Genomic DNA, 144,179 nt, shown 5'->3' with positions numbered 1-144,179 from the left:
AAAATCTTGTGCGGACATTAGCAGCGGACACATTGACTTAAATGGACATCGGGTGCATTCTTTTACTGTCCGTGGGTCAGTGGCGGATCCAGGCTTTGCGGGGCCCTGGTCAATTGACTGTGGCGGGGCCCTACTTACAAAAACCCGACATGTAGGTTTTTTCTGTCCACTTGAAAAGTCAGACATCTTTAGGACAGGAACGGAGTGTAAAACAATGCACCTGATGTCCGTTTAAAGGGGTTCTATCAGCAAAATTATGCTAATAGAGCCCCACATATGCGTGAAGCCTTTAAAAAGGCTATTCAGGCACCGTAAATGTTATATTAAATCCCAGTCCCGTTTTTAAAGAGGACCTTTCACCACTTTTGGGCACATGCAGTGTTATATACTGCTGGAAAGCTGACAGTGCACTGAATTCAGCGCACTGTCGGCTTTCCCGATCTGTGCCCGGTGTAAAGAGCTTACGGTGCCGGTACCGTAGTGCTCTATGGTCAGAAGGGCGTTTCTGACCATTAGCCAGAGACGTCCTTCTGCCTCGCGGCGCTAATCACGCTGTGCTGTGGAGCGGGGAGGAACTCCCCCCCTCCCGCTCCTGATAATGCTCGTCTATGGACGAGCAGTGTGAGCAGAGGGAGGGGGCGTTCCTCCCGGCTCCATAGCACAGCGCGATAGGCGCCGCGAGGCAGAAGGACGTCTCTGGCTAATGGTCAGAAACGCCCTTCTGACCATAGAGCACTACGGTACCGGCACCGTAAGCTCTTTACACCGGGCACAGATCGGGAAAGCCGGCAGTGTGCTGAATTCAGCGCACTGTCAGCTTTCCAGCAGTATATAACACTGCATGTGCCCAAAAGTGGTGAAAGGTCCTCTTTAAATAAAAGCATAAAAACATATAAGCAAATCTTACTGAACATGCACCGGGGGCGGTGATGCACGATGCCGCGTCATCTTCGGGCACGCCTGCCTCTTCTGTCTTCTTGGAGCAACGCCCTCTGGTCCCGTCTCTTCTGCTGGCTTCCTATTGGTCTTTTTCCGGCTTGAGGTCTTCAAATCTCGCGCCTGCGTAGTAGCGTTTCCCTCCGGATCGCTACTGCGCAGGCTCACTCACCATTTTACTTAATGGCAGTTCGCAAGCGTGTAGTACGCTCGTGTAGTTCTATGGGGACTGGCAAGTGAGCCTGCGCAGTAGTGCTCTGGAGGGAAGTGCTACTACGCAGGCGCGGAATTTGAAGACAAGAAGACGGAAGAAGACACGGAACCAGAGGGCGTAACTACAAGAAGACAGAAGAGGCAGGCGTGCCCAAAGCTGACGTTGCACCGTGCATCCCCACCCATGGTGCACGTTCAGGTACGATTAGCATATATGTTTTAATGCTTTTATTTAAAAATGGAACTGGGGGTTAATATAACATTTACGGTGCCTGAATGGCATTTTTAAAGCCGAGGAGGCGGAGCTTATCGCTCTACAGAAGATCCCTGCCGTCCTGCATCTTACACATGAGAGGGAGAAGTTCAGCAAAGTGAAAGTAAAGAAAGAACACGCAGGTACAGGCTGGAGGGGGGAGGGGGGTTACTCTGCCTATTAATGTCAGGCATTTGGAGTTATTCATTTAGTTTTAGTAACTCCATGTGCCTCATATTAATAGCAATTAACCCTATCATGTCCTTCACATTAACCCACTGTGTGCCTCACATAAGAGTTACTGATATGTGAGAGACATGGAGGTAATAATGAAGTATCTTCATGATTAGTACCCCCATATATCTCACACATCAGTAACCCTTATGGTGAAGTACACAGGGGTTAATGTGAGGGACATGATGGGGTTAGTTGCTATTAATATGAGGCACATGGAGTTACTAAAACTAAATGAATAACTCTAAATGCCTGACATTAATAGGCAGAGTAACCCCCCTCCCCCCTCCAGCCTGTACCTGCGTGTTCTTTCTTTACTTTCACTTTGCTGAACTTCTCCCTCTCATGTGTAAGATGCAGGACGGCAGGAATCTTCTGTAGAGCGATAAGCTCCACCTCCTCGGCTCTCCTCACCCTCTCATTGGTTGACAGAGGGCAGCCAGAGAAGGGGGGTGAGGTGGGAGCGTCCTCTATCCATAGCTGCAGCTCCCTGGCTGGCTGCTCTCTATCAGCCGATGCTGCAGGTACGCAGTGTGCTTCCGACATATACTTCCTAATAGGGAAAGTATATGTGTGAAGCACACCGTGTACAGGGAGCTGCAGCTACTGATAGAGGACCGACAGGGGGCCCCTGTAAGTGCTGGGGCCCTCGGCAATTGCCCTGCCGACCGACCCAAGTTTTGTTAGGTACGGGCCCTGCCGCGGGGCCCGGCTCGCCCGGCCCTGGATCCGCCCCTGCCGTGGGTGTCCTTAACTGACCGTTCCCAAAGATGTCCCACTTTTCAAGCGGACAGCAAAACCCAACATGTATGGTACTGCTAGTACAGGCTTTGGGCCTATATGGTAATGTATAACAAGAAAAAAAGGGAAAAACTTTCTTGACAACAGCTCACCAATCATCCATGTAGCCTTCAGGGTGCACGATCCTTCACCTTTAGACTTAAAAGGCCAAACATATATATACCAACAGCTTTTAATCCATACCATGTGACGTCTGGGACATTATCATACGGACCCGAAGCCTGCTAGGATTAACATTGAAATCCCGGAGAGGTGAGTAATAGAGATGAGCGAATACTATTCTAAACGGCAGTTTCAAATAGCACGCTCCCATACAAATGAATGGAAGTGGTTGGTGCGTGGGGGGTTAAGCGGCTGGACGCCGGCCCTGGCTGCGTGCCGGCTGCGTCCATTCATTCCAATGGGAGCGTGCTATTCAGAACTGCCGTTTCGAATAGTACTCACTCATCTCTAGTAAGTAACACTGTTTATTATGTTCCCTCACCTCCAGTCACATCTAGAGCTGAAGTCACTATTCTACTGTTACATTATGTCTTATACTCCAGTCACATCTAGAGCTGTAGTCACTATTCTGCTGTTACATCATGTCTTATGCTCCAGTCACAGCCAGTTCTGCTACATCTGAGATGTAGCAGGGTTCAGCATATAGTCAGCTCTGCTGCATCTGAGGTTGTAGCAGAGCACATTGTGCGCTCAACGCTGCTACATCTCAGGTGTAGCAGAGCTGTGCACTCAACACTGCTACATCTGAGATCGGACCAGAATGGAGACTGCTGTGGACCAATCTTAGACTCCGCCTCCTCCGGCAGAACCAGCGTTGATTGGCCGAATGCTGTACTCTGTATGGCATTCGGCCAATCAACGCTGGTCAATGTATTCCTATGGGAAAAAGTCAGCTCCCGCATATCACAAGTTGACAGAGATCCTGACCAGATAGAGCCCCAAAGAGCTGTTTGAGTAACATTCCCCCCCTAAATAAAGCTAATTCCTAGCTAACCCTGCCTGTACATCTATCCCTGTCTCACAGTCACATAGTTCACAGTCTCATATGACCCAGATATTAAATCCACTATTCATATAAATTGGAGGTCACCTGATTTAGCCAGCCAATTACTTTTTCAGATTTTTTTCGATGCCTCCGTTGTCGTAATTCCTGTCCCACCTCCCCTGCACAGTTACGCTGGGTTCACACCAGTGTTCGATTTCCGTTTTCAGGTTTCCGTCTTCTGCATGCAGAAGACGGAAACCTGTCATGCCAAGTCCGGCCGTGAGCGCTGGTGAGCGTTTTATGCGGCAAAACCGTTTTTTTTAAAAAAACCGGACACAAAGTACTGCATGTCCGACTCTGTGTCCGATTTAAAAAAAAACTGGTTTCACCGCGGAGAGCATAAAATGCTCACCGGCGCACATGGCCAGAGACTTTTCAAGTTTATTCAAATGAATGGGCTTGACACAGGTCAGCTCCTCGCTTCAGCCGCATGTGTCAGCGAGAGAGGCGCGCAGAGAGCGGCGAGGGAGCGGAGGGGAAGGTAAGTTTAATGTGGAGGTGGAACGTGAATCTGGGGGCAGATGAAGGAGAGGACGGCATGACACTGGGGGCAGAGGTGGAGAGGACGGCATGACACTGGGGGCAGAGATGTGGGGACATGAACCTGGGGGCAGAGATGGAGAGGACATGAATCTGGGGGCAGAGATGTGAAGACATGAATCTGGGGGCAGAGATGGAGGGGACAGGAATCTGGGGGCAGATATGGAGGGACATGAATCTGGGGGCAAAGATGGAGGGGACATGAATCTGGGGGCAGAGATGTGGGGACATGAATCTGGGGGCAGAGATGGAGGGACATGAATCTGGGGCAGAGATAGAGGGGACATGAAACTGGGGGCAGAGATGTGGGGACATGAATCTGGGGGCAGAGATGAGGGACATGAATCTGGGGGCAGAGATGGAGGGGGGACATGAATCTGAAGGCAGAGATGGAGGGACATGAATCTGGGGGCAGAGATGGCGGGGACATGAAACTGGGGGCAGAGATGGAGGGGGACATGAATCTGGGGGCAGAGATGGAGGGGACATGAAACTGGGGGCAGAGATGGAGGGGGGACATGAATCTGGGGGCAGAGATGGAAGGGGGACATGAAACTGGGGGCAGATGAAGGGTGTATATGAAACTGGGGGAGAGATAGAGGGGGGACATATAATTTACGGGTGACTGTAGGAGGATTATACTGTGTGCGGGCACATGAAAAATTAACGAGTGGGCGGAGTCAACACAAAAGTGGGCTGGGCTAAATTTGCGCTACGCGCGCCGCACATTTTGTCCCTCTTTCGGTTCTTCAAAAGTTGGGAGGTATGGAAAAGTGGCAAGTGGCAAAGAGGCCCAAATCTCAAGGCAGTAACTAGTAAGTTACTGAAGTGAGTGACATTATGGCAGGTACTGAGGGATCTATTAGCTGAATGTCCAAGAGAAGAAATGTGAGTTGAGATCACTAGTTGCAGGGCAGGGATAGGCAGGAGGTGCTCTGTATTCTGTGTAGTGATAGATGAGAAGGACCGTAGTCTGTATAAACAGAAAGGGTAGTTATAATTGTCAAGAAGCTGCAGGAGAGTGAGAAGTAGTCACCTGGTATTGTATTTGGAGCCTCCAGTAACGTAAAGTTGAACTGTGCTGCTGTGATATGTATATATTGCCGTTTAAGCCTGTTGCTGACATTTACCAGTAAAAAGAACTGTATAAAATGCAATGATTTTCTATGTCCTTCATAACATCTCTTGTACTTGACTGCTCTGTGACACTTACAAGTATAAACCGTTAATTAAACAAAAAGTTTTTGTATATAAATATAAAAAATAATAAAAGTAGTAAGAATGGTTCATGCATTATGCAGATATACTTTAATATGTGTATTGTGTCATTTCTCCTGTGGTTGTGCTGCAGGATGAATGAAACAATTGCTGTCCTGTACCCAATAGGTTACAAAGGCAGCCTGTTCAAACATTAATGGGGTTGTCTGATGCCAATGAAAGTAAACCTAAATGGTGCAATATTCCTAACTTAATAAAGTTAAAAAAAAGGGACAGACACCGAGTGACCTTATATTGTAACAATGCTAGAGAATCATAATGGATAGTCAAAGAAAAGAACCAAAAGACCAGTTGGCCTCTCACCTGTTATGGTTGTGAAGTAGTCACGACCACATAAAATGTATAGCAACAGTAGAGGTGGCAGCACACTCCACAGACACTGATCACTGGAAGGGACATGAACAGACTGATACATCAAGAAATAGTGGAGGTGGTGCTATTAGGTCAAGAAGAGTGAACACGTACTGGATGGTTGAAACTTTACCAGGACCCTTTTCCACTATTTCTTGATGTAACTAAATAAAGTTGACTTAATGTTATGGAATTGCTAGGACAGCAATTCCCCAGTAGATGCAGGAAACCCTGGGGCGGGCACAAGAGACAGTGAGCCCTAAGCTGAAGCCTCCCACTGTCCCTTCCTATTGCCAGGCCCTATCCTATGTAATAGGCGGTAACTCGAAGACGATCCCTTCCTATATATGTGATACACAAAACGCAGACAAGACGAACAAAATAAAAAGGGAGGTCAGCTAGCCAAGGGTCAGGAAACAGTTGAGCAATGCAGTGCCAAATCGAAGTCCAAAAGAATAGTCAGTAGGGAAAACCAGAGGTCAAGGATTAGAATACAAGTAATGACAGCAAAAGAAGAAACTAGCAAGCACAAGGCAATAGCAAGCACTGGTGTGAATGTGAGCCAAGACTAAATAGGGAGGAAGAACCTGCCCATGGAGTTGATAGGAAGGCAGGCTGTCAATCACAGGGCAAGGCTAAAATTAATTATTAGAGGAGCAGATGGAAATGAAGGTGAAGGAGATGGGTGTGGTGGAAAATCAATTACAAAGGTGAAAGAATATGACAGTGTTCAGACAGTGCAAGAAGAACCCAAAGGAAGAAATCACAGCCAAACACGTCTCCTGGGCCGCAACATGCGGCCAGATGATGACACCAAAGCCTGGACTGGCAAAGATGTTACACTTAACTATAGAAAAAGTATACAAATCACAGCCCCACAAAAATATATAAACTATAGTAAACCATCCGAAAAAAAAAAATCTAGTTCTCTGACTAAGGGGCTCATGCCCTGAAACGCGTAAGCCAAACTATATTTGCTTATGCCCTGAAACGCGTAAGCCAAACTAGATTTGTTTTTGGTATTTTCTGGTTTTTGGATTTATCTCTTTTTTTGTCTTTTCTAGGACCTTCTTTTATGTATGTTTGAGACATTTATCTGCATGACTATTAAAAGTTAAGTTTTATATTTTTTAAGCAAGTCTTCATAGTGCTGGATATATTTTTATTTGTTGTGTTTGGTATAAAGATGACTTAACCTTTTGTTTCAGTACTTGCTGTTTGATGGTAGCCAATCACAGATCTCAGTGGTGACGACCAAACAAGTGACATGGCACCATGGAAGAAAGTGGCCAAAAATCCACCACAACTTGGCACATTTCTGCTCACGATGCTCATTTCACCTCCTGTGCCTTCCTTGCCACTTTTTTAGATAGTGGACAAAGCAGGGACATTAATCTAATCAGGATGGGGTGGGGACACCTTTTTCTAAGAGACCTAGGACACCTAGATTTTGTTTGAGGTCTCTTTTGTCTAAGTGGTGTAGATTTCAGTTCAGGTGCACCTACATGCATAAGGATTAGTAATTCTGGCTAATCTTGTACCTATCAGAGAATGAATTAAGATTATATAGGAAACGACAGACATAACAAATTGGCCCCCATTTATTTTTTTTATTTTATTATTTTTTGCTCATGCTACTTACTCTTTCATATATTTAGAAACCTCTTGACAAAGAGCATTTCAAAGTTTTTCAACTTTGTTCACCTGATATATTGTTCATTGTTTCATTTATTCCGCACAGGGTGAAAAAAAGCAAAAAATATTTCTTCTATTTTAAAGCAACTTACATTTTTGCAGATGGAACGGATTTTAGCAGAAGGCTGCTGTATTCTTAAGCGACTGCTATTGAACAAGATATTTCAATGCAAGATTAGATTAAAGAGAGCAAAAATAGATAAGTAAACCATGGAACTAAGAAGTCTATCCCAGTAGTCTATCAGTGTCTATCCCAGTAGGGGGCGCCAAATTCAAACAGAGTTTGTCCCAGATTCCCAAGACGTCACTGAAGATAAAAGCATGGTTCCGCTTCATAGTTCTGTTCTATATATTTTTTCTTTTTAATTAAGAGAAACCTTATAAATCCAAACATTCTTTCAGCTGGCACATCTCTCAAATGCCAAACCTTGAAGTGGTACCTATATGCCTATTGTGATATGATGATTTCTGATTATTTCCGAAGAAGAAGTAGCTGAAACAGAATATGGCAGAAAACTTTTTTAACAGTAAACTTGAAACAGATGGCTGCTGCATTACATAAGGAAAACTTCAAGAGGTTGTTTGAACAAGGTTTGTGCAGGTTTGCTGGAACTGTTCCAAAATCAGCTTTTAAGCAACCAAGAGAAAAAATGTCCCCAAGAGGAAAAACACAATTTGCAGCACATATGTTATGCAGTGGTCAGTGTTATTAGGACAGACGGTAAATGTGTTCAATAATATATCAAACAACCACATTAGGGAGCGAAACAACTGCATTTTAACAATATAAGTGCTTACACCTTGTTTAGATGTTTAATTTTCTCTTGGGGTTGCAATGAGGAAGCTGAAGATAGTATCTCTTAATTTGGTTTATATGTAGATGGTTATGTAGATGACATAGATATGCTGTAAAAAGAGAGAGAGAGAGGAAAAAAAGAGAGATACATAGCTATCTAGCTGCGCATGGAAAATCATATTCAAGATTATGATCACCTATTTGTAGGTGGTCTATACATGGGCTATACAATTTCTTTTATACCTATGGGGTGGCAGTGCCTCATTTTTTAGTACTAGCTGATTGTTTAGACCTTTTAGGCTAAGGCCCCACGGGACGATCCACAGTGCTAAAGCGCTGCAAGAAAAACTGCCGCAGGAACGCATCGCGGATCCTCTTGCAGCGCTTTGAATAGAAAGTTCGCGGAGTTTTCCTCTGCGGACTTTCTGTTACCATTATATCTATGGAAAAGTCACTGGCATTTCTGTAGATATCATTGACGTGCTGCGATTTCCAAATCTGCGCCGGTTTTGGAAATCGCAGTGTGTCCGCGCTGTGGTTTTAAATGCAAAGTGGCCATGATATTCGCATGAATCCCATCCACTTTGCAGTTACTGTAAAACATTGCGATTTTTTCGCCACGGGCAAATCGCAGCATTTCCAGCTCGTGAGAAGAAGTATGTGAGAAGAAATAAATCCATTCAGAGTATTGAAGACAATGAAAAATACATTGAAATTCTTGTGCTTTAGCCCAACTTTTACTTCTTGAAACTTCTTGACACTTGTGCCGCTGTCCGCCCCTTGGGTTTTTGCCTAAATCCCCCAAAAACGGCATAGGGGACGGCTTGCTGGCGGTCACTTTAAAAACCCATTAATTTGAATGGGTTTTTAAAGCAAACCTCCAGTGTCTGTATGCAGCCTCTTCGCAGTGAAACCAATTTTTTGCACGGACACAAAGTCGGACATGCAGGACTTTGTGTCCGTGCAAAAAACCCCCGAGTTTTACGGAGTAACGCCGCTCACTTAGACACGTATACACGTGTCAGAGCGCGGCGCTTCAAAACAGATCCCATAGACTTCAATGGGTGCCGGCTTATGCGCGATACACATTGAAATCAATGGGAGGCTTTGTAACCCATCGATTTCAATGTGTATCACGCATGTAATCTGGCACACATTGAAGTCTATGGGATCTGTTTTGAAGCGCTGCGCTCTGACACGTGCATACGTGTCTAAATGAGCGGTGCGTTACTCCGTGAGAATGAAGCCTCGCCGCGGAGAGGTTGCATACGCACTCTGGCGGTTTGCTTTAAAAACCCATTCAAAATACTGCTTCCAAAACCTCAGAATGGCTTAGATGGCCTATTCTTCAAAATTTTCATCCCGCTTCTCTCACTCCAGTGATGCGCCCCTTCTCAAAGTTTGTTGAGCAGGAGGAGGAAGAGTAGAGGAAGTGGCTGCTTGCCTTGGTGAAGTTAGTGGTATATAGGTGTCCTCCATCAAGCTTGAGCACCTGTAATCAGATGAAAAGCAGTGGAATCCACTAAGTTGTATGGCAACAAATGCACCACCAGTAGCTTGGTCAGGTGCGAGTTAAGAGCATTACAACGGGGAAAATAGCAATAAGGTGAGTATGGTTTCTGTTATTATTTTAACCCCTTCTCAGTCGTACAATCTGTTAGGGATATTCAGTAAAGTATATCTAAAGCCCTTGAATGTCTGTAGGTAAGGTCTGTTTCTCAAATAATGTAAGAATAATGGTGTAAATTAATGTAACTCATCCTGAAGAGTTTTCAAGTGAAATCCAGGAACGTAATGAGAATTTGTGACCTAATGAGGCCAGAATGATGGCTTGTTAATGGTAACCCAGCGCAGATCCTGAAAATCATAGACAATAATGTAATAAGATCAGATAATGCTATTGTCTTGCTATAAAGGCTGAACATATCTGTCAGTGTATGTTTACATGTGTCTGGACTAAAGTAACATAATGGGATGTAAAGTGAAAATTCAAAGTATCATGTATAAGTGTTAGTGTAAATATGTTTAAGGGGATATTGTCACTCCTTAGGGAGAGACCACCATATAGGTGTGTGGAGACTTATTAAGCCTTTAGCACTCCACTTCGCAAGGGACCATGGGAAGAATATGCAAATCTGTCTTCCATGATGTAATTAGGAAGTCAGCTGCTGCCTCAGTGTTGCAAACCAATAGAGGGTGCTCACTGGAATGTGCAAGCCTGTCTTCCCTGATGTAGTTAGGAAGACAGAACGCCAGTGAAATAACCCAATAAAGGCTGCTCCCTTTTGCATCATGCTCGACCTTCCAAGAGGCCTTTGTTTTGCAATGGATTATTACCAGGTATAGTCTCTCAATCGACTGGTAATAATCCATTGCAAAACAAAGGCCTCTTGGAAGGTCGAGCATGATGCAAAAGGGAGCAGCCTTTATTGGGTTATTTCACTGGCGTTCTGTCTTCCTAACTACATCAGGGAAGACAGGCTTGCACATTCCAGTGAGCGCCCTCTATTGGTTTGCAACACTGAGGCAGCAGCTGACTTCCTAATTACATCATGGAAGACAGATTTGCATATTCTTCCCATACTTTACATATGTGTCATAGTACTGTATAAGTGAACATGGCAGCAGCATGAACATCACAGAGCAATAACAGTGGTCTAAGGAAGAGGAAGGATTACTTCACTTGATCACTGAGGCCAATCAGCGGTTTCAGCGGAACTCAAGAAGAGACCTGAAAGAAGCCGCCAGAGCAGAAGAACCAGAACAAGTGGGAGGACACCGGAGCATTGGGGACAGGTGAGTATGTATTTTTATTCACTGTCCCAGCTGATTTAAAAGTTAAAATGGTTGTCCATTTTTGCTTAGACAGCCCTTTTAAGGTCGGAGCCCCACATGGCGTAAATGCTGAGATTTGCCCACAGCAGAAATGCTGAGGTAAAAAAAGCACAGCATTTTACAGTCACAGCAAAGAGGATATGGGATTCTAGCGAATCTCATCCTCACTTTGCAGAAAAATACGTGCAGCAGAGATGCTGTGACTTCCAAAACCATTGCAGTTTTAGAAATCGCAATCTGCCAATTATGTCTACACCAGCAGTTTCCCTATAGGTATGACTCAAGCAGAAAATCTGCAGAGGAAAGCTCTGCGAGCTTTCTGTGCAAAGCGCTGCAGAAAGAATCGTGATGCCTTGCTACTGCAGTTTTTCCCGCAGCGCCTTTTTGCTGCAGAACACTACTTGGGGCCTTAACTCAAAGGAGATATTCTAGTAATTGAAATGTGTTCCCTTCCACTTGTTCTGTGATGTAATTTGTCACGCTATTATATTGTTTGATATGATGTTTCCTTGATGTCTCTCCTTTATTGCTAAAATTAATAAAAATTACAGTTGAAAAAAATGTATTCCCATCCCCTGGGTTAGGGGATAACTGTTCAATAAAGGACCTGCCAGTGGGTCCCCACTAGTCATGAAAATCGTGGATTTGTGTGCCCCAGGTGAATGGAGTAGCAGGTTGTGTTTGTCCACTGCCACTCCCTTACCTCCTATGGCATTGATAGAGATGTCTGTACGGTACCTAGTTTGACCTCAGCAGTCCAAAAAATATGAATGGAAAGGTAATGGGCAATGGTTGGATCTCCATCAATTAGACATTTATCCCTTATTTAGTGAATAGGGGATCCTTTGTAATTACAGTTATACCCCTTTAATTATGATCTAGTACTCACATTTCTTGAGACAGTCAGACAGCTGTTTCTTGATGCAGTTAGTGTCATTCTTGCTTCGTAGTAATTGCTTGTTGCATAAAATAGCCAATGTCACGCAGAGATCTAAGTCACAGTCTGTTTTCATTTTGTGCAACTTTGGTAAGACGTATATGAAGTCCATGGTCTGAAACATTTTCTTTGTTCACTCCAGTAGTGAATCATTTCTACAGAAGAAACTCACTTATAGAAAAAGATTTAAACAATGGCGACAAATTGGAACGTCCCCTTCACCCTTGATGTGCAGTAATGTCATGTTGAATTCCCACTGAATAATGTGACAGTGAACGGTGTGGCTTCTTTCCACTTGTTACCACTGCAGTCATCCACGTCTAGATTAACTATCATCAATTCATGACAAGTACATTTTTCTAACACATTACCCAAGTGTGTTAGCTTAAATCTTCAGGAGGGAAGAAAGAGAAAGTAGCAGGTAATCTTGGAAATTTATGGACAGTCTGTGAAAAGGTCAGAAAGGTTGGCACATAAATTAGTTTAACGGCTGAGATGGTAATAGGGCATTTAGTCAATAAAGCCATGGATATGAGCTAAACCTGTCCAAGACATCGTATTATGGTATGATCTCTAGAGTTTTATAAATATAAAGGGTTGTAAATATAAGATACATGGTAGTACACAATATACTGCTTCATTTATCAGTGCGTTCCTATTTTATATCACAGTTCAGAGAATATCAGAAAATTAAGTAAAAATTATTATTATTATTATTATTATTATTAATAATAATAATAATAATAATAATAATAATATTATCTCTTGATTTTTTTCTGAAGATTGTGTCTTTCTGCTGCTTCTGGTTTACAAAAATTAAATAAAAAAAATAATGTCTAATGAGGCGTTCATGGAATTTGCAGGACATGACTAGTAATGTCTCTGCCTGTTTGGGTCTCTGCACTACGCTCCACTCTGCGGCACAGGAGGCGTGATCAGTTTGATTCTTTGTTTAGAGTTTTTTGTTGCTCTGTGTGTATGCTGTTCTGTGTTCCCACTCCTCTGTAATTGAATTTTCACCACACCCATCTTCTGCACCTTGTTTCCCTCTGTCCATCTAATAGTTAATCATAGCCTTGCCTGTGATTGACAGCCTGTCTACCAATCAAGTCTGATGCAGGTCCTGGACTTCCTACATATACACAGGTTTGCTGACTATTTTGACTCTGTTTTGTGACTTTGTGCTTGCTAGCTTTCTACTTCTCTTGTTATTGTATACTGACCTCTGACCTTTGGCTTCCTTTGTGACTACTCTTTTGGATTACCATTTTGTATTACTTTGTCTCTCTGGCTTTGACACTTGGCTTGTTGACTCCTCTTCTCGGTTGTTTGTCTTGTCTTATTCTGTGTGCCATGTATATCTATTAAGGGATTTGTTGACAAGTTGTTATCTGTTGCCTAGTGCAGTGAGGCAAGTAGGCAGGGGCATCGGGGGGTTCATTTTGTGCATTCCTACCTTCCATTCTCTTCCAAAATCCACATATCTATAAGACAATGTTGGCCACTTGTTAGAAAGGGCTAACCCATGGTACAAGAATTTCAGAACCCGTTTTACCCTGTTAGAATAGAGACTGTACCATATAGTGTTTGTAATCTACTGTTCTATCATGTATTATCAAAACCCTCTCTAATATGACATTTTACTTTGTCAAGATATGCTAACAGACCGCAAATCTTCATTTCACAAATGGTATGCTAGTCTGCATTTATTGCATTGTTGGCTTTTTCGCCTCTAATATTGCAAATATACAACAATTTATATATGTTTCTTCGTTGTATATTTGTTATCATTCACTACATTCACTATACTTACCTTCATATCTTCTTACCAGATGGTATGAGGAAGGAGTGTATGTGGGCCCAAAAGGTCACAATATGTAAATATGTTATCTGGTTTAAAGTCTTCATTGGGGAATACACAACCTTTTTACTTTTTAGATAGAGCAAATAAAAACAGCAATTCTGGCGCTGGTATTCATGGATTTACATAATTCACTCTGTGCGCTATGTAACATGATGGAGCAGATTTATAAAGACTGACGTAGTGTATGCCAGTCTTTATGTCCTGGTACTAGTAGAGGATGTGCTTAATTTATGATGAAGCTACACTTTGTCATGACATAGCTACATCTTCCAGGAGTCCTTGACCTTGGCAAAAACCTGTGCCATAGATTAATGTACCTAGTATAGAAAATGTCCCCACTCCTTGCCTTGTCCTGCCCACTGTCTAAAATTGCCAAGGCTGGTGCAAAAATAGCACTTTCCACTAGGTTAGTAGCAAAATGGTAATAAATAGTCACAAATCATCAATCATCATTACTATAAACTAGTGTAAAAGACTAATAAATTACCGCCTATCCGAACAGCACGCTTGCATAGAAATGAATGGACGTAGCCGGCATGCGGGGGGTTAAGCGGCCGGCCGCCGTCAAAGCGGAAGTACCAGGTGCATCCATTTATTTCTATGGAGCGTGCTGTTCGGATCGGCTGATCCGAACAGTACTCGCTCATCTCTGTTGATAACCTCTCCACATGTCATCAATTGTTTTAGCTCAGAAAACCCCTTTAAGTGTCAGATTTCAGGAGGTCCAAATCATGGGACCCTGAATGGGGGTTGTGTTGCTCTCTGTTTGAACTTAGCGATGGATGAGCATGTATCTTGTGCTCCATGCAAATCTATGGGATGGCTGAATGACTTTGTTATTTCTGTTACTGTGTATCCATAGTAAACTTGGATCAGTTACAGTCCAATGATAATGCAGTAAACTTAGTTCTATTCCTGTATTTATGCATTAAACTTGGATATTTTACTCATAAATCTTTGGTTGTTGTACAGTTTCTTCACCTAGTATCCATGTAGTTACCTTTGTTCTATGGGACACTATATATATGTAGTATATTGTTTTTTTTTTTGTTTTTTTTTACTGTGTCTTTACAGTGAGATTGTTTCTTGACTCTTTTACTAACTTGGCTCTGTTACTGTATGTATATAGGCGCCTTGACTTTGTTACTGTATCTATTCCATAAACTTGATTCTTTTTATGTAGTGGGCTTGATCCTGTTACCATATAATTGCAGCCAGCTCTTACGGTATCTTTGATTAATACATTATACAAACCAAGCATTGTCATGACCAATGACTTGTTGGTTAGGAAGTTTTGTGAACATCTAGTTTTTAAAGGTAATGTGTTCTGAGATCCCTGAACCCGGAAACGACTATAGTAGCAACTTCCAAATATCTCTTCTGGCATCTGAGTCTGAATACTAACTAATACTAATACTAACTAATGCTTATCAATGCTTTAACTTTATAAAGATCTCAACTTTGGATGATTTTGCTTTTTATGTAGAATTGTTATGTGAGTTTTTGCTGCTTTACCGTTACTTAAAAATGCAAAAAGAAAAATGTATCCTTCACTTTTAATAGCTATTGTCTGAATGCTCGAACCCCCATGTCACAGTTGACAACTTTACATTAGTACATTGAGGTATTTCATGACATGCTATAACGTTTTTATGTGATTCATTTGGTTTGATGTTCATTTTAGACTATTTGTACATGAATCTAAAAGGAAAGATGCATTAGTGGTAAAGAATGTTTTCACTTAGAGAAAATGTATCTCACCTTTATAAATATACGTCTTTTCATTTGTATAAAATCCAACTTTTAATGAAAGACTGCTATGTCGAATGATGCACAATATTCTCTTAGGTCGTATAAAATACGCTTTTTAGGGAAAAAAGAATTTATATTGTAAAACATCCAGCTCCAATACATAACATTCATTAAATGCGTATCCTTCATTAGTATAGATCCTTTGTAACAAATACTTCTACCCAGCTTCAGGGAGTTTTAGCTGTAACTTAAAGAGTCGGTCACCAGGGTGAAGCATATTAAACCAGCAACACAGTTACATAGATCAGACTTTTTCCCCATGGAAATATTTCATTACAGATAAATTCATTGATTTTTGAATATGCAAATCAGCAATCTGGAGCACTGAGGACAGTGCCGTTACCCCAAACTCTTTGATTGACAGGGCCTGGTCACTCCTTGGCCCTGTAAGGGTCCATTCACATGGAGGAAAATAGTGAGGAATTTGGTGTGGAATTTCAGCACTGAAAAAAAAAACAACCTTGGATTGACTTCAATGTGTTCCTTTTTTTGCTAGCAGAAAAAGGAACCCATTAAAGTCAATGGGAGGCTTTTTTCAATGCTGAAATTCCACACCAAATTCCTCACCATTTTCTTCCATGTGAATGGACCCTAACTCGAAAGCAAGGAGGGGGAAGAAGGGCATTTCTGGGCAGTGTCAGGTGGAGCATTTTGTAGCAACTGAGCTGTTTTTGGTCCTCCTCATTTCTGATTTGCATATTCTGAAATAAATGAATATCTCTACAACAGAGGCACAAATTTTCATGGGGAAATGGTATTACAATAAGCTGATCCTGACCTACCTGATTGTGTTGCTGGCTTAATATGCTTCATCCTGGTGACAGACTTTCTTTAACCACTTCCGGACTGCCCATAGACTATAAATGTTTGGAAGGTGGTTGCGTTGTTCTAACAGGATGTACTGGTACATCCAATCAGAACACAGCAGAAACAGGGAGGTGGCTGTAACTTCAGCCAGAGCTCCCAGAGAGATGGCAGGGAAGGTTTATTACCTTCCCTGCCTTCTCGATCACTGTGTATACAGCGCTCAGTGAGCACTGTATATACAGCTATGGGCACCGCCATGATGCAGCCGCCCTCAGACCCGGCAGTCACGTGATCCGCTGTGCTCAGCGTCTTACAAGATCTGCTGGGTCCTACAGGATCCAGATCAGCTCTGTAAGTGTAAAGAACAGCCTGCAGGAGGCCTCAGTTGCAGGGAAAATCAGTCTCTAATACAAAAAAAAAGTGATCAGATGTCTTCAAAGGTCTCTTATGACCTTATGGGGACACAATCTGAAAAAAAATAGAAAAGTTTTTTTAAAAAATGTAAATAAAATAATTTGAAAAATAAATAAAATAATAGGCCAAAAAAGGTTAAAGGTTATAGCCCCACCTCTGATGACATCATACAAAATAAAAATTACCGTAAAGGAGAGGAAGAACTATTTTATAAAGTTTTTCCTCCTATTTTGTCTATATTTTCCCAGATAATTTTTTTTAAATACATTCAAAAATTAAAAACAACATAAAAAATAAAACCCTATGTGTCCTCGAAAAGACACAAAAATTAGTTGAATGAGACATGAGAAAAATGTTACAGCCCTCAAAACTGCACATACAAAGCAAGAAAAACAAAGAAAACCGCTGCACCTGGTATGGTAGTTAATGACAGAGACGGGGTGTGGCTACTCGGGGAACTGCTCCAGACTGTAAAGAAGCCAACAGACATGAAAAGTATAGAAAAAATGTTCCAGCATGCCACAATTGAATAAAAAGTAACCTTTATTTCATATCAAAAAAGGTAAAAAGGGATATTACATCACCCATTCCGGACACACGATCATGATGGAGCTTACGCGTTTCAGGACACATACACGTCCCTTTTTACCTTTTTGATATGAAGTAAAGATTACGTTTTATTCAATAGTGGCATGCTGGAACATTTTTTCTATACTTTACACACAAAGAAAACCTAAAATGTGTCTGGTCCTGGACCACAAATTGGTCCGATACTGAAGTGGTTAAGGACAAGAGATCTCCATGATAAGTTAATAACACCTACATGTAGATGCTTTACTGGTGGATCTGTATCTCCTTCTAGAATAACTGGATTTCAATAATGATGTTTTAATCTTCCTGTCTTGGTGTAGTTTGGTTTTCAGGTGCATATAGTTTCTTTACTTCAGTCTCATTATCTGTATGGATTGTTTGTGGTTGATTTCTAAAGAAAGCCATCCACTGGTAACTTTCATATGTTGACACCCAACTTTTATTTACTTGGTGCAAAAGAATGTAGGGAATTATGCACCAGCTACCTATCCTATCTAGTCTTCATGGTAAGAAGTGTCAGGTACTGTAAAACACAGCGTGTTTTTTTTCCACAGCTTTAAAAACGTTGTGTTTTTGCAGTGTAGGGCTTTAACCTAATTAAACTTCCACATTGTGCTGAAATTAATGAAAACTAAAGCATCAGGATGATAGAAAGAAGATAGTTTTTATTAAGTTTTGGTAGGCTGGGAGATTTATAGATAACTATTATATAAAATCTCTTTCTCAGAACTCATCTTGTTCAATCTGTCTTCTCTTCCATAAATGTGCATTTTTCTGATGATATGGACAGCTAAAATGAGGGCACTTTGCTTTTATTGCTAAATAACTGTTTAGAGAGAACAAACTGTAGACAAAGAAATATAGCTCGCTGTGATAAGGCCACGAGTCTGTAAAATTTTTCTTTTTGGTTTAATAATGTCAGAATGGTCTTTTCTTTCAATAGTTCATTTACCACCTAATGATGCCAATTCATCCTTTGTCAGAAAAAAATGATCTATCATTGCAATTTTCCTTTCATACGCTCTAACAGCTCTCTGACAAAAGTTTTGCTCAGGCTGAATGTATGGATGGCACTTCTTCTCTTCAGGGAAGCACCCAGACCAAATGTCTTAGACAGCTGGATGAAATCTCAAAAGCTTTTAACTGCTGCTCTCTGACATTAAGAACTCCGAAACAGGATTACCATGAGGAATTGATGCAGCTAGTTATTAAGAATATGAGAAATGTCACTGGTGTAGCAAACCTGGAAAACCCCTTCATTCTGCGCTTATTTCATACTTCACTGAAACACCGTGGTGAGATCATGTGGAGGGTTTTAACTCCCTTATACTGAGACTAAAATTCTTTGCTCACTATGTGTATTCAATATCTGAGCGTAGGTGGATTTATTTATAAATGTACCTAGATAGCGCTCCCAACAATGACCTAGAAAGAATCGAAATTCATTTACCTTGCAAAGAGCAAGTGCAAAGTCCAGTCTTCACTGGCCAGTGATGGAATCCATGGGCGAAATCTCCATGGAGCTTGCACAGTATCATCTCCATGTGTTTGTCTAGTACCCTCACATACTCCAAAAACATTCAGATTACCCCCTTAGAAACTCCTGAGCGAGATGACAGCGCCACAGAGCAAGTTTTATTCACACTCGTATCTTTCCATCCTGTTTTAAAGGGGGCCTAGCAGTTCTGATAGATCCATTATGATTAATGATGATCCTGATGGATCCATTGACTTCTACACAAAAGGGTTTCAATAGAGAACACAGCATCTTGACATGTTACTCTGTAATTTTTAGCAACATAATCGATATGACTGATATTTCTTCATAACCTTTCTATCAACATAAATTGATCCCTAAAGAATGTGTAAATTCCATTTGACAGGGAAGACACTGTTCTATTTGACATTTGTCATACATGAACAAATCATATTATATACAGGATTTCTCTGGCCATAGTTATATGATGGGTATTTTCTTTAATAAGCTGTGTGTTTATTTACAGACAGTTCACAATACAGCAAATATTTACAATGTCCTATAGGTATGTTTATTGACTGATACTGTTCCTAGCAGTCATGTCTACATGTACAGTATGAGACCGATGAAGTCATTGATCAGTTGCAGCAGTCACAGGCTCATGGACAGAATGTCATCACTGCAAGATGGTTAACAGGAACCAGCAGGTCATGGTACTGGAGAATTGGTGGATATGGCAAGTGAGTGATAGCTATTATGTTATGTTATCACGTTCCCTTCTCTGACATGGACTCTGCTATTGTGTAAAGCAGGGGTCCTCAAACTTTTTAAACAGTGGGCCGGAGGCAGAGCAGGTCGCACAGACATCAGGAGCAGTGCCCTCCAATAGGTAAAGTGAAGTGCGCTCCATGGCCTGGCCCGAGCTCCCCAGGAGCTTCATTATAAATGCACGCCTGCTGGCGTTGTCGGCGGTTCCAGACAGAAGTGCTCGGCGGGCCGCATGTGGCCCTTGGGCCGCAGTTTGAGGACCCCTGGTGTAGAGGGTCTGCATGTTACCTTATGATTATTTATAGGATACAAATGAGGTTTTTTATACCTTATGACCATTTACACCCTCTACCCTGACAGGTTTTTCCTCATAAAGAACATTATGTCCCCAATATTTACTTAGCATTGTGTATTTTATTAGAATGGAGAAAATAAGCTACCATCATTGTATGTAAACCTCATTCTACAATTTATAGATGCTATTCTCTTATTGCAGTGAACATCGTAGGCAACATTTGTCAGAACTTGAATCTACTCCTTTTTACAAAGCACCCATTGTTCCTTAGAAAGTCGAGCATTTTTGTAAATCATTCCCTTGATATAAGCAAAATTGCCTAACTGTTGCTGTCAGTTTTCTTTGGTATATCCAGGACAGGAACCTATTAATCTATTCTGAGTAGTTTGCCAGTAACTGTAACAAAACAGTATTAAAATATTCCATATACAGAGGGAGTGGGTTGCAGTGTGTTTGCTTTGTGACAGATTCATTTCTCAAATTTGACAGCTGCTTCTCATGAAACAGAAGGGTCATTAGTCCAAGTAAAATATTACTTTGGTTTGTTTGCAGCAAATAACTTCTACCACAAAGCGGGACTGAAGTTTATAAATGTCACCTTGTATGAGTTACACTGAAAGGATACAGCTTACTATTAGAGCGCAATGTATTATTTGTATAACATGCAATAACAACATAGAATGGCACAAAGAGCAATTCACACGTTTCAGTTGTGTTATTCGGTATTGCACTTTCTGCAGTCATTTTTCATATTGTATTTGTAACTAGATAGGTTTCATGATACTGTACATACGGAAAGCATCAGGCTGGGATGTCTAGGACCCACCAGTGGAACTATTTCTAGGGGCCCACAGCCAGGTCCCTTGCAGATCAGCTGTACAGAGACAGCACAGCTACAGATAATAACATGTCAGACGCCATGCTTCTTACCTGCCATATGATGTGCACTATTGCACTCCCTAAAACCACCTCTAAGGTCTGCATGGCAAGCGAGCAGTGTGGCTCTTGAAATTATCATTACCTGTAGACGCACTGTCCTGGAAATGCTGATCTGCAGAAGTCCTAGCTGTTGGACTACCGCAGATGTAATATTGATGGTTTATCCTAAGGACAGGCCATCAATGTTAGAAAGATGGATAAACCCCTTCCCAACATCCTGGACAATCCCTTTAATGTCCCCACCACAGGATATTAGCCCCCTTCACTGCTCCCACACAATATAGTGGCCCCCATCACTGGTCCCCATACAGTATGGCAGACCTGTGAAGTGGCCACTGTATGGTGGGAAATAGTAAAGGGACCAATGTATGGGTTATACAGTGGTCCCTTCACATGTCCCCCTTATAGCAGTATTGGGTTATTACTTACCTGTCTGCTCCTGTGTCGCATTCTGTCTTTCTGCTCCAGGTGCACTGTTGTGCCAGAGAGCAGACAGGTGAGCTTTGGTTCATATATCGAAGGCTACAGGCTCAATGTGGCTTGTGGCCTTCAAGTTGGAGAGTGGTAGAGCAGGAAGTCCATAAATGGATATTATAGTAGTATAACTAAGCCAGGGCACCACTTCTACCAGTTCTGCAGTTTGGTTTTAGCAACCAGATCTGCAGAACTGGGGAGAACCTGACTGCATTCACTTACCACACCCTGCTCCTGCTCGTGGCCTCCTCTTCTCTCTACAGCCATCAATTGGCCCTGTGCACACACATCATGTCACAATGAAGAAATGTGCTAGCTTTCATAGTGAACCTATCTCTGTTGCAGGCTATTATTTGCTAAATATGTAATTTCCATGAAGTCTTTCAGGACCAACACCTTCAGATGCCTGGGTACCCACAGCCAAAATTACAATGTCAATGATTTTTATTGTATTAGGTTATGGCTCCACATTGTTTAAACACAGCAGAAAAAAATGCTGATTTTACAGTACCAGCAAAGTGATTGAAATATAGGTTAAGCTACATTTTTTTTAATCAACTTCACACGACAGCATTAAATTCAATGTCAGTGATTAGCCGCTGTTCACATCACAGTCCCTTTTTGTCATAGACCGTGAAAATATGAGTTAAGTCCTATTTATGGACTTTCTATGACAAGCGCTGTGGCCTGCTAATTGGGGCCTTATCCTAAAAATCATCCGAATATGTTTTTTTTTTACAAGAACATATATTTCAGAAAGCCCTATTCAGATGAATAGGAAAGTCATATAAAAAACAAGAAAACTTGATAGTCTTCAGTAGTTGATACCTTTTTAATGGCTAACTCATAATGATGACAAATGACTGACGTTTCGGAACGCTTGGCTCCTTTATCAAGGAGCCATACAATTAAAGAATGAAGAATTGACCTTCCCATGTCAAAGCATTTCTGTATTGGGGATCACAATATCACCGATCACATGAAAATTTTGGTTTTGAGAGGGAATTTCAGATCAAAGAGAGAACGACGCATACATGAGTATAAATTCATGACACTGCTTCTAACACTCGAGTGTGGACTTAATGTGTCACAGAGTTTCATGTCTTTTTACAGTAACGTGTGAACTGATAAGGACCTGTAAGTGTTTACATTGTCTCTACCAATTACTAACAACCCCCCCCCCCCTTCCTCCTGGAATTCCAACACCCTTTGTGCCTGCTCTGTATATAAATATATATATATATATATATATATATATATATATATATATATGCATCCTTCAGAAATGTTTTAAATTTACTTTGATAAAGGAGCCAAGCGTTCCGAAACGTCAGTCATTTGTCATCATTATGAGTTAGCCATTAAAAAGGTATCAACTACTGAAGACTATCAAGTTTTCTTGTTTTTTATATTTCCAACCCACTGGCTAACACGGTACAAGAACGAACATTTTCCTTATAGGAAAGTCATAGAAATGTTTGCAACAAATCTTTAGCATATGAGTATATCTTTGCAATACAGTATACATTTTATATTTAGAAAATACATGATCTTTAATGTCATTCGGAATTTACAAAAATAAGTGTTTCTTTTAATACTACGCTTAAATGTCCTACATTACTGTTCTGCAATGTAATATTAGTTGTCAGTCAGTATGAGCCAGACATCAAGGGATCCCTTTATTAATCATGTAGATGACTTATTATATGCTTGTGTGATGTATTTTCCCAGAGGTGATTTATTAATCTTTAAAGGGATTCTATCATTGGCCAACCCATTTTTCACTAACAACAGCATAGGAATAGCCATTAGAAAAACTATTCATCTAGTGTAAGAGGCCACATGAAAATGGACAACTGGACATGCGCAGTCAGCTCTGTCCAAGGCGAAATGGCAGAGCCAACTGAGCATGTGCAGGATTTGAACCCTAAACAGAGACTTGGGTGCTGTCGCTGAGGAGAACTGTCAGTACAGGAAGAGAGAGGCGGCACTGGATCTTTGGAAGAGCGTCTTCTTTGAGCACAGGGGATGCCCCGTTGTCCTTTTTGAAGACTCATTTCTCCAAAACAGCGTTGCGGAGAAGAAAAATACAGGTAGGAGAAGAATAGTCTTCCTAAAGGCTATTCCGACGTGGTGTTAGTGGAAAATGGGTTTCCCAGTGATAGATTCCCTTTAACACACTCACACACTATACACTCAAGTATACTTAGACTGTATTATCATTTTTATAGCTCTATCATCTGTGCTATCAGCTCTACTATCATGCAAATGGATAGCTACCCCTGAATTTTATTCCAGGGGCTGGTGATCCATCCCAAAATGGCAGTACCCACGTGCCAAGTTTGAACAAGGCGCCGGGAGGATTAATCCCTGCCCTCAGTGAAGGTACTCATTTCGGCATTGTGAGTTTCCTTCTGGGAAAGGGTTAAACTGCAGTGCTGAGTAGCACATTGTATTACACATTTCAGCAGAACAGCCCATTATTATGACAATAATCCAGTTGCATTGTACAACTGTTTGTACTGTAATTTTAGTATCTAAGTCATAATTATAGACAAAGTCAGAACACATTTTACTCAGAGTCCGGGTAATTCCCAACCATTCATTTATGGCCCTTTTTTCTTTCAATCTGCATTATAGAAAGCAATTTAGGCATTTTTTTACAGTAGTTGAGTAAAATCTCTTGCAAGTGAGTTGCCTGATCTAACCTTAACAGAAAATAGTTAATCCCAAATGTATCAGTGCTCTCAATAATGTCTTAAAAGGAGAACCTGGGCAGAACTGAGCTGTCACGCCTTAACAGACTTAACACGTGTACGCTAATACACTATCTTCAATAGACTTGCCAATAAGCATTTTCTCCTGCATATTCCTAATGCCGTCTCCTGCCAGCCTTATTGATGTGCGATTTACACAAATATGAATGGGCCTAGTGACATGCAATACATCTGATACAACTGGAAAACAGGTCATAGACTGAGGGACAACAGCTTAGAATAATATCATTGTTAACCCTGACAGCTCTTTTAGCACTAACTCACTTGTGGGATGGGACTACAGTCTGAAAACGACAATCTTGGTATGAAATTGCATATTAAAAGAAAACTCTGGAATCATTTCATTTCATTAAGCAGAATTTAATATTTTCATTGTACTACGGAACAAACAGATGGATCTATTAACTGCTTTACAAAAGGTTTCTCTCTTTTCATTAGGTGACAGTATTTATGTACCATTATTTTCTGCCCATTAAGCTCATTAAAATGTGTGCAATAAATATATTGCTTGCAATGTGTTTTATGTGTTATGAGGGCTGCTGGGTGACCTCGTTGCGTACAAGGCATGCCCTGACTCAGTCGACCTGCAAAATTCCCATTGCTATTCTAGCAGCAAATAATATGCTGTCCTGAGCCTTATTATACATGATTTATGAAGGCAAAAATCAAGGGGGAGATGTATAAAGCAAAATTTCTGCAATATAACACACAGTGAGTATAAGAACTTTGTGTACATGATCTGAGAATTAAAGCCTTCCATCCATTCCACGGTGCAACAGCCAGAAAATACTAGGATTTTAGGCATATAAATGTATCCTCGCACTACATAGCTTATTAATAGGACCACAATATAGGTGCCCAATTCTATTATCTGTTTAATACAAAAATAACAATATGGTTGGTGAATGCCTAGGTTATTTTCAATATATTTTATTTAATATATTTTCCCCTAAATGCACCACATATTGTATAATAAATCACATCCAAATCTACCCCTTGTATCCAATGCGCTTGTGAAACGTAATAATACATCATATAATATTTTTATAGAAAGCAACATCTAAACAAACATCTAATTCTCACATTACTAATCAATATACTAAATGATGCCGTCTAACAGAACCAGACAAAGCTGAGCGAATGCATGGAAATATTGAGCTTTTTGGAGTTTTGTTGTGATCAGGTTAAACAATCTTAAGCTAAGGGTTGACTACCTTATTTCTATAAACACAATTGGTGAAGGCTTTGGGTCTCAGTCGTTGGGAACTTGAGCAATGTAAGGCTAAAATGCATAATGGGGAGCAGAGAAGAAAGGCAAGGTAAGGTCCTGGTAGAGGGACATGGGGAAGAGACCTTCATTAGTCAAGAGCTTTGTAAAGGGCAAGGGGGAAACACTAAGTGGGACAGAAGTGGTCAGGGAGAGAAGATACTGGGAATTTGAAGGTTACATTTCATATTTTAGTGTTAGGGATGGTAGGGAAAGATAAGATACCCTGGGCTCTATGTGAGAAGGGGATGTGTAACTCTCAATAGTTTGCGGAAGGGATAGAGTAGGAGGCAGGGGCATTGTGGTGACACACAACCTACATAGAGGCTCTGTGGAAAGGAGCGGAGAAGGTCACAGGCGCTCCTCCTTTCCACTGTACAGTTAAAGTGCAACGATAACTGTGTAGACTCACACGGCGTCTTATTTTTATTGCCTTTATTGTATACTTACTATCTTATTGTGTCTACTGCATTGTGATCTGCTCTTCATGTTTTTGGGAGAATGTAAAAAGAGTAGGTTGGCACCGACACCAATGGTGGTACTTGCATTGTTAAGGTCGAAAAGTGCTTTGTGCCAGTAGCACAGGCCCCTCTCCTAACTGAACAGTCTGTTGGATTGTATGTACAGCACAACACTGAATTTCTGTGCCTATATCTATAAACAAGGAGAGAGCACTGTGCTCCTGCCGCCGACTTGCTCATGTGCCATGCATCCCCCCCCCCCTACTGGCACAGTTGGGATCACCAACCCTGTGATCATAATTATTACACCCCTTGTATTTTAGTGTATCTATAACATTGTGCCAATCTGTGTTAAACTTTACTTGTTTTCCTCATTTATCCAATTTATCCTCACATTGTGTAATGGTGAAGGCATTCATGAAAACATAATGGATTTGAGAGGGGATGGGCATGTAATCTGTGATGTTCTCATTGCATGTTTGAGAGTCCTACACCTTTGACTCTTTCAGAACATGAATAAATAAAATGAATAAAAAGTTGCATAAAAGTACTCATATCCAGCAATAGTTTTTCTAAGCGCCTATTTTTAACTTATTTGAGCAATAGCTGTAAAACCCAACAATGCGTTTAAGGTCATGATGTTATAGTACATACAATAAGTAGATGTTTAATGCATAAACATAATAGTATACTGGCCTTCAACCAATCATCCCATTTAATAAGCTACTAAACAGACAATAAGTTATTAGGAATAGACAAAGCACAAACTAGTGTGATTCCACAGTATTCTGAAGACAATGGAGAATAGGATGGGAGGAATTTTCACACATTAGCCCTCCTGTTTTGATTCTGGCTTCTTATCATTTCAATCTTTTTCTCCAACCTTTCAGCCCATTCATTTCGAAGCCTAGAAATAGGAAAGAATGGATACTTAATAACATTCATAGAAAAAAAAATGTTTTTTAACCTTGTTCATAGGAACATATTATATTAATGGGATATTTCAATTAGAATACGCTACCCCCAATCCAAAGGATAGGGGATAAATTGCTGATCAGTGGGTACCCATGCTGGCCCCACCAACCTAAGAACCCATACAAATGAATGGAGTGGTACGCAGTGCACCCATGCTGACCCCACCGATCATCAAGTTACCCCTATACTTATTGGCTAGAGATAATGTATTCTAACTTCAATACCCCTTTAACTATTTAAAGTGAACCAGTCACAATGGAAATGCAGTGCAATTTGAAGGTAGCACATTACAGAGCAGGGGGAGATATCCAGATTGATATTTAGTTTTGTTAGAACAGTTCAAATACAGTCTCTCTCTCCATTTATACATTTGAACCTCAGCTCATTCTAGGTTTAGGTCTCCAATGGGTGGTCTCACTTGACAATTGACAGCTTTCTCTGTTTGATTTTACATAAAAAGATATCAGTCACTGAGTAGGACCGCCCACTGGACTCTTAAGCCCAGAATAAGTAGAGCATTAAATGAATGAATAACACTTAGTACTAAGGCCCTGCCATGGCAAACCTGTGAGCAATGAATTGTAGTGCAGACAAATTGTACATTAATAAGATAAAATTAATTGGCAATCTAGCAATACATCTCTAACCTCATTGTATGATACTGAACAGCAATTCAAATAATAACGAGAAGAATAAGAGTGCCCATCAAACAGCGGTATATGGCCATGTCTGTCAGGAGATATGAGAGAGAGACACATCTTTGACAATCTTTTTTATATGGGCATTCAATGAAAGTCAAAGTAGTATCTCAAGGTATGTCCTGGTCATTACTGTGTCTCTCCAGTACAAAAGTGGGATTGTATAGAGTGCTGCTGATAATGTATAGAACAGAGATCCCAAAGCTGGTAAATCCAAATACTTTTATTCCATTTAAAATTTACAGGTAACATGTCTCAACATTGAACAAATGTCTCTCCATTACAGTACTATCAGCTGGATCTTGAGCGCTATCTACCCAGCATCCCTGCCTTCCTGCAGGAGGTCCAGCTGTAGTAACACCCGGCTCCCCACTTCTGCAGCTGCATGATTTTGTACAGTAACGCTGGGTTCACACTAGCGGCCGGAGTCCGTTCTCAGTTTTCCATCTTCTGCATGCATGCAGAAGACGGAAAGCACAGACCGGGTCTGGCCGTGAGCACCGGTGAGCGTTTTATGTTCTCCGCCTCGAAACCATTTTTTAAAAATCGGACACAGAGTACTGCATGTCCGACTCTGTGTCTGGTTTTAAAAAAAAAACGGTTTCGCGGCGGAGAACATAAAACGCTCACCGCCACTCACGCCCGACATCTTTCAAACCCAGACAAATGAATAGGTATGAAAGAGTCCTGCAGGTTTCCGTCTCCTGCCTCTGTTTTGTGCAGGAAACGGAAACCTGTATGTACAGAGACCGGGCGCAGATGTGAACGAGCCCTTACTTAACCTTGCAAGGGCGTACAGGTACACAGGATTATGAATGGACCATTCTGCTGTATACAGTCAATAGGAGGTCTGGCAGCAGTTAAAAAATTGGAAACAGCCAGGTCTACCCTGATAACTTCTACATCATTTACCCTTGAAGTGGCCATACAGATTAGACTGAAGTACAGTATAGTTGAACAACCTTTGAACTGTTCACTCTGGCTATACATGTTTATTCACACCAAAGACCTTTCTAAGAGCATTCTTTAGGCGAAGGCCCCATATAGTGGACCGTAGCAAAAAAGCTCTGCGGGAAAAAAACGTGGCAGAAACGCATTGTGGTTTTTCCTGCATTGCTTTTCACAGAAACCTTCTATTATACATATAGGGAAACTGACGGTCTTCGCTGTGTGTATTTTTCCGCAATGTGTGATTGGGATTCGCTAGAATCCTGCCCAATTTGCAGAGAATGTAAAACGCTGTCGTTTACGTCATGTAAACATTCAATGACAAAACATCTTTTGTGCAACCTTTAGTTTTAAAATTTTAAACACCACTGACTTTTTTTCCAGTCAATGATACTCGTCTGTCAGCTAGAGCAACTTGTGGCAATAAAATTGTATCCAAGAAATTGTTAGATGATGGTAATGAGGGCCAATCGATCTATAGAAAGTTGATCAGGGCTTCTTTAGCGCTATGTACAGAGAGTACATTTTTGCATGACATGATTCAGCAATCTTCACTATGTGAGCTCACATGTTCTACCACATAGTAGTCGAGATATTGTTAATCCTAGATGTTTCCATATCACAATAATAGCAATAATAGCAATTATAGAAATGTCGCCAACTGATTTGTTGATTTATATCACACATACAAATGGGGAAGCTAGGCGTGGTCTGTCCTTGTTACTAAATGCTCTAGCTGTCAGAATCCCTCCTATATTTATCATGCTCATTAGAGTTTATATGACAAATTTTGTTTTAGATATCAGATTTTATTTATTTATTTTTTGCCTGTATCACACTACACTGACTTCTCCTCTTAATCCATACTCCAGAGCTCTTGCGAGATGAGATATTAAAAGTGATGGCACGCAAGAGAGTGGGACTTCAGGTGTGACTGTGTGCTAGAGTCTCTAATGACATCTACAGTCCTATGAAAAAGTTTGGGCACCCCTATTAATCTTAATCATTTTTTGTTCTAAATATTTTGGTGTTTGCAACAGCCATTTCAGTTTGATATATCTAATAACTGATGGACACAGTAATATTTCAGGATTGAAATGAGGTTTATTGTACTAACAGAAAATGTGCAATATGCATTAAACCAAAATTTGACCGGTGCAAAAGTATGGGCACCCTTATCATTTTATTGATTTGAATTCCCCTAACTACTTTTTACTGACTTACTGAAGCACAAAATTGGTTTTGTAACCTCAGTGAGCTTTGAACTTCATAGCCAGATGTATCCAATCATAAGAAAAGGTATTTAAGGTGGCCAATTGCAAGTTGATCTCCTATTTGAATCTCCTATGAAGAGTGGCATCATGGGCTACTCAAAACAACTCTCAAATGATCTGAAAACAAAGATTGTTCAACATAGTTGTTCAGGGGAAGGATACAAAAAGTTGTCTCAGAGATTTAACCTGTCAGTTTCCACTGTGAGGAACATAGTAAGGAAATGGAAGACCACAGGGACAGTTCTTGTTAAGCCCAGAAGTGGCAGGCCAAGAAAAATATCAGAAAGGCAGAGAAGAAGAATGGTGAGAACAATCAAGGACAATCCACAGACCACCTCCAAAGAGCTGCAGCATCATCTTGTTGCAGATGGTGTCACTGTGCATCGGTCAACTATACAGCGCACTTTGCACAAATAGAAGCTGTATGGGAGAGTGATGAGAAAGAAGCCGTTTCTGCACGTACGCCACAAATAGAGTTGCCTGAGGTATGAAAAAGCACATTTGGACAAGGCAGCTTCATTTTGGAAACAAAAATTGAGTTGTTTGGTTATAAAAAAAGGCGTTATGCATGGCGTCCAAAAAGAAACAGCATTCCAAGAAAAACACATGCTACCCACTGTAAAATTTGGTGGAGGTTCCATCATGCTTTGGGGCTGTGTGGCCAATGCCGGCATCGGGAATCTTGTTAAAGTTGAGAGTCGCATGGATTCCACTCAGTATCAGCAGATTCTTGAGAATAACGTTCAAGAATCAGTGACGAAGTTGAAGTTACGCCGGGGATGGATATTTCAGCAAGACAATGATCCAAAACACCGCTCCAAATCCTCAGGCATTCATGCAGAGGAACAATTACAATGTTCTGGAATGGCCATCCCAGTCCCCAGACCTGAATATCATTGAACATCTGTGGGATGATTTGAAGCGGGCTGTCCATGCTCGGCAACCATCAAACTTAACTGAACTTGAATTGTTTGTCCAAAATACCTTTATCCAGGATCCAGGAACTGATTAAAAGCTACAGGAAGCGACTAGAGGCTGTTATCTTTGCAAAAGGAGGATCTACTAAATATTAATGTCACTTTTCTGTTGAGGTGCCCATACTTTTGCACCGGTCAAATTTTGGTTTAATGCATATTGCACATTTTCTGTTAGTACAATAAACCTCATTTCAATCCTGAAATATTACTGTGTCCATCAGTTATTAGATATATCAAACTGAAATGGCTGCTGCAAACACCAAAATATTTAGAACTAAAAATGATTAAGATTAATAGGGGTGCCCAAACTTTTTCATAGGACTGTATCATTTGATAACGTACATAGTGCCAAAACAGCTGTCACCCATACCACTTTAGTATCTATTTGTGCGATCTGCAACTCCATCTCTCTGGATTTTAAAGAGAAGAAATACAAAAGGGGATATGTTTTACACGTGGGTGAGCGCTGCAGCTTTATTTCTTCTTTATGTTAGTGGAGTATGTTTTATACTGTAAGATCCAGCTTCTTTTTTAAAAATGGGTGGTAGTAGTTCTGGTTTTGGCAGAACATACTTGCTTGCAGTGGCGTAACTAGGAATGGCAGGGCCCCGTGGCAAACTTTTGACATGGGCCCCCCGACCGACACCGACGCCGAAGACCTCAACCGACCCCCTCCTACACATTTCTGCGCATTCTATTATGCCCCATAGTGGCCCCTGCACATAGTATTATGTCCCTTAGTGGCCCCTGTACACAGTATTATCCCCCATAGTGGCCCCTGCACACACACTATTATGACCCATTGTGGACACCCATAAACAATTATTATACTCTGGGGTCTTTTCAGACCCCAGAGTATAATAATCGGAGATCCGGGGGAATAAAAACATAAAAAACTACTGTTACTTACCTGTCCCCTGGCTCCTACGCTGTCTTCTTCGCTGCCTTCTCCGCTGCTGTCCATGTTCAATGACGTCGGATGTCACATGACCCGGGATGCTGACCGGGTTCATGTGGCGTCAGAGATGTCAGGAAGGAGGCCTGGCAGGATCGTGGAGAGGTAAGTAACATGTTTTTTATGTTTCTTACCTCTCCCGGTTCGCCAATCATTATACTCGGCGGTCCGAAAAGACCCCCGAGTATAATGATAGCAGCGGTAGCGGCTGTCACCGGGCCCCCAATGTCCCGGGCCCTGTGGCAGCTGCCTCCGCTGCTATGGTGGTAGTTACGCCCCTGCTTGCTTGTCTGTCACCTTGAACTACCTGTAATGTAAGATGAAGAGGATCTCTTCACTAACAGAAATTCATTGTTCTCCCTCTGATACAAGGTTTGAATTAGAAAGATTGCTAAAGTTCCTGTCAATGGATGTCTTCCTTCTAACTAATTTGCTGGTCAAACTGTTACTAGGGAAAGTCCGTCCATAGATACCATCAAAAAGAAGACAGGTTCACGGTGAGCACAGAGTGGGAGATACTGGGCTTTTTTTTTTTTTTTTTTACATGTGATTAGAGAGGCAAGAATTTCACACAGTTTTTGTACCTTTTATGCTTCACAGAGTTTCTCACAGGTCAGAAGTGGTTATATATAGTTCTTTACTGCTGTTATTACTGATGGGATATTGGTCATAAAAAGTAAGAAGCTTTCATTATTGTCTTCAGCTTTTTTATGTTAGGGATCTTTTTAGCTTATTATAAGCTGGATTTGCAGTGCAGTGTCACTAGATCTCCTGTATTATGTTCTCCAGGACATTTTTCAGCTATTTGTTTGCTATTTTTACAGTTATTCCTGGCAGAATTACTTGTAAAGAAATCAGTTGCTTTTAGTAGTAGCAATGGGTAGGGGAGGAAGACAGAATACTTTGCCGTATCCCATGTCTTAGACAGAAATTCAAAATGTGGGCTGCCATAATGAAGCTGAAGAACAAATGATGTATGGAGGCATATACAGTGATGAACAGACTGCCCAGCAAAACCCTGCACATCAACTTCCAATAAAAACTTAGAGAAGCAGATTATATGACCTATAGATCCTATAACAAACACTTCACAGTATGATTGTAATCTTAAATATGGTACAAGTGATTTTATATATTGGTTTATGGCCCAGATTTAATGATAATTAGACAGTGTAAACCTCGAGAAGCAGTCTATAAATATCACAGTGGTTGATACTTAATGATAAATCTAGTTTATCTTTAGACTGTCTAGTCTAAGGTTATACCACCTTTTAGTTGGCTTACTTTTAGCCAGACATAATTTTGGTGCATTTTTGACATGCTTAAGCAGCACCCCTTTTTCGGAGTAGACATGCCCACATCTCTAGCAAATTGGAAAAAAATTTAGCTCAAACTACATGTTGGAAGGTGTGCCAAAGATGTGCCATATTTAAATTAAAGTCTAGTGATAATCACAATTGTAAATCTGAACCTACGTATACAGAGGATCTGGTTGTGTTGATTGTAAATGTATTGATTGATTGTGTAAGCATAATCAGTATGCGCTGAAATTCATGTATTGCATCAGTACATAATATACATGCCAATAATGTCATTTACTCCAAACATGTAAAATATATACCATGGAGCACTCATTAAAGATGAGGACCCACTTTGGCTTAAAAAAAAACGCAACAAAAAAGCTGCGTTCCACAAAACCAAGAATGGCTACAAAAGGAATGGGAAATAGGAAGCTCTTACACTTCTCCCTTCTGCTAAATCCACTCCTGGCTTTGGCTCAAAAAAAAAACACAGCAAAACCTGGGGCCTCAGTTCATGTTTCAAAAATATCAACGTTTTTGTCAAATATATATATATATATATATATATATATATATATATATATATATATATATATATACAGTCCTATGAAAAAGTTTGGGCACCCCTATTAATCTTAATCATTTTTAGTTCTAAATATTTTGGTGTTTGCAACAGCCATTTCAGTTTGATATATCTAATAACTGATGGACACAGTAATATTTCAGGATTGAAATGAGGTTTATTGTACTAACAGAAAATGCACAATATGCATTAAACCAAAATTTGACCGGTGCAAAAATATGGGCACCTCAACAGAAAAGTGACATTAATATTTAGTACATCCTCCTTTTGCAAAGATAACAGCCTCTAGTCGCTTCCTGTAGCTTTTAATCAGTTCCTGGATCCTGGATAAAGGTATTTTGGACCATTTCTTTCTACAAAACAATTCAAGTTCAGTTAAGTTTGATGGTCGCCGAACATGGACAGCCCGCTCTCAAATGATCTGAAAACAAAGATTGTTCAACATAGTTGTTCAGGGGAAGGATACAAAACGTTGTCTCAGAGATTTAACCTGTCAGTTTCCACTGTGAGGAACATAGTAAGGAAATGGAAGACCACAGGGACAGTTCTTGTTAAGCCCAGAAGTGGCAGGCCAAGAAAAATATCAGAAAGGCAGAGAAGAAGAATGGTGAGAAGAGTCAAGGACAATCCACAGACCACCTCCAAAGAGCTGCAGCATCATCTTGCTGCAGATGGTGTCACTGTGCATCGGTCAACTATACAGCGCACTTTGCACAAGGAGAAGCTGTATGGGAGAGTGATGAGAAAGAAGCCGTTTCTGCACGTACGCCACAAACAGAGTTGCCTGAGGTATGCAAAAGCACATTTGGAGAAGCCAACTTCATTTTGGAAACAAAGATTGAGTTGTTTGGTTATAAAAAAAGGCGTTATGCATGGCGTCCAAAAAGAAACAGCATTCCAAGAAAAACACTTGCTACCCACTGTAAAATTTGGTGGAGGTTCCATCATGCTTTGGGGCTGTGTGGCCAATGCCGGCATCGGGAATCTTGTTAAAGTTGAGGGTCGCATGGATTCCACTCAGTATCAGCAGATTCTTGAGAATAATGTTCAAGAATCAGTGACGAAGTTGAAGTTACGCCGGGGATGGATATTTCAGCAAGACAATGATCCAAAACACTGCTCCAAATCAACTCAGGCATTCATGCAGAGGAACAAGTACAATGTTCTGGAATGGTCATCCCAGTGCCCAGACCTGAATATCATTGAACATCTGTGGGATGATTTGAAGCGGGCTGTCCATGCTCGGCGACCATCAAACGTAACTGAACTGGAATTGTTTGTCCAAAATACCTTTATCCAGGATCCAGGAACTGATTAAAAGCTACAGGAAGCGACTAGAGGCTGTTATCTTTGCAAAAGGAGGATCTACTAAATATTAATGTCACTTTTCTGTTGAGGTGCCCATACTTTTGCACCGGTCAAATTTTGGTTTAATGCATATTGCACATTTTCTGTTAGTACAATAAACCTCATTTCAATCCTGAAATATTACTGTGTCCATCAGTTATTAGATATATCAAACTGAAATGGCTGTTGCAAACACCAAAATATTTAGAACTAAAAATGATTAAGATTCATAGGGGTGCCCAAAATTTTTCATAGGACTGTATATATATATATATATATATATATATATATATATATATATATATATATATATATATATATTTGATTTCAAATGACCGGTTATGTATGTTTTCAATTTCATATTGTTCTATAGTAGTCTACATTTGATCTTTCTTTTACGTAATATCTGTGAAGATAAATATGCAAATGACATCACAGTAAAGCTCCCTACAGTTACTATTGTGAATAGATACTGAGGCTTATAAAGCAATAGTGAAGCTATTGTGGACAGTTCGTGTTCTGGATACTGACTTAGAAAAGTAATGCCTTTTGTTTTTTATGTTTAACCTGTTGTCACAAATACATCATCACATGGAATATTAGCCAGGATTTAGATGAGAATAACTAACCTGCTGTAGCCCAGAAAACTTCAAACACGCTAACATGTCTGTCAGTAATTATTTCTGTTTGTTCTGCTCCGGCATAGCAACAACTGGTAATCTATACTTAGCAGAAACGGTTTCCATTTGGCGAAAATGAAACAAGACACCTTTTATGTAGTCCCAAATGTGTTAACTAATCATGTAGTTAATTAGGATTATTACACAGCACTGCTGGAAATATGGCTGCCAAACATTTCAATTCCAAATCCGTACAGGCATAACATACTATTTTTCTATACGCCTGCACTCTATACACTAAATTTATTTTTTTGAAGTGGCAACATTTTTATTGGGATTCTGGAAATTTATTCAAGTGATTGAATGCCCAAAGAACATAAAGTTGCATCCCGTTTAAGGAAGAGGCAACATATTCTGGAAAAGAAGCATAAAAAATGCAACGTTGTACGTGAATAAGATTTTATTTAATATTAAAGGGGTATTCCTATGACGCTTGTTCACTAACCTGCAGGCAGTTGTGCTCTCTTCACTTCCTGCTTTTCTCGGCACATAGGTGGGCGGGGTTTCACTTGCACGGGATTGGTTGTAAATGAATTACCACAGTGTGAAGTTGATGTAGCAGAGCTGGATTTGAGTCAGTTTGCATTACATACAGAGGTAATGGACTCCCTATCTCAGCCCTTATCAGCCAAATTCAATTAAACCGACTGATAAGAGCTCAGAAATCCCGGAGCTCCGCTACTTAACCACTTCCGGACCATAGAGTATATAAATCCGGATAGTGGTTGCCTAGTTCTGACAGTACGTACCGGTACGTCCAGTCAGAACACAGTAGCTGCACAGAGATCGTGCAGCTACTGTAGCTGGGAGCCGGCTGTAACTTCAGCCGGAGCTCCCAGAGAGAAGACAGTGAAGATTTATTACCTCCCCTGCCTTCTCGATCGCTGTGTATACAGCGCTTAATGAGCGCTGTATACACGGCTATGGAAGCTGCCATAATTCAGCCGCCCTCTGACCCGGCGGTCACGTGATCCCCCAGGAGCAGCGTCTTGCAAGAGCTGCTGGGTCCTACAGGACCAGATCAGCTCAGTAAGCTGTATATACGGTGTGCAGGAGGCTGGATTCCTCCTGCATCTGGGGGAGGCTGGATTCCTCCTGCATCTGGGGTTAAATGTAGCAGCCCCAGTTATAGGAGAAATCAGCCTCCAGTAAAAAAAAAAAAGTGATCAGATGTCCCCAAAGGTCTCTTATCACCTTATGGGTACACAATCTGAAAAAAATAAAAATAAAAATATAATAAAAAAGTTTTTTTAAAAAAAAGTAAATAAAATAAAAAATAATAATACGCTAATAAAACGCCGTTATTAAAGGTTATAGCCCCACCCCCGACGACACCATACAAAATAAAGATTACCATAACGGAGAGGAAAAACTATATTATAAAGTTTTTCAGTGACACTTTGTGTTATTAAATAAATAATAAATAAATTGAAAACCAGACAAAATTTCCCTCCTATTTTGTTTATATTTTCCCGGATATAAAATTTTTTTAAACACATTTGTAAATAAAAACAACATAAAAATAAAGCCCTATGTGTCCCCGAAAAAGACGCAAAAATTAGTTGATTGAGACATACGAGAAAAATGTTACAGACCTCAAAACCGTACATACAAAATAAACCTAAAATGTGTCTGGTCCTGGACCACAAATTGGCCTGATACTGAAGTGGTTAAAAGACACAAACAGCTCAGAGCTGCTCCCAGCCCCTCCCCCCCTGAGAGCAGGCAGCTACATCACTTGACAAATGAGCAGATAATACCAAGGGCCATAGAAACGGAGTGTCAACAATGAAGTGAATAATTTAAGATAGCGGCCAAACAAAGCAGTTTTGATAAAGCAATGCATATAGGAAAAGTCTTAAATCCACATAAACTAGCAGTATAGATAGGATGCTTGTTATGGGACAACCCCTTTAAATAAGGTATGATTGACATGCTGTGGTTTACAAGAACACAACAGTTTTTGAAATTGCAGCATTTCTGCTTCAGATTTTTTCTGCAATGTGTGGATGGGATTATGCCATTGCCAAAACGCCATGTATTCGCAATGTGGGGCCCTGGCCTAAAGGAGTTTCCCACAGTTATGGATAGGAAGACATGCTGCTGAATTCTGTCAGGGAAATTCTATAGTGTGCTTCTCTGCGAGAGCAGAATCCAGTGGAAATGACCTACGGCAAAGGCCCCATGTTGCAGAAAAGCAGATTTTTTATTTTTTTTTGCTGTTGTTTTTTTTGTTTAGCCAAACCCAGTTGTGGCTACAAAAGTAATGCATAATATAAAGGAAGCAGTTAGGCTATGTTCACATAGAGAAATCTACCATGGATTTGAGATTGGATTACACCCCCAAATTTGTCCTAGATCGGCCTCCCATTGTTGATTATTTTCAGCATCCTACTTGATCTTCTAGTGATTCCACAGCTCAGGAGTCCTTGAAGATTAGGCTAATTCATCTTGGCCTACTCAGCAGAGGAAAGATGCAATGGAAGACAATGCACTGCATCCGCATTCCGTTGTAGCAACCTTCATTTACTGCCGTGTCAACCTAGCCTAATACTTCTACCTTCTGCTCAGCTCGAGGCCTAGAAGTTTGACCGCCCGTGCTGGAATAAGATGCGTGAAGAGGCCGTTCCTGAAGAAGATGGAGGCGGCACTGGAGAGTTCCCTCGCAGCATTGGGAATGCCCCCAGTGCTGTTTGAGCGCTGGGGCCCACCCCCAGTGCTGCCGGAGAACTCATTTGCATATCGACAAAAACCTTTCTTAAGGCTATTCCTACGTGTTAATGAGAAGAAATTTGATTTTAATGGTAGAATCCCTTTAATAACTTTGGTACCTCTCACTCTGGTGTTGCCCATGACTGAAACTGGCTTACGACATGCCACTCTTAAAAATCTACCGACCTCCATGAACATTTCATTATGAAAAACACATTTATTTATGACCCGTGAGCACAAGAGATATTTTTTTTATTATTATTTCACTACAGTATAGTCACTAACCAGTAGAATATCTGATTTTACAATGATATGACCAAATAAATGTATACATATAAGAAATAATTGTATTAGTAGAAATGTTATGTTAATACATGCGTGATTAGTAAGTTAAAATTGCAGGCTGCTTGCAGACCTATTGGTTTGCATGTTTCTAAATAAAACCAGATTATACATTATGTACGCCTTCTGGAAAGCCTGAAACTTTTCTATCCATAGGCATATATACAGATATAGAAGATTAAACCTGAACTATTGCATTTGGTTAAACTGCTGCAGTGTGATACCTTATCAAAGAAGGCGACAAAAAACAATTAAATGTTATTGGAAAAACATTTTTCAATGACTTTTCATCAGTTTTTGTTCTCTTCTGTGATGAGATATCGCCCTGCAGAAGTTTATTGCAGAAGTTTGGTTAAATCTGCTAAGCCTTGAAATACGCCTGGTTAAGAATGGAGCTCTGAGCTAAAAAGGTGCATGGCAATGAAAATACGTTTTGAGCTTACTAATGCCCTAAAGACATAACAGAAAAGTCAACCCAACAATGTGCTCTCACTATGTTTCCCCAGCCTCATTGTCGACAGAGCGATTACTTGCTATAGTTAAAGAGATTCTACCACTAAAACTGCTATTTTTGTGCTTAAGACATCGGAATAGCCTTTTGAAAGACGTGGTCTCCGGCCCACCGTTCCATATAAATACTATTTTTTACCGGTATGCAAATGAGTTCTCTCGCAGCAGTGGGGGTGGGCCTCAGTGCTCAAACAGCGATGGGGGCATCCCCACTGCTGCCAGACAACTCTCTCCAGCGACGCCTCCATCTTCAGCTGCAATCGCCTCTTCTGTCTTCTGTCTCGGTCCAACCTCCGACGCCTGCGCAGTACGCTCCTGTATTAAACTACAAGAGCAAGAGCGGCCTCACAAAAATGGCTGTTTGAGCGCTGAGGCCCGCCCCAACTGCTGCGAGAGAACTTATTTGCATAACGGTAAAAACCGGAATTTCTACGGAACGGCGGGCCGGAGACGTGTCTAAAGGTAAGAGCCAAATAGTCTTTCTAAAGGCTATTCCCACGTCTTAAGCACAAAAAAAAAAAAAAAACAGTTTTAGTGGTAGAATCCCTTTAATATTAACATAGACTATACTAATCAACTGTCTTCACCTCCATTGTATAGATACAAAGTATAAAAGTTGCTGTTGACTGCAAAGTTTGCGTTGTCTCTGGGGGAAGTACTGATCTCTCTTCAGCATAAGTGAATGTAACCGCATCTTTGATCATCTGCTTTCAGAGTTACATGTTTGGAATGATACACAAGAGTGTAATAAATATCCAGTGATCTCACTGGGTCTTTTGTCTCATTAATGTTATCTATGGAATATCATATCCCACTTCAAAATGAGGATTAGCAGGATGATATTCAATTTGCATCATGATATTCATAGAATGTGTTAAGCAGGGTCTGTAGTTTATCCTAATTACTATGACTGTAATGTTTATTTTAAGCATCCAGTCCTCTTAAATAGCTCACATATTACATTACACCAGTAGTTGCTACTACTGATCAAGGAGAGTTGGGTTTACATAAATGGAGATGGCTTACATGATATTAAAAGGAGGCTGTCAGCTGTAAATCGGTTATGAACCTAAACAGAGTACCTTGTAGAGATAATTCTATATGCCATTGTTGCCTAATATGTAACTCAGCTTTGTATCCCCATTTTCACGTAAATCATTGTCTTATTCACATTCAAATGAGGGAAAAAGTACTTTGCCTAGGAATCTAAAACTGAGACTGAGGCCCATGCAAGCTAAGGAGCATCCCCAAAGTACTTTCCTTCTTACTTACATGTGAATAAAAAAAGAGATTTATGCTAAAGTGAGTCTCCGAAACTGAATAACAGAGGCATACTTGGAAACTCTCAAATACTTCTACAAGGTACTGTTAGGTTTATGACCAAGTAAGTTTATGTTTATGTTTATGCTATGTCAAGATCTGTCACCGGTGTCTCTTGAGGAAAATGTGTTGACTTCTCAAGCACTTTGCAGAGGCCACCAAATTTGCAGTCAAAACTGCAGAATCAGCAATGTGATCACCCTCTTAGCCAACGTCATCACCTTGGGTTGAAGCAGGAGAATAAGGATTTGAGTCAGGACTAGTGATGAGCGAGTAGTATTCGTTCGAATATTCGAAGCGTTTAACCCCTTGGTGTTCATTCGATTACACGCATTCCTATGCTGGTGAGGTATTCGATCGAATACTACTCGCTCATCAATAGTCCTGACTCAAATCCTCATTCTCCTCCTTCAACCCAGGGTTGATAGGGATTCTCCAATGGGGTTGGCGAAATGCAGTGGAATCCACTAAGTGGTAAAAGAGAGACTTCACCACCAGCTACTTTGTCAGGTGTGATTTAAGTTGCAGAACCACTGGATGACTGTACGCATATTGCTGTTCTCTGGACACACACTCCTTTATGGATGACTAATATTATCGTGGAAGAGAAGTAGGAGAAATAGTTGGCGATGATGATGTTAATGACAACTATGTGCTAGATGTTAATTTAGCCTGCCTACAAGGAAAATCACAAGGAGAAGTAGAACAGTCGTGCTCACTTCCCCTGCTAGTGTCACTGCGAAGTCTATTTTGTCAAGATGGTGACGTCTTTTCATGTGAGTACGTAGAAATGTTCCTACATTTGTTCCTGCATGACCACGGCTAAGTTTCTGTTTGCATATCTTGTACATTGCCATGGATTTATCATTTGGCAATGGGAGATAACTGCGTGTAGTTGTTGCTGCCATTACCAGAAGCAGAGAAAATAGTAGAAAGTACCAAACCTCCTGACACTGCTACCTCCACCACCAGCAGTAGAGATGGGTGAAATGTTTTGTCACAATTAGAGTTTGACTCCAAAACCAAAATTGTTAATATTTTAATGAAACTGAACAATATGGGATTTGTCTTGGATAACCTGAAATGGCTGCTGTGACATGCATTGCATTATTATACTCTGAGATCTCCTCAGACCCCAGAGTATAATAGGTGGAGGACCAAAGGAGGTGAAAAGTTTTTCTTTATTATAATAATTTCACTTCACAGGTCATACCAAACTTGTTTGACCCAAAATGAATCAGGAATCAGAGTTACCCAAACCCAAAATAAAATGACTTAAATTGCATTGAGCATCTTTGGCATGACATGAAAATTGCTATTCACAGACGCTCTCCATCCAATCTGGTTGTACTTCACCTATTTTGCAAAGAAGGATGGGTACAAATCTCAATCACTAGACCAATCCTGACCAAAAAACCCCGTCTGAACTTAGCCTTAAAGGGGTTGTCCCATCACAAGGATCCTATCTATACTGCTTGTTAATGTGGATGTAAGACTTTTACTAAATACACTGCTTCAGCAAATCTGCTTTGTTTGTCCACTATCTTACTTTATTCAATTCATTGTTGACAGCCCTGATTTATCTGCTCAAAAGTCAAGTGATGTATCTGCCTGCTCTCAGGGGGGAGGGAGGAGGGGCTAAGTGCACGGGAGCAAGCCTGTGTTTCTAGCTATTGTTGTGTCTACACCACGTGACCTTCCTGCTATCAGATAGGGGAGAGGAGCTGCTTTCATTTCTGAACGTCTTCTGTTCTCCCAGTTATCAGGCTAGCTAATTCAATTGTGTTCATTATGGCAGAGACAGGCAGTCTCTGTATGTAACACAGAATGGAGTTGCTCCTGCCTGTACTTCATAGTCCAATATTGTGCATATAGTGTTATTTGAGGTCCTTTGATGACATCACAGGCCCTTCAGCCACCCCATAGGATCACGCTATGCTGTGGGCGGAGCTACACACTAATTTGGGGGCGGAGCTAAACAGCAGGTTGCATGTGAAACCCCACCCACCAAATGACGCAAGAAACCAGGAAGAAAGAAGATTTTACAGCAGTGAAGACTGGTGAGTATGCGACGTGGGAATACCCCTTTAATAGTTTTTTGGTCCTCTGTTGAACTTTTTCTAACTCTAAGGCATCCTTTCTATGAACTGGTGCCCAGAACTGAACTACATAACCCAGATGGGGCCGCACCAATGATTTATAAAGTGGTAACACTACATCCCTGTCCCATCAGTCCATACCCCTTTTAAAACAAGATAGTATCCTGCTTGCTTTAGAAGCAGCTGGTTGGCATTGCATGCTTTTACTTAACCAATGATCTACAGGTCCTTCTCCATACCAATGACTCTCCCAGCTTTACTCCCTCTAGGACATAAATTGCATGTGGATTATTTTGAAATAATCCATTTTAATATTAAAAATAACTTGGCCAGACCCTCAAATCAGACACAGGAACCCCAACATCCCTATTCCCCAAGCTACTGGAATATCTGTTTAAATACTATAAACCTATACTGTGATACCAAATTAGAGGCACCTCTCTCGAAATAGCAGTGGCTGCCAGAAATAACACGGCTGGGAGAGACCAACAGCAGTCTATACCGAGAGCTTATTCAAGTGATTAAGACAGACACAGGTCCTAAGGTCATGCTTACCATAGCAATTGCTAATGTAATTATATAGTTCTAAAAAAATCTTTTTTTTTTTTTTTTTTTTTATTATATCTTTTCTTCATATTTTGGAAAAATCAGCATATTACCAAATAGAAAATAATAAATAAGTAAATAATAAATAATAATAAATAAATAATAATAAAAAAGAAATAAATTAATTAATAATAAAAAAAAATAAAATGAAGGAAATAATTATATATGTATACTGTATAAATGTGTGTATATGTATCTCAGTAGAAAGTATGACTAACAAATTCATAACATTACTGTATTGTGTGGCAAATTATAAATACAGTGAAATCTTTTTGCGACTACCACTCAAAATTGCATTAAAAAGTTGTCTTCTAGAAAGAAAAGTTTCACTGTATCAGAATCGCCGAGCATCCGTAGTCAATCCAGACTTGGACACATTATCATTGTCTACAAATTTAAATTGGGTTAAGTTCATGGGAATACCTCTTTAAGTGTTGCCTTGGAGAACTAGGTTCACATTATGTTTAAAGACCATCTTCTGAAATTTTGAACTACACTCATCTTATTTACAACCATCAATAGGTATGTGTAGCTTCTTCAATAATTTTTGCTTCAATACATTAAAAATAAAAGAGTAAAACAATTTTTAAATAGCTTTGAAGGGGTTCTCTGAGACTAGAAAATAAGTGGCCTATCCTTAGATATGGACATGAATATCAAATCAGTGGGGATCTGAACCAGCATGTCTGCTAAATAGAAGCCATGGCATTCCACCCTTCACTATCCATCAGTCACATGGATGTATGCAGTGGAGTAACTAGCAAAGACTGGGCCCCCCAGCAAACTTTTGACTTTGCCCCCCCCCCCCCAGAATGGCATAGCATCCCCTTTCCTGGCCCCCACACTCTATAACACCCCATTTACACACACTATAGTGTCCCAATGTAGCCTCCAGACAGTATAATTTCCCATCGTGGCCCCTCCAAACAGTATAATGTCCCATAACGGCCCCTCCACTCAGTATAATGTCCTACTGTGGTCCCTGCTTGTGCAGTATTATATCCCATAGTGGCCCTTGCACACATAGTATTATGCTCCATAACGGCCCCTGAACATACAGTATTATGCCCCATAGTGGCCCCTACACACAGTATTATGCCCCATAGTGGACCCTTCACACAGTATTATACCCCATAGTGGCCCCTGTACACACTATTATGTCCCATAATACTTTTTAGACCCCAGAGTATAATGATCGGAGACCCTGGGGGAATATAACCATAAAAAAGCAAGTAGGTCAATACCAAGTAGGCCCAAACACTGCCGGAGGGCAGGAGAGGTATGTAACAGTGTTTTTTATGTTCACTTACCTCCCCTGGCCCTCCGATAGCAGTGTTTGTTGGGGTTCTCCCCACTCCTGCTGACAGCCGCCTTTGTTTCCCAGGATCAGTAAGTAAATAGGGACTTTTACTTGCTGGAGTTATTTCAGCAGGAACGGCCAATTACAAAAAAAAAAAAAAAAAAAAAAAAAAATATTCATCAGAGGCTCTCCTAATGTCTCGGACCCTGTGGCGGCCATTACCACTGCTATCCCGGTACTTAGGCCACTGGTTGTGTGCCTGATATTATAGCTCACTGTAGCTCAGAGTCATTTAGCTGCAATGCTTGGCACAACCACAACGGAAAGGACAGAGCTGCACATGGTAAAAAATAAGGGGAGGCTAACAGTTTTGTAATCACAGAAAAATATCCTTTCATTTTGTGTATGCAGCTTTCATGCAGTGCTATGGGGTGTTAACGTCAATGACTATAGATTACAAAGTTGTGTATTACTATTTGCTTCTTGCTACCAAATGTCTGAGAGGTCTTGGTAGAAAAAGTATGTTAGTATAATTCACACAACACGTTTTCTATTCTGATATTTCTGAGCTATATTATCTCGCAGTTTAAACAAGTTCTGTATGTCAGGGTAAGAGCGGTAGAGTCGGAGAAAAGAGGTCATTCACTGGAACATTGAGAGAATGGGAAAGAGAGAATGTTTCACAGAAGCAACTTCTGAGCTCTGAATTTACAGGTAGACATGTCAAAAGAAAGGTCTTGAAAAGAAGATAAAATAGAGATCAGCTAACAACACAGTGCAACGTGAACCTTTCCAGGTTCATCAATTGATATCTAAAAATATAGTCTTATGACAAAGGTGCACCTACATTTTACGATAACTTGGTAAACTGTCACATATTTTCATTGGGAAGTATTGTCTATGCTATCCAGACTGTGCATATGTAAAGGCACGCTTACCTTTTTAGAGCGCTCCTTTGCTGTCTAGCTGCTTCCATTTGTCGCTCTTCATTTTGTTTTTGAATTCTTTCTTCCCAAGCGTTTTTAAGTTCACAAGTTTCCAGAGCAAAAATTTCTACACGTATATACTGGTTGTTCATATTCTGTGAAGACATAATGCACCATTGTGAAAATCTCTATTTCCACACAGGACTGAAACATCTTTCTCATGTTCAATCATATATTTCAAAGCAGTGGCTCTTCGGCTGTGGATGACAAGTTACAGAAGCTAAGCTGAAAACAAGAAAAATGTTTTATTTTTTGGTTTCTCTGAACAACTTGGAATTATTTTATCTCATGCAACAGAAGGCAGAAGACTGGAATTATCTTTGTACAATTTCAGCGTGGTTTGTTTGAGAAGTCTTGCATCATTACTTGCACAGGTGGTTTCTTACAAACTCCACCTGCTTTCTGAATTATACACTCTTAAGAAAATCTACTGTTTTGCATATAAATGTGTTTGCTTTCAGTACAGAAAGACAAGACAGATGAAAAGAAATTAACAGACTTTTTGTTTGCATTTTGTATCTTTATGCCGACAGTGTTGTCCGAAAAAAGTGATATGATTCTCAATGTCATGATGTTTCAGTAAGTTTCTTGCATGAGTAATAGAGCTTACATAGCATAAAGTTTAGTTAAAGGGGCTCTATCAGTAAAATTATGCTGCATGAGCCCCACAAATGCGTGAATAGCCTTTAAAAAGTCTATTCAGGCACCGCTAATGTTATTTTAAACCTCCCCCCCCCCCCCCGTTTCAAAATAAAACCATAAAAACATATTGGTAAATCAGACCTGTTGTGCACGGTGGGCGGTCCACCACGGTCCGATGTCATCTTGCTGTCATGCCCCTTCCTCTTCTTCCAGCGACATCCTCCTGTCCTGGCTCTTCCCAGCCTTGATCTTCTGTTCTTCCGGCGGGTTGTGTTCAAATCCTGCGCGTGCGCAGTATCGCTCCCTCCAGAGCAGTACGCTCACGAACTTCTTCATTCCGGATTTAATTTTGCTGATAGAGCTTCTTTAAAGCTCTGATTATTACTTATTTTGTATAATAAAGGTATGCTTTATATAGAATACATTAAGCTATAGTATATGTAGGATTCTGAAATGTTGGTGATTAGAGGATTAGGAGACTGAGAAAGCCTACACAAGGCTCATTTTATGTGTTATATGTTATACTTTTGAACAACTAATGTTCACTATTTACATCACACAGGATCTGTTTTGTAGTGACTGTGCAATGTTATTACAACCTGTACTCATATTACGTCTAATATAAAACAGATACTGTGTGATAGAAATAGTGAAGGGGCCCCCACACAGTACAATCTGCTCCACAGTGGCCCCACACTGTACAATTTGCTCCATAGTGGTTCCCAGGCTGTGCTCAATTAACTTCACTTTGGTTCAGGAACATACTATTTATATTGCATTCCATCTGTTTTATATGTAATGTTATTACTAGATATATACCTCCCAACTTTGAAAGAACGGAAAGAGGGACAAAATGTACGTTGCGGTATGCACATCATGTAAAATTTAACTCCACCTACTTTTACGTTGACGCCGCCCAATCTCATCCATTTACCATGTGCCCCCGCACATTATAATGCTCCTACAGCCACCCGTACATTATATGCCCTCATATTATAATTTTCCCTTCCAACTGCTCTACAGTATTAAGTCCCTCTCCTGGTGCCCCAGTTTAAACTGGGGGAAACGAGTGGGACATGAAACGTGGGCAGCTGGAGGGTGACATTAAACAGTGGGGTAGTGTCACGCTACTAGTGGTACGGGATCAGGAGTCCAGTCGTCGGGAAACACAGAGGAGGCTGGAGACAGCAGGTGGATGGCCCACAGGGGGCTGAGGTAGTAGTCCAAGATCAGCTGAGTAAAGACCAGGTAGAAGTCTGTAGTCTTTCAAGGGCTGTAGTCAAGCTACGGTGAGCTTGCAGGTGAAGTTCCAAAGAACTGAAGAAGATCTCCAGCAAGGAGGGTGTTCAAGCTGTATCCGGAATAAACAGAACACAATACCAACACAAACAGGAAGTGTCAGAGTCACCTATATATAGCCAGTCCAATCAAGGTTAATACAGGGCGGGTTCCAATTATTAGCAGCAGCTGATGAGCCTCAGCAGTAGGCTCCACACAGACGTCCAACAGGCCATTATTCCACAAGCCTGATAGCTCAGGTAGCAAGGAGACACCGGGCAAAACAGCAGGTCACAGGTTCAAATCCTGACAGGTAGATGGATAGGGACAATAAATTAATGGCAGCTGGGGCGGGACATTAAACTGGGGGTAACTAGAGGGGGGGTATTAAACTCGGGCATCTGGAAGGAGACATTAAGCTGTAGGGAGTCATTAAACTGTGGGCAACTATAGGTGGACAGGTCCCCCTCCAGCTTCTTCCACTGTTTAATGTCCTCCTCCAGTGACCCCCATTGTTTAATGTCCCCCTCTAGTTGTCCCCAGTTTAATGTCCCTCTTAATACCTCCCCCAGTTTAAGTGCCCCTCTTCATCTACCCCCAGTTTAATTGCCCCCTTCATCTGCCCAAATTTAATGTCCCTCCTTCATCTGCCCCAGTTTCGTGTTCCCCCTCCATCTCTGTCCCCAGTTTCATGCCCCCCCTTCATCTCTGCCCTCAGTTACATGCCCCCTTTCATCTTCTCTGGTTTAGTGCCCCCTCCATCTGCCCCCAATTTAATGTCCTCCCTCCATCTCTGCCCCAGTTTAATGTTCCCCCTTCATCTGCTTCCAATTTAATGTTCCCCTTCCATCTCTGCCCCCAGTTTCATGCCCCCTTCATCTGCCCCGCAGTTTAATGTTCCGCCTCCATCTCTGTACCCAGTTTCATGTCCCCCCTCATCTGCCACCAGTTTAATGTCATCCTCCTTCTGCCCCTCTTTATCTGCTGCTAGTTTCATGTTCCCCGTTCATCATGTTCCCCCTCAATTTGCCCTCAAAGTTTAACATAAAAAACAATGATACTCACTTTTCCTTCTGCCGCTCTGTCTGCAATCTCAGTCACGGAGTGTTCTCGGAGCTGTAGGCATGATGTGAATGACGTTATCACATCGTACCTCCAGCTCCCGGGGCCGAAGCACAACAGAGAAGCAGAAGCTGTTTGTCGACAGCTCCTGCTTTGTTCACCGGTGTATTCAACTCATCCTCTGGACGCAGATAAGTTTAAACCGGGACATACCTCCCACTGACAAGGACGGCAGGACACAACCCGGAATTCGGGAATGTCCCTCAGAATCCGAGATGGGTGGGAGGTATGTAGTTATAATTACATTGTATGGTCATAACAAAACAGATGGTGTTCAATGCAGATAGTGAATAGGTTATAGAGTTGGCACAAGTACCACCAGGTAGAGATGGCCCAGGTAGAGATGGGCAAACCAATTCATCACCATCCAGTTTGTCCTAAATTTTCCAAATTGATCATTTTTGAACTGAACTGAACAAGTGGCAATTGATCACAGACAAACAAAACTGGCTGTGTGAAAATTATTGCCACATATGTATGACTCAGATACAGTCTGTGATGTTATAGTACCACCTGACAGCTTCTCAGCTAATAGGCCATGGTAGGTTGACCTTACAGTGCTGATGTTAGTGAGCCACAGCCAAAAAGTGCTGCTGGAAAAACCACAAAGGAAATGCATTGCCGTTTTTCCTGCAGCACTTTTCACATAAAGTCAGAGAGTGGAGCAACACGGTGGCTCAGTGGTTAGCCTTGTAGCGCTGGAGTCCTGAGTTTGAATCCCGCCAGGAACAACATCTACAAGGAGTTTGTATGTTCTCACCGTTTTTGAGTGGATTTCCTCCCATTCTACAAAGACATAATGATAGGGGAAAAAATGTACATTGTGATTCCCTATATGGAATTTGTAATATGTCTTTTAAAGAAAATCACTTCATTCTCCATTGTTCAGGTTAAGTTAAAGGTAACACAGAAGTCTATAAAAAGAGGAGGGGAAGGAAAGGTTGTTAGAAAAGACACAATAACAATATCTCTCTTGACTCTACTATATATATTAAGATAATGCTCTACCACTGTACAGAGTGAGGCAATAAATCAATTACTAGCCTCCTTCCCTTCTCCATAAACATCTGTGTATGATGCTGGATATGGATACAATTGATATTAGAAATGTGAATCTGAATGAATGAGTAAGTGAGTGAATGAATGACTAGAGGAGAAATGCAGCACGAAAAGTGGAGAAGAAAACATTATTCTTTAATAAGATATATTAGAAAGTTTCTTCTATTCACTTGTACTATTCATTTAGGAAAAGGTACTCTGTAAACAAAGTATAGCTTATTGCAGTGATCTAATAGGAGTGTCTAATGATGAAACATAGAGCTTTATGGACTATTATGAATGATGTAGAATATGTTGATGCTATAACAGCAGTTGGTATATAATCATGGTTGCACATTATGCAGGAATAAATGATAAATAATGTAAATGCCCTTTATTATCTATAAATAAAGAACCGTATGTGCTATTATTTATACCTCCTGTGTGCACATCATATATCTTTTCTGGCCTCTAATTACTACCATTGCTCTTTAGTGTGCTGTCAATGGTAATTGATGATTTTGGTGATGTAAACAGCAATAAATTTACATAAATGCAGTGGCAAATGTATAAAGAGACATTGGGATTAGAAAACTATACATTAGAAATCATGGTGCAGATATGGCTGAGACCTGTTCTGATAAAGCATCATAGATGAACGTGCTTCTAATTCCCTACACTTCAAAGGGAGCTGATTACCATGGTGAAGTATATTAAGGCCAGGGCCCCACGTTGTGAAAACGCCATGGCAAAAAACACTGCGTTTTACAGTACCTGCATAGTGGATGGGATTCTGGTTAGTCCCACACACATTGCAGGAAAAAAAAATCAGCAAAAAGCTGCGTTTTCAAAAATGAATGTTTTTGTAAATCGCAGCATGTCAATTATACCTACAAAAATAATGGCATTTTGCGTATAGGTATAATAGGGGTAGAATGTCCCTATGCAGCGAAATTGCAAAGAAAAACACTGTGTAAGAAACCGTGATGTGTTTCTGCTGCATTTTTTTTTGCAGCGATTCACTACATGGGCCTTATGCATTACATTACGCACTACATTAGCCTTACGCATCAACACACTTAAATAAGTCAGGCTCACCTGAATGTAACGTCTTTTTCTCCATTACAATATGTTCCTCCATCCTCCAAGACTGTTTTTCCCACCCACTTGTAATTCTTGCACTTGGGGGTTAACAGGAGCACTTGCTCCTGTTAACCCCCAAGTGCAAGAATTACAAGTGGGTGGAAAAAAAAACAGTCCTCAAGGTCCAGACAGGTCCCTCCCCTGTAGCAGTAAACACGTGTCCTTCAGCATTTGGTGGTAAAAGAAAAAATATATATCCTTGTACCATGTTAGCCAGTGGATATGAAATGAAAGAAATTTTTTGAGAGAAGTCCTCAGTAGTTGATACCTTTTTTAATGGCTAACTCAAAATGTTTTTTGATGACATATTGAGCTTTCGAGACTCTATAGAGTTCTCTTCATCAGGATGGTATAACACAATTTCTGAAGGTAGGCATATTTTGCATCTAACACTCCATTTCTCTGTGTATATATATGCCTATCTTCAGAAATTGTGTTATACCATCCTGATGAAGAGACCTCTATAGAGTCTCGAAAGCTCGATATGTCATCAAAAAACTTTTTGAGTTAGCCATTAAAAAAGGTATCAACTACTGAGGACTTCTCTCAAAAAATTTCTTTAATTTGGTGTTAGCACTTCTATGTTATGATTTGTGGTATATGACTGTAGTATAGGAGTGTTAGACTTACAATTATTGACCGGCACTCCGAGGACCTCATCTGTGATTTTTTTCATTTAAATCGGCACACCGAACAAAAAAGGTTACCTACTAGTGCTGTAGGTGATAGATCAATACTGCTCAAATATGTCTACACCCCACAGAAAGTCCTTTGCTAATATGCATAAAAGTAGCAAAACTAAAAAATATTTTGAAAGTTGAAGCAAAACATTGCAATAGTCCAAGTCCCCAAATTGTGGATAAGCTGCTTTTGTCGGTGCAGAATTTGTTGTGGTTATTTTTAGCCAGAGCCAGGTATGGAATTATTAGCAGGTGGGTAGAAGTGCTTCCTTTATTTTCCCCATTCCTTTTCAGGCTGTGGCTCAAAAAGAATAGCATAATCTGCAAAAAGAACACAAATTTTTCACAACATATGGGTAGGTGGCAGGTGGATGGTATCAAAAGGAACAGACAAGGGGTGTGATTCAGGGCTCTCCTTTCCTTCTCCTGCCTGACATTGCCCACTTGACAGTACAGAACCTAAATAGCATATCTGGTATCAAAACTACCTACAGTTATTGCTCAGGAACAGTGGGGGCTAGAGAAATAATTCAAGCTGTGTCAGAACAATTGGAGCAGAGCCTATTATATCATTCAAAGAACTCGACTTGGCAGGAGTGGTGAAAGGTCTTCTTTAGGCTAAGGCCCCAAGTAGCGGGTTGCAGCAAAAAGTACTGTGGGAAAAAATGCTGCAGCCATGCCTCACGTTTTTTTCCCCCAGTGTTTTTTTTTTACAAAAAGGGGTTTCCTCTGCAGACTTTCTGCTTCAATTATACTTATAGGGAAACCACTGGCGTTTATGTAAGTATATATATATATATATATATTGATTTCCGAAACTGCAATGATCCGCTGTGCTTATTTTTCTGCAATGTGTGGATGGGATTCACTGGTGTTTACACCACATGAAGATATATATATATATATATATATATATATATATATATACACTCACCGGCCACTTTATTAGGTACACCATGCTAGTAACGGGTTGGACCCCCTTTTGCCTTCAGAACTGCCTCAATTCTTCGTGGCATAGATTCAACAAGGTGCTGGAAGCATTCCTCAGAGATTTTGGTCCATATTGACATGATGGCATCACACAGTTGCCGCAGATTTGTCGGCTGCACATCCATGATGCGAATCTCCCGTTCCACCACATCCCAAAGATGCTCTATTGGATTGAGATCTGGTGACTGTGGAGGCCATTGGAGTATAGTGAACTCATTGTCATGTTCAAGAAACCAGTCTGAGATGATTCCAGCTTTATGACATGGCGCATTATCCTGCTGAAAGTAGCCATCAGATGTTGGGTACATTGTGGTCATAAAGGGATGGACATGGTCAGCAACAATACTCAGGTAGGCTTTGGCGTTGCAGCGATGCTCAATTTGTACCAAGGGACCCAAAGAGTGCCAAGAAAATATTCCCCACACCATGACACCACCACCACCAGCCTGAACCGTTGATACAAGGCAGTATGGATGCATGCTTTCATGTTGTTGACGCCAAATTCTGACCCTACCATCCGAATGTCACAGCAGAAATCGAGACTCATCAGACCAGGCAACGTTTTTCCAATCTTCAATTGTCCAATTTCGATGAGCTTGTGCAAATTGTAGCCTCAGTTTCCTGTTCTTAGCTGAAAGGAGTGGCACCCGGTGTGGTCTTCTGCTGCTGTAGCTCATCTGCCTCAAAGTTTGACGTACTGTGCGTTCAGAGATGCTCTTCTGGCTACCTTGGTTGTAACGGGTGGCTATTTGAGTCACTGTTGCCTTTCTATCAGCTCGAACCAGTCTGGCCATTCTCCTCTGACCTCTGGCATCAACAACACATTTCCGTCCACAGAACTGCCGCTCACTGGATGTTTTTTCTTTTTCGGACCATTCTCTGTAAACCCTAGAGATGGTTGTGCGTGAAAATCCCAGTAGATCAGCAGTTTCTGAAATACTCAGACCAGCCCTTCTGGCACCAACAACCATGCCACGTTCAAAGGCACTCAGATCACCTTTCTTCCCCATACTGATGCTCGGTTTGAACTGCAGGAGATTGTCTTGACCATGTCTACATGCCTAAATGCACTGAGTTGCCGCCATGTGATTGGCTGATTAGAAATTAAGTGTTAACGAGCAGTTGGACAGGTGTACCTAATAAAGTGGCCGGTGAGTGTATATATATATATATATATATATATATATATATATATATATATATATATATATATATTACAAATGTAATAGAAAAAACCCAACCCTCCCACACAAACCATTAAATATAATAGAAATTTATTAAGCAAAGTTGAATTTTTACAACAGTTCTCTAATAAGGAAAACCGTGAATAGTAAATGTGATTTACATCCATAAAGCGTAGAAATGTTCTGCTCTTTCATTGTAATTTATCAGAACGTGACATGTGCCAACTCGCTTCACTAAAAAGCTTGCTTTGGCAGTGTATCTTATTGATCAAAGTAAAGAAATGCAGAAACGCTTCTTAAGCTGAACTTATATAGAAGCATAGTTTTCTAAATTAAGCATACTTTACATGTTGTTTATTCATATCTAGCATATAGAAATTTCAAAGCAAACTTATAATGTTGGCTTAAATAAGATACCTTTCTAGTTGTACTTTAAGCTTGATGAGAAAAGTTTATCGCTGTCAGTACATTTTCCAAACAGTACAGAAAAGTGTTACATTTTCAGATTGTGCGAAAAGTAAAATGCCCTCAAAAATAAGCCCAACCATTCAACAATGTGTAACACTATACCGTAAAACACAAGACATTACATTGTCATTACCAAAAAAAGTTGATTTATCATTACATTGACTTGTTGTAATAAGATCATTCTTAAAGGGTTAGTAGCATTTTAAAAACTTAAGTACAATCTGAGCGCAATCTGAGCACTCCCTTCATCTCAAAGGGCTTTGACTGATGGTGAAATGATAGAGAAGTTAGGCCCAGTTCACATCTGCGTTCGAGCCATTCCGTCCCCCTCTCCTGCAAGCACCACTATTCTCTCCACATTTTCCACACGGACCCCATTATAATCTATGGGGTCCCTGGGGTTCCTTAGGTAACCGCTTTTTTAATGTGGATCAAGTTTCCGTTTGGGGGGTCACCTAGTGGACTCCCCGAACTTAAACCCATGCGCAGATATGAACCAGTCCTGATAGGTGCTGAAGTTACACAATACTCAGTAGAGCATTATTGCCCATGGGTTCCTGTGGTTGTTAAGGTCTTAGAACGTAGACGTCGCCTACTGACTATACATTTTTAAAAGATGGTGACCATTTCAAGAGGGTCTGAGAGAAGGTGTGAGAGTAACCTAAAGCAAACCAGTATAGTTCTGAGTGGCCGTACATTGCATGGTAAGTAGTTTATGACCATACCCTCAGACAAGAAGTCTAGTGCTAAATAGAAAACCCAACAACATAATGCACTATAAATATACAATAAATACAAAAACATAATATACAATATGAGTGGGGGTCTTAGCTTTTCTGTAAGAAGTCAAATATATAACCTTTAAAGGTTTGCAGTAGTATTTGTCTATGGATTAAAGGCTATGTTTTCAAATATTCTTCCTGGTCGAGCGGATCCATCTATCCTTTTTTTGTACAATGATTGTAACAACAATACCTGTTGGAACACCTTTAGCATTTATTTCGGCCAACTTGTGTACTTTTAAGGTGGCCATGCATAATCAAAGCTGAAGTTGGGAGGAATAGAGGGCAGTTGAACAAGCATTTGACAAAGAACTATCTAAGGTGTATTACCAGATTTAGGCTAGCACTACAAGGCAATATTACATCATGTCATTGTCAAATGAATTGCATTACATTGATGTAAATATGGGGGGTGGCTGTAATTGAATACAGGTCCTTTTTTCTAGTAGGCTAAAATACCATTCTGTCATATAAGGTGCAATCATGTCCCATAGTAATTGCTTATAGTAATTGCTAATATGTCATCAACAACAGTTTGTTTGTTTTTTGTTTTTTTTACAGGCTGTCCAATAAGGAGGTAATATATCATGTGGGAATAAGTATGGTGGTCTTTATACCATGTGGGGGTCAGTAAAGAGTAAAGAGAGTAGTATACCAGGCGTGGCTAGTAAAGAATACCATGTGGGAGCCACTAAAGGGGGCTGCATACTGTGTGTGGTAAATGGGATGATATACTGTGTGTGAGCCAGTAAAGAGAGTGTTATACCATGTGGGGGCCAGTAAAGAGAGTGTTATACCATGTGGGGGCCAGTAAAGAGAGTGTTATACCATGTGGGGGCCGGTAAAGGAGGTGTTATATCATGTACCGCAGGTAAATGGGGCATTTTTACCCTTTGGGTGCCGATAAGGGGGGTGTTATTCTGTGTGGGTGCCAGGGAAGTGTGCTATACCATTTGGGAGCTGGAAGGGGAGGCAGTCAAACGTTTAATATGGAGCCTGGTTTCAATAGTCAACATATGAACAAATTAAATTTTAGTGTTTATAGAGGTGACAACACTTTTAACTCCACCTGCAATAAAATAATTGTATACAGTAATACTGACAATAAGTTAGGTGAGGAGCTCAACAGCTGATAGCTATGTCTGTCAAGCCCATGGGCTAAAGCAGACTATCAATTCACACATCACAAAATATTCCTCTGCAGATACATCAACCTTATATGTTGCCTTAGGGGGCTTTCACACTCCCGTTAGTGACCGTCAGTAGTGTCCATAGCTATTGTCCATTACAAGATTTTAGCAATGGACACTAACTAAACCATCAGAAATCCGTTAAAATTTCCATTCATTTCAATGGGATTTTATCTTGTGGTTGTTAGTTTCCATTTGTGTCCATTTACACCCAATCTGTCAGAAGTCCATTTTTTTCCAGCAAACAAAAAATCCTACATGTAGGACTTTTTTGTTGGTTAGTGCCCATTATTTTTTTTAACATTGAGTGGGCAACGGACTTATAACAGACAGTAACTGATAGCCATCAGTTACTGTCCGTTATTTTGTGTCCTTTTTTTCTGCGCATGCTCAGAAAGCAGAAACAAAACAAAACAAAAAATTAAAAAAACGGACCGTATAAAAAAATGGACACTAACTGACACTAACTAATGCTAACTCACACTAACTGATGCTAGTGTGTCCGTTTTTTTAATCAATCTACTAAATGGAACAGTTGAAAAAACGGAAGCATTAACATCAGTTAGTGTCCATTAATGTCTGTTATGAAAGGTGTTTTTTTTTTTTTTTTTTAAATGTACTCCTTCATAATGGAATTGAATGGTAGTGTGAACCCAGCCTTAGCGAGATTTATTGTAAGCCTACCTATTGTAGTCCCAATATAGTCCAAGGCTACTGTTTGCAAGGTGATAAGAAGGCGATGAAATAGCATCAGTATGTATATGACACAACTTTAGGTCATAGTTGGAAAGGTTATGCTTTGAAAAGATAAACCAGTGTCTTACATTGCTGTAAAATGTTAACAGCCTAACAGCAAATTGTGTCTCTCTTTACTTGTGGCCTTTTCACATTACTCCAGGCTTATGTAACAACAAAGGAAACTCTCAGGCTTAACTATCGGCACATTTATTACTTCAGTAAATTTTAACTATTGATCATTCTCCATTTATACCCAATGTAACTCATGGGTGGCATTGACAGACTGTTAACTACCTGATCTCACACATAATACATGAAAAAGAGAGAATAACAAAACCGTATCAATTATTGATACATTTTAATAGTGAATACGTATATTCTCAGCAGGAAAAAACGCTACTAGAACTAGAGCAGAAAAAATCAGGAGAATGCTTTATTTGTGGGCACAATGGCTAGAAAGACAGCCTGTCCATTTCATCTTACCGTCTATTATTTTTACGCACGTGAGGTGAATGAGGTTTGCGCGTTTGTGCATCATTACCTCCTTCAAGCAGAATGTGACAATGAAAGTCTTCATTAGAGTGTAAAATAGTGCTTTCGATAACACCTGACTGTCCTGTCAATGGGGAAAAAATGGTCTTTTATATTTATTTGGTGTCCCATAGTTGTAATGAGCAACATGTGAGTGATTTAGTAAGATTCATATAGGTATGGCTCCATACTTCTGTATAGTACAGGGCTGGAAGCTCCCCAAAAAACAAAACATAACCTTTATTAAAGGGATCCTATCATTCAAACTTATTATTTTTCTCCCTTAGGGAACTTTCACACGGAGTTCACGCTCCGCTCATTGATTTCTATAGGTGCTGGCATACGCGCGTATCACATTGAAAGCAATAGGTAAAAAAGCCTCCCATTGTTTTCAATGGGTAGCGCACGTATGCTGGCACCCATAGAAATCAAAGGGATCTGTTTTAACGCCGCTCATTCTGAACGAGTTTACGCTCAGAATTAGCGGAGCGTAAACTCCGTGTGAAGGCTCCCTAACACGTCAGAATAGCCTTAAGAAAAGTTATTCTTCTCCTACCTTGTGATGTCTTCTCCACGCTGCCGTTCGCTTGAAATCCCGGTTTTTGTCGGTATGCAAATGAGTTATTCGCAGCACTGGGGGCAGGCCCCAGCTCTCATACAGCACTGGGGGTATCTCCAATGCTGCGAGAGAACTCTCTACAGCACTGCCTCCATTTTCTTCATGAAACGGCCTCTTCACACGTCTTCTTCCGGTGAGCGGGGGGTCAAAATTCAACGCATGTGCAAGTCAGCTCTGCCAGAGGGCCTTGGTCAGAGCCGACTTCACATGCGGCGGCCATTTTTTTTTTTTTTTTTAACATTAAAGTTTATTGAAAGATTTTTCAGAGAATTTTTTACAACAATGGGAAACAAAGGGGGGTCGGGAGGGGGGAGAAAGGGAAGGGCGGTGTGGGGCTGAAAAAGACAAAAAAAAAAAAAAAAAAAAAAAAACAACAATACGCAACAGGGGCAAGGGAGATAGGGGAAGGAAAAGGGAGGGGATAGGAGGGGAAAGATATCCTCTGACGCAGCAGAGTCCAAGTACAATGACAATCAGAGAAAATCAAAACAGTCAAATGTCGCATGCTAATGGGAAAAGAAGCAAACATCGAAATTAACTATAGAATGAGAAGAAAACACTAAGACACAGACAAACAGTAAGTCACAAAGGAACAGAAGGGAAAAGGGTACTGAAGTCAGCGGAGTAGTAGAAATGGTCCCAGAGAAGCCAAGTCTGATGGAACGTCCCTTCTTCGGGGCGCAGTTGAGCCACTAGATTTTCCATCGTGCGGAGGTGAAGGAACTCCTTCAGCCAAGATAGTAGAGTAGGAGGAGATTGAGATTGCCAGAGTCTGGGGATTACAGACCTAGCCGCAACCAACATAAAACCTAAAAGCCTACGAGTTGATTTCCTAAACTTGCGTGTGAACAAAGAGAGGAGTAAGGGAGCTGGATCGTCCTCTAATTCCACCCCCGTGACTTGGTGAATAACTCGTCTAACCCCAGTCCAGAAAGGGCGCAGGAGGGGACACCCCCACCAGATATGGGTCATCGTGCCATGAGCAGAGAGACATCTCCAGCATCTGTCAGATGCGGAGGGGTAAATCGTGTGAAGAAGAGCTGGGACTCTATACCATCTGGAAAGAATCTTATAATTAGTCTCCTGAGCTCTGCAAGAGATGGAGAATTTATGGCATGCTGCAAAAGCCGATGATCACATACCCGGCGGAAACGAAACCCCCAACTCCCTCTCCCAACCACCCACAAAGGCAGGCAAGGAGGCCTCGGCGTCACCTACCAATATCCCGTATAGAAGAGAGATAGTGTGAACAGGAGGCATAGAGGAAAGGCAGAGGCGCTCAAGGGGGAGCAGGGGTCTATGAAGATCATTGGGAACCTTGAGAGAAGAATAAAAGTGAGAGAGTTGAGAGAAGTGCCAAAGCGAGGAGACTGAGTCCGGACGAGAAGTCCGAGCCAATAGCTCCGAACGAGGGAGAAGGGAAGAAGAGGAGGTAACATGCTGAAAGCGAAGGACCAGGTCGCCCACTGAGTGACCCAGGAACTGGGAGTTGAGTGCCGCAGGGAAGTCCGGGTTTCCCGAAATCGGAGTGAGCGGACCATTGTTTCGGAACAACTTCTTCATTTCCCCGACCGTGCGACATACACCGAGCGTTTGACTAGCCACGAAGGGAAGCGGGTGAGTCCTATCGTCTATCCAAAACTTCTGGTGCAGCCAAGGGAGGGAAGCAAGCGGTAAAGGACATAAGGAACCCTCCAAGGCAACCCAAAGCTTAGAGCGTGTGCCGTGGTGCCAGTCAAGGATACGTGTAGCCACCGCCGCTAGGTAATATTTCATACAGTCCGGAACCGCCAGGCCCCCACCCCTTTTTGAACGAGACAACGTCGCCCGGGCGATACGCGGTGGTTTAGAGCCCCATATGAATTTCGTAAAGGCCTGTCTCAGCATGGAAAAAAATTTCGATGGAAGAATACAAGGGACCGTCTGAAAAAGGTATAATAGACGGGGAAGGACATTCATCTTCAACAAGTTGATACGACCCAGCCACGAGAGACCCTTGGCATCCCAGCGCTCCAGATCCGCACGGACGGTGCGCAGAATCGGATGAAAATTCAAGGAGTAGGTATCCGCCAAGTTAGCAGGCAGTTGCACCCCCAAATACTTGATGGAACCTTGAGACCAGGAGAAGGAAAAGGAGGAGCGCAAGGTGCCAATGACCGACTCCGGCAGGGAGATACCAAGAGCAGTACTTTTGGATAGATTGAGTTTGTAATTACTATAAAAACTGTAAATGCCGATGTCCCGGAGAAGAGAAGGGAGTGAAAGGAGCGGTTGAGTAATAAAAAGGAGTACGTCATCAGCAAATGCAGAAACCTTCAGATGTAAGTGTTTAGTACGCAATCCACGAATATCAGGGTTGCGTCTGATAGCCACTAGCAGATGTTCCATGACTAGGGCGTACAACAATGGGGAGAGGGGGCAACCCTGACGCGTACCATTATGAATAGTAAAGGGAGATGAGAGGGAGCCATTAACTTGGACCCGTGCCATAGGAGATTTATAAAGGGCTTGAATGCGAGTAAGCATAGCCGGACCGAGACCAATCTGCTGAAGCGTGGCCGCTAGAAAACCCCAATCCACCCTGTCAAAGGCCTTCTCCGCGTCCAGGGAGAGCAGCAACATAGGGGTCTGTGAGCGCCGAGCATGATGGATGGCGGAGAAGGCCTTCAAAGTGTTGTCACGAGCCTCTCTACAGGGAATGAATCCAACCTGATCCGGGTGAACTAGGTTCCCCATGTGCGGGCTCAAACGATTAGCGATCAACTTAGCGTAAAGTTTGGCATCAGTATTGATGAGGGAAATCGGCTGATAGTTTGAGCAGAGCGTGTGGTCCTTCCCCTCTTTAGGGATGACCGTAATGTGCGCCTGAAGGAACGAGGGGGGGAATGTCACATCAGGGGATATGGAATTAAATGCTTTTAACAGCGGGGGGGCCAATTCCGTTTTCAGGACTTTAAAGAATCTGGCCGTGTACCCGTCCGGGCCAGGGCTCTTCCCACCCGGAAGAGAGGAGATGCCCTCCTCCAGTTCCTGAGTCGAGAAAGGAGCCTCGAGCAAGGATATGTCCTCAGAGGGGAGGGAGGGGAGAGCCGTCGCAGCAACATATTGTGAAAGTGAGAGGTTATCGGCAGGGACAGGATGGACGGATCCCGGCGAGGGCAGATGATAGAGCGAAGCGTAGTATTTCTGGAAGGCGGAAGCAATATCAGCGGTGGCATGAGTGAGCACGCCAGAGGAGTTCTTGACAGCTAGTATATGAGAGGCCGCCCGGCGCTCCCTCACCGCCCTCGCCAGGAGACGCCCCGCCTTATTTCCCCATTCATAAAAGGAGCGCTGGCCCAATTGCCGCAGTCGCTGCTGCTTTTGTTCGAGCAAGGATTTAAGCTCATGGCGAGTGGCCGTCAAGGAGGCCAGAGTCGCCTGTTGAAGAGTCTGTTTATGCTGGGCCTCAAGGGTAGCTAGGTCGGTCAAGAGGGAGTGGAACTTCAGTCCCGCCTCCCTCTTTAAGCGAGCACCATGCTTCATCAGGAAGCCACGGAGCACACACTTTAAAGCCTCCCATTGAATAGGAGGGGAGGTGTCGTCCTCCGTGTGGTCCTGAAGAAAATGAGCAGTAGATAGTTTCAAATCCCCCAAGCATTGCACATCTAGGAGGAGCGACTCATTAAGCCTCCAGGTATTGGCACGAAAGCTGGAAGAAGAGAAAGGACGAAAGGAGCAGGAGATTGAAGAGTGGTCAGAGAGGAAAGCAGGATCAATTCTAGTTGAGGTCACGAGGGAAAGGAGATCATGTGAGAGAAGAATATAGTCAATTCTACTATACGAGTTATGAGGCGCGGAAAAAAAGGAATAATCCCTATCAAGGGGATGGAGGATTCGCCAAGCATCACATAATAACAGGGAATTAAGAAGTCTCCTCACCTTGTTCAGCGCACCATAGGAAACCTGAGACCTACCAGCAGAAGTGTCAAGTAGGGGGTTAAGAGGAAGATTGAAGTCACCACAGACAATCAACCGACCTCTGGCAAAGGATTGTAGGTCGGACAGGGTAGACAACAGAAAGGGGACTTGATCAGAATTAGGGGCATAAATGTTGGCTACAGTGTATACCGCCCCGTAAATCTCACAGATCAGGAACAGGTATCTGGCCTCACCATCAGACTTGGAATCCACAATTTTCACAGGCAAGTTTTTATGGAAAAAAGTGGCCACCTCCCGGACCTTACCCAATGAGCTGCTACAGTGAAACCATTGCGGAAAGTACCGATTCCTGATCACAGGGACACGATTGGACGCAAAGTGCGTCTCCTGCAGGCACAAAATCTGCACCTTCCGCTTATGGGCGTCATACAAAACCTGGGATCGTTTCTCAGGTACATTAAGGCCTTTAACATTAAATGAAGAGATAGAAATATCCGCCATGGTGGATAGGGATGGTGGATGGGAAAGCACACAAGGGATAAACAGTAACTACCACTACCAGAGGGAACAGACAAACAAGCACACCACAAGACGCGTTAGACAAGACAAGAAGGAGCGGGCGTAAAAGGCTAAACAACACCCACAAGGGGGACTAAGAGAAGGTGGAGCACGAGTCTCCAGGCGGTCCCGTAGTGCAGGACCAATCTACGTGGGAACGAGAAAGGCGAGCCACAAGTCGGAACACAAGATCCAAGCGAACAATAAAAAACAATAAAAGGAACATAAACAAGAGCCACTCCAGCTCCGGCATAAGTTGAGAGACAAATTAATCAAAGTCTGAATAATGCAGGGCACAGACCTATATCTGAAAGGCATAGAATAGCAACGGGCATATATATATGCAAAAACATACAGTGAAACTAAACATGGGCAGCATGGAACAAACTCACAAAGTCCATCTGGGGCAAAATAGTAAAGAAAGGACGATCAGGCGGGTGAATCACGTTCCGAGGGTAAGCCTCGGCGACGTTGCGACTGCTGGGACCGAGGCGGCCCGAGGTCAGCTCCATCCATAGCATCCCAAATCAGGCGCATCGGACCGGCGCTGTTAGGGTCAGCCAGTAGGGAATTCCAGTCGGGCAGCTGCAGGGGCGGGAGGCCCAGAACGCGGAGAAATTGAGGGAGAGGGTTCGGTCCCTCCGTCGCACTTGTAAAGAAAAGGGGAAGCCCCAATTATAGGGAATCTTGCGTTCCTGAAGCATAGTGAGCAGGGGTTTCAAAGCTGCTCGTTGTCTGAGGGTGAAACGGGACAGATCCGGATAAATAGACAGGGAAGAACCGTTGAAGTCCACTGATTTACTGTTGCGGACCCTACGCATAAGTTCATCCTTGATAGCATAGAAGTGTATTCTACAAATCACATCCCTAGGTTTGGACGGATCAGAACTGCGCGGGCGCAGGGCACGGTGGGCACGGTCCATTTCAATATAAGTATCAGGCGGGCGGTCCAGCAAGGAGTTGAAGATACCAGTAAGGGCGGGAATTAAGTCCGCTGGTTGCACAGATTCAGGGAGGCCGCGTACACGCACGTTGTTGCGGCGGTTTCGGTTTTCAATGTCATCTAGGTGAGAAACAAGATGACGGACCTGGGCAGAGTGCGTGACGGATTGCTGTTGTAGAGAATCCAAAGAGGTAGTAACGGTGGATTTAAAGTCCTCCAGAACTTGTACCCTCTGCTGCAGATCAGATATATCCGATTTCACCACCTTCAGATCCTGTCGTCAAGCACTCTTTAAATCATCAGCAAGACTGTCCATATCCCTCCTATTCAAGGCGAGGAGAGCTTGTAGTTCTGGGAATTTCTGCAACATGAGGGCCGCTTCCTCAGGGGGCGGCAAATGTGATGCAAAGACAGGAGCCTCAGCACGGAGGGCCTTAGAGGAGGTGGTCGGTCCAAAGAGCTTCCTACAGGTCTCAGGGGGAGGCAGGTCTTCCTCAGAGGAGCAATCAGAGGCCTGAGCGTGATACTGTGGAGTTCCCGAGGGCATATACAAGGGCCACTTACATGGGGGACAATCACCCCAATCAGAGTCTACAGGCCCAGACCCAGCAGGCCAGTCCTCCTGGCAGAGCAGTGAGGGGGTCTGCTGCAATGACCTGGGGGTACCCCTGGGGTCCAGAGGTGAGTTCTGCGTAATGGAGATCAGCGGTGCCGCAGCAACCGCTGATCCCTGCTGTGCTGCAGCTGCTGGCTCAGGGGGGGCCAGCTTGGAGATTAAGGCAGGGGCAGACAGGGCTGGGGCTGGAGGGGTGAGCGCTCGTACCTGGTCTGAGTCAGGAGCCGCGGAGACCTGCCCGACTGCAGATCCATGGTGCCGCAGGTCCGGGAGGGAGGAGGAAGCTGGATAGAGCCGTTGGTCCCCAGGAAGCACGTGTGCCGGCAATGAAGATGGCGCCCGCGACTCTTCACAGGCCGCAAGAAGAGGTGGTCGGCGTGGCCCCGTCCGCGGGGTAAAGAAGGAGGGTAAGTGCTCCCCGGGCTTTGCGGGATCCCCAGGGGTCTTTTTGGAGCATGTCTTGCCCATAATGAAGAGGTCTGAGCCCAAATCCACCGGAGCACGGAGCGGAGCGCTCAGAACATGCGACCGCTCGCGTGCATGCCAAGCCACGCCCCGCGGCCATTTTTTTATGTGAGCATGCGCAGCACACTCCTGTAGTTCTATGGCCGCCCGCATGTGAAGTCGGCTCTGCCGAGGCCCGCTGGCAGAGCTGACTTGCGCATGTGTTGAATTTTGAACCCCCGCGCTCTGGAAGAAGACGTGTGAAGAGGCCGTTGCTGAAGAAGATGGAGGCGGCGCTGGAGAGAGATCTCCATTGGCGACGCCCCCAGTGCTACGAGAGAACTTATTAGCATAACGACAAAAACCGGGATTTCAAGTGAACGGCGGCGCGGAGAAGACATCTAAGGGTAGGAGAAGAATAGCCTTTTTTAAGGCTATTCTGACGTGTTAGTGAGAAAAAAATTGGTTTGAATGATAGGATCCCTTTAAGACATATTATAAAATAATCCAAATACTGAAAATAAGTGCACACTTTGCTGTATTGTGAGTAGAGTATGGTATATTCCACATATAATTCTGTACAGTACTCACAAGAAATATATAACCTGTAGTTAGTGTCTCATAGCATGTAGAGGACTAAGACAACACAGTAGATGACAGGTTATCTGAACCTTTCACAGAAATAACTTTTCATTCACACCCAAAAGTACATCCTAGGTCATTAAGACACTTGGTCGCTAATGGGTTAAAAACATTGTACTATATATCTTTTTGGAATTTTTTTTGTGGAAAGTGATAAAATAAGGACACTTTATGACATTGTTTTATATTTACATCAGAAGCTGCAAATAAGTATCAGGATCAAGGGGTTGGTTTGGGTCTGCTATGAATATAGGCGATCTGAATATTTTAACCACACCCTTTTTAGACCACACCCTCAAAAAGTCACTCCCATTTTTGCTGTGAACACTACTTAAATAGTACCCTGTGAAGGGCTCTCTTAGGTTCACATCTCTGGAATCCCCAACAATTACTTGAATAGGAGCAGCTTCCATACTCTTCCTGTCTACTACCACAGCTTCCGGCTTATCTGTGTGAGGTCTGGGTGTCAGTTCCCCAGAGATACTGGTGGCCTATACTGTGAATAGGTAACATTTAGTAAGTAAAATAACAAATAATACACAAAAGTCAGGATATATTCTCATTCTGTATCTAAAGCACCAGTAGGAGCATTCCTCAAAGAGTTGGTCAAAAATCACAGACTAAACAGCGCAGCATGCTGTGCTATTTTGTCTAAAAAAAAAAAGATGGATACACAATAGAAACGCGTTGGTCTCCATCATAGTCAGTGGGGTCCATTGGGATCCATTTGTGCCTATTGTGTGATGGGTCAGGAAAAAATTATGAAATATGTTCATATTTTTTATTCAGTCATGAGAAAATATTAGGAAATATAATGCCTTAAGTCTGTTGATAGATTCGATGTGCATCAATATGGATATTGCATTGCTATGGACCACATTCCTCCATATTGTAAAGGATCTCATTTCAGTTAGTGAATAACAGGGCTTGTCGGTCATACGTTCATTCGTTTCCCATGTGTGCCGCTAAAGAGTAAATAACACAAACTGATTTGCTCAGTATTTTCTGGAGATATATTAAGAAATATTTTCATAATCCTTTTCCGCGCTATATTGGTATTCCAATGCTTTCCATTAGGGCTGTTAAATTCAGACAGGGCACTTTTGTCACACTAGAAAATACTGCAGAATAAGAGCTTTCGACATTTAAATAATCAATGCTATATTCACAGACAGAAAGGATGCGCTAATAAGTTTTGACAGTTAAGTTTCAGACACTTTCCCTGTGCTTGAAGGATGATTTCCATAGGCACATCAGCGTGAATAAAACTTAACATGATTATGTTGGTAGGTCATCAAGCATGATTACTGTGCAATGTGACATCTCTCTGTTCCACTGTATGTGACAGCAATCACACTCCTGCTGAGTAATGCTAAAAGAATCAGCAATGAAGAGCCATTATCATGCTTTAATTTGCTCTCAGCCAGTTTTTGCTCATTTTGTGATTCCTTGTACTTTACTTGCTTATTGATTGGATTTTTAAAGGCAGAGACACAGACATGTTCTTTATGCGGAGGAATCTGTCACAGATATTTCTTCGGAAAGTGGGAAACTATTATAGATAAAAGTAATAATGACATGATATTTATTTGTGTCTGAGCCATCAAATTACTGTAGCTTTTGCAATGGGAAGTGATGCCGTGTCACAAAATCAATATTGTCATTACTTATGTTACTATTTCTTTCTTATTTTGGTATTTATTGACTTGGATACAAATAGAAGAGGTATGTTTTTTGGAACGATTTTTCCTTCTACCGTAGTCAAAAAGGGACAGTGAGTTCTCAAGGCTTAATGCTACCTGCAGTCACTGCTGTAGTATGGGTTCTTCTGTGTAGCAACCACTGGCCATTGTGGCCAATATCTATGTTCTTATACCGACAAATGTTATGTGATTATAGCCCCACCCATTGTTAGTGAAGATGAAAGAAACCCCTCCCTTATTGCCTTGTACATGTATGCTATCTATACAATAATCTTTTTTTTTTTTTTTCTTTAAAAGCAATGCCATGAGAATATAGTCTATTACTTTCCATTTCCTGGAGATGACCCTATTGACATCAATGAAACGTTTTCTAGACATACTTCGTGACCTCTGCAGAGGCCATTGTAAAAGGGGGAGAAGATAAGGTACATAATCAGCTATTATGACTGGTGGATTCCAAGTATACATGAAAGCTATGGTTATCAGTCAGGGTCACTCCTCTAATGAGGCGAGGTGAGCTTCTCAGGCAGCACTGTCAGAGGGGGCGGCAGCCGCTGCAATTTGACCTTTTTCTTTTTTTTTTAACATTTTTTTTATAAGCTAGCCCAGGACAGGGTCATTCTGAAAACAAACTGAGCGGCCCTATCCTGGACTGGTTTAGACCTTAGATGTCTTTTGCCAGGTGAAAAGAAGGCGGCAGCAACAAGAGCAGCAGCAGCAAGGGAGGTAAGTAACATACTTTTTTAATTTAGTTTTTTAATAGGCTGCTACCTGCTGGAGTATCCCCAGCAGGTAGAAGCCTATTTACCTACTTCCCCAGGCCTGCTCATGGCCGCCCCCGCTTCCCCTTCTGCTATAGGACTTGGGTGGCGGCCATGAACAGGCCTGGGTCCATGCTGTGAACCCACTACCGCTATTATTATACTCAAAGGTGTTTTCAGACCCCCGAGTATAATAATCGGAGCCCCAGGGGAGGTGATGGAACATAATAAACACTGTTACTCACCTCGCCTGGATCCAGTATTAATCCTAACAGGCTTAGGCCCTGTATAGTAATGTCCCAGACCACTTGCCGTCTAGGACATTACCAAAAAGGCCCGAAGCCTGTGCTAGGAGTAACATAAGATCCCGGAGAGGTAAATAACAGTGTTAATTATGTTCCGTCACCTCCCTTGGGTCTCTGATTATTATTAGAGATGAGCGAACACTAAAATGTTTGAGGTTCGAAATTCGATTCGAACAGCCGCTCACTGTTCGAGTGTTCGAACGGGTTTCGAACCCCATTATAGTCTATGGGGAACAGATACTCATTAAGGGGGAAACCCAAATCCGTGTCTGGAGGGACACCAAGTCCACTATGACACCCCAGGAAATGATACCAACACCCTGGAATGACACTGGGACAGCAGGGGAAGCATGTCTGGGGGCATAAAAGTCACTTTATTTCATGGAAATCCCTGTCAGCTTGCGATTTTCGCAAGCTAACTTTTCCCCATAGAAATGCATTGGCCAGCGCTGATTGGCCAGAGTACGGAATTCGACCAATCAGCGCTGGCTCTGCTGGAGGAGGCGGAGTCTAAGATCGCTCCACACCAGTCTCCATTCAGGTCCGACCTTAGACTCCGCCTCCTCTGGCAGAGCCAGCGCTGATTGGTCGAATTCCATACTCTGGCCAATCAGCGCTGGCCAATGCATTCTATTAGCCCGATGAAGTAGAGCTGAATGTGTGTGCTTAGCACACACATTCAGCTCTACTTCATCGGGCTAATAGAATGCATTGGCCAATCAGCGCTGGCCAATGCATTCTATTAGCGTGAGCTGAGTTTGCACAGGGGTTCTAGTGCACACTCGGCTCTGCTACATCTGATGCACACTCGGCTCTGCTACATCTGATGCACACTCGGCTCTGCTACATCTGATGCAGCAGAGCCGAGTGTGCATCAGATGTAGCAGAGCCGAGTGTGCATCAGATATAGCAGAGCCGAGTGTGCATCAGATGTGTAGTTGAGCAGAACTGGCTCAGCACTGCTAAGTCTCTGCATTCGCATAGGAATGCATTGGCCAGCCTTCGGCCAATCAGCGCTGGCTCTGCCGGAAGAGGCGGAGTCTAAGGTCGGACCTGAATGGAGACTGGTGTGGAGCGATCTTAGACTCCGCCTCCTCCAGCAGAGCCAGCGCTGATTGGTCGAGTTCCGTACTCTGGCCAATCAGCGCTGTCCAATGCATTCCTATTGGAAAAAGTTTATGTCACAAAAATCACAATTACACACCCGATAGAGCCCCAAAAAGTTATTTTTAATAACATTCCTACCTAAATAAAGGTTATCCCTAGCTATCCCTGCCTGTACAGCTATCCCTGTCTCTTAGTCACAAAGTTCACATTCTCATATGACCCGGATTTGAAATCCACTATTCGTCTAAAATGGAGATCACCTGATTTCGGCAGCCAATGACTTTTTCCGATTTTTTTCGATGCCTCCGGTGTCGTAGTTCCTGTCCCACCTCCCCTGCGCTGTTATTGGTGCAAAAAAAGCGCCAGGGAAGGTGGGAGGGGAATCAAATTTTTTTGGAGTTTGCCACGTGATGTTCGATTCGAATCGAACACATCGAACAGCCTGATATCCGATCGAACATGTGTTCGATAGAACACTGTTCGCTCATCTCTAATTATTATACTCCAGGGTGTGAAAAGACCCCAGAGTATAATAATAATTCATGGGTGAGCCACTGTGGGGCTTAATAGTTGAATGGGCAACTGTGGGGCATAATAGAGGTTGCTGGGTTCACTGTGACCCCTGAAAACTCTATTATGCCCCACAACAACCCCTACAACCTCTATTATGCCTCACAGTGGCCCCTGCAACCTCTATTATGCCCCATAGCCTCCCCCTGCAACCTCTATTATGCCCCACAGTGGCCACCTGACAGTCTAGCTGGGCAGTGAGGAAAGCCCCTCCTGACAGTGGTGTCCGTAGATCTGTACTGTCAAAGGGGGAATTCCTTACCGCCCAGCAATGACACTGAGCGTTGAGGAATGCCCCCCTTGACATCCTTGGTTTCTTTCCTTAGTCTGCCGGTTGGCCTTAGCAGTCACATGACCTCTGAGGCCAATCAGCGGCCTAAATGAAATGACCCAGGACGTCACAGCTGGCGAGGACTTCCAACACAAGAATATATCAGAGCAGCAGGACTGGACTGCACTGGGTAGTTAGTATGTTTTTTTTTTAATATTTTCACCTCCTCCAGCCTAATTTAAAAAAAAAAATTATCCTGGAAAACTTCTTTAATAGAGATGAGCGAATACTAAAATGTCCGAGGTTCGAAATCTGATTCGAACAGCCGCACACTGTTCGACTGTTCGAACGGATTTCGAACCCCATTATAGTCTATGGGGGCATGCGCAGTCGGCTCTGCCTAGGCTGGATGCCTAGGCAGAGTGAATTCCAGCCGGAAGACGCCGCGGGGACGCTGCGCAGGGAGAAGACTTCTAAAGGTAAGAGAAGAACCAGCTTTGATTGGCAATGTATAGCATTCTGCCAATCAAAACTGGTTCTGCATCGAATCTTAACTTCGAACAGCTAGTAGTGTTCGATCGAGTACGAGTATTTCGAATACCATAGTATTCGATCGAACACCTACTCGATCGAGTACTACTCACTCATCTCTATTCTTTAAGTATTCAGACCCTTTGCTGTGACACTTGAAAGTTAACTCTGGGGGTTACATTTCTTTTAATCATCTTTGAGGTATTTCTACCCTTGAATTGGATCCACCTTTGGTACCTTCAGTGGATTGGACATGATTTGTAGAGACATACCTCTGTCTATGTAAAGTCTTGTAGCTGATAATACTTATCAGAGTGAAAACCAAGCCATTATGTGGAAAGAACTGCTCGCAGAGCTCAGAGACACAATTGTGCAGAGGCACAGATCTAGAAAGTACAAAATTTCTACTACACTGAAGTTTCCAAAGAGCACACACTGGTCGCCATAATTCTTCAATGCAAGAGATATGAAACAAACAGGACTCTTCTTAGAGATTGTCAATCCTCCACACTAAGTAATTGGGGGAGGGGGGAGTCTTGGTAAGAGAGGTACTTAGGCTGAGCCCCAAAGATCCTGTGTTTAGATGGGAGAAAAGGAAGGTCAACCATCTCTGCAGCAGAGTGACCATAAAGAAGACTGTCCTCAGTAAAAGACAATTAAAAACCTGCCTGGAGTTTGCAAAAAAGCACCTAAAGGACTGTTAGAAGAAAAGTTCTCTCTGGCCAAATGAAACCAAGTTTGAACTTTTTGGCCTCACTGCTAAGCATTATGTCTGAAGGAAACCAGGCAATGCTCATCACTTGCCCAACATCACCCATAAAGTGAAGCACGGTGGTGACAGCATCATGCTGATGATGGGATGTAGACTGGTCAGGATCGAAGGAAAGCTGAACGGAGCAGAGTGCAGAGAGATTATTAATGGAAACTTGATTCACAGTGTCCTAGTTTCAGACTGAGCCAACTTCTACAGTTTCAAACGCAAACTAAAGACGCATCTTTTCAGACTAGCCTATCACAATTCCTAATGCACAAAATTGTCTGAACACTGTATAAGCAATGCCGCCCCTGCTACCTCTTGTGTCACCCCCTCTACCTCATAGATTGTAAGCTCTTTTGAGCAGGGCCCTCAGTCCCATTGTGTGAAATGACGTTCTTTGTTATGTATGTCTGTCTGTATCTGAACCCTATAAATTGTACAGTGCTGCGGAATATGTTGGCGCTATATAAATAAAATGTATTATTATTAAAGGTTCATCTTCTGATGAGACTATGACCCTAAGCACACAGCCAAGAGAACACTCAAGTTACTTAGGGATAATTCTGTGAGTGCCCTTTAGAGGTTCAGCCAGAGCCCTGACTTGAACCTTATTCAACATCTCTGGAGAAACTTGAAAATGGATTAGATGGATTTGATGCCTTATTAGAACAACATAGCATTTTCAACCATAATAACTACACTCACTGGCCACTTTATTAGGTACACCATGCTAGTAACGGGTTGGACCCCCTTTTGCCTTCAGAACTGCCTCAATTCTTCGTGGCATAGATTCAACAAGGTGCTGGAAGCATTCCTCAGAGATTTTGGTCCATATTGACATGATGGCATCACACAGTTGCCGCAGATTTGTCGGCTGCACATCCATGATGCGAATCTCCCGTTCCACCACATCCCAAAGATGCTCTATTGGATTGAGATCTGGTGACTGTGGAGGCCATTGGAGTACAGTGAACTCATTGTCATGTTAAAGAAACCAGTCTGAGATGATTCCAGCTTTATGACATGGCGCATTATCCTGCTGAAAGTAGCCATCAGATGTTGGGTACATTGTGGTCATAAAGGGATGGACATGGTCAGCAACAATACTCAGGTAGGCTTTGGCGTTGCAACGATGCTCAATTGGTACCAAGGGGCCCAAAGAGTGCCAAGAAAATATTCCCCACACCATGACACCACCACCACCAGCCTGAACCGTTGATACAAGGCAGGATGGATCCATGCTTTCATGTTGTTGACGCCAAATTCTGACCCTACCATCCGAATGTCGCAGCAGAAATCCAGACTCATCAGACCAGGCAACGTTTTTCCAATCTTCAATTGTCCAATTTCGATGAGCTTGTGCAAATTGTAGCCTCAGTTTCCTGTTCTTAGCTGAAAGGAGTGGCACCCGGTGTGGTCTTCTGCTGCTGTAGCCCATCTGCCTCAAAGTTCGACGTACTGTGCGTTCAGAGATGCTCTTCTGGCTACCTTGGTTGTAACGGGTGGCTATTTGAGTCACTGTTGCCTTTCTATCAGCTCGAACCAGTCTGGCCATTCTCCTCTGACCTCTGGCATCAACAACGCATTTCCGCCCACAGAACTGCCGCTCACTGGATGTTTTTTCTTTTTCGGACCATTCTCTGTAAACCCTAGAGATGGTTGTGCGTGAAAATCCCAGTAGATCAGCAGTTTCTGAAATACTCAGACCAGCCCTTCTGGCGCCAACAACCATGCCACGTTCAAAGGCACTCAAATCACCTTTCTTCCCCATACTGATGCTCGGTTTGAACTGCAGGAGATTGTCTTGACCATGTCTACATGCCTAAATGCACTGAGTTGCCGCCATGTGATTGGCTGATTAGAAATTAAGTGTTAACGAGCAGTTGGACAGGTGTACCTAATAAAGTGGCCGGTGAGTGTATATAACTATGTAACTTTTCAATAAAATAGCAATAGTTTTTAACATTCTGTTTTCACATTGCTAGTATAGGGTATAGGGTACTGGTTGTTTAGTTGTAGCCTTAAGCTGCAATATAACAAAATGTGAAAAAAGCGAGATGGCCATCACAGATCAAAGCTGTCTTAATGGAGCTAAGCTAAAAGCAACCAAGCAGCAAGCAAATAAATAGGTATTGACCTACATAAGATTTTTCAGCCTGCAACTGGACGTACTGTACACTTTAATAACATCTTTTGTAAATGAGGCACCTTACTGAATGCAATCTTTGTGTCTTTACAACAGTACATTACGATTTCCAAGCCCTGTCATAATTTTTTTCATTTTTGAGTATTACTGTGAGTGGATATAGTGTTATGATTTAGGGTAAGTTTAAGCATTCAAGTGAAATTTATAATACATTTGCTTTTTATGTTTGAAAGTAGTGTTATATATGATATATTAGAATGTTGTATTAGTTTATTTCACATGTGTGTCCCCAAAATATTCTCAAGTACCAGAGATAGGAGGTGACACTTTAATGTTCTTGTAGTGTTCGGTTTACGCAGGGCGATGTGTTCCCGATAATCTTGCATCGATGATGTTCTTAGCTAATAGGAACATGTTTACATGGGCCAGTTACCATCAACTAGAGTCCCTATTAGAGATGAGCGAACAGTGTTCTATCGAACTCATGTTCGATCGGATATTAGGCTGTTCGGCATGTTCGAATCGAATCGAACACCGCGTGGTAAAGTGCGCCATTACTCGATTCCCCTCCCACCTTCCCTGGCGCCTTTTTTGCTCCAATAACAGCGCAGGGTAGGTGGGACAGGAACTACGACACCGGTGACGTTGAAAAAAGTAGGCAAAACCCATTGGCTGCCGAAAACATGTGACCTCTAATTTAAAAGAACAGCGCCGCCCAGCTTCGCGTCATTCTGAGCTTGCAATTCACCGAGGACGGAGGTTTCCGTCCAGTTAGCTAGGGGTTAGATTCTGGGTAGGCAGGGACAGGCTAGGATAGGAAGGAGAAGACAACCAACAGCTCTTATAAGAGCTAAATTCCAGGGAGAAGCTTGTCAGTGTAACGTGGCACTGACGGGCTCAATCGCCGCAACCCAGCTTTCCCAGGATCCTGAATGGAATACACTGTCAGTGTATTCCCGTATACCCGATATATACCCCCGATACCCGTTCCAACGGTGTGCCCCCCCACCTTCACCCCAGAAATACCCTGCAAGTCCCCTAGCAATAGAATTGGGGCTATATACACCCACTATTTTTGCTACTGCCATATAGTGCCATTGTCTCACTGGGAATTCAAAGAATATATTGGGCTTACATATAACTTCAATTCCAGGGAGAAGCTTGTCAGTGTAACGTGGCACTGACGGGCTCAATCGCCGCAACCCAGCTTTCCCAGGATCCTGAATGGAACACACTGACAGTGTATTCCCGTATACCCCATATATACACCCCAAATCCCCGTTCCAACGGTGTGCCCCCCCACCTTCACCTCAGAAATACCCTGCAAGTCCCCTAGCAATAGAATTGGGGCTATATACACCCACAATTTTTGCTACTGGTATACAGTGCCATTGTCTCACTGGGAATTCAAAGAATATATGGGGGTTATGTGCACCCACAATTTTTAATACTGCTATACAGTGCCATTGTCTGACTGGGAATTCAAAGAATATATGGGGGTTATGTGCACCCACAATTTTTAATACTGGTATATAGTGCCATTGTCTGACTGGGAATTCAAAGAATATATGGGGGTTACGTGCACCCACAATTTTTAATACTGCTATACAGTGCCATTGTCTGACTGGGAATTCAAAGAATATATGGGGGTTATGTGCACCCACAATTTTTACTACTGGTATACAGTGCCATTGTCTGACTGGGAATTCAAAGAATATATTGGGGTGACGTGCACCCACAATTTTTGCTACTGCTATACAGTTCCATTGTCTGACTGGGAATTCAAAGAATATATGGGGGTTATGTGCACCCACAATTTTTAATACTGGTATACAGTGCCATTGTCTGACTGGGAATTCAAAGAATATATGGGGGTTATGTGCACCCACAATTTTTAATACTGGTATACAGTGCCATTGTCTGACTGGGAATTCAAAGAATATATGGGGGTTACGTGCACCCACAATTTTTAATACTGCTATACAGTGCCATTGTCTGACTGGGAATTCAAAGAATATATGGGGGTTACGTGCACCCACAATTTTTAATACTGGTATACAGTGCCATTGTCTGACTGGGAATTCAAAGAATATATGGGGGTTATGTGCACCCACAATTTTTAATACTGGTATACAGTGCCATTGTCTGACTGGGAATTCAAAGAATATATGGGGGTTATGTGCACCCACAATTTTTACTACTGGTATACAGTGCCATTGTCTAACTGGGAATTCAAAGAATATATTGGGGTGACGTGCACCCACAATTTTTGCTACTGCTATACAGTTCCATTGTCTCACTGGGAATTCAAAGAATATATGGGGGTTATGTGCACCCACAATTTTTAATACTGGTATACAGTGCCATTGTCTGACTGGGAATTCAAAGAATATATGGGGGTTATGTGCACCCACAATTTTTAATACTGGTATACAGTGCCATTGTCTGACTGGGAATTCAAAGAATATATGGGGGTTATGTGCACCCACAATTTTTACTACTGGTATACAGTGCCATTGTCTAACTGGGAATTCAAAGAATATATTGGGGTGACGTGCACCCACAATTTTTGCTACTGCTATACAGTTCCATTGTCTCACTGGGAATTCAAAGAATATATGGGGGTTATGTGCACCCACAATTTTTAATACTGGTATACAGTGCCATTGTCTGACTGGGAATTCAAAGAATATATGGGGGTTATGTGCACCCACAATTTTTAATACTGGTATATAGTGCCATTGTCTGACTGGGAATTCAAAGAATATATGGGGGTTACGTGCACCCACAATTTTTAATACTGGTATACAGTGCCATTGTCTGACTGGGAATTCAAAGAATATATGGGGGTTATGTGCACCCACAATTTTTAATACTGGTATACAGTGCCATTGTCTGACTGGGAATTCAAAGAATATATGGGGGTTATGTGCACCCACAATTTTTACTACTGGTATACAGTGCCATTGTCTAACTGGGAATTCAAAGAATATATTGGGGTGACGTGCACCCACAATTTTTGCTACTGCTATACAGTTCCATTGTCTCACTGGGAATTCAAAGAATATATGGGGGTTATGTGCACCCACAATTTTTAATACTGGTATACAGTGCCATTGTCTGACTGGGAATTCAAAGAATATATGGGGGTTATGTGCACCCACAATTTTTAATACTGGTATACAGTGCCATTGTCTGACTGGGAATTCAAAGAATATATGGGGGTTATGTGCACCCACAATTTTTACTACTGGTATACAGTGCCATTGTCTAACTGGGAATTCAAAGAATATATTGGGGTGACGTGCACCCACAATTTTTGCTACTGCTATACAGTTCCATTGTCTCACTGGGAATTCAAAGAATATATGGGGGTTATGTGCACCCACAATTTTTAATACTGGTATACAGTGCCATTGTCTGACTGGGAATTCAAAGAATATATGGGGGTTATGTGCACCCACAATTTTTAATACTGGTATATAGTGCCATTGTCTGACTGGGAATTCAAAGAATATATGGGGGTTACGTGCACCCACAATTTTTAATACTGGTATACAGTGCCATTGTCTGACTGGGAATTCAAAGAATATATGGGGGTTATGTGCACCCACAATTTTTAATACTGGTATACAGTGCCATTGTCTGACTGGGAATTCAAAGAATATATGGGGGTTACGTGCACCCACAATTTTTAATACTGGTATACAGTGCCATTGTCTGACTGGGAATTCAAAGAATATATGGGGGTTATGTGCACCCACAATTTTTAATACTGGTATACAGTGCCATTGTCTGACTGGGAATTCAAAGAATATATGGGGGTTATGTGCACCCACAATTTTTACTACTGGTATACAGTGCCATTGTCTAACTGGGAATTCAAAGAATATATTGGGGTGACGTGCACCCACAATTTTTGCTACTGCTATACAGTTCCATTGTCTCACTGGGAATTCAAAGAATATATGGGGGTTATGTGCACCCACAATTTTTAATACTGGTATACAGTGCCATTGTCTGACTGGGAATTCAAAGAATATATGGGGGTTATGTGCACCCACAATTTTTAATACTGGTATACAGTGCCATTGTCTGACTGGGAATTCAAAGAATATATGGGGGTTACGTGCACCCACAATTTTTAATACTGCTATACAGTGCCATTGTCTGACTGGGAATTCAAAGAATATATGGGGGTTACGTGCACCCACAATTTTTAATACTGGTATACAGTGCCATTGTCTGACTGGGAATTCAAAGAATATATGGGGGTTATGTGCACCCACAATTTTTAATACTGGTATACAGTGCCATTGTCTCACTGGGAATTCCACAAATAATTTGGGGATTCATTCACCCTACATCTCAGGCTCTTGCCATATTCACCCAGGTTGTCAGTGCTGCACCAGCTCGTTCCCAGACAGCTCGGCCCGAAAAACGCGTTACCTATATAGAGGATTTGGACAATGAAGACAACATGTTCTAAATCTAATGTCTGCACCTTCTCCAGAATTAAAATAAAGGCAGCGTTTAACTTTCAAATAGCACTGCACAAAGGAAGAGCTTATCAGCTTGTCTCATGACATGCTACTGAAAAGTTTCATTTGTGTATCTTAATGTAAATATAGTTGTATAAGCTTTTTGGGTTTTAGGCACTGCCAAGTTATTTATTACCACCCACTCCCTTATAATGATGATGACGCCAAAGTCACTGTGGGTGTTCAGAGCTCACAGCTTTGGGTGACATTTGTCTTGCTCTCTGTCGGTACCAGCTGTCTTTTTGGATACCGTAAAGTTATGTTGACTTTATTAACAGCTATAGAAGCTTTAGCCAGGTTGTGACGGTGTGTAACCCTAACAACACTAAGTGGGATACACATTAATAGTCAGTCTATGTACGCTAAACGTATCACTGAAGTAATTTTTTTTCCCTCTCCCCTAATATAAGAAAGGAACAGACATTAGACCTAGACCGGGGTTCGAGGCTTGAAAAAATCCAGTATTATTTGTTCTTCATGATGTGAAATATGTGTTGAAAAGCAACCCAAGATGAAGTCAGCCATGTGTGCCAGTGTGTTACTTGGCATGCCTTTGCTGGCCCCAACTGTAAGGGTCACTCTCCATTTCCTCCATTTTCCACTCCCCTTCACACCATTTGTGGTGAAGCAATGGGATGCACTGAAGTGCACCCTCTAGCCTCGTGTGGGATAGGGACATCAGATGCCACTCCAACCCCCTCGTCTTCCTCCGCCAGCCAACGGTGCGAAGATGAGAGGAGTGTGCTCTGAATGTTTTCTGCCTAGCAGAGGCTAGTTCTCACTTACGAAAATGGCCCCACTTTGACCTGTATATCAGGCACAATGGTGTAGGTTTCAAAGAAACATGGCACCAACAAGTTGGAAAACGTGGGCCATGCGTGGACCGTGTTTGAGTCTGGCAAGCTCCAGATCTGCTACCAGGTTCCAGCCATTATCACAGGCGCAAAAATGCCAGGCCCCAGGTGTAGCAGGGAAAAAAAAATGCCATCTCAGCCAGGATGGCATCCCTGACCTCGGAGGCACTGTGCTGTCTGTCCCCCAAGCTGATCAGTTTCAGCACGGCCTACTGACATCTCCCCATGCCAGTGTTACAGTGTTTTCCGCTAGTAGCTGGGGTGGAGGTTGCAGCTTCGTAGGGTTTCAGTCTACTCCTGCCATGAATTTTGGCCTGGGAGAGGAGATAGGCCACCCCAGTTTGCACCCGGGGAACAGACTCCACCACATTCACCCTGCCTGTCATTAAAGATAAGCACTGCAGCATCCCTGACCACAGGCGCTTGTCCATGTGTCGGTGGTCAAGTGGACCTTGCAGCAAAGCGCAGAGCTCTGGGCCCGACTGATGTTATGGGACACATGCAGGCGCAAGGCAGAGACAGCACACCAAGAGAAGTAGTAACGGCTAGGCCCAGCATAGGGAGGTGCCCCAGCTGCCATCTGCTGACGGAAGGCCTGGGTCTCCAGAAGCATAAACAAGCACCAACATCTCCAGGGCCAGCAGTTTATCAATGAGGCTGTTACAGGCTTGGGCATGGGGGTGGGTTGTATTGTACTTCTGCCTGCAATGAAAAGCTTGGGAAATGTGGAGTGGCTGGGAAGAGGCGCATGATGGTGCAGGCCAAAAGGGCGCATGAGGGTGAACTCCCCAATGTGTCAGAGATAGGTGTGTAGGTGTCCTTGCATCATATACTTGCACCATATTTGGCTTTGGAAGTTAATTTTGTGCCAAAAAGTGGTTAAGACAGCGATCCCTCAGCTACTCCCGTTACACTGTCTATTGAAGTTACCATCTGTGGAAGTGGACCACCATTTCTAAGATCCCAAAGGAAGCAGGCAAGAGATGTGCAGTTCAGAAAAAAAGATGAGAAAATAAGTTTAGGCTGTAGAGCACAGAGGGATCGGAGAGGACAGAGCTGGTGTCGGCCAGGTATTCCCACAACATGCGCCTATACTTGTCCCTCCTGGTGACACTAGGCCCCTGAGTGGCAGTAATTTGTCCAGGGGGGCCATTAACGTGTTCCAGACCTAGGAATAAGTCTTCCAACAGGGTAGAGTTTTGCATGCCTTTGCTTCTACCCACTGTTTTTGCTGCTTAGCTTCCCTCCACATCTACTCTGCTTTCACCCCTAAACATCACCCCAGTTTATGCCTTTGCTTCTACCCAGGTTTTTTGTTGATTTAGCTTCCCTCTACATCTACACTGCTTTAGCCCCTAGACATCACCCCTGTCCATGTGGGGTCGGTGGCCTCGTCATCCACCAACTCCTCTTCCAATTGCGCACTGCCCCCTTACTGCAAACCGCACATGACCACAGCTTGCCTTGATGGCAACTGTGTCTCATGATCCCCACTTAGGTCCAGACAAGTCGGTGGCGGGTCCAAAACCCCAAAATTGGAAGGAAATGGCAGATGCTGCAGTATTTCTAACACCTGTTCCTGGTGCTCGGGCCTGGTCTGTGTTGTACCCTGCACCCTGCTTAACGCATCTGCCATATCCAAAGTTGTGCTGAGCGCATGCTAATGTTTCGTGTCCAGTGCAATGGATGGGATGGGATTTCACATAAGTCTGCCACCCATGGCCACTCATGGTTGAGCAACTGAGGGAGTTGACTTTGACGAACCCGAGGGTTTTGGAGTTGGAACTACATCAAAGGTCTGTGCTGCTCACACACTCTGCTCAACACATGATATGTTTAGTGCCAGCAGTGTGGAGACGTCGCACAACAGCCGTTGTTCCAGCAGGTACAGGCGTTGTAGGAGTGCATAGAGGCTAGCAGCGGCAACTATACACTTTAAAAACTATCCGCACAAGCGCCACACTTTCACCAGTAGCTCAGGAACATTGGGGTACCTTTTTCAAAAGATTAGCAGCAATGAGTTAAAAACGTGGCCCAGGCATGGAATATGTTGCAGGCTGCCAAGCTACAGAGCCAATCCCAGGTTACGGCCATTATCACACATGACAACATGCCTGGGCCCAGGTGCAGTGGCAAAAACCACATTGCCGTCTCATCGAGGATGGCATGACTCACTTTGTAGGCAGTGTGCTGTCTGGCCCCCAAGCTGATGAGCTTCAGCACGGCCCGCTGACGTCTCCCCACACCAGTGTTGCAGCGTTTCCAGCTCGTAGCTGGGGTCAATTTAACAGCGGAGGAGGGTGGTGTTTCAGCCCTCCTCCCAGGAATGTTGTGTGGGGAGACAAGTCAGGCCACCACATTTTGCGACCCGGTCCACGCCTCAACTACATTCAACCACTGTGCCCAAATTGAAAGGTAGCGTCCCTGTCCGCATGCACTTGTCCATTCGTAACTGGTCACATGGAACTTTAGGGCTAAGCGCTGAATTTAGGGACCGCCTCATGTTTGGGGGAAAGTGCTGGTGTGGACGGCACAGTGCGGTGGCGCAGTAGACACTCTGCCCAAAAAGGGCAGAGTGTCCCCCAGCCGGGATTCCAACATCTCCTGGGCCAGATTTCTTGAGATGAGGCCGTTGAAGCCTTGGGCATGTGGGTGGGTTGCGCTGTACTTTAGCATGAAATGAAAGGCTTGGGAGATGGGGAGTTGATGGGAAGAGGCGCATGATGGCGCGGGCAAAAGGAGAAATGGCAGGAAAAGGTGAGGATAAGGGTGAACTCCCCAAAGTGTCAGAGGCAGATGTGGAGGTGTCCTGGCTCCTGGTCTGGACTGCAGCGCCAGCCCTGTCAACAGTGGAAGAGGCAGTGGCCGCCAGGCCAAACGACGATTATCCTGCGCTTGCTCTCACCCACTGAGCCCAGGGCTTGCCTTCCAAATGATGGCACCCGCAAGAGGTGGTGAGATTCCTCTCCGCAGATCTCCAAACCATCTTGGACTTGCAAATTGCACTAAATTTGTCATGTAACTGACATGTATATGATGAGTCTATCCATTGTCTGTTCATTTTGGTGAAAGTCAGCCTGTCAGCTGACAGACAGCTGTGCTTGTCAGTGATGATGTCACCGGCTGCTTGTACCCCCAGTTTTTGCTGCTTAGCTTGCCTCCACATCCACACTGCTTTTGCCCCTACACATCACCCCTATCCATGCCTGTGCCTCTAGCCATAAGTCTGCCACCCATGGAAACTCATGGTGCAGAAAGTGAGGGAGCTGACTCTGAGGAACCCTTGGGTTTTGTAGCTGGTACTCCATCAAAGGTCTCTGCTGCTCACACACCCTGCTGAACATACGGTATCTAGGGTTAGAGCGTGTGGTGACCTCGCACAACAGTAGGTGCTTCAGGCAGATGTAGGCCTTGCTGGAGTGTATTGCGGCTAGCTCCAGGTACTGTAGACTTGGGAAAGTGGGTGTCCAAGTGCCGCACTTTCACCCTTAGCTCAGCTAATTTGGGGTATGTTTTTAAAGATCATTGCACCACTACATTGAACATGTGGGCCAGGCATGGAACGTGTTGGAGGCTGGCAAGCTCCAGAGCCCTCCAACAAGCTAAAAAACCTGGCCCCAGGGGCAGCGGGGATAAACAAATTGCCATCTCATCCAGGATGGCATCCCTGACCTCAGAGGCAGTGTGCTGTCCGTCTCCCAAGCTGATGAGCTTCAGCCCAGCCTGCTGACGTCTCCCCACACCAGTGTTGCAGCGTTTTCAGCTCGTAGCTGGGGTAAATCTAACAGCGGAGGAGGAGGAGGGTGGTGTTTCAGCCCTCCTCCCAGGAATGTTTTGTGGGGAAACAAGTCAGGAAAATTCTTGAAACGGGAGAGTTTTGCATCTTTGCCCTTGCTGCCTATGGACATCCCTTTGCCTCTAGCCACCATTTTCCCTGCTTTGCTTGCCTCCAAATCCACACTGCTTTTGCCCCTAGACATCACCCCAGTCCATGCCTTAGCTTGTACCCCCAGTTTTTCCTGCTTAGCTTGCCTCCACATCCACACTGCTTTTGCCCCTAGACATCACCCCAGTCCATGCCTTAGCTTGTATCCCCAGTTTTTCCTGCTTAGCTTGCCTCCACATCCACACTGCTTTTGCCCCTAGACATCACCCCAGTCCATGCCTTAGCTTGTACCCCCAGTTTTTCCTGCTTAGCTTGCCTCCACATCCACACTGCTTTTGCCCCTAGACATCATCCCTATCCATGCCTCTTCCCCTAGCCATAACTCTGCCACCCCTGGAAACTCATGGTGCAGAAACTTTGGTTGCTGACTTTGAGGAACCCTTGGGTTTTGTAGATGGAACTCCATCAAAGGTCTGTGCAGCTCACACACCCTGCTCAAGATATGGTATTGTAGGGTTTCAGCGTGTGTGAATGACGGACAACAGCCTGTGTTTGGACAGATGTAGGCCTTGCTAGAGTGTTTTTAGGCTAGCAGCGACTCCTGTGCACTTGCAAAAGTGGGCGCACAAGCGCCGCATTTTCAACAGTAGCTTCGGTACATTTGGGTATGTTTTTAAAAAACTTTGCACCACTAGGTTAGACGTGGGCCAAACATGGAACGTGTTGGAGGCTGGCAAGCTCCAGAGCCGCTACCAGGTTCCAGCCATTATCACAGGCGTAAAAATGCCAGGCCCCAGGTGTAGCAGGGAAAAAAAAATGCCATCTCAGCCAGGATGGCATCCCTGACCTCGGAGGCACTGTGCTGTCTGTCCCCCAAGCTGATGAGCTTCAGCACCGCCTGCTGACGTCTCCCCACACCAGTGTTTTAGCGTTTGCCGCTAGTAGCTGTGGTGGAGGTTGCAGCGTCGTAGGGTTTCAGTCTACTCCTGCCATGAATTTTGGCCTGGGAGAGGAGATAGGCCACCCCAGTTTGCACCCGGGGAACAGACTCCACCACATTCACCCTGCCTGTCATTAAAGATAAGCACTGCAGCATCCCTGACCACAGGCGCTTGTCCAAGTGTCGGTGGTCAAGTGGACCTTGCAGCAAAGCGCGGAACTAAGGGCCCACCTGATGTTGAGTGACACGTGCTGGTGCAAGGCGGGGACGCCACACCGGGAGAAGTTGAGACGGCTAGGGACGGCATAGTGAGGTGCCACAGTTGCCATCAGGTCCGGGAAGGCGGGAGTTTCAACAAGCCGGAACGCCAACCTCTCCTGGGCCAGCAGTTTAGCGATGTTGGCGTTCTAGGCTTGCGTGGGTGGGTGGTTAGCGGTGTATTTCTGCCGGCGCTCCAATGTATGAGAGATGGTGGGTTGTTGTAAAGAAGCGCCTGATGGTGCCTTTGATGGTGCAGGAGAAGGAGATAAGACAGAAACAGGGGAGGATGAGGGAGAAGTCAACAAAGTGGCGGAGGCAGATGAAGTGATGTCCTGGCTCGTCCTCTGGAGTGCATCGCCAGCACTGTGAGCAGAGGCAGTGGCATGAACGGCGGGCGACGTTTGTCCTGCCGTTGCTGCCTGCCACTGATTCCATTGCTTGGATTCCAAATGACGGTGCATTGAAGTGGTGGACAGGTTGCTCTTCTCAGGGCCCCTACTCGATTTCGAGAGGCAAATTGTGTAGACGACACTATATCTGTCCTCGGCGCATTCCTTGAAAAAACTCTACACCTTCAAGAAACGTGCCCTCGATGGGGGAGTTTTTCTGGGCTGGGTACAAAAGGGAACATCTTCGGACATTCCGGGTCTGGCCTGGCTTCGGCAAAGCAGCTGACCTCTGCCTCTGGACATGTCTCTGCCTCTAGCTACCCTTTTTGGTGCTGCACCTGCCTCAACATCCACACTACTTTCCCAGCTTGACATCTGCCTTGTCCAGGTGGGGTCGGTGTCCTCGTCGTCCACCACCTCCTCTTCCAACTCCTGTCTCGCCTCCTCCTCCTGCACAATGCGCATGTCAACTGGCTGCCCTGACAGCAACTGCGTCTCATCGTCGTCGATGAGGGTGGGTTGCTGGTCATCCGCCACCAAATCGACCGGAGATGGAATGGAGGAGACTCTAGTGTTTGAGCATCTGGACACAGATACTCGTCTGTTAGGTCCGTGGAATCGCGAAATGGAGGGGCAGGTTGCGGTACAGTCAAAGGAAGGGAGAACAGCTCTGGGGAGCAGGGACAGTTGGGGTTATTGTTCTGAGAAGATTGGGAATTTTGGGTGGAAGGAGGACAAGACTGTTGGGTAAGAGGAGGTAGAGGCTGACTGGCTGGTGGACAATGTGCTTTAAGCGTTATCCGACAGCCATTGCAAGACCTGTTCCTGGTTCTCGGGCCTACTAATCTTTGTACCATTCAGCCTAGTTAATGTGGAACTTTTGTGCAAAGCGCAGAACTTAGGGCCCGCCTGATGTTAAGGGACACACGCTGGTACAAGGCTCAACTCACCCTAAGTGCCAAAAACACTGCTGGTGCAAGGCTCTACTCATGCCAAGGGCCTCAATCTCTGCTGGTAGCTCAGCTTAAGGTCATGTAACTTTGTTTGGAAGGGCTCATGTTAAGGGCTAGAAAAGTGAATTTTGGAAGGTCTTACCACATCACACACACACACACACACACACACACACACACACACACTCAAAATGACAGTTAAGGGTGAGGGCTTTTGGAATTCCCATTGCCTATTCCATTTGTGGTTGTCATGGGGAACGTGATTTAAAGGGGTGGTTGTTACTGTTTGTTGAGCTTAAATTGGGGTTTGTGTCCATCCATTTGGGGAGTAAAGAAGGTTTCCAGGTATTTTCCCACTTTGATAGAGGTTTTTTTGAATGTGGAAAGTGTGTAGTTGTTAGGCAGTGATGTTGGGGTAATAGAGGGTCTTTGGTGTGTTAGATGCCCCCAGGCATGCTTCCCCTGCTGTCCCAGTGTCATTCCAGAGGTGTTGGCATCATTTCCTGGGGTGTCATAGTGGACTTGGTGACCCTCCAGACACGGATTTGGGTTTCCCCCTTAACGAGTATCTGTTCCCCATAGACTATAATGGGGTTCGAAACCCGTTCGAACACACGAACATTGAGCGGCTGTTCGAATCGAATTTCGAACCTCGAACATTTTAGTGTTCGCTCATCTCTAGTCCCTATCAATAGAAAAGATAGCTGGCGCTGCCAAATTGAAAAGATTTTGCTTTTATGTACAGTATATGAGCACATTAACAGTGATCTAATAAAAGAACATTCTGAAGGAATATCTCTATGATGACCAAGGGAGATACTTAGCAAAATATAAAATAGCATAACTTCTGTTTATCTCTATGGCCGTTCTAAAGAGGTCTGTTGTGCTTATGTCTTCCTTGGGTCTATTAGTAGATTGCTTCTGTACAGAAAGCATTCTGCTAAATAAGCTATTAGTGTCACATCCCTGGTATAACCACTTTTTATTGTTATCATACCATCATTGAATGCTTAATAATAATTCCCTGAATAATTGAATAAAATAATTAAGCCTTTGGCTCCTTGAGGACTATTGCCCCTTTGAGGCACAACATTGGTTGGAATTTGTCCAATTGGCATAAGTTGCTTGCAACTTTTTTTCCTATCTATCTATCTATCTATCTATCTATCTATCTATCTATCTATCTATCTCCTATCTATCTATCTATCTATCTATCTATCTATCTATCTATCTATCATCTATCTCTCTCTCTCTCTCTCTCTCTCTCTCTCTCTCTCTCTGTCATCTATTCATGTCTATGTTAGGCAATTATTTGCTCAGCTCCAGTCTTCAATGTTAAATAGGATTTTTAATGATTTTTTTGCTCAGGGGCAATGTAAGGTTAACCCAAATAATCCATCTGTGCATTAAATGGCCTCCCCTTGAACGCAGATGACAAGGTTGTCATTCACATGCTGCCCAAGGTATATAAAAAACTTAGTAAACTTATCACAAGCTTCTTACACAAGTTCTCTAATGCTTTTCTCCATTAATCTTTATACCTTTTTACTGTGGTTATGACATTGTGATTTCTCTTAGGAACAAGTGCAGGGCTGTGTACAGTCCATCATTAGTCAAAGTGATGTTATCCTTGGTGCATTCACTGGTAAAATACATCACTGCACACACGGGGACTGGATCATATGCTCAGATCAGCCAATAAATATTGTAACAGCAGGAGGGCCTTCCACTCATTACAGTAAAGACTGACATGATTAAAGTAAATTGACTGTAAAATTTTATACTGAAAAACATTGATGCACTGTAAATCTAAAGGTGTATCGAGAAAGTGGTCATGAATTCATTAAGAGTCACCTCATTACCAGCCATATGTTACACTAGAACCCTCTTCCCAGAGATAAATGGACAGGTTTTTGTTTATTGCATCTTTATATAAACCATTCAATTCCTCTAATGCATTTTATAGCAAGTAACAGAAATTGATAACTGCAGAAGCATAAAAGATTGCAGTGGCCATTGTATGATATTTCCGAAAGTTGTGACCTTGCAATATTGAACCTGACATTGCCTTATCTTTCCATAGACAATTAAGTAATGAGCTAATGGAACGTCACAGCAATGTGGGAAGCTTTTCCCCTGATGCAAATACCAGAGCGCTGGAGTGTAAAGCACCATACAGAGACTCTCTGCAGCAGTTCTGCTTCCATATCTCATCTGTGTTGTTTTATTATTTGCTAATGTAGAGCATTGCTGGAGGCAAGTCACATAGAAGCGACTGCAGATTGCTGAGTCATAAAGATATAGGCTGCAAATGTACAAAAAATGTCAGGCATTAGACGAAATCACGGTTTCTGAACAAAAATATTATAATTTAAGGAGGACCTGCTAATAGTTGCATTCCCAATACTAGAATATATATTTTATAACTCTACACTATGTTATTCCTCTCTAATTTTCTGAATGTCTATGAATAAATTGACAACTGGGCTTTACCATTCCCTTTGCCCAATGGGTTTGTTCCTATACAGTCTGACATTGTGAGAACTGATGGGACACGGTCAGATTCAGTAGGAACAATTCAGGAAAGATGGAGAGATGTTAGGAAAGATGTTCTGCAGTTGGTAATTCATGAGAAATATTTACTTAAATAAGCATATTAGGACAAGTTTTCTTTAATAATATTAATAAAAATATAAGTACTCAATATGGAAAAAAGTATTGGGACACCTACAAATTATACCTATAGGACCTTTTATGACATCCCTTTCTAAATCCATAGGTATTGATATGCTAAAGCAGCATTCCTATATAGCTTTCTAAAAGATTTGCTTTACACCTAATTTTCTATGTGTTTTAGACACTTTCTCACAGTTTCCATGCCTTGTCTGACAGGTAGGTGGAGTGTAGGAGTCAGTTGCCCCTTCCAAACTTTTCTGTTAAATTGCCTTAACTGTGTTGTTTTGCTGCCACCCACTGGTGTGAGGAATTATTGCCTAGGACTGTACTAATGTGAGAGACAATAATCTCCCTGGTTCTGCCTGCTTAATGGTGCAGTCCAAAGGAAGTGACGTGGAGCAGGAAGCTCAGAGCAGCCAGTTTGGGCCCAGATTCTGTGCTGTGAGGACCTGTTAGAAGCCATTGCTGATTTAGGGCACAGTAGAAGGCCTGAAGCACTGCAGAGGCTAACAGGAGAAAGCAGCAGTGTTACTGAGATTGTTCTAGAGACTAAAGCCAGATTGAGAGACTTTCTATGGACGGCTGAAGCTCAATCAAAATTTGCATAGACTGTTTCCTGAAGTTGCTTTACCATTATTCCAGATTGCTGTGCGTGTTAGGGAGGGTTCACACGGTGTAACGTGCCGCGTGATGTGGCATGTCTACGCCGCGGGAGCCTTTGCGGCTGCAACATCACGGCCGCAAACTAGCGCGGCGCATACAATCCCCGCTCCCATTGAAATCAATGGGAGCGTGTACGGCCCGCAAAGGCTCCCGCGGCGTAGACGTGCCACATCACGCGGCACATTACACCGTGTGAACCCTCCCTTACAGAGTGTGCCTTAGGGTGCATTCACACTAAGTATACGCTGAACTGATTCTGAACGTAAAACACGTTCAGAATCAGCGCGTACAAAGCAGATCTCATGATACATGGGATCTGCGTATCACATTGAAACCAATAGGGAAAAAAGCAGCCCATTCATTTCAATGGGGAGCGCTCGTATGCCAGCTCCCTATGACATGAATGGGATCTTCTTTGTACACGCTTATTCTGAATGTGCTTTACGTTCAGAATCAGCTCAGTGAATACTTAGTGTGAATGCACCCTAAGACTGTGTTCAGACCTTCACCCGAGACAGAAGCAAGACAGAGGCTGCTGAGTTCCTGGACCCAGGCCTGCACCGAGGGAGCGCCACAGAGAGCTAAGAGACTTTATAAATTTGGTCCCGTACAGTTATCTCAGGGACAGATAGGGCCAGTTTATATGGTGTATTATACTCATACGGTTATATGTAACTTACCATAGTTGTTTCCCTTGTTACTTCATTCCCATTTCCCACAAGTAAACTCTGTTATATACCAGCTAGTGTGTGTCTGTCTCCTAGTTGCAGATCCTCGTTACCTGCTGACCCCGACTTACAGGAGCTTGGAACTTTTTAAAAAGGAGATGGAGCGTAAGGGCAGGGCCCTGCAGTCCATGCAAAGTGGACGGGATTCACTAGAACAGTGGATCCCATCGCCTTTGCAAAAAAATATTGGCGGCGGAAATACTGCGATTTTCAAAACCGTTGCATTTTTGTAAATTACAGCATGTCAATTATACCTACAGAAATGCCAGTGGTTTCCCTATAGGTATAATCGAAGCAGAAATTCCACAGAGGAAAAATATACATACTTTCTGTAAAAAGCACTGCAGAAAAAACTGTGATGTGTTTCATTGCGATTTTTTTCCTGCAGCGCTTTTCAGCTGCATTCAGCGCACTGTCAGCTTTCTAGCGCTGTATTAAACCACATGTGCTCCAGATGGTGAAAGGTCCTCTTTAAATAATTTTTCTGACTCTTGGTAATGATTCTTGTAGTTTACTGTAGAGACATCTGATATAGCCAAAGCCTCACTATCAAAACACATCAGAAAACATTTTTAGGTAAAACGGCAGTACGATACAGGAGAAATGTTATATTCCGACTAGTAATTGTGGTCATGGGACAGTCTTTCATGCAGTTTTGAAAATGATGTAAGTGAACAGAGCAATTCTCACACTTGAGGATAAGTAGGACAGTCTAGTTAGACTACAGCATGTCAAGTGATTTAGTCTTTCATACCTCCAGACAATCTCTCTTCTTGATCCAAATATTCCTTTCCATCTTTCTTGCAAAAATCTGACCTTCATTTTGATCCTGTGTAGTTGTAGTTACGGATAAAAACCTTCAGTAGCAGCAAAAAGTCACTGCTTTCTAAAGTCAATAAAATAGCTTTGTAAAGTCCATAAAATGGACAGAAGATTTGGTGAACTGAAATGATAACACATATTGTGCCTGATGATAATAAAGCAGTAACTGCTGCAGTGTATCTGAAAATGACAATTGCTGGTATTGCAGTCACTCTATTGGTCCTTGAATATCACAATTGCGAGACTGTGCAAGAACTGTATACAGTAATAAACCATAAGATTAAAACCACTGGCAGGTGAAATGAATAACATTGATTATCTTGACAATATCAACAGTCAAAAGATAGGACATATTATGAACCATCAGTTCCTGAAGTTGATAGGTTGGAAACAAGAAAAACAGGCAAGCATAAGGATATAAGCTATTTTAACAAAGTTGTAATAGGTTGAAGCATCTCTAAAAGGACAGTTCATGTAGGGTGTTTTTAGTATACAATGGTTAGTACCTACCAAACGTGGACCAAGAAAGGACAACCAATCCACAAATGATAGGGTTATGGACAGCGCCGCACCTCTCATGAGGTGACCTGAAGCGACCGCTTCAGGCGGCGCTATGCCAGGGCCCCGGGGGGGGGGGGGGGCATTTTTGCTGACCTAAGCCAGTCCAGGACAAGCTGTCCTGGACTGGCTTAGCGTCACCGTCTCGGCAGCCTGGCAAGGGAAGCGAGCGGTGGATTGGGGAGGCCCTGTGGATGCAGCGCTGCTCCAGCGGCCTCCCCTCACGCTTAGCAGAGAGCAGGTCCTCTCCCTGCCTGCTCTCTGCCTGCTAATGCCGCTCTGTCCCCTCCTCCTGGGGGGAAGGCGGCTTTCTGTCGTCCACTTCAGGCGGCAAAAAAGCTAGGTTCACCCCTGGTTATGGACACCCAAGTCTAACTGATGTGAGTGGGGAGCAAAGGCTAGTCTAAGTCAAACCCACAAATGCTATAGCACAATTTGTTAATAAAAAGTTCATGTTGGCTACAATGTGTTAGAATACACAGTGCAGTTTACATGCGTTTTCCAGACTTTTTACAAAGTTAAAGGGATTCTACCACTAAACAAAAATTTTTTCTTCCTTTAGACGTGGTCTGTGCGGCGCCGTTCCTTAGAAATATCGGTTGTAACCGGTATGCAAATGAGTTCTCCACAGCAATGAGGGCGGACATCAGTGCTCAAATGGCTAGGGGGTCGTCCCCACTGCTACCCGAGAGCTCTCTCCAGCGACGCCTCCATCTTCAGCTGCAACCCCGCCTCTTCTGTCTTCCGTCTTGGTCCAACTTCCGACGCCTGCGCAGTACGCTCCTGTATTGAACTACAAGAGCAAGAGCGGACTCCCAAAAATGGCCGCCGGAGGCCACTCTTGCTCTTGTAGTTCAATACAGGAGTGTACTGCGCAGGCGTCAGAAGTTGGACCGACAGAAGAATACAGAAGAGGCGGGGTTGCAGCTGAAGATGGAGGCGTCGCTGGAGAGAGCTCTCGGGCAGCAGTGGGGACGCCCCCATCACCGTTTGAGCGCTGGGGCCCGCCCTCATTGCTGCGGAGAACTCATTTTGCATACCGGTTAAAACCGGTATTTCTAAGGAAAGGCGCCGTGGAGACCACGTCTAAAGGTAAGAGACAAATAGCCTTTCTTAAGGCTATTCTGACGTGGTAGTTAGAAAAAATGTGTTTAGTGGTAGAATCCCTGTAAGGAACCCGTGAGACCTTGATAACATGGTGGAAACCTCAAAGTCAGAGAACTTTCTACCACCATCCCTTACATTGGTGAGATAAAGTAAATGAGTTGTACCCTTTTATTTATTTGGCACTTACCAATGCAGATAAAAACTTTTACTATATTCCATCCATGTAGATACAAATTTCGGACAGAAGAGTCAAAACATACTGCTAAGTGGTAACAACTCTCTGATATGCCTTCCGAAATGCATCATCAGGGTAACCCTATTCTTTAAATTGATGTCTCAGCTGGGTGTCTTCCCTTTCAAAGCCCTTCATAGATGCACAATTTCATCTAGCTGTACATAGTGGCCCTTGGGGATCCCACTTCTGAGCAGTAATGGATGGTAACTCTCTCATCTTAATAAGCTGTTTTTTAACTAAATAGGTCAGTTTCAAAATCATTCTTTTGTAGTTTCTTAATAGTGAGATCCATGAAACAGATTTTGTTATCCTGAATTTCAAATGTGAGGAATAACCATATATCATTTTTGTTTGAGGTAATGAAAAAATTCTTTCCTGCCTCCCCCTGTTGCCCACAGAAGATCATAATGCCATCAATATACCTAGCCAGAAAGTAACTGGTGGTAGAATCGGTTGCCAAATAAAAACTAGCTATGTGTTAGTACAAATAGGAGTAGTTCAAGAATTAACTCATTATCTGAAAAGCAATGGGTACCCCTAGTTTTGAGCAAGAATGCCACCACTTTGATCCCTTTATCATGTGGGATTAACAAATAGACAGCTTCCTCATCTAATGTCGGCCAAAGTATAGTTTCCCCAAGAAACAGACCCTTCAATTTCCTTAGTTTATCCATACTGTCTCTGGGATATGATGGGAGACTCCTCACAAAGCCTCTTAAGATCTGGCCTAAACACTGACTGCAATTCTGGGTGATATTACCTATCCCCTACACAATTGGCCTGTCCATCTTGGAAGTAGTCTGTGTATCTCTGGCAGGCTATTAAATGTTGGAATCTGGGGGAACTTTGGAATCATAAAGTCCCTCTTTGCCTTACTGATTTGGCCTTTCTGGATAGCTCTCTCCAACAGACCTCGCGAAGTTCTCTTATATATTCCATACTGGGATCTGCAGTTAATCTTCTATAGGCCTTTTCATAGTCAAGCACATCTGCTTATAGCTAGGAGTATGCAGGATTACAAGATTTCACCCCTTATCTGATGGTTCAATGACAATTTCTTTCTCTGTTTCCAGTGATCTTAAAGTTTTAAACTTGGATAAGGATAGGATACACTGTAAAGGAAGGTACGTCTTGGTATCTCTTATCTCAGATGTCAACATATATAGAAAGATGTCAATATTTGGTATTATTCTTTATTAGTGGCATCAAATTTAATATTGGCTTTAAATCCCTAAAGGGGGAAGTCTCTAATCCTCTCTGGCCTTCTTTGAACAATGAAGCCAGGAGGATCAGGTCGTCCAAGTCTTTGCTGTTAATACTCAGCTCTACCTCTGATCTTGTGGCTTGCAAAATTTGTACCATTCAACTTCCGACAGAACAGAAAATCTTTAATCCAGAGGAATTATAGTTTGGAATCATACAGCTCTCAAGTTTTTCCGTCAAAGGGCTCTGTAAGGGTAAGTTCACATGGAATTTTTTGGTCAGGGTTTTGGCATTGTCAATACCGGACCAAAAAACGCATGAGACGTTTCCTGAAGCGTTTTTTTGAGGCGTCTTTCGAGGAGTTTCCTGATCCATTTCCTCTTGGGATGTGGTCATAAATTATATTTTTAAAAAAATGACTGGCGTTTCCTGATCAGGTTTTTGACCAAAAAATCACGAGCAGGAAAAACCGTCTCACACTGACTTGCATTAAAGCCGTGAGCCGGAAAACACTCACGACTTCAAAAAGAATGGACATCTTGCTTCTTTTTTGTCGCTAGCGGAAAAGACTCAGAAGCGTTTTTTTATACTTTGAATGATGAGGAGTTTTTTGGTTCAGGGTTTGGAGACGGATTTCTGCCAAAACCCTGACCAAAAACTCTGTGTGAACTTAGCTTAAGGCCTTCTGGGTTAATGTGGATTCCTTTTTATGTTTTTTGTTGTGATAAAATTACTAATAAAAATTAATTTGGAAGGAAAAATAAAACCCAGTGCACTGTAATTTGCTGCATATGTGGCTGTGTAGTTGCAGATTAGTCTGAGTGCCCATGCTGACCACTGTCTACCATCGAAAGCACTTACAAAGGACACGTGACCATCAAAATCTTACAGGACCAAAAAGGCTACCCAGATAGCTAGACTGGAAAAATTAGCTCTTTATATTTTTTTTCTTCAGCTGTAGACACAAAAGATGTAATGTGGATAAACTTAGCACAAATGTTAATGTATTTTTTTGTAACCTGTGAATAAACTAAATACAAAGAGATTTGAGAAAATCAAAATCTGGAGCCATAGAAGATGGTGATGTGGTCTGATGAATCACATCATGTTAATGGCTGGATGTGTGTATTGGTGACCTGGGAATGGTCCAGGATGGACCAGAGATACACCAGCAGGGGCAGTGTCATGCTCTTGGCAATGTCCTAGTGGAAATAGTTTATGTTAAGATAAATATGATTAATGTAGATCTAACCCACAAGTTGTAGCACTTAAATTGCTGCTAACATCATGGTGCCAGATACCACAAAACACCTTCAGAGATCTTGTGAAATCCATGCCTCCAACTGATCATCTTCCCTAGAAGTAACAGGCTGGCTTGGCCAAGTCGAGTTAATATCTTTCTGGGGAAATCTAAGATTGTAGTTGTCCTTCAAAAGCTCATTTGACACTTATTTTTATTTCTGTCAATTTATCAATCTTAATATAGATACACATAGATATAATACATATATATACATACGTGCCAAGTTACCATGTCTGTTCTAATGGAAATGAGTGACTACAACTTACCTCTGGCTTTGCTTATATTAAGTAGCCATAAAAGTATTATTTTCTATGTTCCTGACAAAAGTCATTGAATAAGGTGGTGACACTAGCCGTAGATTGTAGATTGTTGAAAATACATGAACTTGCTAAAAATATGCAGTTTACAGACACTTATGGTGTATCCATAGGCAAATATCTTACAGGCAGGGCTGCTTTAACTATAGGGCACTTGCACCAAGCCCTATGGGACAGTGGAACAGTCCTGCATTTGCTGTCACAGGTAGTGTTATTCCAGGTAGTGGGTCCAGACTGCCCCAACTTCAATTCATCAGTGTCCTAAGGATGGTGAAGTGGGGGCCAAAACTCCCTGGATCACCATTCATCCTGTCTCTTTTCCGGGAGCTGCAGGCGTAATGTGGTGTTATATGGTACCTGCAACTTCTTGAAGACTCTTGACCAGAGACAGCAGGGGAGCGAGGAGAGGTAAGTATTAGTACTTTTTATGTTTGTTTGGTAGGATAGGGACATAATATTGTGGAGGTAACTTTAGGGGGACTTAAAGCTTTGGAGGCAGCTGGAGGGGGACATTAAACTGGGGGTAGCTTAAGGGGGGCATTAAACTGTGGAGGTAGCTGGAGGGAGACATTAAACTGTAGGGGTAGCTGGAGGACGCATTAAACTGTCAGGGTTGCAAAATTGTGACATTAAACTTTGGGTGTACTTGGAGGGGGCATTATGCTTTGAAGCAAATGGACAGGGCATTATGCTGTGAGGGCATTATGCTGTGAGGGCAACTGGAAAGACATAATAATGCACCGGACAATCAGATTAACTCCCAATTTCTACAGCTTCAAGTGCAAACTAAAGACAAATCTTTTCAGACAGGCCTATCACAATTACAAATGTAAACCCTTCCGTACTGGAATTAGAATCCCTAAAATTAACCCTTCTCTGTTCCAGCTCCTACATTACCCCACATGATATGACGCCGTTTCTGACTAACTTTATATGTCCAAGCACCATCCACATGTTAAAGGACACGACTGGTGAAGGCTCATACAGTTTTATGTTTCTGTAATGACAGTCACCTCTATTACAACATTGTCTGACCCCAGTATAAGCAATGCTACCTCTGATGCCGCCCCTGCTACCTCTTGTGTCACCACCTCTACCTCATAGATTGTAAGCTCTTGTGAGCAGGGCCCTCAGTCCCATTGTGTGAAATGACTATTTCTTTGTAATGTATCTTTTTGTCTGTATTTGAACCCTACAAATTGTACAGCGCTGCGGAATATGTTGGTGCTTTATAAATATAATTTATTATATTATTATTATTATTATTATTATTATTAATGTGGGGACATACTATCTTAGGGTGACTTTAGGGGTGTTATACTATGTGTGGGCACAAAAATGAATGGGCGGAATCAAAGTGGAAGTGAGAGGTACTAAATCTGCTGCATTGTGCATGGCACACAGCATATTCTATCCCTCTTTTTGTTCTTTGAAAGTTGGGAGGTCACTGAGCCATTGAGCGGAATTATATTGTATGAGGCCACTAGCGAGGCATAATACTATGTGGGGGCATTATAATTTGTACAGGTCGGGTATCTCTAAGTGGTGGTGATGGGGGGGGGGGGGCACTTCTGAAACCTTTGCACTGGACCCACCAATGTGTTAAAACTGCCCTACTTATACATTAGGATTTGGAGTGGAAGAGGGAGTGTTATACCAAAGAAGTCATGGCGTAAAATAATACATACTGTAAATTTGCAGAATGGATACACCTTTACTTTTTTGCTGCTATCACAGTTTTCTATGCTTTGATGATAGTGAATCATTACCAAAATGCATGCAGAAAATACTGAAAAAGCACATTATACTATATTATATAAATCACCTTGAGGGATTCATCATAACTGTTATGCCATTTTTTGATCCGTGATTTGCGACTAATGTGACTTGCAACTAAAATAGTCGCAAATGGAATTTTCACAAAAGTGACAGCAAAATGTACAGCAGCCCCGGGGATGAGCACCAAAGGCGTTGGGTGGATGCAGCCTCATCATGAATTAGGCTGCCAGTGCGCTGGTGCGGAGGATGTCAGGACCGACTTTTATATAAGACATTCTGGCTTCATTTACGAGGCTTAATGGTTACTGCTTGTTTTTCTGTAACGTATTTTAACAGCATTGTTAGATTGACAATATAACCATTGGTTTCTAGGACTTTTCTTGCACTTACTGTAATTGTAAAATGATGGGATACACATAAACAGAGACAAGCAAGACATGAAATAACAATGACAGTCTTTCCAATAACTTAAGATGTAAGGGAGTTTTTAAAACAAGTCTTATGAAAAATTTGCGTTTAATCTATTGACTGAGTAAAGAAATATCTTCATTTACAAGGCATCAGCTTTGGGAATTTGATAAAATGTTAGCATGTCATCATGTTCTGTCCTATAGAAAGTTTCATTATCACCCAAAGTCACAAAGGAGCAGATCACGGAGTCACTAATCCAATACTAACTGCTCAATATTTTCTTGATGAATTCTCACTTTCTGTATGCAAAAAAATCAAAACCGAGCTCTCTGGCAATTGATTTTGTTGAAAGAAATATGCTTTAAGCGCTCAAGCTAATTACAATTTTTGATTAAAACATAAACACATTAGAGCGATCTTAGAAGCAAAGACAGGCACACAAATTCTCCAATTTTTACAAATTTGCCTCTAATTTTACAAGACTATAGCAAGGAATTTAGCCTAATATAAGATTATGTGTATATATATATATATATATATATATATATATATATATATATATATTATATTCTTAAAAATATGTATTCTCGTTATAGATATAGAGAGAGCATAAAATAGCAAAACTAACAAACAAAAAAATAATGATCATGATTGTAGCTTTCTAATTTCATAAAGAGACATCATATTCCAAACTTGGTATCATTTATACACATATTGTATATATTTCGGTTTGTCATGGTTCTTTTTAGGTTCCTCTTGAATATTTTTACTAATTCTAGATGCTATTCAACCTCCACTGATCAAATTTGATAAAACAGAACAGACTAGTCTAGATATTATTTTATGAATGTTGGTGGTATTCATATCCACTTAGAAAACAAAACTGTAATATTATTCATTACAATAACTTTTCTTACCTTTAAAGTAAAGGGTCACTTGAGAGTCACCTGAGCAGCGGCAAAGTGTTACCTTTATTTCGCTCTTCTGCCTTTGGAATAGGCTCAGTTTGTTGGACCTATTGGAAGTTATATACAGAGATATCAATGGCAGTACTTGGAATCACATCGCAAATACCTGCATGATCTCTTTATTCCATGTCCGTTAGAGTTACTTGACTATCCTATTGCAGACACTTTTGTGTTTTCCATAAAGCATGCACTGTGTAAACATAGATCTAGTATGCTTTAATGAGACAAATTTAACAGCACTTAGCATAAGCCTCGTCCTCTTAAAAAACATAGCAACGTTTTTTGACTTCATTTTGTGTAGGGCGTGAAATCTTTTGCAACGTGATCCCGCAATAAGAAGAAAGCCTGGAATGTTGTCCGATCACAGTCGGCTATTGTATTACATGTGACATCAGAAAATATGTTGTTCTTCAGAACTGTTAATCTAGAGATGCATTCTTCATTATCACACAACAAACCATCTTGTCCACAGGAAACAGCAACGTTAATGACCTGTGTCAAAATATATTTGCTTGAGTGAGACTGACAATGACTAAATTAACAGAAGTGTTGTAGTGTGGAATGTTTAATAAGCTTAAAAGGTTAGATGGCCAATGCAACAACCAAGAAAAGCCAGGAGAGAGATTTTGTGTCTTCGTTTTTATCAATTACATAGTGAGCAGACTCTTTGGAGAGGGTCATTAGTTTTGTTCTTCAGATAGAAGACTATTTTCTAGTCATCAAAAGAACATTGTTTTGCTGTTCTGATTGCAAATAATTATAACGCTCCAATTAATCAGACAGATAAACATTGGATTCTTCCATATAGGCAGAAATTCAATTTCTATGACAAAAGATGATAAATAATAATATTGTGCACGTTTTACATAATTAAGACAATTATGTTCATTCAGGTGTAATGTTTAAAATGTGCAAATGCCTACTTTAAAATTAATTTTATTTGTATCATGTTTACACAATAAAGTACAGTCGGTTTGACTACCAAAGATATGCATACCACACAGCAAGTTATAGGCAAAGCTCCCCGTCCCAGCGGCACCTTAAAGGGGTTATGTTGCAAAAATTATTTATCCATTATATTCATAAGATAGAGGATTAATTGCTGATTGGTGGGTCCTTCACCAATCCTGAGAGCATTTTTGTTTATCTCCCATTGAGAATGTATGTGAATGCAGATGCGCCAATGCTGTATTCATTTCGCTGAGAGCACCGGACATAGTGTATTATAAAATTATGTTACATCATTTTTTTTTTTTTTTAAAGCTGGTTCTTTTGCTCCAGGTATCTTGTGATATGTTGAGCCATGAGGCTCTATGAAAGACACATCTGTAGATAGATACTACTATGTCAATATTGCCCTAATCTTTGTACGAGTATAAGTTACGGGGCACAATGACATACAATTTCTATCAGATACAATGTACTACAATAAGAACAAGAGTTTTTGTTGTACTATTGAGCCAACAAGTATCAACAAGCTAGTTTAAATGAATATATATATATATATATATATATATATATATATATATATATATATACATATATACAGTGCCTACAAGTAGTATTCAACCCCCTGAAGATTTAGCAGGTTTACACATTCGGAATTAACTTGGCATTGTGACATTTGGACTGTAGATCAGCCTGGAAGTGTGAAATGCACTGCAGCAAAAAAGAATGTTATTTCTTTGTTTAAATTTTTTTTAAATTGTGAAAAGTTTATTCAGAGGGTCATTTATTATTCAACCCCTCAAACCACCAGAATTCTGTTTGGTTCCCCTAAAGTATTAAGAAGTAGTTCAGGCACAAAGAACAATGAGCTTGACATGTTTGGATTAATTATCTCTTTTTCCAGCCTTTTCTGACTATTTAAGACCCTTCCCAAACTTGTGAACAGCACTCATACATGGTCAACATGGGAAAGACAAAGGAGCATTCCAAGGCCATCAGAGACAAGATCGTGGAGGGTCACAAGGCTGGCAAGGGGTACAAAACCCTTTCCAAGGAGTTGGGCCTACCCGTCTCCACTGTTGGGAGCATCATCCGGAAGTGGAAGGCTTATGGAACTACTGTTAGCCTTCCACGGCCTGGACAGCCTTTGAAAGTTTCCTCCCGTGCCGAGGCCAGGCTTGTCCGAAGAGTCAAGGCTAACCCAAGGACAACAAGGAAGGAGCTCCGGGAAGATCTCATGGCAGTGGGGACATTGGTTTCAGTCAATACCATAAGTAACGTACTCCACCGCAATGGTCTCCGTTCCAGACGAGCCCGTAAGGTACCTTTACTTTCAAAGCGTCATGTCAAGGCTCGTCTACAGTTTGCTCATGATCACTTGGAGGACTCTGAGACAGACTGGTTCAAGGTTCTCTGGTCTGATGAGACCAAGATCAAGATCTTTGGTGCCAACCACACACGTGACGTTTGGAGACTGGATGGCACTGCATACGACCCCAAGAATACCATCCCTACAATCAAGCATGGTGGTGGCAGCATCATGCTGTGGGGCTGCTTCTCAGCCAAGTGGCCTGCCCATCTGGTCCACATCCATGGGAAGATGGATAGCACGGCCTACCTGGAGATTTTGGCCAAGAACCTCCGCTCCTCCATCAAGGATCTTAAGATGGGTCGTCATTTCATCTTCCAACAAGACAACAACGCAAAGCACACAGCCAAGAAAACCAAGGCCTGGTTCAAGAGGGAAAAAATCAAGGTGTTGCAGTGGCCTAGTCAGTCTCCTGACCTTAACCCAATTGAAAACTTGTGGAAGGAGCTCAAGATTAAAGTCCACATGAGACACCCAAAGAACCTAGATAACTTGGAGAAGATCTGCATGGAGGAGTGGGCCAAGATAACTCCAGAGACCTGTGCCGGCCTGATCAGGTCTTATAAAAGACGATTATTAGCTGTAATTGCAAACAAGGGTTATTCCACAAAATATTAAACCTAGGGGTTGAATAATAATTGACCCACACTTTTATGTTTAAAATTTATTAAAATTTAACTGAGCAACATAACTTTTTGGTTTGTAAGATTTATGCATCTGTTAATAAATCCTGCTCGTTTGAAGTTTGAAGGCTCTAACTTATTTGCATCTTATCAAACCTGCTAAATCTGCAGGGGGTTGAATACTACTTGTAGGCACTGTATATATATATATATATATATATATATATATATATATATATATATATACAAAGTGAGCCTGTACACTGTATACGCAACTCAGTTTAATGCTGTGGATGGATATATTAAAAGGCAAAAAGAATGTGGAGACAGCTACAGGATATAAAGGGGGAACAAGATATTAGCCTGATATTGTAATGGGCTTCCTTGAGGTGACCTTATAGAACCCTATTAAAGCTTTGCACAGAGATCATTCTGAAGAACAAGAGCAGCATGAGAGACTGGAAGTTTCTGGAAGTGAGGTGATTATCATGGGTTAAGACTAGAGATGAGCGAATCAGTTCATACTGAGCAATGTTCCACCTGAATATTCCAAATGGTTTGTTTTTCACAAAACCGAACATGGAGATTCATCTTGGACGAACGAAAATGACCGCTGCTTTATACTATGGTCTCTCTTCAAAGCATCGGGCTTCATCAGGAGAGTGCCGTATGTCACAAGGAGGCAAAAATCTCATGGAAGATGAGTATAAATGTTTTATTTTTTACACCTCCCCTGGGCCTCCTCCTATTATTCTGTGAAGAGACCCCAGAGTATAATAATGTCACTTTTCACTTTGACATAACTTTGGCTGTGTTTGTCCTAGAGAGCTAGATATTGGATAGATTGGTTTCTAGGGTTTTCCCTTCCCATCATTGATAGTGACTAGAGATGAGTGAGTAGTACTCGATTGAGTAGGTGTTCGATCGAATACTACAGTATTTGAAATACTCGTACTCGATCGAATACTACTAGCTGTTCGAAGTTAAGATTCGATGCAGAACCAGCGTTGATTGGCAGAATGCTATACAGTCGGCCAATCAATGCTGGTTCTTCTCTTACCTTTAGAAGTCTTCTCCATGCAGCTTCCCCGTGGCGTCTTCCGGCTCTGAATTCACTCTGCCTAGGCATCAGGCCTGGGCAGAGCCGACAGCGCATGTCCGTGCGGGCGCAGGCATGCGCTGTCGGCTCTGCTTAGGCCCGATGCCTAGCAGAGTGAATTCAAGGCCGGAAGAGGACGCGGGGGGAAGAATCCAGCCCGACCCTCACTCATGAACTTGGTGAGTAGAATTGATCAAATGTTGCGTACCCCTGAAATGAGCATTTCCCCCCATAGACTATAATGGGTTTCGAAACCCGTTTGAACAGTCAAACAGTGAGCGGCTGTTCGAATCGGATTTCGAACCTCGAACATTTTAGTGTTCGCTCATCTCTAATAGTGACTTTTTTATGTTGCCTTCTATGTCTACTCTCTGAGGCCCCGCCGATACTCATTCTTCTGTGCCTAGTTTATGTTCAAGAGTTTTTACGTGGTCATCATGGTAACAATGATGAGGTCAGCTTGTGAGGAGAGCCTTTGGTGCCCAAGCCAGAAAGTATCATTTGTGTTAGCACGTTGATGGCACCTACAAGTCCTACATGTTCCTAGCACTTGTGACTTCGGTGAAGAACCCTCTATCATGATCACACCTTTGCCTGCCTGGAACATGGCTAATGTAGAGCTTAGATGTAATAGCGTAGCGGAAAGCAGAGTAGTCCTGAGAGCTTATGCGAAGGTCTGCTGATAACTGCATGCCACTGTGGTTCTCCCACATACACCACACCTTACAGCAAAGAAGAAATTCGATAAAAAAGACCATTTTTGCCCAAGGCCTTGCATGTTAGAGTAATAAGTAATGTATAAAAAAGACTAGTCATCACAGGAGGCATGCCCCTGTCCTAGAATAGGCATGGGGCATGATTTAGCAACAGAATAATGATTCTTTTTGGATTTGTGTCAAGCGTTCCCATTCCTCTATATTCCCTCCTGTAGATATCACACAATTTGCAGTGAACTTGACAAATATTGGTAGATTGATTTGGAATTTTAGTGGTTTGAAACCCAATCACAAAGAGATATAGACTATAGACATTCTGTAGACTTCCTGTCCTAAACCAAGATCAAACCAAAAGTATAAAGGACACATGAATTGACTTTTTATTGATCGTATTCTGCAATTCAATTTTCACTAAGATTCAAGTATTCAAGGCCTTATACACTGATGAGAAGCATTTATGTTATTATGTAGTTGATGGTTTACAAATGTAAGGAGGACAATGGAATATCCATTCTGTGTGGAGGAAAGATATTTCAGGCATATATAGGAAAGGACTCTTTACTGTTCGAATAGTCAAACTCCCCACATGGTAGTAATGGCAAATACCAGGAAAGGGTTAGATGCTCATCTAATGACTAATATCATTAAGATGTCTAATTAATTTACCAATAAATGATATATAATTTGTCTAGGGAGAGCATCCTGATGCTAATTGTCCATGGGATTTCTGTTTTGCTTCAGAAAACAGAGAGGTTGTATTGATGGATTTGTAAATTTACAGCCTGAGTAACGCTAAACATTTATTTCAACATATTAGCAAATTTAATATAATCAATTTTCAGGGAACTAAAAGCAAAAGGGTGCTGAATGATCCTGATGAAATTAGATCTTGAACCATTCAATATAAAATATGAACTACAATATAGTTTTCACTACTGTTATTTTCAATTCAAAGTTTTATAAATTTTTCAAACAGTTTACAAAAGTGGTAACAATAGCAAGAATGAACAGTACAGTTTAGACAACATCATAAGGGTGGAGGAGGGAGATGTGCAGGAGTGTAGAAGATAGGGGGGACTAGTGGGGAAAGAGGTAGAGATGGGGTCACAGCTCTGTCACAGCAAAACAACAATTAGAAGCACAACATATTTAAAAAAATGTGGTGTAGACAATGAAACAGCGTCTTGGAATATAATAGGGGGAGGATTAGTTTGCACTAATTTTTAATATATTTAATGAAGTTTTAAAAAGTGGAATGCAATGTGAGAAAAAATGTTTTGTGGCCCCTACAAGATTGATAACTATCTATAAATACTGTTAGGAAATTGCATAGATGACAATTCCCCAGTAGTTGGAGGAAGGGGCACAAGAGACGGTGAGTCCTAAGCTGAAGCCCCCCACTGCCCCTTCCTCTTGCCAGGCCGTATCCTATGTAAGGCTGGTCTTACACGACCGTAGTGGTTTTTACGGTCCGCAATTTGCAGATCTGCAGCAACAATTTCACTAAAAAAAACACATTCCGCAGATGACCGTGCCCAACCGCAAAGTGGATTCGCATGTCACCGTGTGTATTCATTTTTCTGCGGATCCGCAAAAAACAACGCACACCCCCTGCCAAAAAAAAATGTCACTTCATAGTTACAACCCATGCTCAATTCTTCTGTGTTGCTATGACAGTTCGGCGATCGTGTTCTGCTCTTGTTCAGCGGTCTGGCGACTTCTGTGCATGATGGATCCATTTACGGTGGACGCTCAGGTAAATAACCCTTTGATAATTGCTCATATCACCCCAGATACCTTTGTTTTGTCCCAATTTTCGTGTGTCATTTTCAACCCATATGCCATAGCTTGTATCGATATGTTATGTATTTGCATGTACTTTGACATTTCAACCATACTAGCATAGGTGTATGTTTATTGTATCCAATGCTGTGTGTCACCTTATCATTCTTGCCCACACTGTACACAGTTGCATCTATTGACATGTCATCCAATATAGCCTACATGCGGTGCCAGTTGACTGCCCCTCAGACCACTGGAGTAATATTTTTTAGTATAGATAAAAAAAATTTACAACTTTTTTACACGATAACATTTCACAAGGTGAACAGTTCTTGGGTATAGGAGCCAGTTGTATGACTACTGGGTGCCCGAGTGTCAACTTGTTGTCTAACATGCCCTTGCCCCTGATGACAAGCCTGGTACTGTACACCTTGCTGTTGATATTGACCTTGACTGCAGTACAACCCACCTTCCTGGAAATACTGGTGCTGTGATGGTTCAAATGGCCTAAACTGTTGTTAGGGTGGCATGGGAACAGATTGTATAAGACTGGCAAGATGTTTAGAATCCTGCTCACCCTGGAACTAGTTTAGAATGCTTATGATTGTGGACTGGCACAAGAGCTGCTGTTCAGGAAGGACCTTCTCCATGTGCCTTGCCACCATCATGCCGAAATGTTCATTGGCACTCCATTCACTGCATCTTTGCATGAACGACAGGACTTGTGCAACCAGCATGGAACGTGAATCCATGCCTGTCCCTGCAGCAAGTTTTCTTTTCTTGCCACGACCAGTTATTCTTGTTGGACTCGGGGGCTCTACCAGACTTGGCGATGAAGGGGTTTGTGATGGTGAAGAAACTTGAGAACATTCAAGTGTGCCTTGGTCCTCAAGCTCCTCAACATCACCTTCCAGATTGTCAAGAGTTCTGCAAAAACATAAAGAATGTTTAAGTATTTTTTACTGCCAAACTAAACAATTTCACTGTACAGTATATAAAATATATACTCACTCTCCAATGTCCATCACATCTTTCAAAAACATCAATTGTTGGGTGTACATGTACGTTTTTTTAGTCCAGCGACCGGCTCCACTCTTCCCCTTTTGGGCATTTAATTTGCACCGAAACTGGTCTCGGCAAGTGTTCCACAGAGTCTTGATATCATCAACTGAAATAAAAATTTTAAAACTTTATATTTAATCACCTTTTATGAAAATGTAAATAGTTTGTTGATTTTGTAGTGTTTTCCTTTCATACTTACGTAATTTTTTTCGTTTTACAGTTGATGCATTATTCCATTCATCAGGGTGAAGTGTTTTGCATATTTCCTCCTAGGCGCGGTCTTTACTGATTTTGTCAAGATAATTCTCACACCGTTTATCCCATAGCAATGGGTGTTCCTGTAAAATATTGTAAATAATGTACATATTGCTAATTTTTTTGATTACGACTAGAGATGAGCGAACACCGTTCAATTGAATAGGTATTTGATCGAATATCAGGCCGTTCGAGGTATTCGTTCCCAATCGAATACCACGCGGCATACACAGTAAAAATTTGTATCCCCTACCACCTTCCCTGGTGTGTTTTTTGCAATAACTGTGCAGGGGAGGTGGGACAGGAACTACGACAACAGAGGCAGTGAAAAAATTGACAAAACCCATTGGCTGCCGAAAACATGTGACCTCCCATTTATAAGAACGGCCGCCGCCATTTTTGCGGTCATAGATAGGGAGAGAAACATATCTACTGAGGGCTAGATAGGCATTAGCTTCAGATAGGCAGGGAAAAACTGAAGAACAACAGCTCTTCTCAGAGCTATACACTGCAGGGACAGCAGTCCAGCTTTCCACGGACGGTGGAAATCAGGGATACAGAATAGTTACTTGTTGCTATATATGTGCACACCAGCTTTTGTTAGGGGTGTCCCCCAAAAAAATAGCAGGAATCCACAGCAGTTACTTCTTGCTATATACGTGACAAACAGCTTTTATTAGGGGTGTCCCCACACAAAATAGCAGGAATCCACAGCAGTTACTTCTTGCTATATACGTGACAAACAGCTTTTCTCAGGGGTGTCCCCCAAAAAATAGCAGGAATCCACTGCAGTTACTTCTTGCTATATACGTGACAAACAGCTTTTCTCAGGGGTGTCCCCCAAAAAATAGCAGGAATCCACAGCAGTTACTTCTTGCTATATACGTGACAAACAGCTTTTCTCAGGGGTGTCCCCCAAAAAATAGCAGGAAGCCACAGCAGTTACTTCTTGCTATATACGTGACAAACAGCTTTTCTCAGGGGTGTATAGACCATAAAAAAAGCATTAGTATACATCCAAAAATGCGTAAGGCTAGCGCAAGGGTACGAGTACGAGGGCGTGGAAATGCAGATGTGGAGCAAGGTTGCGCTCAACCAACAGCGTCTACTGTGCCTACTGCTCTGCGGCAGCAAGCATTGCGCTTCCCCACAGTCTCCGGCTTGATGGCCACATTAAGTAGGGTGCAGGGTACAACTCTAACCAGGCCTGAGCACCAGGAAGAGGTGTTAGAATGGCTGGCGGACAATGCTTCCAGCACATTCTCCACCAGCCGGTCAGCCTCTACCTCAACACCTCCTCCTACCCAACAGTTTGGTCCTCCTTCCTCACAACATGCCCAATCATCACAGCAACCTAATCCCACCTATCCCACCTCCCAGGAGCTGTTTTTGGGTCCATTCACTGTCCCTCTCTGTCTCACCACGTCCTGAATCACCAGAGGTAACTGATGAGTTGCTGTGTACTGATGCACAAACACTGGAGCATCCATTATCTCCTGTTGTTGTTGTTGACCAGCAATCGGCCCTCAGTGACGATGATGACGAGACACAGTTGCCATCAGGGCAGCCTGTTGCCATGTGCGGTGTGCAAGAGGAGGAGGAGCCATCAGAGGAATTGGAAGAAGAGGTGGTGGATGACGATGACACTGACCTGACCTGGACAGGGCGGATGTCAAGTGGGGAGAGCAGTGTAGATGTGGAGGGAAGCGCAGCACCAAAGAGGGTGGCTAGAGGTAGAGGCATGTCCAGAGGCAGAGGACAGCTGCTTCACCAAAGCCAGGCCACAGCCAGCAGGGCCCAAAATGTTCCCTCTTGTAGCCAGCCTAAAAAAACTCCCATATCGAGGCCACAGTCTTCGGTGGTGTGGAATTTTTTTAATGTATGTGTGGCGGACAAATATACTGCGGTTTGCACACTCTGCAACTCATAACTGAGTAGGGGCTCTGAAAAGAGCAACCTTACAACCATTGGCATGAGCTGACATTTGGAAGGCAAGCACTGGGCTCAGTGACAATCGTCGTCCGGCATTGCTGCCACTGCCTCTCCCACTGTTGCCAGTGCTGGTGCTGTAGTCCAGACCAGCAGCCAGGAAACCTCCACATCTGCCTCCACCATTTTGGAGACTTCTCCCTCATCCTCCCCTTTTCCTGCCACAGCTCCTTCTCCTGCCTTAGCTCCTTCTCCTGCCTTAGCTCTTTCTCCTGTACCATCATGTGCCTCTTCACAGCAACCCACCATCTCCCAGACTTTTGAACGCAGGCAAAAATACAGCGCTACCCACCCCCATGCACAATCCTTAAACGCGCACATCTCCAAACTCCTGGCCCAGGAGATGTTGCCGTTCCGGCTTGTGGAAACTCAGGCCTTCTGTGACCTGATGGCAAGTGCAGCACCTCGCTATGCCGTCCCTAGCTGTCACTACTTCTTCCGCTGTGCCGTCCCTGACTTGCAACCAGCACGTATCACGCAACATGAGGCGGGCCCTAAGTTCCGCGATTTGCACAAAGGTCCACTTGACCACTGACGCGCGGACAAGTGCATGTGACCAGGGATGCTACATGTCACTGACGGCACACTGGGTGAATATAGTTGAGGCTGGGACCGGGTCACAATCTGGGGCGGTCTACCTCATTTCCCCGTGCAACATTCCTGGCAGGGGCACTGAACCACCACCCTCCTCCTCCTCACATCGACCCCAGCTACCTGCTGGAAACGGTGCAGCACTGGCGTGGGGAGACGTCAGCAGGCCGTGCTGAAGCTCATCAACTTGGGGGAGAGACAGCACACTGCCTCCGAGGTGAGGGATGCCCTCCTCGATGAGACCGCAACATGGTTTTCGTAGCTGCACCTGGGCCCAGGCATGGTCATGTGTGATAACGGCCGCAACCTGGTAGCGGCTCTGGAGCTTGCCAACCTCCAACTTGTTCCATGCCTGGCCCACGTGTTCAATTTAGTGGTGCAACGTTTTTGAAAAACGTACCCAAATGTACCTGAGCTAGTGGTGAAAGTGCGGCGCTTGTGCGCCCACTTTCGCAAGTTCACAGTAGCCGCTGCTAGCCTCCGAAGCCTCCAGCAATGCCACCATCTGCCAGAACACCGGCTGATGTGTGATGTCCCCACACGCTGGAACTCAACATACCGCATGTTGAGTAGAGTGTGTGAGCAGCAGAGACCCTTGATGGAGTACCATCTCCAACACCCAAGAGTTCCTCAGAGTCAGCTCCTGCGGTTTCTGCACCATGAGTGACCATGGATAGCAGACTTATGCGAGATCTTGCGTGTCTTTGAAGAGTCAACCATGAGGGTCAGCTGTGACAATGCACTCGTCAGTGTCACAATCCTGCTCCTGTGTGTGATGAATCCCTCATTGCCATCAGGGATAACGCATTGGACGCTGAGGAGACGGGCATAGGAGCACAACCATCCCAGCAGGATAGTCAGGGCACACTCCTGTCCGCTTCACAGCGTATATTGAGGGAGAAGGACGAGGAGGATGACGAAGTGGCAGATCTCATTGTCACACAGGAGGCTAGCGGGGAAGTTCATTGCATCTCATTATTGCAGCGCGGTTGGGGCGAAATGGGGGAGGAAGAGGAGGAAATGGAGAGTGACCACTCTAGTGGGGGCAGCCAAGTGATGCCAAGTAACACTCTGGCACATATGGCTGAATACATGTTGGAGTGCTTTTCAACTGACAAACGCATTGTCAAAATCCGGGAGAGCAACGACTACTGGATTTTTGCAATCCTCGACCCCCTCGCATCAGTGATTGCCACAAGCAACTGGTGCAGAATATGATGGAGATGTTTCCATCAACTCTCGTTGGCGGCACACAGGAGAGTTCCTCCAACAGGCGAACAACTGTCATCTGGTCCACACCCGGCAGGGGCACACTCTACAAGGTCTGGGACATGTTAATGGCACCCCGTGGCCAAACTACCACCACTGAGGGGCGTAGTGTCAATAGGAGGGACAAGTATAGGTGCATGTTGCAGGAGTACCTGGCCGACACCAGCCCTGTCCTCTCCAATCCCTCTGCGCCCTATACTTATTGGGTCTCCAAATTGGATTTGTGGCTGGAACTTGCGCTGTATGCATTGGAGGTCCTTTCCTGCCCTGCTGCCAGCGTGCTTTCGGAAAGGGTCTTCAGCGCAGTCGGTGGCATAATTATGGATAAACGCTACCTGCTGTCAGCTGGCAGTGCTGACCGGCTGACGCTCATAAAACTGAACAGCCACCGGATAGACCCATCATTTTCATGTCCACCGGTGTCAAGCACCCCGACATGAAGTTTCATGTGTGTGCTCACCCTCTACAATTCCTCCTCCTCCTCATACTCCTCCACTGTCAGCATTGCACAATTGTGCTCCTACTAGGCTCAATCCACCCTGATTCCCCCCAACTCTGCTGGTTAGAGGCTCAACTCACTCCAAGGGCCAAAAACACTGCCGGTGCAAGGCTCTACTCACTGCAAGGGTCAAAAACACTGCTTTTTAACGGCTCTACTCATTCCAAGGGCCCAAAACTCTGATGGTGCAAGGCTCTACTCACTCTAAGGCAACTCTACACAGGGCCGCATGAAAGAAGAAATGACCACTATATAAAAAATTTCATACAATTTATTGTTCAAAATACATAAAATATATTATTATTGTGATGAGCAGATTAAGATGGAACAGTGACTACACAGATGTAAACCAATTGCGCAATTTATGTATTTTTAACAATAAATTGTATGAAATTTTTTATATATTGGTCATTTCTTCTTTCATGTGGCCCTGTGTAGAGTTGGTTTAGCCTTATAGGCCTGCTGTGTATATTGAGGAAACCTTTTTGTATGTTGAGTTATAACGTTGTCATTCTACTCACTCTAAGGGCCTAAAACTCTGCTGGTAAGAGGCTGAAGTCACCTAAAGGGCCTCAATCTCTGATGGTAGCTCAGCTTAAGGGCCTGTAACTTAATTTTGAAGGGCTCACGTTAAGGGCCATCAAAGTGAATTTTGGAAGGTCTTACCACATCACACACACATCCACAATGACAGTTCAGGGTGGGTACTGTTGGATTTCCCATTGCCTATTCCATCTGTGGTTGTCATGGGCAACGTGATTTAAAGGGATGCTTATTAATGTGTCTTTAGCTTGAATTTGGGTTTCTGTCCATCCAATTGGGGAAGAAAGAAGGTTTCCAGGTATTTTTCCAATTTGATAGAGGCTTTTTTGAGTGTGGAAAGTGTGTAGTTGATAGGCTGTGATGGTGGGGTAAAACTATGACTTGGGCTTGTTAGATGCCCCCAGGCATGCTTCCTCTGCTGTCCCAGTTGCATTGCAGAGGTGTTGGCATCATTTGCTGAGGTGTCATAGTGGACTTGGTGACCCTCCTGAGTCGAATGGTGGGTTCCCTTAAAATGAAGCATTTTTCCCCATAAACTATTATGGGGTTCGATATTCGATTGAATAGTCGAATATTAGCGGCTATTCGAAATGAATAGTATCAAAAAACAAAAGCAAGAAAGACACCGAGCAGCCCGTAGTGCAGTATTGTTAAATCCAAAACTGGTGAAGTGCAGTAATAGGCTCAACTTTGTGGGTTGTAAATACACAACTCTATATTCGCAATGGGAACGATTGTCAGAGGTCCCCTCTCTGGAGTGTGTAGAGCTGCTGGGTTCCTAACACCCTGCGGGTGTGTATGTATGCAGAATAGGACCGAAACTGGACCAAGTTAAGGATGTTCCAGTGACTAAGGACCCGCGCTCAGTAGGCAATAACTAAATACCCCCCCCCCCCCCGGCAATAGTCATTCCCTTATAGCCAATAACTAACCCCCCCAGCAATAGCCATTCCCTAATAGCCAATAACTAACCCTCCTGGCAATAATCATTCCCTAATAGCCAACAACTAACCTCCCCTGGCAATAGTCATTCCCTAGTAGTCAATAATTAACCCCCCCTGGCAATAATCATTCCCTAGTAGGCAGTAACTAACCCCCCCTGGCAATAATCATTCCCTAGTAGGCAGTATCTAACCCCCCCCCCCCCCTACATACCTGCACCATGATCAGGAGCTGTTCCACGAATTGATGGGACATCTCCTATTGACGTCTGGCAGCTAATTGCTCCTCGGCTGTCATCTTCTTCTTCTTCTCTCCAGCGCGCTGACGTAGTTCCAGCAGCGTCGCAGTGTTGACATCCGCAATTATGGATACGCACTGAACATGTGTTGTGTGTATCTGCAAAAATGCATGCGCCCATAGACTTCTATTGGACCTTCCGTGCCATAAAAGCACGGCCATTAAGGACATGCGGTATACTGTCCGGACCACGGTTTCGGCGCACCACACCACGGACAAAATCTACGGTGATGTAAGAGGCCTCATAGAAAACAATGGAACTGTAAATGGTCCACAATTTTAAACCTGCAATTACACAACAGTGTAAAACTACGGTCGTGTAAGACCAGCCTTATAGGCAGCAACTTGGAGACGATCCCTTCCTATATATGTGACAGACAAGACAAACAACAACAAGGGAGGTCAGCTAGCCAGGGTTCGGTAACAGTCAAGCAATTCAGAGCCAAATCGAAGTCCAAAAGAATAGTCAATAGGAAAAGCCAAGGTCAGGATTAAGAATACAAGAAAATTAACAGCAAGAGAAAGCCAGCAAACACGAGGCAATAACAGGCACCAGTGTGAAAATGAGCCAAGACTAAATAGGGGAGGATGTACCCACCCTGGACCTGATAGGAAGGCAGGCTGTCAATCACAGGGCAAGACCAAATTTAACTACTTCATGGACTGAGGCAGACAAGGACAGAAGACGGGTGTGGTGCAAATTCAATTACAGAACTAGAGCCATGTTCACACAGTGCAACCAAAAACTCTAAGCAAGGAACTAAACTGCACATGTCTCCTGCGTGCCGCATGCGAGCCGAGGGTGGCACAGTGACCTGAACAGGCAGAGATGTTACAAAAACACTAGCAGTCCTACCTCCCAATCATCCTGGATTCAGCTGGACAATCCTGGATTCTGAGTGCTTTCCCACTCAGCAGGAAGTATGCCCCTCTGTGTCCAGAGCCTTCCACTCCCTGACATTAAACTGTAGAGCAGCTGGAGGGGAACATTAAACTGTGGTGGCAGCTGGTGGGGGACACTAGGAGAAACTGGAGGAGGACATTATATAGAGTCAGGGCAGGAGGAGTTAGATATTAAACTTTGGGGCTCGTGGAGTTAGATATTAAACTGTGGATCAGCTGGAGGGGTGAATTAAACTGATTAAATTGGAGCAGATGGAGGAAGACGTTAAACTGTAGGGCAGATGAAGGGGGACATTAAACAGTGGTGCAGCTGGAGGGGAACATTATACTGTCGGGCAGCTGTAGGGGACAATAAACTGTGGGGGTAGCTGAAGAAGGGTATTAAACTAACAGCAACTGGAAGAGGACATTAAAATGTGAGGGAGACTGTAGGGGGACATTAAGCTGGGGCAGTTCTAGGGAGACATTAAAATGTGGGGCAACTGAAGAGGACATTATACTATGGGGCTACCTGGAATTATACTGTGGCCATACCAGGAAAGGGAGTTTATTTTGTGTGGGCAATTGGAGGGGAACATTATAATGTGGGGCCATACTTTGTCAGGGTAACTGTAGGGGCATATTGTGAGGAGGCATAAATGCTTTTAAGTTTAAACCATCCCCCTTTCCCCATACCACATTAAAAAAATAAAAGGAAACCTATAAAAACATAAAAACATTTGTACCATATGATAAATGCTGTAGCGGAAAAAAATCTAAATAAAATTGCTGTTTTTTCGGCGATTCACCTCCCAAAGAAACGTGCAGTGATCAAAACTTCATACATTCCCCAAAATTGTATCAGTAAAAACTATATATTGTCCCCCCAGAAAAAGACACCTCACAGAGCTCTGTACACTGAAGTATAAAAAAAAATTGGGGTATCAAAATATGGCAACTCAAAGAAATATTTTCTTCAAAATTTAGAATTTTTTGTTAAACTATTAAAACTTGAAATAAGGTTTATAAATCTTGTAACAACATGATCATACTGACCTGGAGAATGAAGCTATCATCATTTTTTTTTGTCAATGAGTATTTTATATATACCATGCAACATTATGTCTTTCTAGGACAAGACCAAAATTTTTTCAAATGCAATTAGGGCTATTCTATTAGAACATATGATCATCACCAAGGGGACCTTTCTTTTGGTAGCCCACTCTTTTAGCCATAGGTGGCCACATCTAGTGCTCTGACATTCAATGAGACCATTTATTGGTTGCCCAGTCACTTGATAGTTACAGTTCTTTTCTCCTTCATTGTATGACTACTCTAAGGATTCATGTACACCGCCATTTGCAGTCTTCGGGTCAATGAAATTGGCACAGATGACACACAGATTGGTTTAGATTGTCATCCGTGGTTTTCACTGATCCATACATTCAAATGAATTGACAGAGCCACAGTTACGGACAGGTATAGAACCTGCTCCATATTTTGTGGCTCTTCATTTCGACATGGGTCAACATTATTCCATACGGAGTGTCCCCATGGGACGCTATTCCATGATTCTTCACCACTGCATCATATGACCATTTTGAGCAACTAACATCTTTGCCTGCTGAGAGAACACTGTGATTGTCCTTCTCTCTATATTCTCCAGAATAAGCTAAGAAACTGTGAACGCAATACGTTCTATGTATCACCATATTGAAGTCCAAATTAGTACAATTGCCTGCTCAGAGATACACACACAGTCTCAAGGTGCAATTATGTGACCAATATGAATTCTCATATTTAAAAGTGGATGGTTAGGGTTTTTATACATTTTAGGTGTGGTTATACAATACAAGGGAACACGCGAATATTATAATTAACATATCATGATTAGGTATAAAGTTGTCACATAAGTTTAGCATATAACTTTTGGATAAGGAAGTTTCATCCCATTGTACAAGGTACTAGCTGGCATCCTCCACAAGACCATAAGTATACAATTATAGAGGCCGAACTGTGAGATTCTTTATTATAACTATATGCCATTGTTATAATAACTATAACTGTTCATCGTCAATAACTGTAGTAGGAATTTCTGTCCTTCCCTGTGGAAAATGTGTGTGCTACAGCCTATGAAATTTGCTAAGGTACAAACTGCCGAAGCCTCGTATAGGTAACACACAACCATTCATGGGCTCAGGAAGAAAAAGCAAATTCACAATGCTGCTAAGCAATCAGTTTAGTGTTATATATAGATTAAAAAAAAACAAGTAAAATTAGAGAAATAACATAAACTTCCATAACATGGATCAACTTTTGTTTTGAAACAAGTATCTCTTTCAATGATAGATGTCCTTTAACATTAAGCTAGCTACTGAAAAGAAACATGTTTAATCTTATATAAACACCATACAAATAGTCTGACAGTTACGTGACAGCATTTTCAGCTATTTTATAGTGTGATATTTGCTTTTCCAATACAGAACTATAAAGTACAAACAGAACAGATTGTTTTTGCTTTGGTTACAGCACTTACAGGCACATTTTGCTGACGTGGATTGTAGTAATTCTGAAAACCATCACTTTAGAATTTTAACCAGAAGTATAACAAGAATGTGAGAACATGAAGGGGCTACGTTTAGTGTATACATGTATACATGTATATGTTTAATGTATGAAAGGTCCACAATATCATCCGGTCTATCACTGCTATACAAGAACTCTCCAATGAGCAACAAGCACATAGAAACTGGAGAAGATACCGTACAGCATGGTCACAAGAAATATCAATATGCTACAATTGGTGTTATTCCAAATCTAAAACTATTTTTTGTAAGGGGCAATGTGGATGGCACAATTAATCCTATTGTTTTCAATGCCAAGAACATATCCGGAAATCTTCATAAACCACCAAGACTACCTAAAGGAACCTTGGCACTAATGTTTCTTCAGGTTGGACCACCAGCCTGAAAAGACCACTGTAACCTTTCAGCAGTTTTATTGGGTTCAAGGAGCTAATGTTTATTAATGGAGCCTAATAGTCTAATTAGCCTCTCTACTGACAGGTAGGTAGTGCTCAGCTGAAGCAAAAAAATCCCTTGGCCATGCATATTTAGCATACTGGATACTGAAACTAACAGTATTACTTGCTTTGGAATGGTGATCTAGATTTAAAAAAAATCTAACTGTATCAGAATCAGTAGAGTGGTGCCTACTAGAGATGAGCGAGTACTATTCGGATCAGCTGATCCGAACAGCACGCTCGCATAGAAATGAATGGACGTAGCCGGCACGCGGGGGGTTAAGCGGCTGGCCACCATCAAAGCAGAAGTACCAGGTGCATCCATTCATTTCTATGGAGCGTGCTGTTAGGATCGGCAGATCCGAACAGTACTCGCTCATCTCTAGTGCCTACTGAAGCATACAAAGAATTGGATTTGATAAGGGTGGCAATAGGTCCCCCTTTAATAAATACACCCATAGGTCATGGTTCTCAGAAAGGTCCTATCATTGAGCCTGTTACAGGTCAATGGGCTATGGAGTCATAATATTTGTTATACACAAGCTTGTTAATGCTGAGCAATACTTTATTATTTTCAAAGCATTTTTCAGGCTCTAGGGCACCATTTACTGTAAGCGAATGGGCTAACAATCGATGAGCAGATATGAATGTTGCAGTGGGTTTTAGTTTACAGAAATGTAGTACATAACAAGGCATTTATTTTTGTCATGTAATAATAACATCTATTTTATCGTGGGTACATATAGAAGTCCACCATTGGAATGCATGATGAGCATTGGAAATAAAACTGAATAAAACTTTCATAAGCCGCACAACAGTGATCTTGAGTAATCAGATCTTAGGACAGCTAAATCTCTTATGATATTTACTTTGATACACAGGCACAGAACTCAGAGGGCATTTGCAATCAATACAGGGGCTTAATGTGCACATATAAACCTGTGTATTGATTTCAAAACCCTTCTGTGTGTTGTGACTACGTGAAAATGTGTCTATTCATTTCTTTTTATTACTAGCTTTGGTTAGTATATTGAGTTTCTTGCTTCTCCCTTCAAGCATTGTATAGGCCCATCTATAATGTAAGTACAGATTAAGCCTGGTGTATTGTCCCCCAGTCGAAATTAAGTCCCCAGATGGCATCGGGTGATATATGAAGAAGTGTCAGCCTCTTCATAAATCAGGCCCACATCCGTGTATCAGAATGGAGAGCTCTGCTAGGTATCAACTGGCGTAGATTTCCATTATAACTCACGCCAAAAGATATATTGGACCAAAACACCCCTGCCTTAGCCCACCCCACTACACTGTGCCTATATTTGCATGGCTGTGGTGCCTGTTTAATGCATGAAAGGGCCACAATATCATCCTTCTACGTCAGATAAATCTTCAGTTCACATTAAAGATTTCAGTATCATGTATACTATTTCCCAGTATTGGGCTGGGATGTCTGGAGCCTGACCAGTGGAATTAATTCCATGGGTGCACCCTGTTGCTACTGGCATACAGGCCATAAAAAAGCCACTTTCCTGGCCCAGTCAAATTTATCATCATTTACGTCAATTTTCTGGCATAAATGATGGCAGAACTCTATAGCAAGGAGTTGATGGGTAGTTCTGTTTAAGCACATGGACCCTGAAGGATGCGCCCAATTTATGACAAGGTACGCACTTCATTATAAACGCCATAATGTCTAAAACATTGTTCTTGATAAGTCAGCCCTTATATTTTATATATTACTCAATGGTGGCATTGACTGTGGTATCTGAGGGGTTAAATGTTGTCTCTAGAGCAGGCACTGGTATAGGCTTCAGCTCTCTGCAGGTACTGAGAATCTGGGGCTGCTGGGGGTTGTGGTTCTCAGAGGGTCAAGGAAGGGTAAGGACCTGCGGAAAGTTCAGGTGGCAGACTTCTGCCTCTGATTCTACTTCATTACCTGGCTGTTAGGATGGGGTCCTGCAGGTTTCCCTTCCAGTGCACAGCGCCACCTGCAGGTCAACCCAGCTCTCGGCATCATGTAGTTGGATGTGTGGAGTCTAAGTCCAGTTTTCTGCCTACTGAGCATGCTTGGACCTTTTGGAGGCGCTCAGAGGCTAAGTCCCATTCTTCCCCACTGAGCGTGCTCAGATCTTTTGGAGGCTCTCAGAGACTACGTCCCATTCTCTCCCTACTGAGCATGCTCAGACCTGTTGGAGCCACTCAGATACTAAGTCCCATTTTGCCCATACTGAGCACGTTCAGTGAAGTTATGGCCACCGCCCTGTGGGCGGGGACTTGCCTTTTTATAGTGAGCCGACGCCCGCTGGGTGCTCACACTTTGACTAAATAACTTTGAGACAGGAGGTCAGGACAAGGTTCCAGTGAGGCAGGTTGTCAGATTTAGGCATCTAGGATAGGAGTCCTTGGCCCCACCTGGGCACTGCCGTTAGGGACCAGAAAGCTAACTGAACTGTCTTTCCTAATACCCTGTCATCCGTGTATTGACACGGTAGCTCCAAGCTGTAGTGGAGCACTTTTGTGTTGCTGACCTGGGGTGACGGTTAACCCCTGACAGCCTTTACTTAATAGCATCTACACACAGGTGCAGTTTCCCAGTGAAGATTAACTGGTGGAAAGTGACTGCAGTCTGTTCACATTAAGACTGCATATACACAGCTACCCAGTGCAGTTAACTGGTAGTTGTCTTTCAGCCCGTACACACTAATTCATACCTGTGAGACAAACTGTTACAGTGTGTTGCAGCGTACATTCTGCTGCTGTGCTCAGGCAGACGGCTGCCCTTCTGGGGCTTGTGGACCTCGACTGCCATCAATTGCAGTCTAAAAGGTTCTGTCTGCATTATATATATATATATATATATATATATATATATATATATATATATAGACAGAACTGTAACACCAGCCTACTAGATCCCTGTGATGCAAAGCCAAAGCAGAGCTTCACCTGCTGAGCTGCCCCCACTACAGTAAGGCCCTCTTATAAAGACTCCCTTAGTAATTCCCTCCCATATAGTGATTTGGCCGCTACTCCAGCAGATAATAGCTGCTATTTACTTACTGATACCATCTCCTGCCCACAGAGTCTTCCACTTCCCCTTTACCCTTAAGCCTTCATAAGGCCAGACAACACGTTTCAACACAATTATGTCATGTGCAGTGCACAGGGCCCCCTGAAGAAGAAGTGGAAGAGGCTGCTGTGCACACAATAGGAGATCAGTAAGGTAATAGTAGCTATTACCACATGGAGTATTACCACATGAAGATATTTGACGCAGTCATCTCCCCGATCCTTCTCTATGGCAGCGAGGTTTGGGGCCCAGCGACCTACCCAGACCAGTCAAAGTGGGATTCCAGCCCAACAGAGAACTTCCACATGGAGTTCTGCAAGTACCTCCTCCATGTCCATTGCAGCACCTCCAACATGGCCTGCAGGGCAGACTCCCCTTATGGCTCACTATGCAGAAGAAGGCGCTATCATTTTGGACTCACATACAGGGCAGCAGTCCTGGCTCTTACCACCACCAAGCCTGGCTAAGCCACAGAGCCCCAAGAAAAACTGATACCCCCCAACCAAGCATCAGCCATCTGCCAAGCCAAAACCCCCAACATGCCCTGAACAAGGCTCAAATAAATGGAGTCATTGAGAGAGACAAAGAGCGGTACATCGAGGAATGGAGAAGCGCAATAAATAACTCCAAGAAACTCACTGTGTACCAGTCACTACAAAGAGACTACACCATGGCCACCTACCTGGAGAGAATACGCCACCCCAAACACAGACAGACCCTGAGCCGGTACAGACTGAGCGCCCACAACCTGGAGATGGAGACAGGGTGACACAGGCAGACGTACAAGCCACGGGAGAACCGACTGTGCCAGCACTGTGACCAGGGGGCCCTAGAAGACGAGACCCACTTCCTGCTACACTGTACCAAATACTCAGCTGTGAGGGCCGTCTACTACCAAAGACTCTCTGCCCACATCCCAGACTTTATATCTGCAGATGAGAAGAGGAAACTCTACATCCTACTGGGAGAAGAAGAGGCTACTGTGGAAATCGCTGCCCAATACGTGTCTAGCTGTCACCAAACCAGAGGAAAATGAGACTCCACGGACTGTTATAACCCAAACCACCCGCCCCACCCCACCTCCCCATATAGCGGTCACCAACTAAGAGGAAGATGAGACTCCATGGACTTTTATACCCCAAACCAGCCACCCCACCCCACCCCCTCCATACTCTCCCCCTCGACTCCAACTCTCCCCCCCCCCCACTTTACTAGCTTTGGCAATGCCAAATATCCATTCGGACATGCCAATAAAGCCTATTTGATTTGAGTAATTCAGCCAGTGATGGCCTGTTTAACTAGAAGCAAGGTGCCGGCTAGGCACCGTAAAGGCCCTGGACCCAGATGGCATTTCCTCTGCCGGAGCAGTGTTAGGCTTAGTTCACACGTAAATTACGTGTGGCTTATTTTGGCACCGGAAAAAAAAACGCTTCCTAATTAGGAAGCTTTTTTGGACCTTGCCACGCTTTTAAAAGCTTTTTTTGGAGCGTTTTTTTTTGTAAAAACAGCTTCAAAAAAAGCCAGGCTGTTTTCCCCTCCCGTAAAGTGAATGGGCCGAAAAAAGAGCCTCGCTGTTTCGGTCGCATTTTCCGCCTCCCATTCACTTCTATTGCATTCTTCAGGCGAAAAACGCCTGAAGAAAGGTCATGTTACTTCTTTTTTTTTCTGCTAGCAGAAAAAAAAAAAGCTAGCAGTCTACATAGACCACTATTGTAAAGGGGCTGATTTTGAAGCGAAACCCGCTGTCAAAATCAGTCTCTTTGCCCCCATGTGAACTAGCCCTTAGGTCTATGTTGTTACAAAAGGTGCTCAAGAGTTTGACTGTTCTGTATTTCTAGAATTGACCCAACTTATCTTCTGACCTTGTCTACCTGTCTGCTGCTGTTCTTATCTGCTGCCTATCCACTGTTACCAGACTACTGCCTGTCCTGTCCCTGGCTTATTTTGTTGTGCACTATACAACTATGGTTCTTACCAGCTGACTCCAACCAATTTTGCATAAATAAATAGCACAGTTGGTTAAAACAAAATTTGCAATATATTTTATCATAGAGAAATAATTATCAAGCAGTTCCTCTGCTCCCCTTCCTTCTGTTAAACTGCCTTTGACTCTTAAAATCATTGCTATATCTGTCTTGACAACTTATCTCTATAGAAGTTTATTGCACAGGCATTCGGTCGTGGCATTCTGAATGAAACAGCCTAATCAGGAGGGAGTCTCCTGGCACGGACGCCGTGGGAGTCTCAGCCGCGGAATCTGCGGGAAAAAGGGGCATCTTGCTTCTTTTTCCCGCTAACGGAAAGAGAACGCTAGCAGGAAAAAAAAAGCGAGTGGCTCCCATTCAAATGAATGGGAGCCTTTTTTGCAGGCGGATTTTGAGGCGGATTCCGTGTCAAAATCTGACTGCAAAAAACTCTGTGTGAACATACCCTTAGAGCGGGAGAAAACTTCAAAAACTGCAGACTATAAGTCATATAATCACCAGACACAGTGTTATTCTTTATGTGAAAGTGACCTGAAAATTGCTTTAAGTCCCCTTGCAGACGACCATGTACTAGGTCAGCACATACTATCTGGGTTTTTTTCCGGATAGCACACTGACCCATTCATTTCTATACGCCCACACACATGATCAGTGTGGGGGCCGACAGTTAAGGCTGCAAAACTCAGGACAGGTCCCTTTTCCTGTCTGGATTTCTGGCCGTGTTTTTATGGCTTCTACTCATTGAATGACTGGGACCGTGGAAGCACAGGCGGCACACAGATGCCTCATTCAATCACGGCAAGCAGCCAGCCCACGGTCGTCTGCAAGGGTCATAAGTCACATCCAAATGTAACTTGCTTAAGTAGTTGAGTAGAGTGGTTGTTATATGCTGTAGAAAAAGTTATTTTTCTTGTGTTGAAACAAAGCTAATTAACTCCCCACCTCGCGGATATATTGGCCATTATTTTCACAAGCTATAATATTTGTATTTTTGCATGACTTTGGTATTGACAGCAATTACACAGTTTATGCAGTGTTTCATTTTGTTTATCTTTTAATGCAGAGTGCACTCATTAGAACATAATTTCTTGACCTTAACGCTCAATTGAACAAATACATAAGATCACATTAAAATAGCTACAGCATAATGTTATGCACAATATGAAAAGGAAATCTTTTGTTTAAACAACCAGCACAGTTACGGCCTGTCTCTAACTTTTAGATACTTTTTTTCATATTAGAATTCTAGTTAGTTGCATCAGATAAACTCTGAAAACAACATAACACAATGGCCTGTAGTATTAACCCGTTCTCGCCGATGCCACTTTTTGACTTCCTGACCAAGTTCGATTTTTCAAAACTGACATGTGTCACTTTATGTGGCAATAACTTTGGAACGCTTTAACTTACCAAAGTGATTTTGAGATTGTTTTTTTCGTAACACATTGTACTTCATGTTAGTAATACATTTTGGTTGATATGTTTTGTGTTTAATTATGAAAAAATAGGAAATTTGGTGGAAATTTTGAAAAATATGCATTTTATAAAGTTTGAAATGATGTGCATTACATACAGTCAGACCGCCAAAATATCATATGAAGAGGTTGTGTCCAGTTTGGAGCACAAAAAGCCTCGAAACGCATAATCAATAAATACTATCCTTTTCACCTGAGTGTTGTCCGAAGACTTTGCGAGTGTCATTGGATATTTTTCTTTGGGGTTCCTATCCTTTGGTCCCCAATCCATCTTCAATATTGTTACAAACCTAACATACTTGTAAATTATAAGTACGATTGATATAATGCTCCATTCTCCACTCCATTAAAACATTATCAAGGGCAGGAAAGTCTGATTTCAAGGGCATAGGAAAAGAGAATATGATAGTTTGACAGATTCTGTTGAGTGGCTCAGGATGCTTAAGATGGTCATGCACATGTTACAGATATCAACAGTGTGATAAATAATAATTCCCTTTAGAGATGAGCAAATACTATTCGAAACAGCTGTTTCGGATAGCATGCTCCTATAGCAATGAATGGATGCAGCTGGCACGCAGCCGGCATCTGGTCGCTTAAAACCCTGCGCGCTGGCTGCATCCATTCATTCCTATGGGAGCATGATATTCGAAACAGCCATTTCGAATAGTATTCGCTCATCTCTAATTTCCTTTATATGATCACTAAAATGTTCAAAAAGTAGTCAAGGTAATAATGTGTGTTGATCCAGAACATCCTGTAAAGCATAATCTTAAATGGAATGTGTCACCAAAAATGGACTATTTTTAAATCACATTTTTATGTGAAAAATATTTTCAAGAAATATTGATGATTTAATTTTTAATTTTTTATGTCACGATCTACATTTAAAAATACTATATCTTGTAGTTTTCACTCTATCCACTAAACCGAATAATCGACTGACAATGATGTAAGGATTTTCATTGCAGTAGTCACCTCATTACATAACAAACAAGATAGAAAGGGAGACAATAGAAGAGATCACCTTTACAGCCACACCCATAATGACATAATCATTGCATTCACTACTGACAATTGATGACATCACAATTTATTTACACCCCTCCCTTCTTTCACAAAGCATGCCTAAAAAGCTCTCCCTTATACCTCAATGAGTCGACTCCAGACTATTGCCGACTTTGCTGAACAGTTGTTACGGTTCTGTGTGTTTATATAAAAAATTATGTTTTTCTTTACGACTACAGAACCACCGGACTGCAGGACACTGCAGGGAGGTCCACAGACCCAGATGGGCGGCCGTGTGCCAGTACCAGGCAGCAGTGTGTCTGAACAGGGAGTAACGTAAATGTACCAGTTCACTTCACTGGGTGAATGCGTCAGGGCTGCAGCAGTGTGAACTGGCTGCGACAAGGTTGTACCAGTTGCACCAGTTAACTTCACTGGGCAACTGTGTTACACAATGGAGATTTACTCCAGTTAACCTCACTGGGTAAATAGCCTTTTGCAGCCTCAGTGTTTACCAGACTGCAATCAAGTTTTACACCAGTTCACTGCACTGGGTAAATAGTTTTGGTGCAGCTTCAGGTGGACCAGCTGCAACAAGACTGCCAGGGGTTATCGTCACCCCTAACAGCAACACAAATTGCTCCGCACAGCTTGGAGCTATAACACACAGACAATGACAGATAGCCTAGCTAAAGAGACCAAGCCTGCCGCCAGTCCACCGGCTGGTACAGAGTCCACTGCACCGAGCCGTAGTGTGGAGCTGCAAGTACATTCAGGACTTATAGGTCTTGCTAACAGCACTGGTTGGAAGCTATGTTAACCCCACACAGCGGCCTAACCTAGCTACCTGCCCAACTACTGAAGCAGCCTGGAGCTACTGTCATACCTTCCTGTCTATAGTGTTTCTTAGATAAAGTGTGAGCACCGGGCGGGCGTCGCCTCACACCTTATAAAGGAAAGTCCCCGCCAATCAGGGGCGGTGGCCATGACCTCTTCGGTCATGCTCAGTAGGGCCACGATGGGACTTAGTTTCTGAGCGACTTTGAAATGCCTGAGCATGCTCAGTAGGGCAAGATCTGGACTTATACTCCAGTCGTCTCACCGTTCGACGTCGAGGGCGAGAGTTGGGTTGGCCCGCAGGTGGCGCTGTGCGCCTGAAGGCAAACCTGCGGGAACCCATAATAACATTACCCCCCCTCCTAGCGCCCCCCCCCCCCCAAAAAAAAAAAAGCCGCAATGAGGTCCGGTGCGGCAACGTCCTCCGCACGCACCCAAGACCGGTCCTCAGGGCCAAAACCAGTCCAATCGACCAGGTAAAATTTCTGTCCCCGGACCTCCCTGGAATCGAGAATGGAATCAATTTCAAAGTCGCTCTCTGCTGATTCCGATTCCAGGGGTATAGGGGGGGAGAAAGCGTTAGTGTGCACTGGTTTTAATAGCGAGACGTGAAAAGTGTCTGCAATGCGCCAATGAGGAGGGAGTTTAAGGCGGTACGTGACCGCGTTCACCTGTGCGACCACCTCAAAGGGGCCCACATAGCGTGGGGCAAATTTAGCTGATGCCACCTTCAACCTGATGTGTTTGGTTGAGAGCCACACTCGATCCCCAGGCTGGAAAGAGGGACCAGGACGGCGGTGAACGTCAGCCGTGGCGCGCATCCTTTCCTTAGAGGCCGCAAGAGCCTCCTGCGTGGAGTCCCACACGAGCCGCGCTTCCGTGGCCCATTCCTTAACTGCTGGCAGAGGGGACTCTGCCGGGAAAGGAACTGGTACACGTGGGTGTTGCCCATTATTTAGGTCAAACGGGGTTTTCCCTGTAGCGTCCGCTAGGGCATTGTTGAGAGCAAATTCTGCCCAGGGGAGCAACGATGCCCAGTTATCGTGGTGAGCGGAGACAAAGTGGCGGAGGTATGTTGCCAGAGACTGGTTGGTGCGCTCTACCAGACCGTTCGTCTGTGGGTGATAGGCCGAGGAAAAGCAGAGCTCGACCTCCATCAGACGACAGAGTTCCTGCCAGAAACGGGCTGAGAACTGGGTACCCCGGTCAGTCACCACCCTGTCGGGCATGCCATGGAGACGAAAAACATGTGTGATGAACAATTGCGCCAACTCCCTGGCTGTGGGCAGTTTAGGTAAGGCCACCAGGTGTGACATCTTGGAAAAATGATCCGTGATGACCAAGATAATCTTATGGCCCGATGAGAGGGGCAAGTCCACCAAGAAATCCATCCCCACCATGTCCCATGGTCTATCAGGAACTGGAAGGGGCTGGAGCAGTCCTGCAGGCAACTCCCTAGAGGGTTTGTTACGGGCGCAGGGAACACATGCCCGCACAAATTCCCTGACATCGCGGGCCATCCCCGGCCAATAATATGACCTGCCCAGGAGTTCCTGTGTCCTCCTGCTGCCAAAGTGTCCCCCAATGCGTGAGGAGTGCGCCCAGGCAAGCATCTCCCGACGTCTATTTGCTGGTACGAGGGTCTTATTGGGCGGACCCCGCACTTGAGCTAGCGGAGCGACCACCCGAACCTTCTCGGAGGGGATTATGAGCCGCTCTGACTCTGTGGCCTCATCAAGCGGGTCAGATGCACGGGAAAGAGCGTCTGCCCGCACGTTCTTCTCCCCAGGTAGGAAGTGCAGGGTAAAATTAAACCTGGAGAAGAACAGCGACCATCTAGCTTGTCGTGGGTTTAACCGCTGAGCGGTTTGGAGGTACAGAAGGTTTTTGTGGTCCGTATACACCTCAAACGGATGCCGGGACCCCTCCAGAAGGTGGCGCCACTCCTGGAAGGCCAATTTCATCGCGAGTAGTTCGCGGTCCCCGATGGAGTAATTTCTCTCTGCGGGAGAAAAAGTTTTAGAAAAAAAGAAGCACGGACGCCTCCTTCCCTGTGCGTTCTTTTGTGACAGTACTGCTCCTGCACCAACTGAGGAGGCATCTACCTCCACATAAAAGGGTTTCTCTAGTTCAGGTCGGTGCAAAATAGGAGCGCACAAAAAATGAGATTTTAGCGCGGCAAAGGCATCTGAAACCTCTTGCGTCCAGACCTTGGGATTCATGCCTTTCCGGGTGAGAGCCACCAGCGGTGCTGCCAGGGTGGAAAAATGGGGGATGAACTGCCGGTAGTAATTAATGAAACCCATAAACCGCTGGATGGCTTTTAGGGAGCGCGGTTCCGGCCATTCTTGCACCGCTGTCACTTTAGAAGGGTCCATGGCCAGACCTGTGCTGGAAATGATGTACCCCAGGAAAGGCAGAGACGATTGTTCAAACAGACACTTCTCCAGTTTAGCATATAGATTGTGTTCGCGGAGGCGTTTTAGAACCTCTGCGACAGTGGCGCGGTGTGTGCGGATGTCCGCAGAGAAGATTAGTATGTCATCTAAATAAACCACTACTGAGATCTGGAGTAGGTCCCGGAAGATGTCATTCATGAAATCTTGGAAGACCGCTGGGGCATTGCACAAGCCAAAAGGCATTACAAGGTACTCATAATGGCCGTCGCGGGTGTTAAAAGCGGTTTTCCACTCGTCACCTTCACGGATTCGGATTAGGTTATACGCCCCTCTGAGATCCAATTTAGTGAAGATAGTGGCCCCCCGTAACCTGTCAAACAGCTCAGAAATGAGAGGAAGTGGGTACTTGTTTTTTATGGTGACCGCGTTTAACCCTCGATAGTCAATGCAAGGACGTAGCGACCCGTCCTTCTTCTCCACGAAGAAGAAGCCTGCTCCCGCTGGTGACACTGATTTCCGGATAAACCCACGGGCGAGGTTATCCCTAATGTACTCAGTCATGGCCTCCGTTTCAGGGACTGATAAGGGATACACGTGTCCCCTAGGAGGCGTAGTTCCGGGGACCAGCTCTATGGGGCAGTCATAGGGACGGTGCGGTGGCAAACTCTCCGCCGCCCTCTTGGAAAACACATCCGCGAAAGCGGAATATTGGGGCGGCAGACCCGTCAAGTCGGAGGTTACGGGTTGGAGAGTGACCCCCTCGGGCTGTAAGAGACAGTGCTGGTGACATTGCTCACTCCAAGCCAATATCTTCCCCGTGGCCCAGTCAATCTGTGGGCAGTGCTGGCGCAGCCATGGGAGGCCCAGGAGGAGATCATCCACTCCTTCGTGCAAAGACAGGAAGGAAATGGTCTCCCTATGCTTGGAGTTGAGAGTCATACCCAGGGGTATAGTCTGCTGTGTAATCTCCACAGGTAAGATGGAGCCATTCACAACTCGCACCTTAACCGGCTGAGGGAGAAACACCAGGGGAATGCCTTTTTTGCGGGCAAACTCGGACGACATAAAAACCCCATCTGCTCCCGAGTCTATACACGCCTTGGCTGAGATGGTACGGGTACCCTCCACTAGGTGCACTGTAAAAATCAGCTTGGTGGGTAGTGTAGGCATGGCTAGTAATCCCCCACCAATGGATACTAGCGATCGCCGTTTCCCGGCTTCCTAGGGCAGTGTGAGGAGAGATGCCCTGGTTGCCGGCAGGTATAACACACGTAATTGCGCTTCGGACGCTGGGGAGCAGCTCCGGTGCACGAAACGTCCATAGGCTCTGGCGTACCTGTTATTGGCAGTGCGGGTGTGCTAGAAGGGAGGAATGTGGGGGCCAAACGGATACGTGTTCGGCTGGACGCCAATTCCAATTTCCGGGCGCTGTGCCGCAAATCTATGCGAGTGGCAAGAGCGATCAGCGCCTCTAGGGTCAGGGGAACCTCACGGGTCACCAAGGCGTCCTTGACATGGGACGCCAGACCCTTCCAGAACACTGGCACCAGAGCCTTATCTGGCCAGTCAATTTCGGATGCCAGAGTCCTGAATTGCACTGCATAGGCACTAACGGTACCTGACCCCTGGCTCAGGTCGAGTAACTGCAGGGACGAGTCAAAGGTGACCCGTGGACCCAGGAAGACCTGTTTCAGGGACCCTAGGAATGTTACGGCGCGTGTAGTGACAGGGTCGCCCCGCTCCCACAATGGCGTAGCCCACTCCAAGGCCCGTCCTGCCAGGAGGGAGATTACAAACCCCACTTTACTTTTTTCAGTGGGGAATGAGGCCGCCTGTACCTCAAAATGGATGGTACACTGGCTTATAAACCCCCTACACTCCCTCGACTCTCCAGAGAATTTATTAGGGAGAGCCAAACGGAGGGTTGTGCCAGGGCCAGACGGTATTTGGGCTAAGGCTTGCGCCACCGCCTGTGCAGTAAGGGGGGCATCCCCAGTTACCGGAGCTCGCTGCTCTAATGCTAGCAGGCGAGCCTCCAACTGCTGCACGTAGCGTTGCAACTGGGCGTGTTCAGACATAGTCGGCAAGACCTTGGCTCACACTTATGTTACGGTTCTGTGTGTTTATATAAAAAATTATGTTTTTCTTTACGACTACAGAACCGCCGGACTGCAGGACACTGCAGGGAGGTCCACAGACCCAGATGGGCGGCCGTGTGCCAGTACCAGGCAGCAGTGTGTCTGAACAGGGAGTAACGTAAATGTACCAGTTCACTTCACTGGGTGAATGCGTCAGGGCTGCAGCAGTGTGAACTGGCTGCGACAAGGTTGTACCAGTTGCACCAGTTAACTTCACTGGGCAACTGTGTTACACAATGGAGATTTACTCCAGTTAACCTCACTGGGTAAATAGCCTTTTGCAGCCTCAGTGTTTACCAGACTGCAATCAAGTTTTACACCAGTTCACTGCACTGGGTAAATAGTTTTGGTGCAGCTTCAGGTGGTTCAGCTGCAACAAGACTGCCAGGGGTTATCGTCACCCCTAACAGCAACACAAATTGCTCCGCACAGCTTGGAGCTATAACACACAGACAATGACAGATAGCCTAGCTAAAGAGACCAAGCCTGCCGCCAGTTCACCGGCTGGTACAGAGTCCACTGCACCGAGCTGTAGAGTGGAGCTGCCAGTACATTCAGGACTTATAGGTCTTGCTAACAGCACTGGTTGGAAGCTATGTTAACCCCACACAGCGGCCTAACCTAGCTACCTGCCCAACTACTGAAGCAGCCTGGAGCTACTGTCATACCTTCCTGTCTATAGTGTTTCTTAGATAAAGTGTGAGCACCGGGCGGGCGTCGCCTCACACCTTATAAAGGAAAGTCCCCGCCCATCAGGGGCGGTGGCCATGACCTCTTCGGTCATGCTCAGTAGGGCCACGATGGGACTTAGTTTCTGAGCGACTTTGAAATGCCTGAGCATGCTCAGTAGGGCAAGATCTGGACTTATACTCCAGTCGTCTCACCGTTCGACGTCGAGGGCGAGAGTTGGGTTGGCCCGCAGGTGGCGCTGTGCGCCTGAAGGCAAACCTGCAGGAACCCATCCTAACAACAGTATATCAATGAATGTTGTCAACAAAGCATAGAAGCTCAGGCAAGAGCTGTACATAATCATATACAGAAGATAGAATAAGAAATCTAGAAATCAGTGAAACGATCCAGTTTAAATGAATAGATGAAAAAAAGATGATTCATTCCTGTAAATGTATATAATTGCCATAGGTATGTTATACCACAGGTCCTGGAAAAATTAGGGCTATTTCACACGTAGTTTTTTGGTCCAGATTTTGACATGGAATCCGCGTCAAAACACCGCCTCCTATTGAATTTAATGGGAGCTGGTCATTTCTTTTTTCCAGGAGCAACCTGCCCTATCTTGACGAGGATATCGCCGCGGCATCAAGACAATCCCTCCGGACTAGGTCCATTCATTTGGGTCTAATTCGGAGCAGAAAGTCGCGACTTTCAGAAGCCGCAACAGTCGTGGCTAGCTGCGGCAGAAGCATTTTGGTCAAAACTCTGACGCGGCTTCCCGCGTCAAAATCCGGGCCACAAAACTATGTGAACTAGCCCTTATTGGTCTTGTTTGATCTCTATGAACAAATTTCTAATAATATTATGACTTGCAAAAAGAGAAAATTCTCATTGCTTCTCTCTTTAACCACTTCAGTATCAGGCCAATTTGTGGTCCAGGACCAGACCCAGCAGCTTTTGCAAGACTCTGCTCCCAGCGGATCACGTTTCCGCCTGGTCAGAGGGCGGCTGAATTATGGCAGCGTCCATAGCTGTGTATACAGCGCTCATTGAGTGCTGTATACACAGCGATCGAGATAGCAGGGAAGGTAATAAATCTTCCCTGCCATCTCTCTGGGAGCTCCGGCTGAAGTTACAGCCGGCTCTCATTGTAAGCAGCTGCACGATCTCCATGCAGCTGTTGTGTTCTGACTGGACGTACAGGTACGTCCTGTCAGAACAAGGCAACCACTTCCCAGACATATATAGTCTATGGGCGGTCCGGAAGTGGTTAAAATGTGTCCTTACTGAATCATCAGAGGATAAAATACTATAGGTGTCTGGCACATGAACATGCACATGTCCAAATGTCTGATTTAAAAAAAAGATAGATTTGGTATCTAGTATTATTTTATTTCATATTTCATAGTTTCCTGTAAACATAGAGATGTAGCCAAGTTAGCCCAAGCTTCTGAAATTGGTTAAACTGCTGCAGTGTGATATCTTATCATAGAAGGCAACAAAAAACAAACAAACAATGAAATGTTATTTGAGAAATATGTTAGTGGTCACATGGAGTGAACTGAGGTGTATAACGTCACCCAGAAACCTGGAAGAGGACTTGAGAGTGCCATGGATGTCGCAATGAGACCCAGAAGAGGTGAGGGAAGGTGAGTATAATTGTTTGTTTATACACCTCCCCTGGGCCTCCATCTATTTTACTATAGGTTGGACCATCTGACCCCAGAGACGAATTTTTAAAGATTTGCTGATCTTTAGTATTCACCCATAGTATGATTCCCCACTTAGTCAAGGTTTGGAGGACATGCCCCTCAGATCAAGCATGCAGTGTGCATACCAAAATACACATATAAATAAATTACAACCAATAGAGATTCATCCACTGGTGAAGATTGCAGCAGAAGCTTAGTCATTATATAATTCACTCCTCAAATGTGGTAATGTTACATCCCTGTCCCATGAGTCCATACTCATTTTAATACATGACCATATCTGTAGTGTCTTCAAGAAGTATGAGAAGTCAGGGATGAAATCCAACAGTAACTTGATTTATTTGCATCTCCACACATCTGCAACTTCTCAGCCATGTGCAAGCAACCCTTATCTGCTTCCTGTCCCATGAGTCCCTGCTCTTAAAGAGACAGGACTGCTTGCTAAATATTACATCATTCCCCTGTTTGTTTTTTAACATTACATATGTACAGTCAAGCTAATGTATATAACAAACCAAAGGAATATATTCGAAGACCCTGGCTACACCTCCTCAATGAGTCTGGAAGGGGCTCTTCGTTCTCTGGTGGGATACCGTCTAGAAGAGCCAGGATCACTGCTTACTGATGAACTGGCTACGTCCTGTTGACAACTGCCACTATCAACAGCCGCTCTATCAGTCATAGAGAGTTCATCAAAGTCGTTATTTGGTAATACTTTGAAATGTGAGGCATTCCTGGTTATAGAGTGTCCATCTTGTGCAGCTGTGACCCTGCTCCCTTTCTTTGCCGTTACATAACAGCCCGTTGGACCATGCATTGGAGTTGTCTTATTGTTTTGTTTTTGATGAACAACCACTTTATCACCCATCTGAATAGCAGAAGACTGCGCATGATGTCTCTTATCAGCATAATGTTTCATTTTGTTCTTGTTGTGTAAGTCTGTTGGTCTATTACTAGACTCAGTTGGTAGGGCATGTGAAACCACATCTGGAATACATATGAGAGGAGTTTGGCCAAACAAGAGCTGAGCTGGAGCAGAATTAGTTGTCGAATGTGGTGTACTTCTGTTATTGCGCAGAAACTTGTATAAGGCCTGTTTCAGTGATATATGCTCCAGAGTGGCTGCTTTGATTCTCTTGCCTAAGGTGCGCATAAATCTTGTGACAATTCCATTTGTTTGTGGCCAACAAGGTGTTATCTTCCTGTGAGTGAACCCAAGATATTCAGAAAATTGTACAAATGCATGTCCATTAAATGGAGGTCCATTGTCTGTCTTGACTATTTGTGGAATACCATAGGCTAAGAAAATGTTATCCAACTCCGGTATGACACTGGTTGCTGAGGTTGATGAAATAAATGCAATTTCAGGATATCTTGAATATTCATCAATAGTCACCAGGATGTATTGCCCATTAGGTAGTGGACTATAGATATCCACTGCTACTTCCTCCCAGACAGCCGTTGGTAGAGGAGACATTTGTAAGGGCTCAGGAAGTGATGCAGGAGTGATTACCTGGCGTGTATTGCAATGTTTTACCATGTGTTCCACTAAATGATCCATATTTGAGAACAACACCTTTTCTCAAAGTTGTTTTTTAGTACCCACAATTCCCAGATGACCTTCATGAGCAATCTGTATGACTTTGTTACACAAGACCTTCAGAACCACCAGTTTTGTGCCTCTGAGCATGAGGTGCTCCTCAGTGACCAATAGTTCATTTCTGACACTGGAGAATGACTTTAGCTCCTTAAGGTCGATTTCAAGATCTGGAAATTTGGTTCTCTGAATTTCATGTCATTTCCCATTCCGGATAATGTCCATTAAAGCACCAAGTGTCTTGTCATTTGCTGTTACAGTCACAAATTGATCAGCTGTAAGTGCCTTTGGTACCGCATGACTTGCCACAAAGTTGATGTACTGTTCAGTTGTGTGATGCATACCTTGGTCTGAGGGATGTCTAGAAATGTAGTCAGCTGGATTACTGTAATTTGCAGGCCGATGAACAATTTTATAATTGAAGGCGCAGATGCCACCATCCAATTCTTGCTGGCATCTTGGCTCTTGGGTTTCCAAATATGGTGAGGAGCGCTTGATGATCAGTGACTATAGTGAAAGGAGCTCCATATAGAAAAAGATGAAAGTACTCACAGCCCCAGACAACTGCTAGGCTCTCTTTTTCAGGTTGAGAGTATTTTATTTCTGTATTTTTTAATGCTCTGGTGGCATATGCAAGGATAGAGGGGTCCGGATTGTTGGGTAGGTATTGCGTCAGAATGGCTCCCAGCCCCACCGAACTTGCATCCACAATCAATTCAGTATGTAGAGTAGGATCAAAGTAAGCCATGGTTGTTGTTGAGTTCATTTTTAATGCCATCAAATGAGCTTTGACACTCTGGAGTCCACCTGAATTCACAGCCTTGTTTTGTGAAGTCCCTCAGTGGTGAGCTAATGGTAGAAAAATTCTGAATATATCTTGTACAGTAACTGGACATTCCAAGAAAAGAGCAAACTTCACTGACATTCTGTGGAACAGAGGCCATTTTTATCGCATGTACTTTTTTTTGGATCAGGCTGTACTCCCTTGGCTGAAAAATGTGACCATAAAATTCCAACGAAGTTTTGTTGAATTCACACTTCTCTTTGTTTAGAGTGAGTCCCTGAGATGCTAAGCATTGAAAGACATCATGTAACGCACGATTGTGTTCAGCTTGAGTTTTGCCAAAAACTAGGATATCATCACTGTAATTGAAAGCATTGGGGATATGTTGGATTACGCTTCTTATGGCATCTTGAAAAATTTCTGCAGCTGAACATACCCCAAATGTCAACCGTTTGTATCGTCTTAGGCCTACATGTGTAGAAAACGTTATTAGGTATCTGGACTCTGGAGCCAGTTCTAGCTGATGGTAACCTTTGTTAAGGTCCAGTTTTGAAAAGAAAGTTGCTCCATTCAGTAAATGAATGACATTGATTGTGGGGGAAATATGTCTTTCCCTCTGGATAGCAGCATTTGGCAGGCGCATGTCAACACAAAGTCTGACCTGGTCAGGATTTTTGGGTTTTGGAACCACAACAATTGGAGAGACCCATGGAGTGGGGCCAGTGACAGTTTCAACAATATCATCTTCTAAAGACTGAAGTTCCTTTTCTACTTTTTTTCTCAGGTGAAATGGGATGCGCCTGTGGGATTGCACCACAGGGCAAAGATTTTCATCCACATGAAGATGTACTTGAAAGTCCTTCAGTTTTCCAAGTCCAGTAAACAAAGAGGCAAATTCATTCAGCAGAGTTTGCACATCCTTTTCGGCAGGATCAGTTATTGTATGGATGATCTGAAAGAGATCCAAATTTAGGGCAGTATGGTAACTGAGAAGACAACCTCCAGAACCTTTTAGGATGTAAAAACTTGATTTTTGCATCTTGCCTTTGTAGCTGATTTCAGCTTCAAATTTTCCAACAGTAGGTAATGGAGTCAGAGATCTATATGGGAAGATTTTAGTCTGCACAGTTTCCAGGACAGGCTGTGTCTGCTATGTCTCATATGTATCACTGTCTACAATGTTCACTGAGGCCCCAGAATCAATGGTGAAAGTAATATCTGTATTGAGTACAGTGATAGTAACACTTGGAGACTGCACAGATTTAGGTGTAGAAGTGATGAGAACATAGTCCTTACTTGTGGATGATGTCTCCACTGAAGCCTGATGCAGGACTTTTACATTGGCCTGTTTAGCTGGAGTGTAAGACTAGGTCAGTGCTGATCTGCACACCACTGCAAAATGGTTCTCTTTACCACACTTGCTGCAGGTTTGTCATAATACATAGTTACATAGTAGATGAGGTTGGATAAAGACATTAGTCCATCAAGTCCAACCTATAACCCTACAATCCCCTACAGTGTTGATCCAGGGGAAGGCAAAAAACCCCATGAAGCTCATGCCAATTGCCCCACTTCAGGGGAAAAAATTCCTTCCCAACTCCAAATCTGGCAGTCAGTACAAAAACCCTGGATCAATGTGTCCTTAAAATCTAGAGTCCATAACCTGTTATATTTTTCTCTTCAAGAAAGGCATCCAGGCCCTCTTGGAACTTGTTTAATGAATCCACCATCACCACTTCTTGGGGCAGAGAGTTCCAGAGCCTCGTTGTTCTTACTGTGAAGAATCCCCATCTATGTTTCTGGTGAAACTTTCTCTCCTCCAGACGTAGAGGATGTCCTCTTGTCACTGTCACTGGCCTAGGAGTAAAAAGATACTTAGAAAGTTCTTTGTATTGTCCCTTCATGTATTTGTACATTGTTATTAGATCTCCCCGTAGACGTCTTTTCTCTAAACTGAATAACCCCAAGTTTGTTAATCTATTGTTGTACTCCAGTCCACCCATTCCCCTAATCATTATGGTTGCCCGTATTTGCACTTTTTTAAGTTCACTTATGTCATTCTTGTATATCAGGGCCCAAAATTGCGCACAATATTCTAAGTGTGGCCGTACCAGTGATTTGTATAGAGGAATAACTATGTCCTTGTCATGAGAATCTAGACCTCTTTTGATGCATCCCATAATTTTATTTGCCTTGGCAGCAGCTGCCTGACACTGGTCATTAAAGGTAAGCTTGCTGTCCACCAAAATCCCTAAGTCTTTTTCATTGGCAGTCTTACCCAGTAATTTACTATTATGTACATAGTCATACATTTTATTATGTCGACCAAAGTGCCTTACCTTACATTTGTCAACATTAAACTTCATTTGCCAAGTCTCCGCCCATGCTTCCAGTTTCCTTAGATCCCCTTGTAATATTCTACTATCCTCCTCATTATTGATTATCCTACAAAGTTTAGTATCATCAGCAAATATGGACACCCTGCTTTGTAAACCCTCTACCAGGTCATTAATAAAGATATTAAACAAGAGAGGACCTAATACTGACCCCTGCGGCACCCCACTGGTGACTGTGGCCCAGTCTGAATATTTACCATTAACAAGTACCTTCTGTTTCCTATCAGTGAGCCAGTTGCTAACCCAAATGCATATGTTTTCCCCCAGTCCCAACATTCTCATTTTGCATACCAACCGTTTATGTGAAACAGTATCAAAAGCCTTTGAAAAGTCCAGGTACACCACGTCTACTGCATTACCCATGTCCAGGTACACCACATCTACTGCATTACCCATGTCCAGGTACACCACGTCTACTGCATTACCCATGTCCAGGTACACCACGTCTACTGCATTACCCATGTCCAGCCTTGAACTGACCTCCTCATAGAAGCTGATTAGATTAGTCTGACAGGACCGATTCCTCATAAACCCATGCTGATTGTGTGTTATAAGATCATTTACATTGAGATACTTCAGGATAGCATCTCTTAGAAAGCCCTCAAATATATTTCCCGCCACAGAAGTTAAACTTACTGGTCTATAGTTTCCAGGTTCACTTTTACACCCCTTTTTGAAAATTGGCACCATATTTGCTATTCGCCAATTCTGTGGAACAGGCCCAGTCATTACTGAATCCTTAAATATTAGATACAAGGGTCTATCTATGACCATGCTTAATTCCCTTAGAACTTGGGGGTGTATTCCTTCTGGACCGGGGGATTTCTCTATTTTAGTGTTTTGCAGGCGGCGCCGTACTTCTTCCTGGGTTAAGAAGGTGACATTTAATTGAGAGTTAACATTACCCCTAATCATGTTGCTGGCCAATGGATTTTCTTGTGTAAACACTGTAGAGAAGAAGGCATTTAATACTTGTGCTTTTTCCTCATCCTCCTCCACCATTACACCCAGATTATTTTTAAGAGTGCCCACATTGTCAGTTTTTATTCTCTTATTATTTATGTAATTGAATAATAATTTTGGATTACTTTTACTTTCCTTGGCAATTTTTCTCTCAGCCTCAATCTTCGCCTCCTTTATTTGTCTTTTGCACATTTATTTTTCTCTTTACAGTTTTTTAATGCTGTGTCGTTTTTTAATGCTGGACATTTGTTTACATGAGGAAAGTCTTTCCCACACCGATAACATTTTCTTTGTTTCTGGGTTGCTGTATTTGCAGTATTTTTATACTTGAGATTATGTACATGGATGTCATCCCCTTTTTCCATTGCAGTAGCCTGCAGTAGCTAGTCTGCTATTTCTATGGCAGATCTTCTATTTCTATTTTGAGAAGGTTATGCAGAGAGTAATCCTGCTGCAGTGCTTTGCGTCTTATAGTGGATGATGTGAAAGTTACAATAATTTGTGATAATTTCATCATCCACATCAGTAAATGCACAGCTTTGTGCCAGTTCTCTTAAACATGTGACGTGTCCATGGATTCTTCTGGAAGCTGTTTAGCAATCCTGAACGTGTATCTCTCATATCTGATGTTTTGTTTAGGGTTAAAGTAATCTGTTAAGGCTTTGACACAGCCAAAGTGTCAGTATCAACAACAGGTAGGTCACCTCTGTGCCAGCATGGTCCAGCAATAAAGCTCTTTTTCCTTTTATCTTCTTTTATGTCTATCGCTTCCAGAAAGTTCTGAAACCTGTGTATCTATTTTCTCCAGGTATAAACCAGGTTATTGCTATCAGTTGTATCAAATTTTGGGAATATATGCATGTAGTCTGCCATCTCCCTTGTATTCAGCAATGTAGTATAGAAGATAATGTGCAAAAACCTGTGTGCAGGTTTGTCTGGATTATGCAGATAGTAGTCTGTACTCACAGCAGCAGAACTCTCATCCCATCCTCGTCGCCAGTTGTAGTGTCTCCAAGAAGTATGAGGAGTCAGGGATGAAATCCAACAGCAACTTGATTTATTTGCATCTCCACACATAGATCTGCAACTTCTCCTCAGCCATGTGCAAGCAACCCCCATCTCTTTCCTGCTTCTTGTCCCATGAGTCCCTGCTCTTAAAGAGACAGGACTGCTTGCTATATATAAACAACTAGAGGGAGGACCCGGCTTCCGGGTATATTACATTTTATGTTTGTGTAGTGGCCCCATAAGAAATGTCCAATTTTGCACTGGTGTATTTTGTATGTGGTTTGTGTGTATGTCCATAAGCGTCATGTGATTATGTGTGTCTCATTTTGGATATCAGTGAAAAACCTATGATCATTTGTTATGGATACCTGGAGTAAAGCTGTATCTAATCCTTCCCCGTGTAGTACTGTGTTTAGACGCAAGTATCTAATCCTTGTTGGTGTGGTACTGTGTGCAGATGCACATATCTAATCCTCCGGCGTGTGGTACTGTGTGCAGATGTGTGTATCTAATCCTCCCCCGTGTGGCATTGTGTGAAGAGGCACGTATCTAATCCTCCGGTAAATGAAACTGTGTGCAGACGTGCATATCTAATCTTACGGCATGTGGTACTATGTGCAGACGCGCGTATCTAATCCTCTGGCGTGAGGTACTGTGTGCAGATGCACGTATCTAATCCTCCCCCGTGTGGTACTGTGTGCGGAGACGCGTATCTAATTATCTGGCATGTGGTACTGTGTGCAGAGGCATGTATCTAATCCTCCAAAGTGTGGTACTGTGTTCAGACGCACGTATCTAATCCTCCCCTGTGTGGTATTGTGTGAAGAGGCGTGTATCTAATCCTACGGCATGTGGAACTGTGTGTAGACACACGTATCTAATCCTACAGCATGTGGTACTGTATGCAGACGCGTGTATCTAATCCTATGGCGTGTACAACTGTGTGAAGACGCGCGTATCTAATCCTACGGCATGTGGTACTGTGTGCAGACGTGCTTATCTAATCCTCTGGTGTGTGGAACTGTGTGCAGATGTGCGTATCTAATCCTCCCCTGTGTGGTATTGTGTGAGGAGGCGTGTATCTAATCCTACGGCGAATGGAACTGTGTGTAGACGCGCGTATCTAATCCTACGGCATGTGGTACTGTGTATTGAGATGCGTATCTAATTCTCTGGCTTGTGGTACTGTGTGCAGAGGCATGTATCTAATCCTCCAAAGTGTGGTACTGTGTGCACACACACGTATCTAATCCTTCCCTGTGTGGTATTGTGTGAAGAGTCGCATATCTAATCCTACGGCGTGTGGAACTGTGTGTAGACGCGCGTATCTAATCCTTTGGCGTGTGGTACTGTGTGCAGATGCGTGTATCTAATTCTTCCCTGTGTGGTACTGTGTGCTGATGCGCGTATCTAATTCTCTGGCTTGTGGTACTGTGTGCAGAGGCATGTATCTAATCCTCCAAAGTGTGGTACTGTATGCAGACACACATATCTAATCCTCCCCTGTGTGGTACTGTGTGAAGAGGTGCGTATCTAATCCTACGGCATGTGGAACTCTGTGTAGATGCACGTATCTAATCCTCTGGCATGTGGTACTGTGTGCAGATGCGCGTATTTAATCCTCCCCCGTGTGGTACTGTGTGCTGAGACGTGTATGTAATTCTCTGGCTTGTGGTACTGTGTGCAGAGGCATGTATCTAATCCTCCCCTGTGTGGTATTGTGTGAAGAGGTGCGTATCTAATCCTACGGCATGTGGAACTGTGTGTAGATGCGCGTATCTAATCCTTTGGCGTGTGGTACTGTGTGCAGATGCGTGTATCTAATTCTTCCCTGTGTGGTACTGTGTGCTGATGCGCGTATCTAATTCTCTGGCTTGTGGTTCTGTGTGCAGAGGCATGTATCTAATCCTCCAAAGTGTGGTACTGTATGCAGACACACATATCTAATCCTCCCCTGTGTGGTACTGTGTGAAGAGGTGCGTATCTAATCCTACGGCATGTGGAACTGTGTGTAGATGCACGTATCTAATCCTCTGGCATGTGGTACTGTGTGCAGATGCGCATATTTAATCCTCCCCCGTGTGGTACTGTGTGCTGAGACGTGTATGTAATTCTCTGGCTTGTGGTACTGTGTGCAGAGGCATGTATCTAATCCTCCAAAGTGTGGTACTGTGTGCAGACACACGTATCTAATCCTCCCCTGTGTGGTATTGTGTGAAGAGGTGCGTATCTAATCCTACGGCATGTGGAACTGTGTGTAGACGTGCGTATCTAATCCTACGGCATGTGGTACTGTGTGCTGAGACGTGTATGTAATTCTCTGGCTTGTGGTACTGTGTGCAGAGGCATGTATCTAATCCTCCAAAGTGTGGTACTGTGTGCAGACACACGTATCTAATCCTCCCCTGTGTGGTATTGTGTGAAGAGGCGCGTATCTAATCCGACGGCATGTGGAACTGTGTGTAGATGCATGTATCTAATCCTACGGCATGTGGTACTGTGTGCAGATGTGCATATCTTATGCTCTGGTGTGTGGAACTGTGTGCAGATGCGTGTATCCAATCCTTTGGCATGTGGTACTTTGTGCAGACGCGTGTATCTAATTCTTTGGCATGTGGAACTGTGTGCAGAAGCGCGTATTTAATCCTCTGGTTTGTGGGACTGTGTGCAGACGCGTGTATCTAATCCTCTGGCGTGTGATACTGTGTGCTGATCTGTGTATCTAATCCTCTGATGCGTGTATCTCAGTTTGGATATCAGTGTTGGGTTGTGTATGTGGAGTAACCATGTGTATTGCAGTTGGAATATGAGTGAAAGACTTACAGGTTTGTATTGGCTAAGGGGGGGGGGCACTGTGTTCGGAATGCTGTATCTCAGCAACGGCACTTCCGAGCGAGTTGGAGTCTTGTCTTAAACCTTCCCGGATACCTGAAGTATCTCTGTACCAAATTTGGTGAAGATCAGTCCAGTCGTTTGGTTCGCATTAGAGAACAGACAGACAGACAGACAGAAATTCATTTTTATAATATAGGGAGATATACTGCTGGCTTTAGAGAAGTTGATTGATATTGTATACTGTAAAGTGCTACAGAATATGTTTGTGCTATATAAATAAAGATCTTTATTATTATTATTATTACTATTTAACCTATGAGATACAAGTGCGCCCAGGTCCTTCTCCACGCTCATGCTCAAAACATTGACCCAGTGGGCCATGACAGCTATGCATTGTCCCTATCCATAAGTGCTGCTGTATGTATTAATAGTGGAGTGTACCTTTCTCTATATGGAGATTTACAAGGAGGGGCCCGCACGCCAATATCAAGACATAATGATGGCTAGGTATTCTCCATTTAGACTGCCCATTGCCATCAATTAGAAAAATGCAGAGGATTCCACTAAGTGGCACGGCATTGACTGCACCACCAGTAACTTGGCAGGTGGAAGTTAAAATTTGCAGACCAACAGCATGACTGGGTGCAGATTGCTGTTTACATGACACACATTCCTTTATGGATGATGACTGATGTTGACTTAGAAGAGGAGGAGATACAGATAGAGATGATAATGATGATAACCATATGTTAGCTGTGGATATGGCCTGCCTACAAAGATGGGCATGTGGAGAAGGAATAGAATGGTCTTGCTCACTTGGTGCAGCTGGCAATTCCATTTTGCTGAATGAACTGGTGATGCCATTTCAATTGAGTACAGAGACACAGTACATAGAAGGTCCATTACTGGAGACACAAGATGCAGAAATCTAATACTTCACTTTTATTATTATACTCAAATATAAAATATCTTATGCATCTTGTGTTTCCAACAGTAGACCTTCTGTGAATCATTTATGATATTAGTCTAGTACAGAGAGACCTAGTTCCTACATGTGTGCCTGCACATCCATGGCTAATTATCTGTTTGCAGATTTTGTACCTTGCAATCGATTTGTCATTTGGTAATTTACAAAAAAAAAATTGCCATATGAGAGACGAATGCACGTCAAAACAGTAGAACTCTTTTTTTTTTTTTTTTTTAGAGTCTTTTCAATGTTTGCACTACAAAACAGGTGGAATTCTTACTATTGTTGCTGCCACCACCCTCTTCTTGTGAAAATGTGGTTGACATGTCTTGTCTGCCATAGAATCATCATCAGTTTCAGTAATGTCATTTTCCCCACTTTTTTGTGACTCATCACGGCAATGGGATTCCTCTATGCCCTTACAATTCCTTACAGATTTCCCCTACTGCCCTAGCCACTACAACCTCCAATGAGCAGTTAACACCATCATGTCCCTCACATTAACCCCTGTGTGTCTCACATAACGGTTACTAATTTGTGAGATATATGGGGGTACTAATAATGAAGATACTTAATTATTACCTTCATGTCCCTCACATATGAGTAACTCTTAAGTGAGGTACACAGAGGTTAATGTGAAGGACATGATGGGGGTTAATTGCTATTAGTATGAGGCCCAGTTCACATCTGCGTTCGGTAATCCGTTTGGGGAGTCCGCATGGGGACCCACTGAACGGACTACTGAACGCATTGGCAAGAGGTGTGCAGTGAAAGCACACGGACCCCATAGACTATAATGGGGTCTGTGTGCTTTCCGCGCAGTGTCCGCACAAATCATGCAGAGAGAAAAGTACTTCTTAAAGTACTAGTACTAGTTTGCCTAGGCCAAAAAAATACTTACAAATTTACAAACAACCACTTAAAAGACATCCCTGTAAGTACCAGTGATAGGCACTGCAACACATAGAATTAACTGAATGTGACTATACTGTATGTACAATATTTCATTATTTGGGGCCCCACTTTTAATTTTTCCCAGGGCCCCATTTTGTCTAAAACCGGCCCTGGTTGCACCTCAGTCTTTGACACCTCTTTAGTTTGATTCCTATTTTCATACAAGGCCCCTGTGTCTACGGTATTCGGTGGTTCTTCGTGGCCCAGTCTTCAGTTCTCTTTGAGGTAGTATGATGTTTATAGAAGTGAGGACACACAATGTTATTGTCCCTATCACAGAGACTGACGCCATAACTCTTAGGACAAGAGTCGACATTATAAAATGGAGTTATGTGTCATCTGTTCTTGATATATGGCGCCCGTATGGTCCATAACCATGCAGCAACTGCCACCATGTATGTAGATGATGCACTTTATTATATACTGGATCAGCAGCCGAGTCTAGTTCTGGATTACTGAGGGGCACCGATCATTCTCATCATGGCCAATGTGTAAGGAGAGATTCAGATAAAAGACAAAAAACACAATATAGATTTTTTTTTTTTTTTTATTGAATAGCAATAAGCAACATTGTAATAAAATTATTACTGGCCCTTTAATATACAATAAAATGGGTGACAGTGACTCTCAGGTCAGGCCGGTGCAGACTACAGAACTCGCTACATTCTGATCACCATGTTCTGAGATGAAAGCCACCCGACCCAAAGATCCAGAGGAAGGCGAAACAAACTCCCCGGAGCGTTATACCTCAGGGGGGCCAAAAATTCCTTCCTGACCCCAGATGTGGCGATCAGATTTCTCCCAGGATCCAGACTGTCCTGCTGCATATTGCTCTTATATATTTTGTATATTGTTATTTGCTGTGGAGAGCTGAACCTGTAAGGAAAGAAAGAGACATCCTGCCCCTAAGATCTTACAGTCTAATACAATACACATTCTGCCCTTAAGAGCTTACAATCTAAGGGTGCATGCACACTACGTAACGCCGGGCGTGTATGAGAGCCGTACACGCCGGCGTTACAGCAGGGCTGCCGAACACTTCCCATTCACTTCAATGGGAGCGCTCGTAAACGCCGCTGTTACGAGCGCTCCCATTGAAGTGAATGGGAACTGTTCGGCAGTCTGCTGTAATGCCGGCGTGTACGGCTCTCATACACGCCCGGCGTTACTCAGTGTGCATGCACCCTAATACAATACACATCCTGCCCCTAAGAGCTTACAATCTAATACAATACACAATATGCCCTTAGGAGGTTATAATCTTATACACTACACGTCCTGTTTCTAAGAGTTTACAATCTAATGTACAAGTAAGGGGGCTTTCACACTTGCGCTCCTTTTCTGGTTTGTGCATTCTGCCAGTCTTCCATCTTCAGCATCGGCAAAACTGGACAGGAGACAGAAACCCGGGTTGCTTTAAAATCCAGTCACTTGAATGGGTTTGTAAAGGTGACCGTCTGTGTCCGCCTGCAGCCTGTCGGTAGGGAAACAATTTTTTTAGCTAGACAAAAAGTCCTGCATGACCAACTTTGTGTCTGACTAAATAAAACTGTTTCCCCGTGGACAGGTAGTAGGTGGACATAGACAGCCACCTTTATAAACCCATGCAAGTGACTGGGTTTTAAAGCTAACTGCCAGGTTTCCGTCTCCTGTGCAGTTCCAGCGGTGCTGAAGACGGAAACCCGGCTGAATGCAAAAACCCGGCGGAATGCATAAACCGGAGAATGAGTGCAAGTGTGAGAGC

At 43.1% G+C, this 144,179-nt stretch overlaps 1 protein-coding gene across 1 annotated transcript; it reads right to left on the bottom strand.

Moving 5' to 3' along the window:
• Positions 1-26,129: 26,129 nt before the first annotated feature.
• Positions 26,130-97,783, bottom strand: LOC142208963 (protein FAM240B-like). The gene is made up of 3 exons (XM_075277877.1): positions 97,700-97,783; positions 45,429-45,571; positions 26,130-26,770 (listed from the first exon to the last, which is right to left on the bottom strand). The coding sequence occupies exons 2-3, from the start codon at positions 45,566-45,568 to the stop codon at positions 26,686-26,688; spliced, it is 225 nt and encodes a 74-aa protein (XP_075133978.1). The 5' UTR covers positions 45,569-45,571; positions 97,700-97,783; the 3' UTR covers positions 26,130-26,685.
• Positions 97,784-144,179: the final 46,396 nt, after the last annotated feature.

This window comes from Leptodactylus fuscus, chromosome 1 (assembly GCF_031893055.1).
Source record: "Leptodactylus fuscus isolate aLepFus1 chromosome 1, aLepFus1.hap2, whole genome shotgun sequence".
In the NCBI taxonomy this organism is placed as follows: domain Eukaryota; kingdom Metazoa; phylum Chordata; class Amphibia; order Anura; family Leptodactylidae; genus Leptodactylus; species Leptodactylus fuscus.
This window is presented reverse-complemented; position numbering and strand designations above follow the sequence as displayed.

Bases quoted from the DNA above. Each gene is read 5' to 3' on its own strand.
- LOC142208963 (XM_075277877.1), bottom strand. From the start codon at position 45,568: ATGAACAACCAGTATATACGTGTAGAAATTTTTGCTCTGGAAACTTGT. The intron at 26,771-45,428 runs GTAAGCGTGCCT...TCCTATTTCTAG, and splicing joins CAAAGGAGCGCTCTAAAAAG to GCTTCGAAATGAATGGGCTG.